This window comes from Mytilus edulis, chromosome 6 (genome assembly GCF_963676685.1).
Source record: "Mytilus edulis chromosome 6, xbMytEdul2.2, whole genome shotgun sequence".
In the NCBI taxonomy this organism is placed as follows: Eukaryota; Metazoa; Mollusca; class Bivalvia; order Mytilida; family Mytilidae; genus Mytilus; species Mytilus edulis.
In genome coordinates, this window is record NC_092349.1 from 69380242 (window position 1) to 69524420 (window position 144179).

Here is a 144179-nt window from a genome sequence, read left to right on the forward strand (position 1 = left end):
TGAAGACGATGATACTACAATTGTCAATGAGAAAACAACGACTTGTACACAAATATACAACGGAACAGGTTTACAAGAAAATATGATTCAAGACAGTTATTTCGCTCGTAATCGCCCAGCTAGAACTACATACCTTAAGTTTGTAATTTGTCATCATAACAGTGTAGGTGTGTTTGAATTAAAAAGTATCAGATAGAGATCGATTTATAAGAAAATGTATTCTTTTTTATGACAAGCCTCTACCCCTTGCGACGCAAAATCTGACACCCCGAGCGACACTTTATATTTTGATGAATAACAGTGTTAAAACCAATTAATTTTAACTAAGAAACTGGTATTTGATATAGGTCAATGAGAGGAATACAATTCTATATAAATGATACGAAGGTTAGCTGTGTAAAGTAGTTTTTTATACCGAAATTGGCATATAAAGCCTCAAAATCTGCAACACGGAAAACTAGGGCGAGGTGTTTGAGAAAACTGAGCACTGAAAACGACTTCTTCTGCTTTCAGGAAATAGATTATGTTGCGGTTCCTTCCGTGCAATACATTATATGGTACTGAGAGTTCTAAAAATAAGAAATTTTGATGCTTGAACTTACCTTGTTACTTTTTCGTCGCTTCAAAATTGCCACCCCATGTCAAACATAGCCGACACCCCGCATGTGGCGTTCTACACGGTGACTTATGACACTTTCAATATTCACTGACCCTTCTCCAATTAAGAAATAGTAATCATGATAATATTAGTGTTTAACGTCCTCTTAGTTTGCAAAGTACTTGTAAACATTAGCAACATAATCACATTTTGCACGTTGAATCTCAAAACTTCTAGTTTTAACCTTTTTAAGTTCTAAAGATCATTTTATTAAATCTTTAAACCATCACAAGGTAAGGTCTTCATTTCTTGGTTTAAATAAATGTTGATTGTGTTGCCAAAATCATAGCCAGATCTGTAACTTCTTGTCCAGTATATACCCATGTCCATATCATGAAGCCATTGACTTTACATGTTCCACAACCCATGCATCCTCTTCAGGTGAAAAGACAGGTCAGTAATTAACAAAGTGGCCATTATTTTGTGCTGTTGTGATGTTTGCCTGGCCTGACATACGTTTATAGGTCACGGGTCGTAATCACTGGAGTGTAATTAAACCGGCAACTGGGATTGGAAGGGAGTTTCCACGTGTTTTACCATTACAAGTCGATTTAAAGATAGCTAGAAAAGACTTAGTAAAAATTGCAATTTTGACAAAGATTTTTCTACTTATAAAAAACAGTAAAATAAAAAAATTCTGAACTCCAAGGAAAAATCAAAACGGAAAGTCCCTAATCAAATGATAAAAACACATCAAACGAATGGACGATAACAACTGTCCTGTTCCTGACCGTGCTGACTTGGAACAAGCATTCTCAAGTGTAGAAAAGTGGATTGAACCTGGTTTTATAGCGCTAAACCTCTCACTTGTATGACAGTGAGTCGCATCAAATTCCATTATATTGATAACGCGAACAAAACAGACACAATTAGTTAAATTGTCAAAATAGGGATACAGCCATCATCATCGTGTCACACTGTCATCTGTCAACGTTTACATGGTATATTTGTTTCGCCTTACAGAAATTCCAATGGAAACTTTGTTATAAACATTGTCATAATATCTATTCTTGTTGGAACAAATATTATATACCATTTATTCCGTTAGGAACATATACTGTAATATTTATTCCTGTGGAAATAATATTCAAGAAAATATTTTTTTTTGGAACTTATATTATGAAGGAAATTCTGTTCCGTGCCGTGACAATACTCTCAATCAAAACAAATACAAACAAATATTATATAACACAGAAGCACAAAAAAGGAAAATAAAATTTAACAACCACATGCAATATTGTTTCAGCCGAGTTTCAACTCATGTTTTGGTTTCGCTTTTCCATGTTTTTCTTAACTATATATAGAATGCAGCTAAGCGAGAAAGTGACGTCACGAGTCTGACGCATGCGAGGTAAATGTAAACAATTACTTCTTGTCTCTGAACAAGTTGGACGAATTTGAGGGGTTGAAAATAACCCTTTCAATATTTTTATATAGGCTTATTTTGTTCCTCAAAATTCTAGTTTTTATTTATTTCACCTATATTTTTAAACTACATTCCTAACATATAATAGATCCTAACATGTTTAATTTCATTACTGTCCTATTTTTAGATATGAAAACATAATATCTAAGTTTAGCAGTGGTTTTTCGAAAATATAAAAATATTTTTTCAGAAACCGGGAATATCAAAAGATTTTCTAGATCATTCTGGAATAAAATTTGCCGAAATGACGCCGTTGTCCTAATATGCTAATTGTGGCAAAGACAGGATAGATGAAGATGGTTTTAAATACTATATTTTAGCTACAGTTACAGAAACTGACTGTGGAAAAGCTCCAGCGCTGGACCAAAGCCTGTTTAATAGGCAAACATCTAGTTAGTCTGTGGAAAGGGTGAGTGGTAACTTTCATACCTTGTATAAATATAGGTATTTGAGAGACAAGCGGATGTGGATCTTCTTTGTAAAAATCAATTCATAATAAATATATACCAACACTGAAAAGTCGATACTATATTTTTGCATTAACAAAAAAAGTCAAATCGTGTGGCTTCCGCCATCTTGGACGAAAATAGCAGGAAACAATTAGTCTAGATCTTTTTAAAATAAAATCGGCAAGAGCATACTTTATCTTTAAATTCTATAGTCCGTTTTCTTTTAATCGCACTAAGTTGGAGTTTCTCTGCATTATTATAATACATGTATATATATATAATCAAAATCTATGCTTTTCCCTCAGAAGGAATATTGAGAGGAATATACATGGTACACTTACCTTACTGATATTTTAACAGAATTAGATATTAATCCAGAATTATTACAATAATTGTACAAAATAAAGGTACAGCATTAAAAAAAACATAAAAAAGCAAATTAAATCTAATTGCAATGTCTTTTTCATTAATCTATTGGAAAAAAAAGATAAAGGACTTACATGAAAGTTATAAAATTTTCCTATACAAAAATATTAAGATTAACTTGAAACGAAATTTTACATAAATTATAACCAGAAAACTATTAACAAAATTCAGAATTAGCGAACACACTCTTTTCATAGAAAAGGGTAGACATCTCAAGATTCCTAGAAATCAGACATACAACAAATTCTGTATGAGAAAGAGGACGAAAAACACTTCTTTCTCACTGCCCTAAATATAAAACACTTCTTTCTCACTGCCCTAAATATAACCTTTATAGAAAAAAATATTTTGACTCCTTGAAATTCATTACCGAGTGGAAAGGTACTGGTAAAAAAAGACATGCTAAAACTTAAAATAATACTTAACCCCACATCTCACAGTCAAATTAAAAATACAGTTTCCTTTATAAGACAGTCAAATAGAATAACTTTAACTGCTATTTTGATATTTATTGTTAGTTTTTGTATATATGTTCTGTTTGTCACAGCTAATGTTTGTTTTTTTTTTATCTATATGGCAATAAAAGTATTTGATTAAATCAAAATCTGACAATCTATTATAACTTGTATATGTAGAAGCCTTGTGACCGATACAGTGGCATCCTGCATGCTGGTTCGACAACCATTATTCCGACATCCTATTATTCCGAAATCCAATTATTATGAAAGCCCATTATTCTGACATTCCAGTATTCTGACAGCTCATTATTCCGACAATGCATCTATAATAACTAAGTGTATACAAGTAAAATATAAAAAAAAAACTGAACTCCAAGGTAAATTAAAAACGGAAAGTCCCTAATCAAATGGCAAAATCAAAAGATAAACAACATTAAACGAATGGACAGACACTTGTCTTAGAAAAAAAATCCTATATACCTTAATATAACACTAACTAGAACACACCCGCAAAATCGCGGGCATTTATAGAGCTTGTGAAATTTTGTGTCCAGAATTTCAGCAAAAGATTTCATATCTGGAAAATTTCAGAAAAGGTATCAAAATTTGTAGATACTTGGAAACAGTTTAAGCCCTCTCACTTGTTTCCAAAGACTGTTATTTTTTTTCTGTTAAATTCCATTATTTTCGCGTTTCTGTATACTATGAACATACGTATACTATTGGTAAAGTGTGTTTGCTATTAACTATCGATTTCTTCTCCTAGACGATCACTGCTATATTATTTGGAGAGTCTATATCAACGCAATAATTATTGTCCTGTCCCCGAGTACTCTAATGAAATTTATGTGCAAGTTTAAAACCGGAAGTCATGTTTGACTTAAAAGCGAAATAGCTGCAATTTAAGCTGTATGATAACTTTTTGTAAAAGATTTTTATGTCTTGATATTTAAGAAATGATATCAAAAGTCATATAGGTATATGGAGACAGGACAATATTTTTAAGCCCTCTTTTTTTCAAAGTCCGTTATTATTTTGTTTTCTGTTATATTCCATTATTTTCGCGTGTCTGTATACTGCATATGTATATATATTATAAATATGAAAGAGTATTTAATTTTCTATTAACTATCTTTTTCAAAGTTACATCTCCTTGGCCATCACTGCTATATTATATAGAGAGTCTCTATATATTAAAGTAGGATATTTATCATAGTAAACATGCAGATAAACGCGAAAATAGTGTCCTGTCCCCATCCGAGTACTTATGAAAATTATGTGTAAGTTAAAACCGAGGTACAAATGTCAATAGTAGTGGTTCATACGATATAAAAACCACGATATGGACAACGCTCTGATTGGCTTATTTATTTATTATTTTTGTTATCTATCATACGATTGGTTCTCAATGTAAAAACCGGTAGTCATATCTGACTTAATAGTCGGTTTGATGACGGAAACTCACTGCTATATTATATAGACAGTTTCTATATATTATAGTAGTATATTAATCATAGTATACATGCAGATAAACGCGAAAAAAATTGTTCTTTCCATGTCCGAGTACTTATGAAAAAAAGTTAAAACCGAGATATAATAGTAGTGGTTCTTACGATATAAAAACCACGATATGGACAACGCTCTGATTGGCTTATTTATTTTCATTTTTGTTATCTATCATACTTTTGGTTCTCAATGTTAAATCCGGAAATCATGTCTGACATAAAAGTCGGTTTGATAACGGAAACAATATTCTTACACATTTATTTTCGTTTTTCTAAAAATAACCCAAACTGAATAGTTATAAGAATGGATGACAAATGCGACTATGCATAGTACCGGGCAATTTAAGCTGTATGATAACTTTTTGTAAAACATTTTATGTCTTGATATTAAAGAAATGATATCAAAAGTCATATAGGTACATGGAGACACGACAATATTTTTAAGCCCTCTTTTTTTCAAAGTCCGTTATTATTTTGTTTTCCGTTATGTTCCATTATTTTCGCGTGTCTGTATACTTTGAACATACGTATCTTTATTATAAATATTAAAGAGTATTTTCAATTGGATATCTTTTCAAAGTTACATCTCCTTGGCCATCACTGCTATATTATATAGAGAGTCTCTATATATTATAGTAGGATATTTAACATAGTAAGCAGACTTCTTATACGTTCAGGTATTTCACATCCATTTTTTTTTATGGAAATATTCTTTATAACGCACAATATTGTCAGTATTCACCTCAGAAACTAACAAAACCTTTAAATAAACTTATTAAGAAGGGATATAGTTACGACACTGTTGTCAGGTCTTTAAAGATTGCATATTTTGGCGTTTATATTAATTCACTTATAGGGTCTTTGCATCGGAACTAAACACATTTATTAAAAAAAACAGTTGTTGGCATGACACGGTTTATGTTCTTCTCATATATGTTATGATAGTATGATGATAAACCCCTAACGGGAATGATTGTGCCTGATCATAATCTTTCAATTAGTGTAATTGAAATCTGGAGCTGGCATGTCAGTTAACAGCTAGTAGTCTGTTGTTATTTATGTATTATTTTCTTTTGTTTATTTTCTTTGGTTACATCTTCTGACATCAGACTCGGACTTCTCTTGAACTGAATTTTAAATATGTGTGTTGTTATGCGTTTACTATTCTACATTGGCTAGAGGTATAGGGGGAGGGTTGAGATCTCATAAACATGTTTAACCCCGCCGCATGTTTGCGCCTGTCCCAAGTCAGGAGCCTCTGGCCTTTGTTAGTCTTGTATTATTTTAATTTTAGTTTCTTGCGTACAATTTGAAAATTAGTATGGCGTTCATTATCACTAAACTAGTATATATTTGTTTAGGGGCCAGCTGAAGGACGCCTCCGGGTACGGGAAATTCTCGCTACATTGAAGACCTGCTGGTGACCTTCTGCTGATGTTTTTTCTATGGTCGGGTTGTTGTCTCTTTGACACATTCCCCATTTCCTTTCTCAATTTTAAACATGCAGATAAACGCGAAAATAGTTGTCCTGTCCCCGTCCGAGTACTTCTGAAAATTATAATGTGTAAGTTAAAACCGAGGTACAATAGTAGTCATTTGGTTAATACGATATAAAAACCACGATATGGACAACGCTCTGATTGGCTTATTAATTTTCATTTTGCTATCTATCATAATATTGGTTCTCAATGTTAAATCCGGAAGTCATGTCTGACATAAAAGTCGGTTTGATAGACAAGACAAGACAATTTATGACAACTTATGCACACGTATGGTGCTACAAGAGGATAAAAATTATACATTAACAATTACATATATATACTTATACATTTACAATAAAATCACACAATAAATTAATAATTGATATCATACAATAAAACTGAAATATATTTGGTTGATTTGTTTGCAAAATACTTAATTGCAACGTGGTTGATTGTAATATGCTATGAATTATGAAAATATTTTTTCAATATGTCTTAGAAACATGCACATTTTTGTTAGTACTGGCACGTTACAGTGTGATAATAGACCAATAAATTTCAATTGGGAAGGATTTTTTATGTAATATGTAGGTATATACCTTTCTCTTAAAGGCATTATTTGTTTTTTGAAGCATACGAAAATATAACGATATTCGTCACCAATGGTATTTGAATCGCAGTGACAGCATATACGATTTTCTCTTTGTGTATTTTTACACCGACCAACTTCTATAGGGATTTTGATGTTTGGACATCTAAATTTACTGTAGATGTATCGATCTGCCACTCTTGATTGAGTAAATATGGCTCTAAACAAAACATTGTTTTGTATGAAGCATAAAACACACCTCTAGATGAGTTTGTCATATCAGCAGATAGACTCTGTCCGAATTGGTCCACCAATCTCTGTTTTTATTTCTTTTTTAATATCCGAACTTTTCATATCACCCTGGGCATTCCAGACAAAAGAAATCATGTATCATCTAAAATTTGTTTCAGGTAAGATAACCCTTTAAATGAGTATTGTCCTGAGTTATGTAATTTATACATTAACTGATACAAGATCCCAGATAATTTGTTACTACCGCTTTGCACTAGCCTTGACCAAAAGATATTAATTTAGTTTTGATATTAATTTTTAATGGAAATCTGCCAGTTTCCCCATAGACCATATAGTTTGGTGTTGTTGATCTAACATTCAAGACTCTTTTTAGGAAACTCAAGTGCACCTTTTCAATCATGTCAACATTTTCATGACCCCAGATTTCCGACCCATAAAGTAAAATTGGAGCGACCATACAATCAAATAGTCGAAACTGCAGATCTGAAGGGATGTTTACATTTCTTAACTTATAGTATAATGCATACAGTGCTTTTTGTAATTGTTCAACACGTTTTGTCTTTGATAAATTAAAATTACAATTATATCTTATTAATAATCCCAGGTAATTATAACTGTCGGTGAGCTGTAACTCCACGCCCCTTAGCATGAATCTCATATTTCTTTTACGCTTCGCCTTCTCAAACACCAATACTTTTGTCTTATCAATGTTTACAATTAGTTTCCAGTCAGTACAGTATTCATCAAATTTGTTTATCATTATTTGTAAATCGTTAGCTGATTCTGCCAATAATATTGTATCATCAGCATATAATAACAAGAAAATTCGAATATAAATGCCTAGTTCATTTAGACAGTATTCATTATCTTTTCTAAGCCTGTTATATCATGCTGAATAAAATAGCTTTCAAGATCATTAAGGAAAAGAGAAAAAAGAAATGGTGATAAGTTTTCACCTTGCCTAACTCCAACTTTGCACGGAAAGAAATTTGAACAACTCGAGTTATGTCTTACACATGATTTGACATTATAATAGAGGTTATAAATAGAGTTAAATATTTTGCCAGTTATGTTACTAGAAATTAGCTTTTGCCACAGTCCTACCCTCCATACAGTATCAAAGGCTTTCTTGAAATCTACAAATGTACAGAATAAACGTTTTCCAGAGAGTAAATAAAGTTAAATCAAACAGTATAAACTAAATATATTATCAAGTGTGGGGTACCCTTTCCTAAATCCCGCTTGGCATTTTGAGAGTAATTCTACTTCTTGTGCAAAGTTGTCTAGTCTTTTATTTAGTATAGATGTAAATACTTTACCTAAACCATGTACATGTAAACATGATACCAGTGTAATACCTCGATACGAGTCTGGATCGTTAAGAGCTCCCTTATTCTTATAAATGGAATTAATTATTTCCATTGACCAGATTTCGGGTATAATCCCTGTCTCGAATACAAAATTGAACAATTTTACGTAAAGAGGTAAACATACAGACATGGATTTCTTCCTCGGTAATAGGCCCATTTAAAATTTCGTCGAACTCATTTAACTCTAGGTTAAGTAATTGAAACTCTTCCTCCTCATTTGCCACCTTTTCGTTAAGCTTCTTAAAATGGGCATACATGTCTTCTAGTGAAATTGGACTTTCCTTTTTTTTGTTTCGGAGAGAATGTATTTAAAACTTTCCAAAATTCTTTCGGGTTATTTGTTGATATATTACGAAGCTCTTTTTCTGTCTTCAACTGATAGTTTTGAAAACATTTGTTTATTTCTTTTTTTGTATTCCTTACTTGCTCTTTTCAGTGAATTCTTATTATTTATACTTTTCTGTTTATTATATTTATATTTAGCCGAGTGAAATTGTTTTCTTTTCAGTTTACATGATTTATTAAACCATGATTTATTCCTATTTTTGGCCCCATTTTTTTAATCGGACTTTTATTAGCAAAGGTTCCGAAAGAATCCTTAGCTGCCTGCGAGTATAAATTTGTTAAACTAGTTATAACTCTGTTTATATCATGATTATTTTTTTTTTTTTTATGATTCTATTTCATTACACAAATCAAGAACTTTTTCCTCGTTCTTTCTTATATTTTCGATGAACTTGTGTTTATCCTTTCCAATCCATTTTATTGTCTTCCTTTTATATATATGTGAACTTTTTTTCTGTTTCTACAGTAGTGACCTCTGTTGTGAGTTTGACATGGATGCGGTTATGTACATCTGAGAATAATGCATCAAAAGGAATAATCTCATACTCTGCAATATGCTTAAAAAGATTTGACGAGACAATAAAATAGTCATTTAAACTGTTGTCTTTCGTAGTAGCCTTAACTATACCCTTATCCGATCCTGTCCTACCCCCTGTAATATACAAATTATTTCTCTTACAAATCTCTACTAATTTATAACCCTGAGTGTTTGGACGCATTTTATCTTCTGAACATCTTTTTAGTGGAATCTTTAATGAAATTAAATTTTGGTAATCATATAAAAAATCGGTTATTTAATCGTTTAAATTTTCGTCTTAAACCTCTACCAAATTTTCATCTGGAATGACAAAATCCAAAAGAGTTCTGGCATTAAAGTCACCAATTAATGAACACAACTGTTCATCATCCCTAAGTGTTACAATCTCCCTTTCTATTTCCTCAAAAGCATCTTTTGATGCATATTTGCTATTTTCTGGTGGTATATAATAGATAGACATGTTTGATTCCTTTGAAATATTTTTTATTTGCATCCATGGACAAATTCACAGTCGGTTTTGATGAATTTGATATTTCTTTCTATTAATTTACTGTAAATGACCGAGATGCCGCCAGATTTTTTCTTGAAATTTTTTCTACATTTTGAAAATGAGAGATACCCATCGGGCAAAGATAGCATATCAAATTCATCAATTTTTGATTCAATACATACCAGAATATCGTATTTTTGAATAGTTTCAAAGAATTCGGGAATAATCAATTTAGATTTTAAGCCACACACATTAATACAAGACAATTTTAGCCCCCCAGGTTCATAGTTCGAAAGTTCAGAAGTAACCTTAACTCTTGTAGCGGCGTTGTCCTACACATATTCGTTTTCTTCATAGTTTGTATCGGAAGATTGTGTACGCGTTCGTTTAAACGATCGAGGTGGTATTGGAGGACTTGCACCACTTTGCTTTTGATTGAAAGGGGTCCCTCTGTATACAGATGCTAATATATTCTGCTCTTCTTCTGTACTATGATATTGTTTTCCATTAATAAATAGTTTGTCTCGGACCAATTTAACTTGTTTCCCTTCTTGTCTAGCTTTTCTAAGAACCGGGTATCATTTTTTCCTCCGAGTTTCAATCTCTTCCGGGAATTGTTCATTAACTCCAAAGCTCCTTCTTTTTAATTTGTTTGTGTTTCTAAGCACCGCTTCTAGTCCTTTTTTGTATAAAAACCTTGCCACAATAGGCTTTGCGCCATTAAGTCCTGGCTTGCCAAATCCATAGACATTTCCAAGTTCTACATGAAATTCTATTCCGCGTTCGTTGTGCATAAAGCGTCGAAGCTTTTCTTCACAGTTTTCATTTTGTTTAAAACCTAGCCCTGATAAAATTAGATTGTTTTGCATTGATCTGCACATTAAATCTGGAAGGCTGTGTTCTATTTGTTTAAAATTTTCTTTCAGATTGTCATTTTCTATTTGCCTTTCAATTTCTGTGTTTCTTCTCTTCATATTCTCGATTTCTTTTTTATTGCTTGTACATCTTTCAACGACTGTGTCAAGCAACCCTCCCATGTCTTCCACACTTTTTTCAATACTGTAAACCAACTTATTTTCGCGTATACTTTATTTCGCGTTTTACCCTGTCTAGTCCACTTCGCGGCTATTTAATTTCGCGTTTTTCTAATTTACTGAATGTAGTTTAATAAGTAAAGATCCAAGCTTAACAAATTCGCGACGATTTATATTCGCGTTATTTTTCTACTCCCGAAAGTCGCGAAAATAAGTTAGTTTACAGTAAGTGAATTTCTTTTGATAACGGAAACAATATTCGGACACCATTATTTTCGTTTTTCTCCAAAAATAACCCAAATAGAATAGTCATAAGAATGGATGACAAATTCGACTATGCATAGTACCTATAGGACACAGAGCCATGGTGATTAATTTATTGTGGGGGAAGAGAAGCGACACACAAAATGAGGTTTTCTCGTTTAATAGTATAGATGTTATATTAAGATATTTTGGAATAATTGCCTGTGTATAAAGCAGTCCAAATAATTATGGCGTCTTGTCATGCTATTTCGTATGTTTGCCTTGACGTCTTTCTGCGACGCAAACGCTAAACAATAAAAAGGTTGTTTCAAAATTTTGTGTTACTTTGTAAACCTCCTTTACACTTTTGATCAGTTATGGTGTTGTATTATATTAAACTTAGTGTGCATCATTATTGAACACAAAATTTCAAACACATGCAGTTTTAATATCTTGTGTCAATATATGGTATTTGAGATACATGTATGTATGTATCAGATGAATAAATAGTGATAGAATATATGAAGAGTGACAATGACTACATTTTTGTTCACGATAAGAATATAACTCTTTTTTGGTTTGTTTTGTTTTTTGTTTTTGTATTGTTTTTTGGGGTATTTTTTGTTGTTGTTGGTTGGTTTTTTTGGCGGGGGAGGCGTAAAACTTGTGGGGGTTATTAATATAATAATTATAGAAGCAATTTTGTTTGAAAATAAAGGTATGATACTTTATAATAAACAAGTTTCATGTCATTATCACAGATTCAGGGTTAACAAGGTTAATACTTGAAATTACCAGTCATCCTAGAAACAAAGATGCTAGTTCTAATAACTTTAGCACAATATTCAGTCCCAAGATCATTAACCTTATATATATGTATTTAATTTATCTATTTGAAATTACAATAAAGATAGATTCACCGCCATCTTGGACAGTATGATAGCTGTATATATATTTGGTCAAGTTTCTTTGCCTAAATTTGCAAAAAAAAAAAAAAATGAAACAGATAAATATTGAGATTGTTTATTTGTAAGTATAAGGAAAATTATTGACTTATAACATTATCCAAAATGTTTAAACAAATACCAAATATTTATGTTTTAAGAATTAATTTCAGTAAATTATTCAAAAAATCAATTATGTTTCAGAGGTCATCAGTATGAGAAGACTTTACAGAAGAGTACTTCGAGAGTTACTTGATTATTTAGACGATAATTTGTTAGTAACTGATAGATTGATTGATCAGTTGTATTCTACATTAGCCTTAGGTTCTAATGAAAAAGAGATAATAGAACATGAAAAGTGTAATAGGGATAAAATAAATAGACTTGTGTTGTCTTTATCACCAAAGAATGATGATGTTTATGAAAAGTTCAAAGAGTCTTTGCGACAAACACTGAATGAAGAGGTTATAGAAGAACTTCAAAAGAAGGAAACATCTCTTGAACCTGGTATGTATTTTTATATTCATTTTCAAAGAAGTCACAGCCATTAAGAATGGCAGTAGAAAATCTAGATAAAAGAGACAATGTTAACAATAAAAATACTTTTACAAAATTAAGGGCTTTTGATAAATTTCTGGATCTATGCATCAGTCCTTTCTCCACACATCACATTTGACCTAGAAGTACCGGGTGTCCGTCCATCAGTCCTGTCTTATTAGTGCTCTTGCGTTCTACAGTTCTTGCCAGATTTTTATGAAACTTATATCATAGGTTTATTTCATTAATGTCTTAGACGAGTTATAAAAATCACTTCCAATCGATTATTTTTAAACGAGTTATGTCCCTTGGAAAAACTAATTATATGGAAAATTGCATCATTAGAGCTTTGATTTGCAAACTTCTTGCCATATTTTTATGCAACTTTTATCATAGATTTATATCAGCAATGTCTTTGACACTTTTTAAAATTAGTGAAAACTTGAAACTTGAAACTTATTATTTCACTAAAACTAAAATGAGGCATGATAGTACAAACAATACATAATGTATAAACAAAATTAAATCAATATAAACAAATGCATAGAATTTTCCTGGAGCGGGGTAAACATCACATAAGTATTGACATAACAATTTTACAGATCAGATTAAGAGTGAATTTATCATGATTACTATTCATTAGTTCATAGTAACTATCATGATTTTTGAACTTTTAAAATATATCTCGCTGCAGGTATGAAAAAATTGCAGTAAAATAAATAGTGAATTCATCAACAAATTCTTCTTACATAATTTAACCATTTAGAATGATAAACATCACCACAGACGAGTATATACAACACTTCGTACATTGTATATTATGAAATTATTTATTTATCCGTAACAATGCGTACAGTAAAAAAAAAGAAGAGCTGTAGTGTTTCGGCCCACCGGCGTGTTGACATGCCTTAGCATTTACCAACCTTGCCCTAGCTATGGGTTAATAGCCGGCTAGATGAAGGTCGTCACCCTTAGGAGGTATCCATTTAGGAGAAGAAAACTTTGATATAAAATTCCGGGTAGATTTGACTCACCAGCCATGGTCGGCAATGGATCTAAAGGAAAGAAACCTTGAGTAAAGATTCTCTGGTTCTCCAGGTTGGGCATTGAGCGGTTGACCAACAACCTATCCTTGTAAAAAAACTAAAAAGTAACAGAAAGGCGAGAAAAAAATTACAAAAATTGCAGTGAAATAAATAGGTAATTTCATCATCAAATTCTTCTTTAATACATGATTCAACCATTTATAATAATAAACACCACCACAGATGTTTCTATACAACATTACGTACAGTGTATATTATGAAATTTCTTTTTTTACCCGTAACAATGCGTAGTTTGCGCGCTATGCGATACATGTCTCTAACGGGAGTCGTAAGTTGTAACAATGCGTAGTGCTGATCAAATATTCTTAAAGAGTTATACCCCTTTTTAAAATCATGCCAAGAAATCCTCCATAAAAATTTTGGTCGACCTCCTACGGCAATCATTAGTAGCTAAAGGTTTGATTTCATTCAAGAAATTAATTCATGACCTTCATGTACGTGTCGCTTAGAACACGGCCATATACCAAATGGTCAATATTAATCATCCATGTAATTTGCTCTATGTATGGGGTGTTTGCAGAATTTCAACGGAGGCAATTTCTTGGCATGGGAGAAAGGAAGAAAGACCATTCACAATTTGTCTTACATTTGTTTTTCTCTTCTTTAATTAAATAAAAAAATAAACCTTTCAAATATAGAGTTCATAAGATACAAATATTCCCTGTGGACCCCCCCCCCCCTCCCTTTTTACTTGTGCTCTCTATTTTTAACCCTCGAATTAAGCTTTCGAATCTAATTAAAATTAAAACCTTGCGTTCTAACCAATCTATTCATGTACCGGACCGGCAACTTTCTTTATTTAATACGAAAATCTACAGTGCCGTTATACACATGCATGTTGTTTGCTTGGAGTCCCTGCCCGAAAAGAAAGAAATAGCCCAACTCCAAGATACTAACCTTGTGTTTTTACTTTATACTATATTCCTGCATCACGTGATTTTTACCACGTGGAGCTTATATTTGAATAAATACCGAATATGGAAAGTGAAACTACAATTCAAAACATAAAGTCCGAAGGCACAAATGAAAAAGAAAGGGTTAATTTTTAAGCAAAGGGTGCCGGTAAATTCTCTCTGTGTTCAAAATATACATGAAATATTTGCCACTGCCCCTTTTCTGTTGTATGAATTCTAACCTTGAGTTTTCTATCTGTTACTCCATGCCAAGAAATCTTCCCTAAAAATTCCGGTCGACCAGTCATTAGTACCCCTTTTTAAAATCATGCCAAGAAATCCTCCATAAAAATTTCGGTCGACCTCCTACGGCAATCATTAGTAGCTAAAGGTTTGATTTCATTCAAGAAATTAATTTATGACCTTCATGTACGTGTCGCTTAGAACACGGCCATATACCAAATGGTCAATATTAATCATCCATGTAATTTGCTCTATGCATGGGGTGTTTGCAGAATTTCAACGGAGGCCATTTGTTGACATGTGATTATAACAGAAATCGTACTGCATTTCTTCAGAATCAATTATTTCTCTAAGATATTTATAAATTTAGGAAACAAAATAAAAATCTTGTTCCCTTGTCCCTTGTATAGATCTGAGACTGCTAATCTACTATGCGTGTGGTAAAGGGGATTTAAAGGGTCACTAGCTGTCAAATTCATAATCACCGATTAGACTCAAATTCTCATATCTATACTATTAAACGAGAAGACCTCATTTTGTGTGTCGCTTCTATATCTATACTATTAAACGAGAAGACCTCATTTTGTGTGTCGCTTCTCTTCCTCCCACAATGAATTGATCATCATGCCTCTCTGTCCTACAGGTACAATGCATAGTCGCATTTGTCATCCGTTCTTATGACTATTCAGTTTGGCTTATTTTGGGAGAAAAACGAAATAAAAGGCGACCGGATATTCATTCCGTCATCAGACCGACTTTATGTCAGACATGACTACCGGTTTTAACATTGAGAACCAATCGTATGAAAAATAAATAAGCCAATCAGAGTGTTGTTCATATCGTGGTTTTTAGATAGTAAGAACCACTACTATTATACCTCGGTTTTAACTTACGCATAATTTTCATAAGTACTCGGACGGGAACAGGACAACTATTTTTGCGTTCATCTGCATGTACTGTATACTAAATCAAAATACTACTATAATATATATAGACACTCTATATAATATAGCAGTGATCGCCATGGAGAAGAAACTTAGAATTAATAGTTAATAAAAAATTGAATACACTTTAATATTTATAATATGGATAGTTTTACGTATGTTCATAGCAGAGACATAGAATGTATTATATGTCTGATCATAGTATACAGAAACGCGAAAATAATGGAACATAACAGAAAACAAAATGATAACGGACTTTGAAAAAGAGAAAGAGGGCTTAAAAATATTGTCCGGTCTCCATGTACCTATATGACTTTTGATATCATTTCTTAAATTCTCCAGACATAAAATCTTTTACAAAAGTTCTTCCTAAAAGAGATAACATACTTTCAACCAAGCTTAAAATGCCCGCGACCTCGCTTTTAAGTCAAACAGAACTTCCGGTTTTAAACTTGCACATAAATTTCATAACTTGGGTACTCGGGGAAAGCACAACAATTATCGGGTTGATAGAATACAAACGTTCTTCCTAAAAGAGATAACATACTTTCAACCAAGCTTAAAATGCCCGCGATCTCGCTTTTAAGTCAAACAGAACTTCCGGTTTTAAACTTGCACATAAATTTCATAACTTGAGTACTCGGGGAAAGCACAACAATTATCGGGTTGATTGAATACAAACGTTCTTCCTAAAAGAGATAACATACTTTCAACCAAGCTTAAAATGCCCGCGATCTCGCTTTTAAGTCAAACAGAACTTCCGGTTTTAAACTTGCACATAAATTTCATAACTTGAGTACTCGGGGAAAGCACAACAATTATCGGGTTGATAGAATACAAAAGTTCTTCCTAAAAGAGATAACATACTTTCAACCAAGCTTAAAATGCCCGCGATCTCGCTTTTAAGTCAAACAGAACTTCCGGTTTTAAACTTGCACATAAATTTCATAACTTGAGTACTCGGGGAAAGCACAACAATTATCGGGTTGATAGAATACAAAAGTTCTTCCTAAAAGAGATAACATACTTTCAACCAAGCTTAAAATGCCCGCGATCTCGCTTTTAAGTCAAACAGAACTTCCGGTTTTAAACTTGCACATAAATTTCATAACTTGAGTACTCGGGGAAAGCACAACAATTATCGGGTTGATAGAGATTCTCTCTATAATATAGCAGTGAGCGCCTATGAGAAGAAACTTGAAATTGATAGTTAATAGCAAATACACTTTATTTATAGGATACGTATGTTCATAGTATACAGAAACGAGAAACAAATGGAATTTAACAGAAAAAAAAGTAGATAACGGACGGTTGGAAACAAGGGAGATGACCGAGACTGTTTCCAAGTACCTATGAACTTTGATACCTTTTCTAAAATTCTCCAGACATGAACACTTTTACTGAAATTCTCCAGACACAAAATCTTTTACAAAATTTCTACAACAGTATACATACTTTCAACCCGCAAGCTCTAAATTCCCGCGATTTCGCGGGTGTGTTCTAGTTTTACAAATGTATTTATAACAATATAAAACATTTATCCAATCTACCAAAATTCTAAAATAAACAATTAACAGGACATCAGGTCGATAATATGAATTTTCGTTTCGTGTGTATTTTAGTTTGAACGCCATCTAATTAACTATCGAATTGACCCCCGATGACCATATAAGCGATGTAAACAGTTATAAATAGATTAATCAACTCGTGTAATTCGATTTTTATAGGTCTGTTTAATTTTATATTAATATAGATTTAAAATATATATTTCTCATCGTTTTTATCAGTATAAGAATGATTTTTTATGGATCGATTTAGTCAATCAAATGATTTACCTTTGTTTTACTTTCAATGCCATTTTTGTCTTTAAATAACCAGTACACGAACAATGCAGGCGTAATCCATCTCTAGCTAAGGGGTTAAATTCAAGTTCACATGAATACGGATTTAATAAGGCCGAATTATTCACTTGCAAGTGAATGAATAATTATCAATGTTTCTTAGCTTAATTTTACAAAATTAAACCATTTTGACTGCTAAAAGCGAATTATAATTTCACTATTTTACTTTCATTAATGGCTGAACCAAAACGGCCATACTTTAGATGTTTATACATATCGTAGCTAGAGCCCCTTTAAACAGAGAAACACGTGAAATGAAAATCGCAAATACGTTCCACGGAAAATAGAAATCGTGAAAAACGAAGCACGAAAAAAAAAAGGAAATATAAAAGGAAAAAGGTTCAAGAAGTTATTACTCAGCTGTTCTTTGAGATCATGCAGTCATTATCAATGGGACCCTGCAGTCACCTCAAATAAGCGGTCGCTAGTTGCATCTAATTTTAAAAAATATTGAAATACTTATATATGCTATGAATGAACAAATCAATTATTTTTTTGGGAACCATTTTAGAATTACATACTAGTAATTTAAAATGATATCCTGGCTGGCTTTGGACAAGTCCCGGTTTACACAAGAAATAAGGAGTACCGACACGAAACACGAAAAATAAATAAAGGGCAACAAGAAACACGCACATCGAACCAAACACGGGAAAAAGAGGAATAAAACGTCAAAATACGAAGACGTGAAATAAAAAGGCCAAAAACGTTGCGCAAAAATTTAGTTTTTAATTCTAAAAACGCATAATTGACAATTATATGCGAAGTTCGTTTCATTTAAACATTTCGAAATTCGGTACTATCAATAGTATCTGTTAAGTGAGTATTTACAAATGTTATTTCAACTGTTCGGGCGGAGCTTACGTTTTAAGTTGCATAGGGATAGTCTATGATATAGATACAATGGATAAGCGTTGATTCTTGAAAAAGAAACAACGAGCCCGGAACCAACGCTTATCCTTTGTATCTATAAGTTAAACTATTGTGTTAATGTCTTTTCAAAATTAAAGCCTATTCTTAAATAGATGGACTTGTAAGTGAGCTAAAATAACCATGTTATCGTGACAAACGATGCATTACAATAAATCATATATCACAATTAAATGGTTAAAACAATACAAATATTACACAACACGTCAGCCCAAGAATGCGTCAAAGCCGGGGACAACATCTTGACAAAGAACATATATATAGTTTACTTTTCTACATTGGCTAGAGGTATAGGGGGAGGGTTGAGATCTCACAAACATGTTTAACCCCGCCGCATTTTTGCGCCTGTCCCAAGTCAGAAGCCTCTGGCCTTTGTTAGTCTTGTAATATTTTAATTTTAGTTTCTTGTGTACAATTTGGAAATTAGTATGGCGTTCATTATCACTGAACTAGTATATATTTGTTTAGGGGCCAGTTGAAGGACGCCTCCGGGTGCGGGTATTTCTCGCTACATTGAAGACCTGTTGGTGACCTTCTGCTGTTGTTTTTTTCTATGGTCGGGTTGTTGTCTCTTTGGCACATTCCCCATTTCCATTCTCAATTTTATAGTATATATATAAAGCATGTGTCCGAAATTTCTAACAAGAAGACTTATTCTAGGCACATCACCATTTGTTGCATAGGCATTTGCGAATAAACAGATGAAATAATAATATATTAATTTATAAAACAAAAATGGACACCTAGAATGTAAACATTTTCGTTTCAAACATAATTATATGGAATAGCCAACAATGATCCGATAATAGACGATCAATCTCGCTTTTATTAAAACAAAATGTCCAAAATAAATTTGCGAATAAAAGGATTCGAACCTAAACCGACAAGTTCTAACTCATTGAAACCTCGCGGCTACCCACTAATACTATACGATTGCCTAGCTATTATTGTATATATATAAACTTTAAGGTACAATTCTTTTTTTTTGTGGGGTAGACATTTGTTGCCCCTTTAACAAAAAAATGTATAACAATCTAATAGGGCCTGGGCTTATCTCGACCTTTATTTAAATAATATCAAATACAAATTATTCTGTTCTGCTATCTGTTCAATGTCTTTCACTCGCTGTTCTGAGTAGAGAAAGTTCCTCTTATCTTTGATATCTAACCAATGTTCATGGCTTCTCTTGACATCCTTATAGAAGGCCCCAGTGTCTTGTTTCTCTATCAGTCCTTGTTCTTTTACGGTGTCACTATTTGCATTTTAAAAGTATTGTTGTTTCTCCTTCCACTTCTAGTAAGTAAGTCTTTTGTGGAAGGTCTAGTGTGATTTTTTTTATTTTTATCTCCCCCTTTTTTGTGTTTGTGGCATTTCTTTCTTTCTCGGCCAGTTGTCGATGTACCTTCGGCACCTACAGAGGAAGCGGGACCTTTTGGCGATGATGTGGCTGTTGGTAGTGGAAGAGCTTCATCTTTCTTAGAGATTAGCTCAGCCGGTGTGTCCGTTGCCGAATCTGTTTCTATTGGTTGAGCGGTATTGCCTAGCTCATCAGATTTTGAGGAGTCATTGTCTAACATTTGAGCTGGAGTTCCAATCTCTGCAGTTGACTCAGACTTTTTGGCCAAAAAAGCCCTTAGCCTGCGGTTATTCCTTTCAGAACGGGACTTTGATGACTTCTTTTTAGGTGGTAATGTCGACCTCTCTCTTTCCGCTATCTTGCCGGTTGTCCCTTTTACTGTAAGATTGTAACGTCCATTCCGAGCTGATAAAAAGCCCTGTCGGCGTTTTCGTGTTCTAACAAATGCAAAATGGTAGATATCACCAGATGATACGGGCTGTTGTTGGTGTATTTCACTGCCATCATCAGACATTATGAGAGTTTCCAGGACATATTGTAAACACGTCCGTCCAGGTGAAAATCTACTCTCACTTTAAGGTACAATTCCTGTGTGTCCCTTGTACCGAGAGTACCGATAGGTACGCTGACGTCACCACAATGGTTTAAATTTGAAGATGTGTGTGATGATTGCCATTTTAAATAATTATTATTGATTTCTAAGCACCTATCAGTGTCATCAAATGAATTTACAAACGAATGACTAGACACTTCATTGATGAGTTTATCCTTAAACACCTATCTATAGATGGACTGGTGTATTATATTAAAGCAAACCGGTGAAACCTCGCCCAGTCAAGTGAAATAAATAGAGTTTATACTTTAAAGATATTTTGTATTCATTAATTGTTATATTTTCGGCCAAAGAAAAAGTATTATTCATCTTGTTTTCTATTCTGAGCCAGAGATAATTAACACTTTACGTCCCTCTACTATAATATTCTCAGGATATATTACAATATAATACGCAGAGGACAAATTATGGAACCTTGTTCATACAGGCACTTGTTTTCTATCCATGGCAATAAAAAATTCCCGAGGCACATAAGTATAACGGGAATTGATTGTCTTCTTGCGCATGTGTAATACATGTACGTGTAGGCGTAGGAATTTTTGGCGCCAAAAAATTAGGTTGTAAAGTGACTGTTTTATATAGTTAATTCTTGCCTGTACTTCGTACTGTGAACACCGTGTTTTTAAGGGTTTTTTAAGGAAAAAAGATTTGCATAATTTTGTATTTGATAAATATATTGATTTTTATGTAGGTTGATTGGCTATACAAACGTAATCGTATTTAGACTTTTGTACCAAAAAATTTCATAGCCCTTGAGTCCTAATGACTCGCTTTCTTTTCTATTTCGATATTTACAAACAAAATTATGTTTTTCTTTCTCATTTGATAAGTGAGGTCCAACACTTAGAGTTTCGTTGGCATAGACAAAAGGACACAGGTTTCCTAAAAGGGTTTTTCCTGGGCGGCCACGAAACATTCATTTATTCAGTTATTCTAATACAAAAGGTCAACATTGATGAGTATATATTTTTGTTGAACAATGATGTTATTGTTTTCACATTGTATAGTGTATGATATGTTTATATTGATCATTTGTCTTATTAAATCGGCAGCTCACAATATGCAGTACTCGAGCTAGTCAACAACATAAGTTTGTGTTGTGTTTTTCTTTAAATAGTTTAGATGTATTAAGTGGAAAGAAGACGGGTTTATTTCTTGAATGGCAACAATCTTTTATCTACCGACAATTTACCTGTAAATTTATGTTGGCATTCGAGGAATAGGTGTTCGTAGTTATCACAACAAAAATGCATGCTATCAAAACAATCATACTAATTAAGCGGATAGGTAAATTACAGGTAGCTAAATATAATTCCTGTTTTCAATACAAAAAAAAGAAGATGTGGTATGATTGTTAATGAGACAACTCTCCACAAGATACCAAAATGACACAGAAATTAACAACTATAATTCACCGTACGGCCCTCAATAATGAGCAAACATTATCGAAAAACAAATATGTAACACATAAACAAACGACAACCGTGGAATTACAGGCTCCTGACTTGGGACAGACACATACATAGTTGTTGAAAATCATTTGTTGCTGTTACTGCTTGAACAAAGGGCTTCTTGTAAAATGAAACTTTGAAAAGTGTTGCATCACAAAGTCAAATGAGCATATTGAGAGAAATTCCAGTTCGAGCAAATTCTACAATTGCCTCTTTGGAATTTTGTTTTACTATGTTTCTACGGCTGTGTGTGCTGTAATTTACTACCATATCACTTCATGAAATTTCTTAAAACTTTGTATCATGTGTGAGATTACTATGTTTTATTTTGATCATTTTTTTCAGGATATTTTGCTTGCCCGTAATAATAGTATGGGAGAGATTCGTTTGCGCCAAAAATGCGTCCTTTTGCGCCACAACTTTTTTTCTCCAATGCTACGTTTGCACCACTTGTTTTAAGATTACATGGTATCATTTGCGCCAAAAATAAAACATACGATTACGCCAATTAGAAGAAAAATTCCTTCCTTCCTCCTTTATTGAGACTTGGAACCGGCAGCTCACACTGCAAATGTTTCTTTTTCTGAAACATGCTTTCTTCTTACTGCTGCTGCATGGGTACTTCCCAATTAAATGTATGTTGTAGCTTGTATCTTCACTTTATTGTCCAAAAAGACAAAACACTGAAGGAAATGAAATGCATCAAACAGTTCTTAATTATTCCTGTGATATGCTTCTGCTCCATTACTGATACGTCTGGCTGTAGATAGAGTTTCAGCCCATACGGATGGTGAGAACAAAGCACTCACGGTGTCATCAACATATGTGACTAAAACATTATTCAGCAAAAGCTTCTATTTTCATATCTTTTTGGCATATCTTGTATTAAATATTCAGCAAAGCAATACATTTTCTTCTCTCTCTGTACATTGACTGTCTGAAGTCATTCTCTCCAAATGCTCATCTTCATGGTGAAATATTTCCGAACATATGATACTTATAAGCCAAAAAGTAAGAATAAATATATATTAATCATTAATATTTATGATAGATATGTGTACAGGTAAATTGGCGCAATTGATACATCTGGAAAACAAAATTTGGCGCAGATGATACCCCTGAAAAACAGTAATTGGCGCAAATGGACTGCTGCCAATAGTATTACCTTTTTTATTGCAAGTAATTCATAAAATAATATATTGTTTAAGTGTTTATCATATTTGCAACTCATCTGAATTCTTGTTACCCTATTTTATGGATTTTCTTGAAACTTTGTAGACTTTCTATCTGGAAAGTTATCACTTTAGCATTTCTGATGATTTTTATACGACCGCAATTTTAGGAATTAGGGGCCAAAAAGGGCCCAAATAAGCATTTTCTTGGTTTTCGCACTATAACTTTAGTTTAAGGTGGTACCTAACACTACAGGGAGATAACTCTGTAAAATCAGCAGAACGTTTTAATGACGTTGTGTTCTTAAGGGAATATTAAGCTTCTCAATGATCAAAATTGTAGTTTGTCAAACTGCTATATAACCAGTGTAATTTTTCTGATTAAACGGTTGGTTCAAAGTTTTTGAAATTTTTATATTTTTGTTAAAAGGTCAAAGTAAATACTTTGACAAAATTTAATGAAAATTAAACGAGCCAAATTAATTTTAGTGAAAGTGTTGGGTACCACCTTAAGTTAATAGAAATCTATGAAATTTTGACACAAGATTTATGACCACAAAAGAACGGTTGGGGTTGATTTTGGGAGTTTTGGTTTCAACAGTTTAGGAATTAGGGGCCAAAAAAGGGCCCAAATAAGCATTATTCTTGGTTTTCGCACAATAACTTTAGTTTAAGTAAATAGAAATCAATGAAATTTAAACACAATGTTAATGACTACAAAAGGAAGGTTGGTATTGATTTTGGGAGTTTAGGTCCCAACAGTTTAGGAATTAGGGGCCAAAAAGGGACCCAAATAAGCATTTTTCTTGGTTTTCGCACCATAACGTTAGTATAAGTAAATAGAAATCTATGAAATTTAAACACAAGGTTTATGACCATAAAAGGAAGGTTGGTATTGATTTTGGGAGTTTTGGTCCCAACAGAATAAGGGTCCCAAAGGGTCCAAAATTAAACTTTGTTTGATTTCATCAAAATTGAATAATTGGGGTTCTTTGATATGCCGAATCTAACTGTCATGACTGTGTATGTAGATTCTTAACATTTGGTCCCGTTTTCAAATTGGTCTACATTAAGGTCCAAAGGGTCCAAAATTAAACTTAGTTTGATTTTGACAAAAAATGAATCAGTTAGGTTCTTTGATATGCTGAATCTAAAAATGTACTTAGATTCTTGATTATTGGCCCAGTTTTCAAGTTGGTCCAAATCGGGGTCCAAAATTAAACTTTGTTTGATTTCATCAAAAATTGAATAAATGGGGTTCTTTGATATACCAAATCTAACTGTGTATGTAGATTCTTCATTTTTGGTCCTGTTTTCAAATTGGTCTACACTAAAGTCCAAAGGGTCCAAAATTAAACTTAGTCTGATTTTAACAAAAATTGAAATCTTGGGGTTCTTTGATATGCTGAATCCAAAAATGTACTTAGATTTTTTATTATGGGCCCAGTTTTCAAGTTGGTCCAAATCAGGATCTAAAATTATTATATTAAGTATTGTGCAATAGCAAGTATTTTCAATTGCACAGTATTGCGCAATGGCAAGAAATATCTAATTGCACAATATTGTGAAATAGCAATTTTTTTTTTAATTAGAGTTATCTTTCTTTGTCCAGAATAGTAAGCAAGAAATATCTAATTGCTAAATATTGTGCAATAGCAAGATTTTTTTTTAATTGGAGTTATCTTTCTTTGTCCAGAATCAACTTAAATCTTTGTTTTATACAATATACAATGTATATTCACTTTTTACTACCAACTGATAAATTAAAATAATCTTTACCATTCAGTGATAACAAGCACTTTTTTTACATCTTAATATTTTATGATGTATTTAAATGAGTAGTTATTGTTGCAAACTCCATTAGAAATTTTAATTGAGATTAGTTTTGGAATAAGGGAAAGGGGGATGTGATTAAAAAAATTGGGTTCAATTTTTCTCATTTGAAATTTCATGAATAAAAAAGAAAATTTCTTCAAACATTTTTTTGAGAGGATTAATATTCAACAGCATAGTGAATTGCTCTAAGAGAAAACAAAAATTTTAAGTTCATTAGAACACATTCATTCTGTGTCAGAAACCTATGCTGTGTCAACTATTTAATCACAATCCAAATTTAGAGCTGAATCCAGCTTGAATGTTGTGTCCATACTTGCCCCAACCGTTCAGGGTTCAACCTCTGCGGTCGTATAAAGCTACGCCCTGCGGAGCATCTGGTTAAAGTTTAATCAATAGTTAAATTTAAATGTTCATAGTGTTCATATTAACTATATAATTCAAAATGATATGGAATTAAATAAATCTCTTATGTCCTATTTTTATACGACCGCAAAAATTAAAAATTTTTTGGTCGTATATCGGTATGACGTTGGCGTCGTCGTCTGCGTCGTCGTCGTCGTCGTCGTCCGAATACTTTTAGTTTTCGCACTCTAACTTTAGTAAAAGTGAATAGAAATCTATGAAATTTTAACACAAGGTTTATGACCACAAAAGGAAGGTTGGGATTGGTTTTTGGAGTTTTGGTCCCAACATTTTAGGAATTAGAGGCCAAAAAGGGCCCAAATAAGCATTTTCTTGGTTTTCGCACAATAACTGTAGTATAAGTAAATAGAAATCAATGAAATTTAAACACAAGGTTTATGACCACAAAAGGAAGGTTGGGATTGATTTTGGGAGTTTAGGTCCGAAACAGTTTAGGAATAAGGGGCCAAAACGGGGTCCAAATAAGCATTTTTCTTGGTTTTCGCACCATAACTTTAGTATAAGTAAATAGAAATCTATGAAATTTAAACACAAGGTTTATGACCATAAAAGGAAGGTTGGGATTGATTTTGGGAGTTTTGGTACCAACAGTTTAGGAATAAGGGGCCCAAAGGGTCCAAAATTTAACTTTGTTTGATTTCATAAAAAAAATTGAATAATTGGGGTTCTTTGATATGCCGAATCTAACTGTGTATGTAGATTCTTAATTTTTGGTCCCGTTTTCAAATTGGTCTACATTAAGGTCCAAAGGGTCCAAAATTAAACTTAGTTTGATTTATATAACACAAAATAAATGTTTCACGTAATACTATTTTATTAAAAAAAAATTGAATCCTTGGGGTTCTTTGATATGCTGAATCTAAAATGTACTTAGATTTTTGATTATTGGCCCAGTTTTCAAGTTGGTCCAAATCGGGGTCCAGAATTAAACTTTGTTTGATTTCATCAAAAATTGAATAATTGGGGTTCTTTGATATGCCGAATCTAACTGTGTATGTAGATTCCTAATTTTTGGTCCCGTTTTCAAATTGGTCTACATTAAGGTCCAAAGGGTCCAAAATTAAACTTAGTTTGATTTTAACAAAAATTGAATACTTGGGGTTTTTTGATATGCTGAATTTGAAAATGTACTTAGATTTTTGATTAATGGCCCAGTTTTCAAGTTGGTCCAAATCGGGGTCCAAAATTAAACTTCATCTAAAATTGAATAATTGGGGTTCTTTGATATGCCAAATCTAACTGTTTATGTAGATTCTTAATTTTTGATCCCGTTTTCAAATTGGTCTACATTAAATTCCAAAGGGTCCAAAATTAAACTAAGTTTGATTTTAACAAAAATTTAATTATTGGGCTTCTTTGATATGCTGAATCTAAACATGTACTTAAATTTTTGATTATGGGCCCAGTTTTCAAGTTGGTCCAAATCAGGATCAAAATTATTATATTAAGTATTGTGCAATAGCAAGAAATTTTCAATTGCACAGTATTCAGCAATAACAAAAAATCTTCAATTGCACAGTATTGTGCAATAGCAAGAAATTTTCAATTGCACAGTATTGCACAATAGCAAGAAATCTTCAATTGCACAGTATTGTGCAATGGCAAGTATTTTCAATTGCACAGTATTGCGCAATAGCAAGAAATATCTAATTGCACAATATTGCGCAATAGCAAGACATTTTCAATTGGAGTTATCTTTCTTTGTCCAGAATAGTAGTTGAATCAACTTAAATCATTGTTTTATACAATATACAATGTATATTCACTTTTACTATCTTTACCATTCAGTGATAACAAGCACTTTTTTTTACATTTTAATATTTTATGACGTATTTAAATGAGTAATTATTGCTAGGGGCCATTAGAAATTTGAATTGAGATCAGTTTTGGAATAAGGGAATATTGGGGTGTGAAAAAAATTGGGGGGGGGGGGGTAAATTTTTCTCATTTCAGATTTCATAAATAAAAAGAAAATTTCTTCAATTTTTATGAGAGGATTAATATTCAACAGCATAGTGAATTGCTCAAAGGCAAAACAAAAATTTTAAGTTCATTAGACTACATTCATTCTGTTTCAGAAACCTATGCTGTGTCAACTATTTAATCACAATCCAAATTTAGAGCTGAATCAAGCTTGAATGTTGTGTCCATACTTGCCCCAACCATTCAGGGTTCAACCTCTGCGGTCGTATAAAGCTGCGCCCTGCGGAGCATCTGGTTATTTTAGTTTGAAATAATCGTATTTAACTAAAATTTATTTAATATTTATAATTCATGTATGTCTTATGTTAATAACATTTCCATTGCCAATATATCTTTTTTTTAATAAAAAGCTTCATATTTTATTTATTTTTTTTTAATTTAAAATTCATAATAATTCTTACCCTAAAATCTACAATTTGCATATGAAAAAGTGATGTTATTTGTGATACATGTAAAGGAAAGGGTGCATAAGATTATGGAACATCTGTTTTGTGGCGTTTTTGTTTTTGTTTTGTTCAAATGAACAAGAAATTCAAACTGTGAGAACTTGTGCATCTAAATGTATAGACAAACAGACAGAACTTAGGATTGACAAATAAAACAAAATTTTAGAGAAAACTTGCATTTTGTGTAATATTCTCATAGCATTTCCACAGGGTAAAAAAGGTAAGGGAAACCCATAAACATTATGGCAATTGTTCAAAACAAGTCTGAAAAAGGGTATTCATTTTCTTTATGAATAAAACTATTATTATGCAGAATCCCTGACGTTTTTTCTAGTGATAATATATAATCCCTGAAAATTTTAGTGATTATATATAATCCCTAAACTAGCCAGTGATTTTACAGAATCCCTGAAAAAATATACAAATTCACTGTAACATATATTTATTAAGAGTTCTTACGAGGTCTCGTAATTAATATATCAGAATATTCAGAAAACTTTTAATTAACTTGATGAATTATTTATTTTTTATTTATTGCAAAATTGCAAAATTACACCCATAAGGGTCAAGTAATACAATCAAACAGTGTTATACAATACAATATGTAGAATAATAGAACATATTTTAAGAGTTCAATTATATAAATGTATGTAAAAAGCACCATCATAAGCTTGCCTGACATGGGTCTGACTCCCTCAGTTCTAAAGACTGCTAAAATGAAGACTCCAATACGACAAACAAGTATTTATTCATAAATCTTTATTATCTGCATTAATAAACAAACTAAATTTCGTAATTTAAAGACAAGTAAGATTTTAGTTTAGAGACTCTGACAAATGACAGTGAAAAAATAAATTGATGAACTTTAGACATATGTAATCTATTTAATTCTACTAGTATAATATTTTAGCCTCTTTCCATATCATGTCCATTGAGTAATGGAAACAAATTAGTTTTTATTAAATATTATTGAAGAAATAGTTTATTTTAAGTCATCATGTTAACAGACAAGCTGATAACACAAGTTTTAAAACAAGCTCATTATAAGTTTAACATTACTCTACTTTTGGGAAATGTTGTAGCTATTTTTAGCGATTAACCTGTGTTAAAACTATATGAAATACATAGCTATAGGTTATAAATAGACATGAATATTAAAACATCGACATTACTCCGTTTTTATACGACCGCAAAAATTAAAAAAAAATTTGGTCGTATATTGGTATCACGTTGGCGTCAGCGTCGTCGTCGTCGTCGTCCGAATACTTTTGGTTTTCGCACTATAACTATAGTTTAAGTAAATGGAAATGTATGAAATTTAAACACAAGGTTTATGACCATAAAAGAAAGATTGGGATTGATTTTGATGTTTTGGTCAAAACAGTTTAGGAATTAGGGGTCAAAAAGGGCCCAAATAAGCATTTTGTAGGTTTTCGCACTATAACTTTAGTTTAAGTAAATAGAAATCAATGATATTTTGACCCAAAGTTTATGACCACAAAAGGAAGGTTGGGATTGATTTTAAGTTTTTTGGTTCCAACTGTTTAGGAATTAGGGGCCAAAAAAGGGCCCAAATAAGCATTATTCTTTGTTTTCGCACAATAACTTTAGTATAAGTAAATAGAAATCATTGAAATGTTTTAATCAAATAAAGACACACACTATGGATGGCAGATATCTATTCACTTCAATACTGTGTATTTATGAATTGTTTTAATATGCAAAGGATTCAAAGGAAGAAAACCAATAGTAATATCACCAGCTGACATTTTTTTTATTCAAACACCGTAGTGTTGCACCCCAAAAACTTATTAAAAAAGTACCCTAATCCTTTTCTACAGCATTGGCCAGGGATAGTAACATCTCAGGATTAGATGAACTCTCAATTTGTTTGCAGAATATTCAATTGATAATATGTTTAGCTCAATTTTATTAAAATTTATAATTGATATTTGATTATCATTTTCGTTTAACTTGATCAACCAAATTGGCAGACAATGAACATAGAATATATAGGGGTCAAACTACAGTTTACAGCTATATCAGATAGAGAAAAACTGGAAGAAAGTTAGCACAATAAGTTTTGTAAATTTAATAAGAGAAAAAAAATTGTCCTACTAATTTTGGAGTAATTGCCCAAGAGAATGATGATGATTTTTAACTTCTTTTCTTTTCTTTTTTTTGCATTTCCTTGAAATTGTTCTAAAAATATCATTTAGACTAAAGGAGCTTGATCAAAGTGTAAATTGCAAAACTGGCCAGTATTTTCAAGTGGACTTACCTCGACAATCTAATGCTTTGGATTGGAGTTATTGTTCCTTAAATATAGATTGTTTTCCTTTTTTTTTGGTTGGGATTGACAGAAAATGAGAATTGTTCTTGTTACAGGATTATAACGTGTGTATAAGTGTATGGATATCTTTAAAATTGTACTCCAATGGTCATACATATACCTCAAAGAAAGTTTTTAATAATTTTTGTTGTTATCAACCAAACTTTTAAGAAATAATGGCAAAAAGTGCCCAAAAACTAGGAAATTCTGGTATCCGGAAAATAACTCGAGGACGGGTCTATGGATCTCTTAGTCCAAATAATTATGACGTCTTGAAAGGCTATTCTATTTTTTTCTTTGACGCCTTACATCGATGTAAGGCGTCAAAGAAAAAAATATAATTCATTCTTTGTCAGAAAAAAAGTAAAATCACAAAAAAAAATTGGAACTCCGAGGAAAATTTAAAAAAGAAAGTTCCTAATCAAATGGCAAAATTAAATGTTCAAACTCATCAAAAGAATGAACACCAACAGAAACTATGTCAAATATTTAATCAGAATCCATATTCAGAGAAGTTTTGCACAATTATAAAATTGCATGAATGTTGAGTCTTTATTAAAAAAAAATGGATACAGCGTCAAACATAATTGTAGAAAAAAAGTTATGTATAGTATAGTTTGAAATTTACTGTTTATTGTAAGATTTTGTTTTGAAATAATTAGAGGTTAGTTTTATAGATTTCTTCAAGACTTTATATTAATGAGGAATGATGTTTTGGAAATTTTTGTTTTCATATTTTACGTTAATGTATTTGAAGAATTTTGTTGTAGGTTTGTTCCTTATTCTGTATAAATGAATTTTCAGAATGCTGTACCTATAAATACATATTTGTTGATGAACTGAACCTCTTCATAAACTTAACTTTAATTGTCCATTAGTTAATAGGTAAATTAAATTCTTGGTGTACTTAGGTATGCTGAATTTAGCAGTGTATTTATATTTTGGATTGGAGCATAATAAGTTTGAAGTTTGATTTCAAAAAATTTCAGTTCTTTGAACACAGTTATTATGTGTCAAAAACCTAAGATGTGTCAAATGTTTAATCACCGTCCAAATTCAGAGCCGTATCAAGTCAAAATGTCAATACTTGCCCCAACTGTGTTCTGCCTCTACGATTGCATTAAGCTGTTTTCGCGGAGCAGTTTGTTTTGTGTAGTATGGATGGAGGGATAAAAATGACAACATTTTTTATACTCTTGTCTACTCTTAATAGAATGCTTTAATGTACAACATATACTACGTCAATATATATCATTTATATCTGTTATTATAAAAATAAGGACATTTGGTATGATTATCAACGTGACAACTAAAATTCAAATAAAGTGAATTTAACAATTATATAGACAACCCGGCGTACGGGATCAACAATGAGAAAAAAAAACCATACAGTATAGTTGCCTATAAAAGGCATGAACAATGTGAAACAATCCATTCAAGATAACTAACTGCTTTATTAATAACAAAAAAATCAAGAAAAACAAATATGACTGACGTGAACTAACAAAATCTACTGATCTACACATGCTCCTGACTTTGGGTAAGCACTTTTAATGAGCGCTCAACCCTCTCTCTAATCTTTGACAGTGATGAAACAGCACAACATAGAAAAAACTGTAAAAATCAGTTGAAAGAGGCCTGACTAATCAGATCAATACAAAGAAAAAACATCAAAGTTTAACAAAAACACAGAAAGGATGTAGCAGATTAAATATTAATTCCGCACCATTGAGAACAAAAAGACAATAAGAACAGACCTGAGAGTACTAGCAGTTACTAACAGCTAGTTCAAAGATAGCCAATAACAACTATTAAAACATCATGTATCTATGAATAAAAAATCAATCGTTCCAATTTAAACATTCAATGGATTTAGAGTAAAGACGTCATTAACAGTCAGAGAAAAATATGACCTTATGCAATGTCATCTGTTATCGACAGATTGTAGTACTGTGAAATATAAAAATAAGGAGATGTGATATGACAAGTACTCATCATGTTTATGTGTAATATTTAGTATGGTTTGATTTATTGTTTACAAAATCAATATTTATACGATCAAAATTATTATTACTAAAATTGAGAATGGAAATGGGGAATGTGTCAAAGAGACAACAACCCGACCAAATAAAAAACAACAGCAGAGGGTCACCAACAGGTCTTCAATGTAGCGAGAAATTCCCGCACCCGGAGGCGTCCTTCAGCTGGCCCCTAAACAAATATATACTAGTCCAGTGATAATGAACGCCATACTAATTTCTAAATTGTACACAAGAAACTAAAATTAAAATAATACAAGACTAACAAAGGCCAGAGGCTCCTGACTTGTGACAGGCGCAAAAATGCGGCGGGGTTAAACATGTTTGTGAGATCTCAACCCTCCCCCTATACCTCTAACCAATGTAGTAAAGTAAACGCGTAACAATACGCACATTAAAATTCAGTTCAAGAGAAATCCGAGTCTGATGTCAGAAGATGTAACCAAAGAAAATAAACAAAATGACAATAATACATAAATAACAACAGACTACTAGCAGTTAACTGACATGCCAGCTCCAGACTTCAATTAAACTGACTGAAAGATTATGATTTCATCATATGAACATCAGGCACAATCCTTCCCGTTAGGGGTTTAGTATCATACCATCATAACATATATGAGAAGAACATAACCCGTGTCATGCCAACAACTGTTTTTAGAATAAATGTGTTTAGTTCCGATGCAAAGACCTTATCAGTGACTCAATATTAACGCCAAAATATGCAATCTTTAATGACTTGACAACAGTATCGTAATTATATCCCTTCTTAATAAGTCTATTCAAAGGTTTTGTAAGTTTCTGAGGTGAATACTGACACCTTTGTGCTTTATAAAGAATATTACCATAAAAAATTGGATGTGAAATACCTGAACGTATTAGAAGTCTGCATGTTGAGCTATATTTACGAATGATGTCTTTATACCGATGATAAAATTTAGTAAATGTTTTGACTAGTTTGTGATATCGAAAACCCTGGTGTAATAATTTTTCAGTAATACATAAATTTCTCTCGTTAAAATCGAAAACATTGTTACATACACGAGCGAATCGTACAAGTTGAGATATATAAACACCGTAAGATGGTGACAAGGGAACGTCACCATCTAAAAACGGATAATTAACGATAGGAAATGAAAAATCAGACCTTTTATCATAAATTTTAGTATTCAGCTTTCCATTAGTGATATAGATATCAAGATCGAGAAAAGGGCAGTGGTCATTGTTAGTATTAGCTTTATTTAAAGTAAGTTCAACAGGATAAATTTCATTAATATACATACTGAAGTCGTCATTATTGAGAGCCAAAATATCATCCAAATATCTAAAAGTATTATTAAATTTGTTTATCAGATGTTGTTTCGATGGGTCTTTGCTTATTTTTGTCATAAATTGTAACTCATAACAATACAAAAACAGGTCCGCAATAAGTGGTGCACAGTTAGTCCCCATTGGAATTCCGATAATCTGACGATATACGGAATCTCCAAAGCGAACAAAAATGTTATCTAGTAAAAATTCAAGGGCATATATAGTATCAAAGCATGTCCAATTAACATAGTTTTTTTGTTTATTGCTACTAAAAAATGACCTAAAAGAGTTTGAACATATATATTCACATTCTGATTTTTTGAATGCCCATTTAATTAGGTGTGTGAATTTTTTCTTAATGAGAATGTGAGGCAATGTGGTATACAGGGTAGAAAAATCAAAACTTTGAACAGATTCAAAATCACCAATATAAGCATGCAATTTATCAAGTACTTCCAACGAGTTCTTGACACTCCAAAAGTAATTTATTCCACTATTTTCGAAGGCCTTATTTGAACAATTTATTATCAGGTTTTTAATTGTACCAAGTGTGCTGGTAAGAAGAATAGACAATTTAGTAGTTGAACAATGGCTTGAAGACGAAATAAATCTATATTTGTAAGGGGTTTTGTGTAGCTTCGGAAGCCAATACATAGTTGGGACTTTCATTGTATTTGGCTCTGCTTGTAAAGCGCAGGCTAAAAGTTTATGTTTGTTACAGATTTCGTTTTCTGAAAATGGAGTCAGTTGGAATGTTGGCGAATTGGTGATTTCCTTTTTCAGAACCTCAATATAAAATTTACGTCAAACAATAATAATATTATTAGCAGCTTTATCTGCCGGGACAAAAACAAATTCCTTGGCTAGTTCTTTTAGTTTATGTTTGATACGAGAAATAGGTTTATTGTGGATATTGTTTATAGTAAAATGTTCTTTAAAATGTTGAATACGTACATCAACTATCTTCATTACTGAATTTAAAAAAGAGTCCAAAGATTTTTTGTCAGCTTTTTCCCGTTTTATCCATTTCATACAGTAAGTATGGAGTGAGTCGTGGATGATATTACGACACTCATTCCAATTAATAATTGACGGGGGACGATATTTAGGTCCTTTACTGAGGAATGATTTTAACTCTCGGTCTTGAACGATGTTAAGATCTCCTGTTATAACATGGGAAATGGGTCCATAAATATATTCGGAATTACTGCAATTACATGAAGTAGGTGTATTTTCACTGATATTAACATCTTTACACAATTGACTATAATTAAACACAAATTTCCGGGTAGATTTCTTGTAAATATAACAAATAAGAGGTAGCTCAGTATTGTCGAAATATCCAGGAATTTGTTCTTTAACAGAATGGTCGTTAAATATACCGGCAATATTTACAAAATCAAAGCCTTTATTGACATACTTAATTTTAATAAAATGTTTTTTATGATCTTCAGGGCGATCAATTTTGGGAAATAATTTAGAATAACAATATGCCATAATAATTTGAACAATTTCATACTTAGGACTGCTATATGAAATTGTGTTGCAATCCTCCAAAATTTTATTTAACTTATTAACCGGTAACGAACAGAGTTTTGTTAACAGATAATGTCTGCCGTTGTTTTTTGAAATAGAAATTAGGTCCGAAATATTGGTATGATTGGCCCGAAATTTTCTTTGATTGCGATTTGTTCTACGACCGTGAGAACGTTTTTTACGAACAGTTTTAGAAACTATATCCAAAATGTTAACGGAAATGGTTCTAGATATATTACCAATTCCCATGATATTATCATTTAGACCGAGAGGGTAAACTGTCTGTAATTTTTTAATCCAATTTAATTCAATTATTTTCCGTGATCGTACAAACTTTGAATGCGATTCACCAGGCTGCTTATTTACAACTTCTAAAGGTTGAACTGCTAAATATTTAAAAGGATGGTTGTGCTTCTTAAGGTGTTGGTAAATGATACTTTTGAATTTATTGGGTCTTTTAAAACGATACTGTTTATTATATTTTCCGTTTTAATTTTCAGAAATCGGAAAGTTTGATGCTGATGCAAAAACTTTGATTCTTGGATACTTTAAAAAGGATCCAGATGCTTTTACCTGTCTGTATCTTATTGAGGATATTTTACTTAGCGACTGGACCTCAAGATCAAACCATGAATTGATTCAAGAAATACTCGATGATAGAGCATTTCTCTCAGAGGCCATACAATCTGCATTTCCAGAGTCAAAAGAATCAACTAGACAAGTCAACAGGTATGAATATATATACATACACACTATGGTGTACATTAAGGTGGTATACATTGTAACATGGAAGTATAAATAAAAAATGCCGTCAAGTTCTAAAAAACACATTTTGTATGGCTTATGTAGAGAAAAAAGCATAATCATGTGAATAGATAATTATTAATTATACATTTAAATGAAAAACATATGAGAAGATAGTTTTTATAAAATGCTTTCAAAATAACAAATGAGAAAAAAAGGGAATTGTCAAATTTCTGTTTAAAAATATCCATTATTATACCACCATGCTTATAGTGCTTCATTTTGTGTTAGGTAACTTCTTGCATGTGTATAATTTATTGTATCGTTGTCTTGTATTTTGATTAAAAGATCATTATAGCTTATGTTATGTCCTTATTTGTATTCTATGCCGACTCTAAATAAAGCTTATTATTTGTTTTTTTATAATCCTACCTGCCAAACAATAAGGCTGATATTGCTGAAAATAGAACATAAGGTTAACGTTTAAAAAGGGTCAACTTACTGTACAGTAGATACTTATAGAAGTTATTGTCCTTAAATAACGGGTTTTTTTTTGTTGTTTTTTTATCAATTTTGCGATCAAGCTTATTATTTTAAAAGCTATGGAAAATTGAAAAAGAAACTATAAATAACAGAAATTAGCAGCAGAACTTGATTATTGAAAAGGCAAAATATGGTGCAAAATTGTCCAATCCTGAAAGAATTATTGCCCTAAATGGCATACGATACAGTTTTAATCCCATGGTGAAATTTTGATAAAAGTTTGCATGCAAGCTATTTTTTCTTTTAGTCCAAAAGAACAATATTGTTTGCTGCAAAGTCATCAAATAAAAAAAGGTGATGTGGTACAAAACATTTTCATGTATAATCAAGCCAAGTGTCTTTAAAAATGAGGGGTCCATAGTGAATGAACTCGTTTTCAAGTTCGGTTAGTTTGATTGGTAAATAACTAAATAAAATCCATGATTTCTAAATTTTTGGTTTGGAATGTTCCAAGTGAAAAGCTTTACAGAGACACATGTATTAATTGTAGTATAGATTTTTCATTTAGAGGAGTTTTTCCTTTGAATTGTGATTTTAAATCTTTGTTTGCATTTTTGACAGAAACAATCACATAAATAAGAAAATATTCTTGGTATCAATTTATGCCCTAAAAAAATCAGTTGAGCCATGCAGGACCCTTGTAGCCTCTATTTTCATATTCTTATTTAATAGGATGAGTTCTCAATCAATCCAAATCTGCAAATATCTAAATATTGCCCATTTTGTTAACTTCTATTCTAGTAAAGTTAACAAAAGGAAGTAAATAAGAAATGTTGTGCAACAAATTGTATATTTGTTGTTGTTGTTAAAATCATTTCAGCGACATACAAATACCAATATGTCCACAAATATTGCTTTAAAATATTTAAATACTCGCATGACTTATACAAAATAAATATAAGAACATTGCAATAAGTGTATTTTCCCCCCAGCGCAATACGTTTCGGGGACGTTAAAAAAAACGCACGAGACACAGTGTCTAGCTGGCTAGTTTCTCAGTGGAATTTGTCCGTAGAGATTCTCTCGCGGATTAATCCAAAAATAGATCGTATAAATCGTGTGTAATAGATTCCTCTACGGCATCATTTAATAAAGGTAATATATAAAAGTATCATGTCTCAGGTATGAAATATTCCATTTAATTATGCAGTTTGTTATACACAACTAGTTATCATAGAATATCACATGCCAGAATCCTATGAGACATCACTGTGTAAAGTTATCCTACTAAACTATATATATATGACAAATCCAGTAAGGCATTATTGTAAAACTATTAAAAAAGGGCATGATAGACCCACCCCCTGAGTACAATGATCCTTTATCTACGATGTAATATAGTGTGTCCAATCTTTTATGGTAATATTCTTTACAATGCACAAAAATGTTGGCGTTCACCTCAAAAGTTAACCAAATCTTTAAACAGACTTATTTAGAAGGGATATATTTACGATACTGTTGTCAGGTCATAAAAAGGCTTATTTTGGTACTTATATTGATTCACTCATTAATCCTTAAACCAAGTGTTGGCATGAATAAAGACAACAGTGTAGTATACTGCTGTTCAAAAGTCATAAATCGATTAACAGAAAACATATCCGGGTAAGGTAAGAAACTAAAACCGAGGGAAACACATCAACTATAACAGGAAAACAACGAAAAGCCAGAACACAGAAGTACAACAAAAATAAATAACAATGCAACATTCATAGAAACGAACTATTCTAATATGACGTCCTTATTACGCTTTGTTAACAACGCCGTGTTTCAATCAGCACATATCCCTATGAAGTAAACATTTTAGCTACTTTATGAACTTTTATTATGTTTTGTGTAATCAAACACCAGATATATTTCTGCTATTAGCATGATGAGTTTTTAAACATATGAGAATCCAATGTGCATGCTCCACGGGAGGTCACGGGAACAGCCGAAAATTTCTAAGGTATTTTCGTGCACTTCGACCTTTAAAAGTTCTGTATTTGTCCTATTAGAATCGAAATTCTAACGCTCAGTGTAAAATATAGACAAATATAATGCCTACCCATGTTAAAATGAGCCTAGAGCATGGGATGAACGAATTATTTCTTAATTAGATAACAACTGTAATACTCCTGATTTGGTACAGGACATTTTAAGACCAAATGGTGAGTTGGACCATGTTTTGTGGCGAGCCAAACCTCCATGCTTTAAGGCAATGTTGAATATTATACCTCAAAAATGACAACATTTCATGACGGGAACACTACAAATTATTGCAAAAAAAAAAATGTTATCTGTTTTTTAGTCGGGTTCTTGTCTCGTTGACCTATTTCTCATTTCCATTCTATGATATCTTTATACAGCCATGCATTGGAGGAATCTGGCATGCACGTTTTCTTAAAACAATGATGACTTAAAGAAATCTGTTATATAGTATATATATTGTGTAATAAAATTATACTAATATGCATAAGAAGAATCTATAAGACATGATGCTTTGATATAATGAAGCATTTGGGGACTCTGTCAGATTTGATGCCTTTATACAATGTTGCATTAGATCAATCTGTCAGACATGATGCCTTTATACAATGATGCCCTGGGGCATCTATCAGCCATGATTCCTGAGTGCAATGATGCCCTATATGAATCTGTTATATTATATAGTATGATACCTTTAAACACCGATGGCTTTTGGTAGGGTGTCATACACTAGTCCTTAATACAAAGTTTGTACAAATTATAATCTGTACAGGGTTTTTGTACAATTTATAAGTTTTTTGACACATACCTTCTTGCACCAGGTGATACATGTTTATCTTCTTAAATGTACTAGTTTAATGTTTTAAATTCAAATTTTGATACTCCAACCTGACATTTAGTGCTAGTCTCCTTGTCCTCAAACTGGAAATGAGGATAAATGAATGGTTTAAATTCTAATTTCATTTTTCTCCCTATACCATATTAATACCCATAAAAAGTCTTTTTTGGTCTTGTAATGTTTTTTGTACCAGTGCTCAGTATTTATTCTATGAAATCATAATAAAACATCATTATAAATATACTTTGTAAAATGGTAAGCACAACATATCAGAAGATAACCATTCTATAAAATGTTAAACACAATAAAATGTATTATAGTAAAAAAATAATTCGTCCTCAGAAAATATACTTCTTTCAGGTCAACATATCCTTATATCGACCTCATACAAAGGCTATAATTTTATAACATTAAACACAATAAATTGAAATGCCCTTTTTTATTTGCTTCACATCTGTTTTACCACAATATCCACATTTAAAAAAACAGTTTCCTTCACATATTGAATCAGATTTTTCGACACGTCTAAGAGAAATAAATTGTTCAGTAATAACATCTGTGGGTACATCTCCCCCCAGAAAAAAATGAAATCAGTAACCTCAAACTAGTTCAAGCAAGATACCATGTTTTGTGGCCAGGCGGTATCCTTTTTCAGACTTTTTGTAAACAATTGCCATTATGTTTTTGGGGTCTCCCTTTCCTTTTTTACCCTGTGGAATTGTATGAGAATATTACAACAAATGCCAGCTCCCTCTAAAATTTTGTTCTATTTGTCAATCCTTAGATCTGCCTGTTTTAATTTTTGAATTTCCTGTTCATTCGGGGGAGGGGGGGGGAACAACACAAAAACCAACACAAAAACAGATGTTCCATACCCTGTGGAATTGTATGAGAATATTACAACAAATGCCAACTCCTTCTAAAATTTTGTTCTATTTGTCAATCCTTAGATCTGCCTGTTTTCATTTTTGAATAATCTGTCTCGTGCGAAACCGTTGCGTCCGTCCATCTGGTCTTGTTAGCACACTCAAAGGCCTGTACAAGTCTTGCTAGATTGATATGAAACCCATATTATAGTTTTATATGAGCAATGTCTTAAAAATGGGTGTCAATCAATTATGTTTAAGATGTATACTCCGTCGGAACATTATTTATATGGAAAATTGCATCACTATCGCTCTCATTTCACAAATCCGACCAGATATTTTATGAAACTTATATCATTGCTTTATATTACCTTTGTCTTTTACGAGATTGAAAATCAGCACCGACCAAATTTTGTTAAAAGAGTAATGCCCCTTGGTAATATTGTTTGTATGGAAAACTGCATTGTTAGTGATCTCGTGTCCAATTGTAAAAATGTTATGCCCCTTTAAAAAAATAGGTTGTATGGACAATTGCATTGTTATCATTCTCATGTATAGAAATCATGCTGGATTATCAATGTCTGACACTTTTGAAAATAGATAATGATCAAAAATGTTTAAAGAGTTATGCCTCTTGGAAATATAATATTTTATCGGAAATCCCATTGCATTTTCTCTGAAGCCTTTATTTTTTTTTTAGATATTTATGTTAAGTTTGGGTGAACATAAAAAAGTTTTGCCCTTGTACTTTAGATTTAATATGTTCTTTTATGGTATAAAATCATTAATTCATAGCCCCGTTGACACAATGCTTAATAGTACAAATCTCAAATCAAGTACAGGTAGCGTCACTTTTATATTTTTTGAGCTATGTTCTGTTATAACTTTATGCAAGCAGGGGCATCTCCATTTATTTTCAATGTGTACTACTTTCTTGTATGTGCTTTGCAAACTTTTTTTTTCATTTATAAGCAAGAAGAGGAAGAAAAGATCCAGAAAAAATTTTAAAAATTTTGAAATAGGATTCGAAGGATTTTCTCCAGTCAATCCCTCTGAAGAATTATATGAAAGAGAGAGACAAGAATCCGAGTCAAGCCAGTGCAGTGATGTTGAAACAATTGGTGGTAAATATATTATATAAAAACACGTAGTAACAACTGTTGTGAAGGTAAAGAAAGAAATCTTTATAAGGTTTCTGTATGTTGAAAAGGATGAGATACTTGAGAAAATTACTACATAGACCTTCAAAACTACAATTACTGTATTTTTTTCTTGGTTATATCTATTTGATACAATATTACATTCCATGTGCTTGATTTAGTATACTTCGATAAAATTCCTACACACATTTTACTTTACAATGCTTTATTTTGATAAGTTACTGTATGGCCTTGTGATCCTTATAATGTTCTTTTTTTTGTTCCAGAATTATGGAACTTTTAAGTCATATTTAAGGCAGTATAAAATGCCTAAGGATAACTATATGTTTGTCAGTTCTGATAGGTCACTGAGCTTTAAAATCTCTTATCACTTGGCGTCGGTCGTTCGTCGTCGTCCATCGTCCGTAAATTTTTACAAAAATCTTGTTCTCTGAAACTACTGGGCCAAAATCACAATCATCATTTAGTTATCTAGTTTAAAAATTGTGTCCGATGACCCGGCCAACCAACCAAGATGGCCGCCATGGCTAAAAAATAGAACAAAGGGTAAAATGTAGATTTTGACTTGGATCTCTGAAACCAAAGCATTTAGAGCAAATCAGACAGAACTAAAATTGTTTATTGGCTCAAGATCTATCTGTCCTGAAATTTTCAGGCAAATCGGACAACCTGTTGTTGGGTTGCTGCCCCCGAATTAGTAATTTTAAGGTAATTTTGCAATATTTGGTTATTATCTTGAATATTATTATAGATAGGGATAAACTGTAAACATCAAAATGTTCAGCAAAGTAAGATCTACAAATAAGTCAAACATGACCAAAATTGTCAAATAACCCCTTAAGGAGTTATTGCCCTTTATAATCCATTTTTAACCATTTTTCTAAAATTTTAGTAATCTTTTAAAAAAAATTCTCCTCTGAAACTACTAGGCCAAATTAAACCAAACTTGGCCACAATCATCATTGGGGTATCTTATTTTAAAAATGTGTCCGATGACCCGGTATACCAACAAGATGGCCGCCATGGCTAAAAATAGAACAAGGCGTAAACTGTAGATTTTGGCTTATATCTCTGAAACCAAAGGATTTAGAGCAAATCTGACGTGGGTGTTTATTAGGTTTAGTTCTATCTGCCCTGAAATTTTCAGACAAATCGGACAACTCGTTGTAGCGTTGCTGCCCCCGAATAAGTAATTTGAAGGACATTTTGCAGTTTTTGGTTATTATCTTGAATATTATTATAGATAGAGATAGACTGTAAACAGCAATAAGTAAGATCTATAAATAAGTCACATGAACAAAATTGTCAATTGACCCCTAAGGGAGTTATTGCCCTTTATAGGCAATTTTTAACAATTTTCATAGATTTTCGTAATTTTTTGTAAATTTTTACAAAATATTTTCCACTGTAATTACTGAGCCAAGTTCATTATAGATAGAGGTCGATAATTGTAGCAACAAGAATGTTCAGTAAAGTTAGATCTACAAACACATCACCATCACCAAAACACAATTTTGTCATGAATTTATCTGTGTCCATTGTTTAATATGCACATAGACCACGGTGAGCGACACAGGCTCTTGAGAGCCTCTAGTTATTCTTGCAAGGATTAAAATATGACAAGACAAATTGGTCATTCACTCTGTACAGCTGTTTATTGTTTATAACCCCGTCGTAGCGGAGGGACATTACGTTTTACCGTTGTCCGTCTGTACGTTCGTCCGTACGTCCCAAAGTTGGATTACGTTCTCTAACTATATTTTGCCTTGACCAAATGTCGTGAAACTTATACACAATGCGTATAACCACAAAATACATATCATGTTTGAATTTTTATAGTGTCAGTTTTACCGTTCTAGGGTTATGCCTGTTTACAAATGGGAAAACGTGCTGAATTATTCGTTTATGTTCTCTAACTTAAAATAGCAAATATTATGAGACATATACACAATACGAATTTGGGTACATGTCCTTTATAACATTGTATAAAATGCAAGCGGGGGTATCAGCTGTGTCCCATGGACATATTTGGAGTGACATTCCCCATTTATTTTTTTAGATTTGAATTTGCCAATACATTGTATCTAAAAATCTCTAGAAATAAATCTTTATGAATAGAAACTAATTGCAGATTTTTCGACTCGTTATGAAAATCATCCATTCAAGCTTCTTTGTTGACCATAGTTCGAATATGACAGTAAATTGAGTATGTATAAATGCACCCTGTTTTCAACAGAAAAAAATCATCCATTCAAGCTTCTTTGTTGACCATAGTTCGAATATGACAGTAAATTGAGTATGTATAAATGCACCCTGTTTTCAACCATAGTTCCTTGATTATACAAATTTGAAAGTAATTTCCTTCCAAGTTAAAGAAACTCGTATTAAGTTATCATAAGTCTCCTATCGACAACGTTGAAAGGACTTTAGGTTTGCGCTCTGTTTGTCTGTCTATATGTCTGTCTGTCTGTCTGAAGATATTGATTTGATATTTGGTGTATTGTTTAATCATGACAAGTTACAGGATAAGTACAATTTTCACGATTTTAGCTTTTCTCCTTGTTTAGTTGAAGGCCTTTCAATGGAATTAAATTTTTGATGAACTACTTATCAATATATAGAGAACTTTCAAAGGGAAATAGCTCTTTTTTTAAAAGATATTTTAAAGTCATTGTATTAATGATAAATGACATTTTGGATTTGTTTCCTTTTCTAGAGTAAATTTTCCAGACTTTTTCTTCTTCATGCTTGAAGATATTGATTTGATATTTGAGGTATTGTTTTCTCATAACAAGTTACAGATCAAGTTCGAATTTGGTTTTAGTCTGATGATTTTGTGCAGAATATTGTCCATTGACTTAGAAAATTCACTAAACTAATCAGTTTTCCAACTTTTTTTGTCATTCTTGAAGATATTTATTTGATAATAAGCATATAGTTAAATCATGACAAGTTACAGATCAAGTTGGATTTTTGTTCCGGTATGATTATTTTCTGAAGAGTTTTTGGACATAGAAATTTACCAAAATAATGAGTTTTCAACAGTTATTTTCGTCATGCTTGAAGATATTGACTTGCTATTTTTATGTAGGTCACGCCATGACAAGTTATAGATCAAGTTAGATTTTAGTTCCATTACAATGATTTTTTAGGTATGGGACTATGTATTGCCATGCAATACTCACAGAATGCTGGTATAGTATATGTGAGTTTTTTGTTGTTTGTTTTATCTTTTTAGAAAACTGTTCTAATGCTGAGGTCTACAAAGAAACACAATCTGATGACATTAAATCAGTTGAAGAATTTTACAATTGGGTTAAAAATGTTCTGAAAGAAAACTTTGACGATACTTCAGCAGCTGAAAAGTTAAGAGAGAATGATATTGATGGTTTTGTGTTTGATCAAATGCCTGAACAGGATCTTAAGGAGTTTCTGCCTAAATATGGTCAAAGAAAAAAGATAATAACACTATGGAATAAACGAAAAAGCACGTCGAAAACCAATGCATCAGAGCAGAGTACAAGTTATGATGAAACATCAAAGTTTCAGGAATTCCGCCCCTTTGACTGTCAGGCAGCCTATAAACATAAATATTCTAAAGGAGCATTTTTTCAGGTAACCGAAAAGAGGCCTGGTAATCAGTTATCACCAGTACATAAATATGTAAGCTTGAACTCAGTTGAAAGTAAAAAAGAGGCACACGCGTTTGCTATGGATGTCATACGATTCGGATCAGCTTGTATGAATGAAAAAACAAACGGAACTATTCATTTTGGTATCAGTGCAATAGAGAATGGCAAAAGTCAAATTAGTGGATGTAGAGTTGCAAATCAGCTGATTGAGCGCATGATTACAAAGTTAATTCGTATGTCATTCTATGATGGACAAGTTTCTATTGCCCTAAGCTGCATCCGTCCTCCCCAGTTTATTGAGGTAATTGGGGAAAATTTGACCCAAAGCTTGTATGTAGTAGAAGTTGATGTTGTTCCAGCAACTAGATTTGTAGAAAGATTTGCATATTTTTTGAAAATTACGGATGATGACCAACAACAAAGCGTAATATACAGGTTTGATGGAAAGGTTCATCAATTGGATTGTAAACAAACTGATCAGTTCATGAAAGAAGAAAATGAAAAACTATTTTGTGAAAGACAAAAACTAGAAAATCTAAAATACACACGACAAGAAAACAAAAATAAACATCTGCAAGATTTTTTATGCGGTGGTAGCAAATATCTAGAACTGTCAACATTCCCAATTGTCATTCTAAATAATAACAATGGCCAAACAGCTGAGAGTCTCAAATTTTTGAAGTATATAAAGTGGCGTGCAGTATTTGACTTTTCCCCATTCGACGTATCTGACACAGTTCAAAAGTACTTTGAAACAAATCATGAAATGGCTTTTAACACAAATTACATAGAAGATTTTGATCCAAGAAAATGCGATGAAAAAACTCATAAGCAAACTACAGACATCGTGATTGAGACAGCCTTGCCAAATTGGATTTACTGTAATGGGTCTAAAAGTAACAGTCTCACTGAACCAAGTCAGTGGAAAATTGAAAGACTTGGAAGTTTTAGGAAAGCCTTTGAAACTTTTCTTGAACAATGTTCTCCAGGTAGGGAAAGAATTTTAATTCTGCTTTTGGGACATGACAGTATCACAACTGAAGCTGTAGAAGAAGTATTTATCAAATGTCAGACTAACTGTCTTGTTCTGTCAGAAAGTGAAACAATATCATCACCCTTACGAGAATCATTACAAAGGCGAAATATATTCCTATCATCTACGAATGTTGATAACATTTTCCTAGATGGTTTACCATGGAACCAAGTACTGGATGCAGTAAAAAAGTTTTCAAAAGCACCAATCAGTGCAGGTGGGTTAGAAATTTCAAGATCTAACGGGGTACCGTTTGAATTGCCTGAGACAGACGTTCAACAGTTATGTGATATTGAAATAGTAGGGAGGAACAATTTTTTTGAATCCAAAGAAACAGAAAGTGATGGTTATGATGACAAAGAAGCAAAACTGAAAGAAAGCCGTGAAAGGTTTTACAGTGGTGGAACAGCATCCTGGTCAAATTTCAATACTTCTGATGAAGTTTTAGTGCGAGAAATACATCCACCTTTATACAACTATGTATATGAAGCAATGAGTAGTAATAGTTACCATGCAGTAAAAAAGGTAACTCTATATCACCAGCCAGGGGCAGGAGGTAGTACAACTAGCCGTCAAATTCTATGGAACCTGAGAAGTCAATACAGATGTTGCATTGTAAAGAATGTGACCAAGCAAACATGTGAGCAAATCAATCGATTTAGAATGTATGGAGAAGAAAGCGAAGTTAAAGCTAGTCCAGTGCTTGTCTTAATAGATATTGATGAGGAAGATAAATGGGCAAATCTTTGTGATGAAATTATATCGGAAGGTCAAAAGTCCTGCTGTGAAACATATGCTGTGTTGCTCATATGTTGTCGTGTGTCAGAAGTTCCTACAAATAGGGGAGTATCGCCTCATGTTTTTCTGGAACAACATCTATCTGACAGTGAACAAATCTGGTTTCGTAAAAAATCTAAGGATTTGGCAGATTGGCATAGCAGTAATAGAGGCAGTGATCCTGATACACTTTTGGCGTTCAATCTGATGAAAGCAAATTATGATCAAAACTCCATTGATAAATCTATCACTAAATATGTCACAGATCCTCTTTTAACAAATGATTACATGTTATTATTGAAATATGTCTCATTTATAAACTATTTCGATCTGGGATTCCAACCTGTTCCTATGCATTGTTTTGATCATGTTTTGAGCAATCTCAACTGGGTTAATCACATACCACAACCGTTTAGGATATTAGTTAATACCAATTTACAAGTAAATGGAGTCTGTGGAGAGATACCTTGTCTCAGAATTGCAACTAACTTGATGTCTCGTCTAGTTTTGAATGCTGTGCTGAAATATGAGAAACAGAAAGGTGAAGTGAGCTCTACAGTTGGTGAAGTAGCTAAAGAATTGTTACATTCAAAGGTTATTCCCCAGCATGTAACAGCTCAGTATGACAAGATGTTTGAAAAAATCTTGGGAAACATTGTTAAAAAAAGAGGATTTACTGGAGAGAAATTAAATCAATTTTGTAATCTTGTTACAGAATTATTGGAGAACAAAGATGTGGACTTAGCTATTGACATAGTTGACAGAATTTATTATATTACTGACGATCCCATGGTTGGTCAGCAACTAGCACGACTGCATGCTGAAATGCAAAATTGGAATGAAGCTCAAGAGTCTATATCCAAAGCTATTAAACAAAAACCGGACCACTCATATTTGATGCATACACGTGGACAGATATATAAGTTGGAGTTTGACAACTATGTTAAAGAAAATAAAAATAAACTCGATGAGAGTCAGATAGAGAGAGCATTAGAAATAGCAAAAAATGCTATTATCTACTTTAAAGAATCCCAGCAGATAAGCAGGAGAGAAAATGTTTTTCCACAAAATCCTGCCGGATTTGATGGAGAAATAAAAGTTGGAATTGACATTCTCAAGGTTATTCATCCTCCAGATGTAATAGAAATATGCGAAAAGCAACATCATCAGGGATATAAATTTAAAGATGTTATTGGTGGTTGTATGTGCAAGTTTCTGAAGGGAATGCCTGATGACGTCTTTAGTGCTATTGAGATCTTGGAAGCAGACATTTATTTGACCGAAAAGGAAAATGAGCACAGTAGTCTACACTGTGATCACTTTTTAACCATCCTATCAAATGGCTTATTAGAGTCAAATAAAAAAGAGTTCCAGAAACTTTTGTATCGGAGCATTGACAGACAATTATATCATGGAGAAAATGTTCATTCTTTTATTGCTGCTACAAAAGCTGATCACAATACCCTAGTTGGAATTTTAAAGAATTTCTCAATTGGTGATTGTAACTTGGGGAAAAAAGAAATGCGAAAGATCCTTGCATCAGCACTTGAATTATTTTTGAGGGATCATAAAGTACCAGACGCGAAATATTATGAAGTATTATACCTAAGTCGTATTTTTTATGAACAAACAACTGATTCAAACCCAACATGCACGCTGGAAGCCCATCTCATGATAACGGCTCTGCATTGGCCTTTACCATTTAAAAATGCGATTCGTGACAAGCTATGTCCTCATTCGCTATTTATTGGAGCTTTACAGTCATGGCAAACATTTGTAAATGAAAAGCCAATAAAACCAAGAGGTGCAGATAAAATTATCTGTTACCTGTCTAATGTTACATTTCCATTTCTTGTAAGAGCAGAGAATGCTACAAAAGAAAAGATATGTATCTTGGAGGCTTTGGTTTGCCATGGTGGGAGTGAAGTAGAAATGAAACCATATGCTTTTCGGTCTCGAAATGTTGCACCCATTAGGATTGCAACCTTAAACAAGATTCGAATGTCATCATATTGGAACAACATGTTCCCTATTGTAATTGGATTTGGTCTTAACGGACCAAAAGCACAGCTGTTGCAGTCGATCAATTTCGAAACAAGTTCCTGCAATAATCCTCAAAGGGTAGTTGAAGGCCAAAAACAATTCCCAGCACCAAGAAATCAATCACATAGAATTAGAGGAGGCTATACACACGCTACTAGAGGAAGGTACAATGGGCCACCACCATCTAGACAGCCTTGGGATATACCACCAGAATTCATTCAACAGGTTTATAGTTATGGTAATGAGATACCTGCACTACCTATGATGTATCCTCCATATCCAATGGCAATGCAACAAATGCAAAGAGGGGGGAACAGAATGCAAAGGCCGGGAAACAGAATGCAAAGGCCACCATACCGTGGGACATGTAAGTTTAGATACAAAACCATGAAATGAATTGTAGTCATACTGCTGTTTTTTTATTATGTGTTTAAACATTGTTTAACATTTTTCGCAAATTTCCGCAATTTAATTAAAAAGGATTATGTATATCATTTAACAAAAAAATAGGTAATGGCAAAAAGCTAGCTAGGAATTATTTAGATATGTAATGTTGTCATGTCATTGATATTTTTTTAATTTGAATTGGTATTCTATTGTCATATAATAAAAGAAATGAGAACATTACTTTGTAATCTCATGTTGAACCAACAATTAAATTAGTTGGTAGCAATGCTGAATAAAGGCAACAGTAGTATACCGCTGTTCAAAAGTTATAACTCGATGATGAAAAAACAAATCCGGGTTACAAACTAAAACCGAGGGAAACACACCAACTGTAAGAGGAAAAAACCCAAAAAAACAAAAACACTGAAGTGCAACAAAAAAGAAACGACAATGTAACATACACAGAAACGAACTATAAGATAACAACTGCCATTTCCCTAACTTGGTACAGGACATTTTAAGAAGAAATGGTGGGTTGAACCTGTTTTTGTAGCTAGCAAAACTTCGCGATTTTATGGCAAAAATGACAACATTACATGACAGCTTTGTTTAGGAACAAATTAATCTGGTTTTTGTCGCGCACTCCTTTATGTGCAGTTTATCTTTTTTTTATTTCAAAGAAATTGTTTGACATATCAGATTTCTTTATGATTTCTTTCTGGTATAGACCAAAAATGATTTAACTTATGGATTTAAGTCCTAATTAGTTGATGGTTAAATTGTCATCATTATATATATGTCAAAATGCTTTTAACAAAACAAGTTCCACCAAAAAAAGTTCATATTCATATAATACATATACAAATTTTACAGGAAAGTTTACTGAGTTTTATTCTTCATGTGCTTTTCATTGTAGATCCCTATTGATATCGGATGGATAAAATGATTGAAAAAATGTAAGAGGAATTATGTGCAATGATCAAGTATTGATAATATTTGGAAGTGGGTATTTATGAGATTAAATAGTTGTATAGATGGCCGTACGTTGATCTATAGTTGTTAATTTCTGTGTCATTTTGATGTATTGTGGAGAGTTGTCTAATTGGCAATCATACCACATCTTCTTATTTTATATTATAAATATATAAGTATGTCTGAACCAGTGACGACTACAACAGATTTTATCCATCGGATCACCAGTGATTGTGATACAAGGCTGAAAACACATTATGTATATTTAATTCGTCTAAATAACAGCCCATCAATGTTTAGATCTGGAAATTTGCGTGTTTGTTCTTGCCTTGCCGGGATTCGAACTCATACTGCTGATATATCGTGGCACAAAATCGCGTTGCACTGTGCCCGACGCGCAAGACCACTCCACCACCGAGGCTCTACCACCTAGGCTCTGCACTTCCTGGGCCTAGGTAGTCGAGTGGTCTATCACGTCGGGCGCAGTGCAAGGCGATTTGGTCCCACGATATCTCAGTAGCATGAGTCCATATGAACTATAAATTGTATCTATCTTGACCTGTTTGAGTTTTAAAGACCATACAAAATAGAACTTATGTCTATTATGTTTTATAAGTTATTTTTAATGCTGGTAGATTAAATCAGAGATTTTATTTATCATTTTCATGGCACCATTACCATGAAAAGCACCACATGATTTTCAATCGTCAGAATATGTTAAAATTCTGTACTAGAGTTAACATACACATCTGATATAACTAAAGTACAATCAAAGTTGAATTTGAAAGGAACAGTTTTAAATAGTTTCTTTTTGTCTTGTCATGGCAGAGTCAAAAAGCAAAATTTTGGTATGCTATTTCCAACAATGGTGTCGATAGTTTGTTTAAAGTTTGTTATTGTGTCATTTTTGGGTCATTGGCTTTGATACTTCAGCATGTAAAAAAGTAGATGTATGATTCAAATGAGACAATTCAACAATGATGTAGAAATTATAGGTAACCATATGGCCTTCAACAGTGTGCAAAACCCATACCGCATATAGTAAGCTATTACAGGCCAAAATGATTATAACATAACTTAATAAGAAAAATAAATATGAGATACAGCAACAAAAGTCGACCACTGAATAACAGTCTTTCAATAACTCATTAATCCTTATTTTTAGCCATTGTTTTTCTTTATATATGTTAACATGTGCTGTTTGTTTATTTTGTTATTTTGTTATTTTGTAATCTTTTTATAGGCAAGATGGATGCATTGTCGATCCATCTGTCAGGCAAAACCCACAGTAACTCATGATCAATTACACTGTTTATACTTTACTCTATTATCTAAATATAAGGTTAAATGAAGAGTTGAGACGTTTATTTAAATATATCTAAAATTTAGAAAAGATCAGTTATGGCATTGCTAATATGACTTTTCAGAATATTAAGGATTATCGAAAAATTGGTTGTAACGCAAAAAGGAGGATAATTTCATGTCTTTAATCATTGTTTAGAAAATTAAAATCCAATAACATTTTTTAGTATGTTTTTTTTTTAATTCTTGTTGTATTTTTAACTCACTTGGCCCGATGGTCAAATGAGCTTTTCTCATCACTTGGCTCTAGTTGTCTATCAGTATTGGCGCTGAAAAAAATAAAGAGTTATGACGAATTTTGTTCTTACAAATGTAATGTGTTTGTGCCTAGTATGTTGAAAACTATGATGAATAGAAACTTTAAATAGCAAAAATGTTCAGCGAGAGAAAGCTCTAAATGAATAGAAACTTTCATTAGCAAAGGTATTCGGCAAGACAAGCTGTTCGAACAAAAGGTTGAAACCGTTGATTGTTTACAGCTGTTATTATCCTTAAGTTCTAATTTGCCAATGCCAATTATCTTGAAACTTTGATAGAAATAAAAAAAATTGAAAAAAAACAATTATCAGTTAGACAGGATCTAGATATACTAGTAGGTAAAGGTAGCTATTGCTTTTTAATGATAATTTTTATCAAAAACGTGGCAATGCTGAATATGCAGGTGAGCGACACAGGTTGATAAGCGCTTTTGTTTTAGATGTATTATTATTTTTTTTATGTATTTACAATAGGCATTCGATTTTTTGCTTTATTTTGCATTTGTATCCCTGTATTTCTGTGTTCAACTGGACAGAAACCTTTTCATGGTAACAGTATCGAAGGCAAAATAAAAAAAAATAAAAATCTATTTTTCTAATAAATTGACTTATTTTTTGGCAGTCAGCATTGTATTTCACTTTTTCAACAGTAACTGCATGAAAAAAACAGAGTTCCACAGAACCCTTTTTGGATGTCAAAAAGATAATTGACCAATGAGCAGTCATTAAGAGGTTAAGTTTTATCATAATGTGTGCCAATGTACTATTGATACATCTACCCAGACACGAGATTAAATCAAAATTATTGAAAACATGTTTTTGTCAGGTTTTCTTTTGTCAATATCAATATAGTTATTTTTACCAGGTGAGAGATTCAGACTTTTGAGAATCTTTAGTTAAAATAATCGAAGTATGGTTGCGAAAAGTATTTACAATAGATCATTGAACTTTGGTATATTGATAATTGTATATGAAATTTGACCTCAAAGATAAAAGGACTTATACTTATACTTAATTTTTTATTTTAACTTTGTACTTATTTACATTTGTGTATAAAAAATTGAGAAATCCTATATATCCAACTGATTTGGTGGGAGCCAATTATCTACATTTGCTTACGAATTCATAATAATGAGTGTAAATAGTAATAATTTAATTTTGGATGTAACGCGTCTTCTGATTGGCTGACGTTATTTTGTTATGAGCCCATAGACATAATTTAGTCATGTGACCGTGACGTCATCAACGTTTTTTCGTGGTTTTCTACGGTTTAAAATGGAATTTAGAATTAAATTATAAGAAATGACTGTAATATTTTTTCTGTCTTTTCGAAATAACATAAAAAATGTGGTTCACACTGTTAAATAACCCGCTACGGGCGTTATTCAGTGTGCATCAATTTTTTTATGTTTTTTCTTCATAGACAGAAAAAATATTACAGTCATTCCTTAAATAATATTTGTTTTAGTAAAAATTAGAGTCTTGGTCGTTTTTGCTTGAAGATAACAAAATGTTATAAAACGATTTTATAAAGGTTGTATTTTTTTATTGTCGGATTGATATCTTTTCAGAGATAAAGGGGTTTACATTATTATAACTCATGAACCAAAGGTCCTTGTGTATAATGTTTTTGACCCAAGATATCATAGTATCTTCATCGAAACTCCACGAAATCACACAACAAAATGCCACTTTGTAGATAAAAAGGACAAACTGTGTAGATGCGCATATCGACAGGCAATTATGAGTCTTCTTGAGTTATGTCCCTTTGAACTTAAAATTTTGCTTAAACATACTACTGCTACAGTTTATCATCATAACTCCTCTGAAACCACACAACATAGTTTCCGGAAATTTTTAAGATAATAACGATATACTTTGCAGATGTAAATATCCACAGGAAATTATTATTAGTTGACGTTTGAGTCTTGAACTTATGAATATTGTGAGATTTTGTTTGCCCAATGACAATTTGGGGTCGTGGGGTAACAATCACCTCTTAATTGCTACTGGTCCAGTTGTTGGTGGAAAAGCAGGCACACTCTGATATATGTTTAGAAGATAACACTGTCTTTCAGTTCAGCTAAGCATTGAGCTCAGTAATATCGGAATTCTGACTGTATAACTACGCATGTAAATACAGAATTGATAATATGTTTTTAAAATATGAGTATGGAATTCTTGATGAATTATTATGTCAGGTTATATAAGATGGCCTGCTGAGTTAATCAACGATGTATCATTTTACTCTGAATTATGATTGATTGATTGATTGATTTGTCTTAAACAAAATTTTAGCACTATTTCGTTTTGGTCAGTTATGATAAGTGAAAAGACGTCAGTAGGTAACCTGACAGTCCTGGTCAATTAAATTGGAGTTGAGCTTACCTGGCATGTGTGTGATTTTAACTCCTTATCTCAATAAAACAGTAGGTGAACTACTTAAACCACTCCACCACCGAGGTCTCCACTGAAATATGTGATGTGATATAAGGATATTGTAAGTTCGACCAATATAAAGAATGAAAAACACTTCTAGTGGACACACCGGTCCATTAATTTCTAATGTAGTTTTGGAGATATATTTTTAAGTTTTAGAATATTTTTAAATGAGTATACAGAACAAGCTTTGAAATAACTATATTTTTATTTACACATGTTTCAGTTGTAGACAGTATTGTATATTTTTATACAAAATTATGTGTTGTTTTATGAAATGTTTGTTGTATTTCAATGTTATTTCTCTTTTGTACTGTTTTAGTCGATCCTGCAACTTTTGTTGCAGAAAGCTTGACATAGGGGTACTGATCCGGCGGCTGCGGCGTTAGCTAACTTCTTTAAAGCTTTATATTTTAGAAGGTAGAAGACATGGATGCTTCATACTTTGTATATAGATGCCTTATGTTACGAAGTTTCCGTCAGTCACATGTCCAATGTCCTTGAGCTCATTTTCATGGTTCAGTGACTACTTGAAAAAAAGTTAAAAATTTTTGTAATGTTAAATTCTCTCTTATTATAAGTAATAGGATAACTAACTATATTTGGTATGTGCGTACCTTGCAAGGTCCTCATGCGCGTCAAACAGTTTTCATTTGACCTCGACCTCATTTCATGGTTCAGTGAACAAGGTTAAGTTTTGGTGGTGAAGTCCATATTTCAAATACTATAAGCAGTAGGTCTAGTATATTCGGTGTATGGAAGGACTGTAAGGTGTACATGTCCAACTGGCAGGTATCATCTTACCTTGACCTCATTTTCATGGTTCAGTGGTTATAATTAAGTTTTTGTGTTTTCGTCTGTTTTTCTTATACTTTATGCAATAAGTCTTATACATTTGGTGTATGGAATTATTGTAAAGTGTAAATGTCTAGCTGGCAGGTGTCATCTGACCATGACCTCATTTCATGGTTCATTGGTCAAAGTGAAGTTTTTGAGTTTTGATCTTTTTTTCTAATACTATATGCAGTAGGTCAACTGTATTTGGTGTATGGAAATATTTTATAATCTATATGTTAGTCGCACAGGTTTTATTTGACCTTGCCATCACTTTCACGGTTCATTGCTCAGAGTAAATTTTTTGTAGTTAGGTCTGTTTTTCTTAAACTATAAGCAATAGGTCAACTATATTTGTTGTATGGAAGATTTGTTAGCTGTATATGTCTGCCTGGCATGGTTCATCTGACCTTCACCTCAATTTCATGGTTCATTGGTCAATGTTTAGTTTTCTTTGTTAATGTTAAGTTTATGTGATAGTTGTAATAAAGCTTTATATTTAAAACTACCAACATAATATCAATGATTAGTAGAGAAGGCGAGACATTTCAGCGTGTGCACTCTTGTTAAAAATTTTACGTTAGTTTTAGATGTTTTTTAAATTTTTATATAGTGTACAATTTCATATATTTAATAAAGTTTTATAGCTAATATTTTTGAAGTTGTCGGTTTTCACTTGTGAAAGGCGAGACATTTCAACGTGTGCACTCTTGTTAAAAATTTTCCGTTAGATTTAGATGTTTTTTAAATTTTTATATAGTGTACAATTTCATATATTTAATAAAGTTTTATAGCTAATATTTTTGAAGTTGTCGGTTTTCACTTGTGTCGTAACTGCTCGACTCCGTCCGTCTGTTTGTCCGTCCGTCCATTTCGACAAACTTTTAGGTAAGATTAAATAGTTGGTATGTCGCTTTATAATGCATAGAAGTAGCCTGTAAATGATTTCAACATCTAACATTATCCACTTCCTGATTACAAATAGTTTTAAATTTTACAACACTCATGTACATGGAAAATTTTCGTCAAAATATTCTTGGCATCACTGAAAGGGAATGATAAATTATGCTCTGTCAGTAACTTCAATCAATTCCATATAGCCACGCCGTTCCAGACTTGGTATTGGTGACGATTTTTTTTACCAAACAATCAGTATTGGATGCATGGGTTGCTCGAATCAGAAAAAAATGACGGTCGGTACATGAATTTTGTAACGCCCACTTCTCTAATATTATAATCTTTGAAATATAATCAAAGATACCTTAAATTGCTTTGTAATTTAGTATACAAGACACGTTTTGTTTACATAGACTCATCAATTGTTAACAAATTAAAACAAGTAAAAGGCAAAATCAATTACCATGTGAGAGTATTGAAAATCAAAAGTTCTTAAAAGATGTGTCATCTAGGTCTTAGGTTAGAGTCTCCTCTGAAACTACTAAGACAAATTTAACCAAACTTGTCCACAATCATCATTAGGGTATTAAGTAAAAAATGTGTCCGATGACCCCGCTTGCGAACAAAGATGGCTGACATGACTAAAAATAGTACAAAGGGTAAAATGCAGTTTTTTGGCTCATATCTCTGAAAACAAAGCATTTATAGCACATCTGTCGTGGACAAAATTGTGCGTCAGGTCAAGATCTATCTGCTGTTAAATGTTCAGACTAATCAGGCAACTCGTTGTTTGGTTGTTGTCCATGAATTGGTAATTTTAAGAAACTTTTGCAGCTTTTGGTTTTTATCTTGAATATTATTATAGATAGAGATAAACTGTAAACAGCAATAATTTACAACAAAGTAAGACCAACGAATAGGTCAAGATGATCAAAATGGTCAATTGACCCCTTTAAGGAGTTATTGCCCTTCATAGTAATTTTTTAACAATTTCATAAAATTTGTAAATTTTTGTAAAGTTTTACAAAATATTTCAACTGTAACTACTGGGTCAAGTTAATTATAGATAGAGATAATTGTAAGCAGCAAGATTGGTCGGTTAAGTAAGATCTACAAACCCATCACCATCACCAAAATTGTCAAAACACAACTTAGTCAAAAATCCATCTGTGTCCTTTGTTTAATATGCACATAAACCAAGTTGAGCGACACAGGCTCTTTAGAGCCTCTAGTTTGCGTTAACCAAATAAATATATTCATGCGCCAGGCCTTTTCAATGACATAAATATACAAATTACGTGTGATAGAGGTAACGAGTGGGGACACATACATTCCCTATATCCAATTTTAAAGAATTGTAAGGGTTAAACGCCTTTTTTGGGTGTGTTATCTTAAAAACTATATGAGATAAATAGATAGAAACTTTTTTTTTTAAAGGAGAAAAATCTGCCAAAAAAACCCAGTCAACATAACTTTAAATGTCATTTGACTTCTTATAGGAATTATTGCCTATCGACGACAGTTTTTGCCATTTTATTGTATTATTGCAAAAGGGGAACGAAAGATACCAAAGGGACAGTCAAACTCATAAATCGAAAATAAACTGACAATGCCATGGCTAAAAATGAAAGAAGACAAACAGACAAACAATAGAACACATGACACAACATAAAAAACTAAAGAATAAACACCACGAACCCCACCAAAAACTAGGGGTGATGTCAGGTGCTCCGGACGGGTACGCAGATCCTGCTCCACATGTTGAATCCGTCGTGTTGCTTATATTTTAACAAATCCGGTAAATAGTCTAATTCGGTAGGTCACATTGATGAAAAGAAAGGGGATTGTAGTTACGACGTAACGAAAATATTCGATATCGTTTGTGAAACGGTTATTCCATAACGGTCAACCAACTCGTGATGGCGTCCGTAAAATTTACGAAGGGATGATTTCAACTTCAGCATATGGAACTCTTGGTTTAATAGCTTCCTTGTTAGCAGCAACCCTCTATCAAGAAATTCATTATATGAAATGCATGCACAGGGATATCGTATCAATAGGGAGATATATACCACGTATGCAGGTGCTGCTGGAATTTTACTACTCAGAAATGAAAAGTTCGCAATTTGAAAGCTGAAATCATCTCTTTTGTCGTAAAGTTTTGTTTTCATCCGACCCTCATTGTCAATTTCTAGATGAAAGTCAAGATAGGAGGCCGACGTAACTGTGTCTGTTGTATCCTTTATCTCTAGTTCGATCGGATAGATGCGTTCAACATAGTCACCAAATTTAGAATTATTTAGTGAAAGAGCGCATCTACTAGTATATAGCGGAAAGTAGAGTTAAAGGATATTGCTAACTTCGTATTTTTCTTCCTAAGAAGTTCCTGTATGAAGTCAGCCTCATGATAATAAAGGAACAAGTCGGCAAGAAGAGGGGCACAATTGGTTCCCATTGGAATGCCGACAGTCTGTTGAAAAACACGTCCTCCGAACGTAACAAATATGTTGTCAATAAAAAAATCAAGAATCTTGATAATGTCAGTTTCAGAGAACTTTTTGTTTGAATCAGAGTGATCCTTTACAAAATAGGATTTATCCCTCCCTTAGACAAGATACTTTTATCTACGTTGTCCATTCTTTTTTTATGAAACAAAGTAAAACCAATTCTTTCAATTTGTCTTTTAGTTTGCAAATTTGTTTAAAAACAATAGATAGTGAGAAACTTGAAACAAAAAATAGCAATTTTAATCCACAAATGTAATACTAGTATTTCTAATTTTCAAAATTCTCTTCATTCAAGTTATTGTACTTCATTGACGATTATCATTATTTTTATTTATTTTTTGCTTTTTTATCTTTAGTATCTTGAAAACTATAACAGATAAATATAACTATAAAAAAAAGCTAAAATATTAGCAAGCTTATTTATTGTTTATAAAAGGTTTAATTCATTCAAAACACTTTCTACCCACAGCATAAAAAGACCGTTTTACAGTTTTGGCGATGTCCAAAATTTTTTGTATAGCCTTCCAACTGTTTGAATTCAAGATCAACTAATAAGAAATTAGAATAATAGTACGTATGTCGTTTTAGATCATAGACAAGGAATCAGAAATGATATTTTTCTACCACTTCTGCCGGACATATTTCCACGAGGACACACTAGTTCATTAGTTCGCACTTTTGTACTGACTTGTCTTACATGAAATATCTTAAATGTGGTTATGGTCTGTTATTTGACTGGTCACAGAATTTATCAATAGTTTGAAATAATAAACAGGAAGTATCATAAACCAATGATAACAAGTCAAATAAAAGCAAACAACAAGGAAAATAATGCAAAACATTACTGTAACACACATAAACCACCAAAGAACATTATGGAGTCTCAGAAAAATTTCAGGCAGAACACCAGTACTTTAGCAGATTTTACAGTCCTTACTTATGCTCTACTGGTGATATGCGTGTTTGTTACTGGTACTCTGTGAAAGAGGACGTTGTGTAAATGTTAGTAAAATTGGGTTAAACTTTCGTGAACATTTTATTTTAAGTACTCTTCAATGTATTATTGGCTTGATCTTCCAACTGATTTGATAAAAGTGGCGCTAATATACGAGAAATCGACTACACAAAAAAAGAACGAAAAAAACAAACAAAAGTCTAGTTACTACTTAAATGACAATAAAGACTTTGCAAAACGAACCATATCAAAAAGAGAATAGTAAGTTATCCTGTCATCTAACCTAAACCTAACTAGTTTGGTTCATTGGTTCATGTTATCTTATCATAGTTTATTTAAGTTCCTGAATAATTTAAGCAGTAGATAAACTATACGTAGTATATGGAACACATGTTAGGTACACCGTTCTTCTGGCTGGTCTCATCTTAACTAACTCTTATTTTTTTAGTGGACTACTGGGCAGATAATGAACAGTCCAGGAAAAAGGAGTCCCAGCCTTGTGTCAGTAGTAAACGTGTTAATGTTTGAAGTCACCAATGACCGTTTTTACACCCATTTTGATATGACAATACAACATTATTTTGAAAATGAAAGCCAATATGATCCACATGTGATTATTGACGTGTTCTATAATAGGTTTAGATGTTATTTAAATAGTCTTAGCGGGTCATTTGACAAAAAAAACCTCAATATTTAAAATAATTCACCTGGTTATACATATTATAATAGATCAAGAAATCGAAAGAGTCACGAATTACGAGCTCTTTTGTTTTTTATCAAGTTATATTTTTCCAGTCAGGTGAATAATATGGAAGAAACAATAAGTGTTTTTGCTTGTTAAGTAATGAATACTATGAAATATTTAGTTCGACGGCTCTATGTTACTTTAGGTTAAGAAAATTAACCCTTATATTACAATAACGGGTGTTACTGAACCGCAGTAATGCTGTTGTGTTTAATTTAATTTCGGTTTCCAAAGCTGATTTTCGTTTCATACACGATGCACAGAAGCTTCAATTGGATATGAAATGATTTTAAATTCAAATCCATAGAATTATTTGTTTGTGACTTCCAATGAATTCTTATGACGTGCAGTGAATAGTGTCAAATTAATTGGAAATTTTATAACGGTACCTTTTCGCGGTATTAACTTAACAAATTAGCTGACAGTAAACTTTAATGAGAAAAATCCTATTTAAATAACATAATATTAATATTTGATATATCGTTGGAACATCATTGTATTTCAATAAAAAAAAAACTTTATAATAGTCGTGTATTGGTGCCGACAATATTTTCGTCAACGGGTGGAGAAGGCGGATATTGCAATATCAAGCTTCGTCGACTTTGGATGTACTTTATATTTATTAAGGACGTTTGATTCGGTAGGAGTCAAATATTTGCAATATATCCTAATGTATAGTGCAGGGTGGCGAATTAATACCCTGGACTATAAATATTTTCACCTGACAAGATGACAGTCGTACAATACCTAACGATATGTTTTTCAGACCGAACAAAAGATTAGTTAACATCGTTTTAAATGTACATGGTTTTATAGACACATGATACGATAATTATTTCATACAGCGTTTATTAAACATTAAAACAAGGTGAAACAGTCAAAATAAAAATGAAAAGTAGGAAAATAAAAGAAATGAAAAAAATGAAATTTAAACATCACACTGGCAATAACGGAAATGAAAAATGTGAGTGTGGATTAGAGAGTATATTGCCTGAAATGTTACCATGGTATTTGTTTGTCATAATGCTTTGTATCAGGATTTATTATGTTCTTCAACCCAAAAACTGGTGGCTGCTTCATCCAGATGAAATATTCCAATCAGTTGAAGGTATGATTTACATTTATTACGTCATTACTCATATCCTTCACATGGACAATGCATTTGGGTTTGTGCAAGACAGGGTAGTTGTTTATGGCATTGTTTAAACTATCAGTATAAGATATTAGAATGTCTTTGAGGAGTATACATACTAGTAAGTTAAATGGCAAATTGAATCATGCAAGTAAAATACTGACATGAAAATGGCTTTCTTAAACCAACAAAACTATGGTCCGTCAATTGAAAAATCAGTTCTTTCTTTCATTCAAGGTCTGTAAGTGGTAGGTATTCGCACGAACGAATAAAAATTAGAATTAAAAAAAGAAGAAGTATAAATACTCCTAGACAGAAAACAAAATTGTGGATGTATGACGGACTTATGTCCATTTGCACAACATTCACATGCTTGCGTTTCCTAACATTGATTTCTTTGTTATTTTCTCATGCGATACATTTTGGATCGTTTTTTTTTAAATAGTTCATTATTCAAGTTTTCCAGATGATACTGTAAGCACCTTTGAGAGTGCTTAGATTGCAATAGGATATCCTGCTTTTATGAATTTTTCCAAAAAATCCAACGTATATGCTGGGATTCGAACTCTAGACCTTTAGCATATCAAGCCACGACACATACCACTACACCAGGGCGATTGGATACAATCTACAGTAATTTAACATATTTAAATCTTAAATACTTAAATCTTTTTATAAGTGGGGCGAGTCGGCAGACCTTTTATTCAGCGGGGTTTAAATTTTTTTCGTCAATAAGTGACTTGTCAGACTGATTATTTAATTTGATTTACACTTTTTCAAAAGTAGGGCGAGTCGGTAAACAAGAGTGGGGCGATTTTTTTATAAAGTGGTCATATAGTGTGGGCCGATTGTCAAGTGGGGCGAGTTGACATTGTTTGATATCTACTCATCGCGGATCGTGTTCGGGGTCATAAAGGGTATAAATCATATAGTAATATATAAAGTATACTATAATGGTTGTGTGGCGTTCTAAACTTGATTTTATGAATTTAAATGGTTTTTCGTCTTATCTAAAACAGCTGGGATGTAAAATAGTTATCCCACTCGAACTTTGTGTGTCAATGTTAGATCCCCTCTGGCCTCCGGGTGGGATAACTATTACTCTATTCATGAATGTTATCACCACCCCAGTAGCCAGTACTTCGGTACTGGCATAAAAATACGGATTTTTTGTGTTATTAAAATTTACTGTTACAAAATGATAGAAATTATTATAAGTTAAGGAATGTATCTCCCTCATGCAAAGCTCTGATTCCTTTCACGGATTTGGCTATACTTTTTGGACCTTTTGGATTATAGCTCTTCATCTTTGATATAAGCTTTGGATTTCAAATATTTTGGCCAAGAACATCACTGAAGAGACATGTATTGTCGAAATGCGCATCTGGTGCAAGAAAATTGGTACCGTTAATTTTATTACTACCACTGGGTCGATGCCTCTGCTGGTGGACTATTAGTCCCCGAGGGTATCACCACCCCAGTAGCCAGTACTTCGGTACTGGCATGAAAATACGGATTTTTTGTGTTATTAAAATTTACTGTTACAAAATGATAGAAATTATTATAAATTAAGGAATGTATCTCCCTCATGCAAAGCTCTGATTCCTTTCACGGATTTGGCTATACTTTTTGGACCTTTTGGATTATAGCTCTTCATCTTTTATATAAGCTTTGGATTTCAAATATTTTGGCCACGAACATCACTGAAGAGACATGAATTGTCGAAATGCGCATCTGGTGCAAGAAAACTGGTACCATTAATTTTATTACTACCACTGGGTCGATGCCTCTGCTGGTGGACTATTAGTCCCCGAGGGTATCACCACCCCAGTAGCCAGTACTTCGGTACTGGCATGAAAATACGGATTTTTTGTGTTATTAAAATTTACTGTTACAAAATGATAGAAATTATTATAAATTAAGGAATGTATCTCCCTCATCCAAAGCTCTGATTCCTTTCACGGATTTGGCTATACTTTTTGGACCTTTTGGATTATAGCTCTTCATCTTTTATATAAGCTTTGGATTTCAAATATTTTGGCCACGAGCATCACTGAAGAGACATGTATTGTCGAAATGCGCATCTTGTGCAAGAAAATTGGTACCGTTAATTTTATTATAATAAACACGTGTTTTTATTTTGACATTTGTCACATGACTAGATATGCCGGTTTAAGGTATACTCTAGAGTAGAGTATTTCACGAGCATATATAAGCGGGAAGAATGTAAAGGTAAATCTGTACGTGTGTTATAATGTGTCATTCGATGCTTGCCTTCGGACAGTTCAGTCTAGTAATATCTGACCCAACCCACCCACCCACCCACTCTTTATTTTATCAAGGTTGTAAATTAATGTATTCATACTTATGATTGATGTGAATGTTTTTTAAGATTATGTATACTTGAAAAGATTGGTAACAAAGATATTTCTTTTGTAGATTGTGTATAATTGGAAAATGATATTTTTGAAGCAGCGGCTACGAGCGTGCAGACAAACACACGTGCATTGTAAATAAAACGAATAAACATGCTTAACTGTACTGTCTAGGCGAGCTGATATCCCAAATAATGTTTGGTTTTTATTTATAGATATTTTATGTTCATTTGAGTAGACGAACAAGAACATAATAGACTATACACTTTAAACAAAGTTCGGACAACTACAAACCAGGAACAGAAAACGACATAAAAAGTCAGAAAAAAGAAGAATACAGAAATGCACCGGTATCCGTACTCAGTGTGGTGTGGTGGGAGAAATATTTCATAACCACCAGAATTCGTACACTATTACATCGAAATCTATACGATCACGCACCCGTGTAGCCATTGTGAATTTTTGAGCGTTTGAACTTTTGATCTTTAAAATCTTTTTATTTCTCGTATAAATTATTATTTCTTTTTACTTCGACTTCGCTTCCCTGTCATATACGTAATATCTTAACCTATTTGCCTTCGTGCAAATTGCTTGTGAAATCTTTCAATTTGTACTTGTTGAAGAATCTTAATAAATCATGCGTTGTGTTTTTCTATACGTTTAATCGTTGTGATAGCTAATGCATATAATATAACGTCACAGAGTAAAGCGGTATGGTAACAACGTTACCATAACGTAATGTTTGGACTTCGCGTATTTTCCAACATTCTGGGGGCCGACAAAAGTGAAATATGTAACGAAAATTAAAAAATGTAAATTCACAATATAGATAAATAAATTAATGTCCATCTCAAATAAAATAATCTAGTTCCTTAACCTTGACTGAACACAATTACAGTTTATCTTTTAGTCCCTTTATGGATGTTTCTTCAAGCACACACGGTAACTTCAGGCTAAGCTGTAATTTTCTTTACGTTATAAGTTTCTGTCCTGTATCTATGTGGCTTCTTGACTCCACCAGTTGAGGGTGTGTTCGTTCGAGCGGTCTTGGTAGATAGTCACTTCCTTGGATGTTTTCCTCAAATGGGTTTATGTGCGATCTTCTTTGAACGAGCCATTGCGATGTGTTTTCTGGTCTTCGTTTGGCAACGACCATACCTGAAGGTTTATCATCTTGATGGTCATGTTTCTGTGGCAACTTTGCCGTGGACTTTCCTTTCTCGTTATCAATAGCTGTGTTCTTGTGTGAAATATCGTTTACAAGAACTGCTGACGACTGGTTTATGTGTTTATTGATTGGTCCTGATAATAAATATCCAATCTTTGACTGTACAGCGGTGGGTCCTTTTCCTCTGATAACTTTGTCCTCGATAATGTCCCAATAGTGGTCGGCGCCTATGAGTAAGTCGATTTCAAAACATTCTGTACTTTGCACAGAATGTGCAAGTTTAAGTTCTCTTAAGTGAGGCAAGCTCCTTGTAGTCAGGGAAATATTGTTCTTAATTGGGACGGCAATTTCTGGAACAATTAGTGTGTTAATACGCACCTTTTCTCCTGTGTCGGTCTGTAGTTGTATTGTTGCAGTGTCTAAGTTACGAACTTTCTGAGATAAATCTCCGAACGCAGACAGTTGAATGCTTACGTTTTCTGTGGGTTTTATTTCTAATCGATTAGCTAGTTTCTGAGTTATAAAAGAACGCTGTGCTCCCACGTCAAATAAGATGTTACATTCTACTTCTTGGTCGTTATATACAACTGGTGCAATTGCTGTTTTCAGGAGAATGTTGTGATTCTGTTGTGATGAATACATTACTCTAGTCTCGTTTAGTGTTTCAACTTTGTTTATTTCTGACTGTTGTATTGTAGGCTCCAGTGTCGTACCTGGAATGACCTCTTTACCTTTACAAATGCTTGTATGATGCATTCCGTTACACTTTTTGCATCGTTTAGTAGACTTGCATGCGGCCACTCGGTGTGACCCTAAACAGTTAAAGCATAACTGTTTCTGTTTTACAATTTGATTTCTAGCGTTTGCGTCTGTTACCTCAGAGCACTCCGTCGGATAGTGCTCACCTGAACAGAAAATACATGTACGTATATTTTTCTTCTGATGTGTGTCTGTGAATTTGCTCTTGTATGAATGTGATTGCGTACCCATAAAAAATGCAGTCGCGTACAATCTGTCTGATTCCATGACTCCCTGTCCTGCCTCAAGTATTTCAATCTCTTTAGTTATAGATTTGTGTAGATTATCCAATATCAAATTATCTCTTCCGTTTTCTCGTGCAATATTTTTTTTTTATATCAATCGGTAACTTGTCCAAAACTACAGGTACCAAAAGCGAACCATACATCTCTGGTGTTTGACCAAGTGACTCTAATCCTCGCACATATGATTCAAGTTTGTCTCCGTAAGACCTCAAGCTAAATGCATCCTTTGCCGGTGTGGGTAAGTTCATGAGTGCTTTCATGTAAGCATGTATCAGTTTGCTAGATTGTCCGAACCTATCTCTGAGAAGGTTGACTGCGGTTTCGTAGTTACAATTAGTCAAAGCGAATCCCTCTACTGTTTGCGCGGCGCTTCCCTCTAGCTGGGCTTTAAGATAGTTAAACTTTTGGATTGGCGTTAATGTGTCGTTGTAGTGTATAGATGACTCGAAACAATCCCAAAATGTCTGCCACTTGAGAATATCTCCATTAAAATAGGGTAAGTCTAACTTTGGAAGCCTATGGTAATTAGTTTTTGAAGATCTCGGTTCTGACGGGACTTGAAACATGACATTCTCTGACGGACGGATATGCACTGCAGGGGCGTGAATTGAATACTGCTGGTTCATAGAATCTATTGCACATCTGTTCATATCAACTCTAGCTTCGGGTGTGAAATGATATGCGTCTGGGTTAAGTCTGCTCGTTGAAGGACCAACAGTATCATGCGAAATTATAGTATTTGTTTCAAAGGACTTAATAAATTTCCGAATTTGTCTAATTTTACAATCAAGTTCGTACATATACTCATCTTAGTCGGTGATTTCCTGCTCCAGACTTTCCTCCGATGTCTGTTCCAAAAGTCTGTTATTCAGGTCAATCAATGTTTTCTGTTTCTACGTGACGGCATCATCAAGGGCTTTCACTTCGTCAACTTCTGTGTCTGTTTTTGACTTTAACTCGTCGAATTTCACCAGTAGCTTCGTGACGGCTCCTTTGTGTCCAGCACGAACTGACTTCAGCTTTGAATCCATATATATCCAACGGTTACGGCACCATTAAATGTTGAAGAATTTTAATAAATCATGCGTTGTGTTTTTCTATACGTTTAATCGTTGTGATAGCTAATGAATATAATATAACGTCGCAGAGTAAAGCGGTATGGTAACAACGTTACCATAACGTAATGTTTAGACTTCTCGTATTTTCCGACAGTACTCAAACTATCACGTCAACAAGTCAAAGTTAGATTTCCAACGAGCAGGCAAACTATAATATATAATTCTATAAACTTATTATAAAAACATCGACTTGGTATTGATAGGTCATGTTCAACATTGATATACGGATATTATAGACTAATTCAATGCACATGATACATTGTTGATTTCCTGTCAATTTGTGGAAATGAAAATGTATTATTGTTTGTTTCCAAAGGAAGGAAGAGCCTTTGAAAACATAGGGAAATAAATTAATAAACGAACACAATCGCCAATAAAAATTATTATAAATATTTTCATTGTCTGTCCAGGTAAGTCGTAGAATTTTTATATACTTATATGCATTATAAACTTTTTTTAAAATTTAAGACTACTTCTATTATTTTAATGGCTGTTACGGACCAAACGAGTATCTACACCATATAAGTATTTTTCAAACTTATTCTCTGAACCTTAAATGACACAAGTAACCCGCTACTGAATTCCATTATCTTTTCTTATAGTCTGAATCGTTGTATATCTGTTATATTTCTTTCATTAAAATAAATCTAAAGAGTGTCGACATTTTCATACGTAAAAGAAACAACTGATGTTTTGGGTATTTTTTTCTTTTCAGACACAAAAAGTTCTTCTAATCTCTATTTTTATTATCAATTATTGTGTTCTTTCTCTACATCATACGATTTTGTATTGCGTAAGACCATAAAAATAGGACTAAGAATGCATGAACTAAAGTCATATGACATTTCAAATTAAAACAAAAATGATGGATATGTTTTTTTAATATCTAAATGGCTCGTTCTTATTATAAAAAAATTGAACATAAACTTTTTGTTACTGAAGAATTTGTCCAAATTTAAAAGAATTTTACTTTTTTTTTATCCAGCAAACAATTCGCCGACACGTGTTCCGTATGCAGTTACCTTAGCGTGACCTTTCTCGTAAAAATCTGGTGATTGCAAAATGCAAGTGCGCAGAGGAAAACACATCGTCATCGACATATACTTTATCTTATTGTACATATTATGCACGTGCTTATCTGAATATACATGCTTCTTTGTTATTGTTTACAAAGATGACAATCAGTTAACTTCGGCTTCCAAACACGACCATTAATTAGTTGCCATATTTACACAACAACACTGAATTATTTATTGATAAATATACGAAAATGGATGCGTAAAAAATGATAAAATCGTGCACAGAAGACACATTTTGTGATATACTGAGCCAAAAAAGTTTAGCAAAAAAAGTATGAAATTTTGTTTTATTACAAAATCATAACAAAATATAATTTTAATAATAAAGCAATGAAATTATGACATGTCAGAAGCAACATGAATGTTTAACACTAATATTCATTAGGATATTTTTTGTATGGAGCGCGGAAGGGTCAAAATGCGGAAATGAGCATAGTGTTATTCAAAATAAATTTCTCAGCCATGCTCTAAGTGCGTCAATGAAGGATTGGCATGCACACCAGCAGCTGCCCTTAGTCAATGCACTACTCTTGTGGCCAGAAAAAAACTTGTCACGTGTTGACGTAAAGCAAAGGTAGCGCTCCTCCCTTGACGATGGTTGTTTTTAGTCTACGACATATCGACCTATCCTGTGCTGTTGCAATTTGTTGATATCTGTTTGTTAGTCTCTAAACTGTTGACTTATTCACATTAAATCGAGCCACGACGTCAGCAACACTCATGCCGGTATCAACCATTCCAAGAGCCATATGACGGTCATGTTCGGAGAGGCCTGGTTGACGCCCCCTACAAATTTTTCAAACTTTTATGTGTTTTTCTTACCAAGAGTGTGTTTCTGAACGTTAGTGCCCGAAAAAATTAAATTTCGTTTTAAAAGTACAGGAACAGAAGGTAAAACACCAATAACACGTTCAAAGTTGAAATGGCGCAAAATCAATCACCCGGAAAAAAAAGTACGACTGTTTAAAATTACAAATAAAACTAAGGATTATATCACTGATCTTTAATAAAAAAATAAATCCAGAAACAACAAAAAAAAGTGTTGCTAAACTTTTTTGGCTCAGTATATATGTATGCATTGGTTAAAGAATTGGATAAACATTATTTTTCACCGGTCCCTCGTTTCATATGACTTTAAATAAACAAAAACAATTTGAAAAGTTACAAAAAGTTTAAACAAAGCAGTTTTCAATGACCAAAGTTTCTAAGAGTTCAGCAATTGACTTCTTTTATATTTATTAAAGTCAATTTCATAAGTCGTCATATTGTGTTTGTACAAATTCAAGGACAAATCAATAATGACTATGGACAATGATTTAATTATAAACGAAACTTTTTAGTAAACATTCATTTTATTTCATTTCATGGAACAATGATTACAATATGAATTACAAACCAATTCTTCAGAGAACAATTGAAGGCCTTTTCATCCACAAAGATCTATATTGATATGAAAAAATATTAAAATTCGGCTAAAAATGTCAAAAGATAGCTAAGTGTACGCTGATTCCAAAAATATAAGGTTTCTGTACACTGTTTTTGTTCTAAATAAGGAAAATAATGTGTTACTCCCGATATGAAAAATATTACTTCTGGTATAATTTAAATGTTTTTGACACTGATTCCAAATATATAGTTGTATATACTTAAATATAAAATAGTTACAAAAAATAGATACTTCAAGTTTACACAAAGTCACTTTCGGTTGGCTTTTCCAAGATCAAATGTCTTGCAACATAATACACAAAGTCTCATGGCTTTATCATATATGAGCTATCAGCAAAAGGTCAAAATCTAGATCGTAAAATTTACTTTTGACATTGAGCTGAATTCCAAGGTCATTAACCAAGGACCTAAAATCAAAAGACTCTAGGTCTTAATTATATATGGTTGATGAGTTATATCACCATACGCGTATTTTTAAATACAAGGGAAGAAACCTCTAATATAATGTTAGCGTACCCCTTAAAGCGAAATGTATGACACGATATGTCGCAACTTACACTAAAGTAAAAATATGTTGTCAATATTTTATATGTTTTTTTCAAAAGAAGTGAAAATAATCCAAAATCAAAATTTAGAATACGACCTTGACCTTTGACCTTGACCATTTTTCCTTCTTATGGACCAAATACCTCAAATTAAAAGACACTTGATCTTTATCACTTATTGTTTACTAGTTACAATTACTATTTTCTTAATTAAATACAAAAGAAGAAATAACTCTCATAGGAAGTCTCCGGACCGGGCTCTTCTGAAGATTCCGAGGATATGACGAGCCAATTGGTGAAATAATTTTGTCGTAATCTTTAACGGTTACGAATGAGATGCACACACAATAGTGATTAGTAAGATAACTCTTACAATAATAAGTGTTCAGATAGACAGATTCAGTTTCAAATTTGCATTAATTATTCGATATCATATTCAAAAAAATCTAAGTAACACCTTGTGAAACCACAAGGCACCATAAGTAAAATTGTGACGGAAGAACAAAAAAATAGTTATCAGAAGAAAACCAATAGGTGTTTCCACAGAAAAGTGGAAAGACCAAATACATCAGTAGAAATAGATTTGAGATACGCGTATGGTCCCAATACTTGTTTGGTCTGGAACATAGAGACATGCTTCAATTGGCTCATAACCAAGTAGCTCATAATTTAAAAATTCATATTGATATATGTATTCGTCTAGCTATAATTTGTACCTGGTATGCAAGTATAATTGAAACTTAAATGTGTAAATGTGTAACCCTGCAACAGTGACATTAATCATTTAATTGTCACGGTCAGTTCGAAATTCTGAAGTTGATGATAGTCTTTCACTTTTGTCTTAAATCGGAAAATGTTTTATTATTTCTTTTACTAACTGTTGATATTATTTTTCATGTTATAATAAATAATTAATAACTTTCAGCGGTGTATTATTGTTGACCATGTGAAAAGAATTTCTGCGTACCGTTCTTTATCTGATTGTGTCAATCTTTCTTTATTATTACTACCCGGGCGCCAAAATAAACAATGCCTATATATGTTCCAGACCATATGAGTATTTGGAGCGATTGGATCATATAGGTTATATTGAAACAAATTTGTCACAATCCTTATTTTTAGTTTTACAAATTGTTATTATTACAATTAGATGGCTAAACTGAACAAACGAACAATTGAAATTAAATATTTATTTAATTGTATATCTGAATCCTATTTTTGTACATTCGCTCAAGGTGACACTTGCTACAACAAGTAACGTAATATTTTTGAACATTCAAAAATGTACATGTTTACAGTTCATGCATGTTCCTTTGCATTTGCATTTTTTTTTTAAAGTACTAAACATTCTAAAAGAACTGTCCTCCCATATTATGTTTACTTCAGATCTCTTCAATTTCAGTGATCATAATTCAATTAATGTATAACTGATCGACATTTTAAATACAACAGATTAATAGAGTTGAATAGCGGGATTTTTTTAAACAGTTAGAATATAAAGTTTTTATTTCAATTACCATTGAACTTTTCTTTATTAATTTGAGAGTAAAGTTAAATTGATCTGTAATATGCATTTGTATCTAATAAACTTGACCAACTTCTTAATATTAGTCAGACCGTATTAGTATTTTGAAAAAGTACGCATACGGTACAGACCGTACGCGTACGGTCCAAATACTCATACGGTCTGGAACATATATATATTTCATATCGAAAATAAATGCAATAAATGTGATAGTTTCATTCTTTCAAAGCAATATTTTTCAAACTCTTAAATTTTAAATTTGTGATTAAAATCAATACTAGAAAAATTTATGATTGATTTAAGTATTTATAACAAAAATGTCATTTATAAAATTTCTGTATTTTAGCATCAGTTGTTGGTGTATGATGAACGCTACATATTGAGTTTGCTTGATTTTAGTTTCTGCGGGTAAGATTTGACATCAGTTATCGACCGGCAGATGATTATAATAGTATTGCTTATTATTGGGGCAATCCTCAAACCCCTCAGTGTGTTTACAACAAGGAAAACCTTAAAATATGCACTTTCTATTACGTAAGGTTTTATTGTGAACGTTCTAATTTACACTGTTAAAACGCCGGATAAATGTTTTATAACTTTATGAATAGCAATAAAATGCACTAAGAAGTAAACAATGCCAACAATCAATTTTAAATATATATACAACGTTTTTGTCTGGGTATGATTTATAATTCATGACGTCATGAAAGGGGTTTATTTATGTATAAAATCGAAAACAATCTTCATAATTTTGATGTGCTTTACTTGGTTTACCTTTACAAGAAACGCCTAATCCCCAAAAACATGAGAGGCAAAGAAGAATAACTATTGAAATACGTGAAGAGCTTTTTAACCGAATGTGTACACTACCTCATGATGTTTGTTTCTGTGATAATACACAACAGTACAGTTGATTCTTTACATATGGTGAGTGACCGAAAAGTTAACACAACTTCTAAGTCATATAAGGTTTTTGTTTTTGCACAATATTTATATGTATGAATTTTACGAATCTATTAATTTTCGCGATTTAATTAATAATGCAGCAAAAATGAAAGTTCAATGCTGGTTCACACAGTTTTGTAATATTCAGAATTAACAAGTGATTGATGGTTTCGTCCTGCGTGTATAATTTTCAGTCATATTGCAGGATTAGTAGTTGGCGAAGTTTTGTACTTTTGCAGAAATGACACAGTGGTCTTAAAATGTGATAAGTTATCAAATACAACCGTGATATGGAATGGTCCAGATCATTCTGAATTTTATGCCATTGGAGGGAAAATCGATCCTAATTTACCAAAATTCAAAATAAAAAGACTATCGATTATCCATGACGAAGCAGAACAGTTTGACTTAAAAATTGAACGTTTTTCACATGAAGATGAGGGGAGTTACAGTTGTGTAAGAGAGAGTCACCAGACAACAATACAAGTTAAATCATTTTATTTGAAAATGGCACGTAAGTGCAGTAATTTGCTTGTTAGTGCAAAAATATACATTCAACAGGAATCTCAAATATAAACACAAACATTCAATATCCAAAGACTTAGCAGAATTAAGATTGATAAGACAACGAGGACAAAGCATAAAATTGCCTAAGGAAATATCATAGTTATAATATCTTTCTAAAATCTTAGTTTTTCGGTTTGAAATCCAATATATCCAATTAATTTTATAAATAAACAATCAAGCGACACATGAATGATACTCAAGTGTTGATAACATATGAAAAAATTGTTGTCGGATAATCAGTAACGTATCCCTTGATTGGAATAAAACTTATATAGATGGAAGAAGATACAAAAAAGAGATATGAAAAAAATAAGACGCGCTATAACTGCCAATGAAACACTTATCCATCGGACACCACATGTGGTAGACCTAAGCAACTGAAGTCAATGTATAGCCTTCAACATTGAGCAAATTCAATACCGTATAGTAAGCTATAAAAAAAACACGGACATTACAAATGTACAAGAATTCAGAGGAAAAAAGAAGGTTTGAACAGTACAATAAACGAAAATCAAATATGACAGACAGTGATCGACGGCAACCAATAAACTTACTTGGGACAGATAATACAAAATGTGGAGGGTATAACCTTGTTCAATTCTCTCCCTATCCTAGATGTAATCGCACATCATAAGAACAAACTGGGAAAAGCTTTTGCTAACAATAATTTCAGAAAAAGACCCTGATTTAAAGTTATCAAGAAGTTCTTTAGAATTTTAAGACACCGAGAGTGGGTTCTGTATATCTTGACTTTGAAGGAAGAATTATAGTACGACAGTTATACAATAATACAGCTTGTCCGCGCTTCGTATAAAATGTGCTTCCATCAACCATTTAGCACCACAATGAAATTACGTTAAGACACATTCAATTCCTCAAATTAAGATGAACGAATGAAATATCTCGTAATTTATAACCAATTCATTATATTTGGCATTTTTTCAGTAGTACCAAAAAAACTAACAATTGATCAGGAAAGCCATAACCACACTGTGTATGGTTTCTTGAACCGCATATTGACCTTGACATGTACAGTCATCCATGGAATCCCAGAAGGAACATTACAGTGGATTGTCAACAATAAAACTAGAAATGAAGGGAAAACACCTTTAACATATATGCTCACGGAATTACAGATGAAAGATCATATGAAAAACTTCACTTGTGTTGTAAGCAACAATTTTACAAAATACAAATTTGAGCAAACGGTTCAGCTATTTGTGTACAGTAAGTATGATAGATATCAACACAATTTTATTCAATTCAAAATTTTATACACCATACATGTGACAGCACAAAACAAAATTAAGATAAACGATATCAACAAAACCATAAATGTACATAATAAAAGTAAATACTTCAGGAGTCCCATGTCTTCAATTATATAGACTGTTTGAAAAGAATCCGAGCTCATTCACCTGCATCATATCAATCTGTAAAGTGCATATTCTCATTTATAAGATAAAAACAAATACACTCTTCTAACATTACTGTTGAAGGGGAACTATCTACGAGATATGTAAAAAATCAGAATATGATTTCATTTGGTCCAATCATTGATAAAAGTCAATTAATGAATTATAATTCGATTTTAGCAGTCAATTCGGTACAATTTTGTCAAATCAAGCAAACAAAATATCACTGATGAATTATTCACTTGCAAGTGAAAAATTCGATCTCATGAAACCCGTGTGCATGTGACCTTCAATTTAACTCCTTAGCTAGAGATTGGTTACGTATGCAAAAGTCGTGTTCAGTCATTAAAAGGAAAATAATGTCAACATTGAAAGTGAAACAAAGGTAATCATTTCGTTGACTGATTCGATCTTTTAAAAAAATCATTCTCATACAGGTTAAAACGCTGATTATCTTATATTTCTTACCTATAACATGACATCAAATAGATCTATAAAATTCCAATTGCAAGACTTTGCAATGTTTTTAAATTTACGTTTTTGGTTATTAAAGCTTCTGTAGTGTTCGGAGGTCATCTCGATAGTTAATTACATGGCGTCTCGACCAAAATACACACGAAATTCTGGTATAATATTATCGAGTACATGCTTTCTTATCTGTTTATTTCATACTTTGTAACTTGGATACTGGGAATACGTTTAAATATCTAATAAATCAAACATGATAATTTGAGTTAAATCAGTTAGTTATGACAGCTAGTGCTCCCTTTAACATTGTAAATTAAAAAAAGAAAATATCGTCTTTATTTTTTTTTTGCAGCTTTAATAAATGTTGTCATAGATTCCAGCAAAAACTACTGATAACTACAAAAATAAATGTTAAAAGTCTTTTAGAAGCTATTGTGATAAGAACTAGTAGTTAAACAGCAATTTCAAGTGCATGTGACCGGGTTTCAAAGTATCCATCTTCATAAAAGATTTATTTTTTTTCAAAAAATTTTGAACTGTGCTTCCAAATTTTTTTTTAACTATGTAACAAATAAAAGTTTATGAGGAGGGGAGGCGTTTTTATTATTGAACTGATTATTATTATCATGACGAAGTATTCATGAATTTATAAGCCAAACTTACACTTCGATTCTAAATATTTATATCGATTAAACAAATTAAGAAAAGTTGTTGGTAACATTCAACAAAATCTTTCAGAAAGACTTCTAAAAAGAAAGTTTTTAAAAGCAATATATAAGTTCAATTTTTGAAAACTGTAACCAATTGAAGATTGATATGAAAGTGTTTGTGTATAGGATCTAAATACTAATGTACACTCGTAAAGTGTTACATCTTACAATTTCAGGGGCGTAACTAGAAAGAATCGATGTACACGCAACTACAGCGGAGCGGATAGATGCGAAAATATTTTGGGACCCTTTTATGCAGAAAATGTTTTTTTTTTCTGTTTTCGGTCATAGGACGGTTAAAAGAGGAGCTATATGTAGATAGAACTAAAACAATTATGAATTTTAAACTATTGATAAATCTTCTGGATAGAGTAATACATAAACGATCATAAACAACACATATTTGTGATACAGAATGTACTAAAAATCGTCCAAAATCTGCTCTTCGGGTCTAGGCAGAAACAAACTTCTCTATTACTCTGTCAATATTCAAACTGAAATCCTGATGAATATGCAGTAATGCTAGTTAATGTCATTGTTCATTGTTGATCGTACGTTTGTTTTCAACATACGTAGTACACTGATAGATCTCCATGGTAGCATTCGCGAGATGTTATAAACCAGCGTACGTGTTCGGCATCGAGCGACCTCCCAATTGAATTCGTCGAAACTACATGCCAGGTCAGTTTCGTATGTCTCAGACAATGTTGAGATTTTTTCGTTTGTTATATTTCCTACAACACGATGAAGCAGATACTGCACAAAGAAGCGATGTTCTGATAATACTAGACGCGACTTCACTCTCCAGTTCCCGTATCATATGGTCTATGAACGCAAAAAAAATTAACTTACCAATACTGTTTTGGCGTGTTTGCAGGGTGATTGGCCCCGGTAGTCTGTCGACCACATCGCCTCGGCATATTTTCAACGATATCGAAGGGTTCTGATAATTCTAATGCCGATTGGTACATCTCATTCCAAACTGATGAACCGTTCACTGTAAAATGTGCTCCAAAACTACATGTCTTAGACTGAGTATTACAAATTCAAATCTTGTGAAAGATACAAGTTACTGTCCGATTTTGTCATAATCTCCAATAAAACTTTTATTTTGAAACCAAATACCGTGATTTAATGATATTTCATCAATTAAAAACGTGACAACATAGGTGTTTCCTTTAACATTCAATTTATAAATTTTTATTTTGCCATTTATTTTGCATGCCGAATCGATTTGCACGCAACTGCGTGTTAGCGTATAGGGAGCTACGCGCCTAAGTCAAAGACAATGCAGATTGTTTGTATTTATAGCTATGGCGGGGTTTATTATCTGCTAAATTAAAGTATCATTGCCTGTCAAATTCATTTTCACCGATTTGACTCTAATTCTCATATTAATTTTAACATACTGAAAGATATACACACATTACATTCAGTTTGAAATAAACAATCTACAAAGCATAGACTTGATCATATGTTAGTATTTTGTATGCATTTTAGTGTACGCTATCTTATCAACAATTGGAATGACCTCCGAAACTTCCGACGGTCACAAAATCTGATATAAACATATACAATTATATTAATACATAACGACAACGTGCAGCTGAACTTTATTTACACTGAGTACTGATCAACACGAATTCAACCAACAACCGGAGTCGATCTCGGTGTGATGCGAGATATCTGTGATATAAGTTTGAACGGGTTTGTTTTTTTATTCTATGGGTAAGATAATGGCTCCTATCACTTTTTAACTACTTGTTAAGGCAATGGCCTTGCCAACAATTGTTATACCATGCACGTGGATCAATTGAGATGCATGTGTGTTAAGTATCACCACCTCAAATTAAAAAGTTCAAGTGTATTATATTTTATAATGCTAGCTCATTTTGCATTTACAGTGCCCCCAAAAGTTTCGATTCTTAACGGTCAAACCATAGATATTCATGAGGGAAAAGACTTGACTTTATTTTGCCAATGCGAGTCCAATCACGGTATTATACAGTTACAATGGGAGAGATTGACCAACGAGAAAGGGTTTCGAGCAGACATTTCCACAGAAAATTCCACTTTAGTTATTAAGAATATAAACCGACAAGAGGCAGGACAGTATAGATGCACGGTAACAAACAAAGCTGGAAGTAAATCAGATTACGTCTCAGTCGTAGTACAGTGTGAGTCTAGTATATAATATATATAGGTTGTTTGTTACTATTTTTCATGAAGCATACCTTTCGTCCGTTAAATTTTCCACAATACATTTAGAAGTCAAATGATAACAAAATTGCACATATAGTCGACAAAAATCAATGGATCCTGATGATAATATGTAATTTACAGTTATAAAAACTGTTGGCTCTATTCAAATTTAAAGTCTTCAAATTGAAATCAGAAAAACAAATCAATTTGAAAAAAATGCAAAACCAGAACATATGTATCCTTAGCGCTATTAGAAGAAAAGCAGTGACTGTGAGAAATATGTTTCAAAATCCGTCACAAACACGCAGTTGGGGTCTGTTAAGCTACTGTGTCGGATAAAATATTTTAATGGGCTTTACTTACCCGAAAGGAAATAAACAAAAATAGCAACAATTGATATTAAAAAGTCACAAAAGTGTGTTGAAAAATACATTGGCTAAAAATATAAAAAAGTTTGAACAATATGTCCACAAAACATTACCAAAACTAATGCCACAAGAAACCCCAACAAAATGTCGGGTATTCTCATGTGAACCTCTTTTCTTGTTACTAATTGCAAGTCAAATTTCGGTAATAAGTCGTATTTTGTGTAATGTGGTCACAAACGAAGAGGCAAGATGGCCAACATTATTTTTAGGAACCAAAAACGAAGATTACCCGTAATTATCCCAGAAACAGGTATTCTGCATTGGTCTTAAAAAAAAAGTCTCGAATGAGTCAAGTTAACTTTTTCAGAGTTAACGTCATCTTAATTTACCGATCGAATACTTTGGTTTAGAGCCTTATATATAAGCAGTAATCGTAATTTGACGAATTTGATATATTAATAAGGAACACAAGTTCTGCAAGTTACTGAAAGATGTATACCGTATTTTGGGGATACTAGCTATAGACTGTTAAAACATGACGATTAAATAATGTAGTCATCTCGGTTGTTTTAAAGTTTACATCTCAACTAAATTGTCGATTATTAACTGTGATATTCTTTATATTTCAGTACAAATGAATAAATTTCAGAAAATGTCACACAAAACAAATAGTAGAGGAAATTATCTTAAAAGTTAAAAACTCTTTTTACAAAATAACACTAGCTTCACTGCATTGTAAGGTAAGGGTCATCATTCGATGAAAGACAAACAGGTGTTGCCTGATCATAATCTGCATACACAATAACAAATGCCAAAAAACCTCTTCAAATTACTTCCAATATTGTTTGAATGAATTATTTATCAGTAATATATTTCTGTGTTTCTTTTTTAATGAAATATAGAAAAACAAATATAACTTATGTAAAATTGACTAAGATCATGTATCTCTTCATGATTTGTCTATGTTTGATGTTAATATGAACTTATCTATAATGGTTTACTTTTATAAATTGTTATTTGGATGGAGAGTTGTCTCATTGCCACTCACACCACATCTTCCTATATCTATTATCTGTATATAAATACTTATTTTTACAGACCCACCAACAGTAAAATTCAAATTTGAAGAAATAAAATCTAGCAGAGAATTACAGTGTATACCTGAAGGTATTCCTGATCGTTACTTTTTTAGTCAATGGGAACATAAATCTGCATATTTGGAACATATTAGATTTCTCCATGGTTCTGGGAAACTTGTCATTCCGTTTGTAAGCGGTGAAACAGATCGACATCATGACATAGGAATTTACATTTGCAATGTTTCAAACAATGTATCGTTCAGTGAAAAACGATTCATCTCTGCCAACTATCATCTCAATGCTAGTGGTAAGTTTTTTTATATATATATAATTGTGCAAATCACATAAGATTACTTCTGCAAAGGTGTAGAAAGAGGGGAAAGATAACAAGGGAACAAATAACAAAAATCAAACTGTGAAGAATAATAGACTTTGGCCAAAAAACAAGGACGAAGAGACAAACAGTTCTGAAAACATTACACGGGAAACTGAAGTTGAGCGAAAACCGAGCTTATCTCAGGTTTGCTGCTCTTTTTTTCCCATTGATATTCTAACAAGGACAATTAAAAATCTGGTAATAAAAAGAGGTTGGATTGTTTGCTAAAAATGGAACATATACTTCTTTTCTATTGTATTCGTTGTCATACATGTAACATCTTAATGGCATCCGTAGAACTTTCCAAGGGATGAGTCGACTTTAATTATACTATTCATAATAAAAACATATTTAAAAATGTGCCATTCCATAAAGTAACATTTAAAAAGAAGATATACTTTTAACTAGGAAATTGTTATAACATTATTTTGTACTACTTACCTGACGATAAATTGAAAATGTAAAGGTGGAAAATAATTCATTTTATTCTTCCATGCAATGATCTATGCTCTTCAACTTTGTTCTTGTTTGGCTTTATAAATATGTTGATATGAGCATCACTGATGAGTCTGATGTAGACGAAACGCGCGTCTGGCGTACTAAATTATAATCCTGGTACCTTTGATAACTATTAGTAAAATGGAAAGTACTCACAGATATTTAATGTAATCATTGTAGTATCAAATAAGATTATGAACATTTTTATTTTTCTTACTGCTACAATAAAGATTTGATATAGGTTTCAATAAAAGCATTCTTAAAATGGAAAATCTTATAGAAGGATAAAAAAATAAACGACGAAGCTTACTATTGAATAACTACCTTTTGACTGTAATATTTGTTTCTATCTACAAATCCTATGATATTTCTGAATCAAAGAGAAAAAAAAATAGATAAATTTGAATATTTAAAGCAGAAATTCAATATAGTGATGAAGTCAATATATAAAAAAACATTGTTTAAAGCAATAGTGTGCAATGAATATATTAGTCACGTTAAAAAAAACAAGGGATTAAATCACAATCTATATGCTTTAATTTTTTACTGATATTTTGTTATTGATATCTTAAAAACGGTAAATTATTTTCTAATACTAAAATTGTCAAGCTGGGAAGCATTTCTGATTGAAACTGTTCTATGTTGTGTCATGTGTACTATTGTTTTTCTGTTTGTCTTTTTCATTTTTAGCCATGGCGTTGTCAGTTTGTTTTAGATTTATGAGTTTGACTGTCCCTTTGGTATCTTTCGTCCCTCTTTTACGTCATTTAGTTCATAACATAAACACGATTACAATCTCGAGAACGTTGATTTTTTTGTCTGGCCCCGCAACGAAGTTGTCGTTGCCATATAGATTTACCCTTGTTCGAAATTCCGTAATTCCGTAATTCCGAAATTCCGTCATTCCGTCATTCCGCAACAAACCATTATACCATTATACGGAGTTATTTCCTAAACGCCTTCAGATATTGGGCTGATTTTTGGTTTTTCAGTTAACCATTATGAGTTACAGATCAACTTAAAGTTTCGTTCCGCTCTGCTAATTTTTGCCGAAATTACAGGCTTTGGACTTTGTTAAATTGTTGAAAATCACAGTTTTACGGACTTTTCTAAAAGCTTTAAGATATTGGGATGAGTTTTGGCATGTGAGTTAGCCAAGATGAGTTACAGATCAAGTTTAAGTTTTGTTACCCTCGATTAATTTTTGCCGAAATTACGGGCTATGGACTTAGTTAAATTGTTGAAATCACAGTTATACAGACTTTTTTCTAAAGGATTTCAGATATTGGGCTGATTTTTGGTATGTGAGTTACTCATGATGAGTTACATATTAAGTTTAAATTTCGTTCCACTCCGCTAATTTTTGCCGAAATTATGGGCTTTGAACATTGTTAAATGTTTGAAAATCACAGTTATACGGACATTTTTTTCTAGAAGCCTCCACATTTTGAGCTGATTTTTGATATGTGAGACCACCATCATGTTTGTGTCCACATGTGTTATTGAAATTGCAGATTTTTCAACTTTCAACTTCAAGACGGGGCCATTCCTGTCGCTTTGACACATCTTCAATTGAGAATGGAAATGGGGAATGTGTCAAAGAGACAACAACCCGACCATAAAAAAAAAACAACAGCAAAAGGTCATCAACAAGTCTTCAATGTAGCGAGAAATTCCCGCACCCAGAGGAGTCCTTCAGCTGGCCCCTAAACAAATATATACAATTTCAGTGATAATGAACGCCATAGTAAACTCCAAATTGTACACAAGAAACTAAAATTAAAATAATATAAGACTAACAAAGGCCAGAGGCTTCTGACTTGGGACAGGCGCAAAAATGCGGCGGGGTTAAACATGTTTATGAGATCTCAACACTCTCCCTATACCTCTAGCCAATGTCGAAAAGTAAACGCATAACAATACGCACATTAATATTCTGTTCAAGAGAAGTCCGAGTCTGATGTCAGAAGATGTAACCAAAGAAAATAAACAAAATGACAATAATACATAAATAACAACAGACTACTAGCAGTTAACTGACATGCCAGCTCCAGACTTCAATTAAACAGGTTGAATGATTATGATTTCATCATATGAATATCAGGCACAATCCTTCCCGTTAGGGGTTTAGTATCATACCATCATAACATATATGAGAAGAACATAACCCGTGTCATGCCAACAACTGTTTTTTTCTAAATAAATGTGTTTAGTGCCGATGCAAAGACCCTATAAGTGAATCAATATTAACGCCAAAATATGCAATCTTTAATGACCTGACAACAGTATCTTAACTATATCCCTTCTTAATAAGTCTATTTAAAGGTTTTGTTAGTTTCTGAGGTAAAAACTGACATTGTTGTGCTTCATAAAGAATATTTCCATACAAAAAATGGATGTGAAATACCTGAACGTATAAGAAGTCTGCATGTTGAGCTATATTTACGAATGATGTCCTTATACCGATGATAAAATTTAGTAAATGTTTTGTCTAATCTATATTTGAATTCTTCTATTAGTTATACTATACAAATTTAAAATAATATCGAAAAAAGAAAAAAAGCTGGTATTATTGTTTATAAATGAAAGGTTGTGCTCACCTTTCTCTGTTTTAATAGAATTGTTTCTGTAAATCTATGATTGATTGATTGATTGATTGATTGATTGATTGATTGATTGATTGATTTGTGTTTCAACACTTCTGTTTTATTTTGTGGCAGTCAGTTTATTTTGTGTTGAAGAAACGGTTTGTTCGAAGAGAACCATCGACCTTCGATCCAAAAAATGACAACCTTAGTCAAGTTTAAGATTGGAATCGACCTCACCTGCAACTGACGGGATTACTCACAACATCAGTGGTGACAGAATATTCGACTACTTAGACCAAATGGCAGATCTAGGCACAGGATGTTATAATTCATATTTTTTTTCTATTTTATGCAAGAAATCTAGCTAAAGTTAAGTTACTTACAAACTGAAGGTCATTCATACAATATTGTACCAAGGAGGCACTGGTCACTTCTTCATGACACAACATCTGGAAGTCAAAAAGATAACAACGGAAATAAGTGATGATCGTGAAACGTTTATCGAATAAACGCGATTCTGTCTTTTACACAAACATGATTTTGAAGTTATGCAATGAAAGGCTTTTTTTTTACTTCTTACTTTTTTGATTTGATCATCACTGACAAACCCTTAATCTTTCTAGAGAAATTCTGTGCGTAACATTCTAAGAATATATTCCTCTTAATGAAATGGCGAAAAATCGTCAACCTTTGTAAAAATAATTAAAAGGCTAGCTGTGGTATGATTGATAATGAGACTAATTTAGATTTAACTTATTTTATGAGTGTTGAAGTTTTGAAATGGTTATTGTTGTTTCACATCACTTAACTTGATAAAACTTAATATAAGGACGATAGTTTACTCGAAAAAAACGCTTACATATGTTGTAGATGTTAAAGACCTATATCGATAGGCATTTGTGTGTATAGTCGTTTGATCGCTTCCTCATACTTTGTTACTTCAATGTTTCAACGCGTTATCAAGTTTATTATGGGAAAATTGTAATTATGCAATTGGCACTTCTTTTTCTGGCAGTTGTCTTAACATAACTAGGATGTAATGCAATAAAAGTTCCCTTGTAATTTTAGTTCCAAACGGAAAAAAATAGTATATGGAATATCATTTCCACATGAAGAAATAATAAAGTATTCGTACTGAACTGACTATGACATATGCTGCTCAACACAAATTATTCATGGATCTTGTTTTAGGAAAACACATATACGCTGAAGATGTAAAAGTTTAAGTTGGGTTTTTGTCGAGTCTACGACTTTAGTTGCAGAAAGCTCAACATAGGTTAGTGATCCGGCGGCGGAGGTCGTGGCGAAGGCATTAACAAACTTCTTAAAAGCATTATATTTTAAAAAGTGGAGGAAATGGATCTTTCATACTTTGTATTTAGAGGTCTCATGTTACGTAGTTTCTGTCTGTCACATGTCCATTGTCCTTGAACTCATTGTCATGGTTCAGTGAATACTTGAAAAGAAAAGTTCAGATTTTTTGTAACGTTAGTTTCTCTCTTATTATGAGTAATAGGATAACTATATTTGGTAAGTGCGTACCTTGCAAGTTCCTCATGTCCCTTAGAAAGTTTTCACTTGACCTCAACCTCATTTTATGGATCATTGAACAAGGCTAGGTTTTGGTGGTCAAGCCTATATCTCAGATCAGAAAATATAAGCAAAAAGTTTTGTATATTTGGTGTATGAAAGTATTGTAAGGTGTACATGTCCAACTGGCAGGTGTCATCTGACCTTGACCTCATTTTCATGGTTCAGCAGTTATAGTTGTGTTTTGGCCTGTTTTTCTTATACTGTGTGCAATGCGTCTACTATATTTGGTGTATGAAATTATTGTAAGGTGAACATGTCCATCGTGCAGGTGACCTTGACCTCATTTTTATGGTTCATTGGTCAAAGTTAAGTTTTTGAATTTTGGTATTTTTTTCTAATATTTTATGCAATAGATTAACTGTTTTGGTGTATGGAAATAGTTTATGATGTAAATATCAGTCTTGCTGGTTTTATTTGACATTGGCCTCATTTTCATGGTTCATTGATCAATGTTAAGTGTTTGTGTTTTGGTCTAGTTTTTGTAACACCAAAAGCAATATGTCAACTAAATTTGTTGTATGGAAGGATTGTAAGCTGTATATGTCTGTGTGTCAGGTTTCATCGGACCTTGGCCTCATTTCGTGGTTCATATGTCAGAGTTAAGTTTTCTTGGTTAAGTCTGTTTCTTAGACGCCATAAGCAATTGGTCAACTATCTTTAGTGTATTGGATGGTTGTAAGGTGTACATGTATTTCTCTATTGATTTATCTTACCTTGACCTCATTTTCTAAGATCAAGTTAAGTGTATGTGATAGTAAAGCTTTATATTCCGGACTATCATCATAATATCAATGGTTATTAAAGAAGTCTTTATTTGTATTCAGGAAATCCTTATTTTGTGACTTCAAACAATAAAACACAATATTGCAGCGTCAGACGAATCTGTAACATAAGTGTTGATTTTGTGAGTTTTCCTTCAGCGACGAATTTTTTCATAATCTTTAACTCTACTTCAAAAATCCAAAGAAATTATGTTTTGGAAGACACGAAAACAATGGATACAGTGTATGACAAGAATATTTCAGTGAAAGCCTATAGGTTAACAGTATTTCTGGATGTAAATACAAAAGATGATTATGGGATTTATACAGTTTTGGTGACAAATTCAATAGACCAAGGAAATTTCTTCGTTTTATTGAAAAGTGCAGGTAAGATTATTGTAATTTTGAATATACATATGAATATAGTGTGCGTGTTTGGGGAGGAGCTAGCTTCTTATCTACGTTTAGCTCTACCAAGTCAAGAGTATGGCAGTCGCTTTTCACTTGTTTTATTGATTGATTGTGTTTGATTGTTTTCAAATTTTATGGAATTCCCATTTTGGAATTTACCTTCAGTTCAGTATTTTTGTTATAATTTAGATCTCATATGTAAACAAGTAAATCGTAGTTAAATAACATGTATCATGTAAAGCTATTGTAAAGCTCACACTGCTGCGTGTAGTTTGCTACTACCGGCCAAAGAGTAATGTATCTCTTAATTACAAGCCAAAATTATCAATGTGTGAAAGCTATAATACCAGTATGCATGAAGGCTATCTTAAGGAAATGCATTATTTTCTGTCACTTCACCGGATTTTGTCAAAATGAAGTAATAGCCTAAGAGCAGTTCAAAAGTGCAATAGTACTTAACAGTATATTCTTATTGTAGATCGAAAATATCGCGCTAATTATTAAACATATCTACACTAATAAACCAACAACCAATGTTAGTATTGTTGATAAACTGTTCAAACAATTAAATCAAAGTTAAGAAATAACTAGATGAATAAAACCCAAAAGTAAATAGACCGTCTTTACGAAATAGCTGCCATTATTAGTTTCGTAGAAGTAGTCAAACAGACTTTCCTATGTTGTGTCTTGTACTATTATTTGTATGTTTGTCTTTTTCTATTTTAACCATGGCGTTGTCAGTTTATTTTCGATCTATGAGTATCAGTTTGACTGTTCCTCTGGTATCTTTCGCCCCACTTTCTCCAACAAAAGATATATTAACTTTTAGTTTGAATTGCTTCAAATAATAAATTCCTTTTATTTTGCAGACGAAGAAAACATTATGGCTTACCTTGGTTTGCTTATACTAGTAGTTCCCATTGTCGTACTGTGTGTTGTCTTATATTTGCATCACAAGCAAGGTAAAATTTTAAAGATGTTGTATTTTGTATTGCGTTTTTTATAAGATAATTTGTATAGTTTCAAATTAAGTTTTAACAAAAAAAAAGGTTAAAAACAAGTCGAGCGTAATACGAGTGTTTATGTTTTGTCATAATTTGCAAGCATGATAAATGGATTTGACTACAATCTAATGTTGTCTAGTCTATATAAAAGGATGTAAGTATGACCTACAAGTTCAAACAAAACAAATAAGAAGCTTTATCAATACAACCACTGGGTCAATGTATATGAAAATCATCCCCTTGGTCAATGCATAAATAAATCAATACCTGATATTTGAAACAAAAGTGTAGTCAAGCACTACGTCTACGATAGGAGCTTGCAAAAAAGCCTTTTTGCGGAAATCTCATATTTTGACTCGTGTTGTAAATATCGTTGGTTTTAGGTAGGACTTTAACAGATGTTTAAGATTTATATTATACAAAAGAAAAACTATAATTGAAAAAAAATGTTTTCCGCGTTATAAAAAATGAAAAGCTTGAGAATCGCTTAATATCGATAAAAATTGTGTGTCCATATCTAACCTTTGGTGACACATCATTTTTGTATTTTTTCTATATTGAATAGTGTTTGGTTATTTTGGAATATTTACTTAAATGAAATAATTAGTATAAGTGTGAAAAACATGTGCAAACATTTTTGCTCAGCGTATAAGCAATAATTTGGTTTTTATAGTATTGTAATTTGCAGTATTTTTTTATATTCTAGGGTGTATTTGTAGATTTACAAACATAAGGTATACCCTTATTCTTTCTAAGTAAAAAATAACATAAAATGTAATATGTTTAATTTTTAACAAATAGCACAATTTCTGATCTTTCTATGTGGCTATTCATTTCAATGTTAAATGCTCAAAAACTATCTTTGAATACTAATCACGTTTCCTTTTCTACTTTCGTAAAGGTAAAAAGGAATGCATTTTTCAAATTTGTCCGATCTGAAAAGTCTGTTATTTTATAGTCGATTATTCTGGTTGTTAATAATATACAAAAGGTTCAATACACAAAAACGTCAACATGAATTTTAGAATGGTAAATTGGGCAACATATAATTTTTAAATTCGACACCAATCAGAGCTTAATATAGTGTGTAGAACATCAGCTTTTGTAGGCGAATACGTCTTTCAGTTTGTTTAAACGTCCATTAACGTTTAAATTATAGGCGTATCCTTATTTGCTTATTAAAAGATATTGCTGTAGAATGGTGGTGTAAAACCAAACAGTTCGGAAACAGAGGACGATGGTGCATCTTTCGTTGAACATGTATTACGCTCAGAAAACTAATTAAGTAATCATATTGAAGACGCTAATTTATTGCATAGATAATCTTATAAATGCAAAACATTTGATCGAAAATAAAAAGTCACAGTACCCAAATTACACCCATTTGGCAAAAAGAGCATCAGAAATTTTACAAGTTTTGATTCAGACTAAACGATTCGTATTTTAATGATTTTACATTATGCATGTCTTTCAACATAGCATTAGTATCCGAATCATGGATCGTTTGGAGATCAGTTCAAACTCGTTTTTCTATGATTTAATATAAATTCCAAATAAAATTGGTACACAGCTACTTTTGTATAGGTACTATTCATGTACTATTTCTGTACTGAAAATATGTAGTCCTGGAAATTTACGTTTAATATTTAGTACTATAATTTCTCTACTTTAGAATTATTGTAATATTTAGGTACTTGTATTTTCCAGTACTTGATTTGTACTTAAAATATTGGTACAAAAATAATAACAAAATGATCACAGTATTCCAGTTTGAACATCAAAATTTTATGAAATTTGACATAGACAAACTTTCAAAATGCTGAAAATGTAACCGTGCAACCAAAAATCTATAGTAATTAAATTTCAAGTACAAATCAAGTACTGTAAAATACAGGTACCTAAATAATACAATAATTCCTAAGTAACAAAATAGTACTGAATATTAAAAGTAAATTTCCAGTACTACATATTTTTGGTACAGAAATAGTACCTATGCAAAAGTAGCTGTGTAGAACCACATGAGAATTCTACAAAATAAACAATAATGGAAACGTTAGCCTCGATCATAATCAAACGTATGTGAATAAAAAAAGACAGAGTTACAATGTCCTTCTGAATTTCACATATTATCTATGCATCACTTTTTTTTGTTGTTGTTTAAAACTTTTTACAAATGTTTCAGAATAAGGGGGGTTTGTGTGCACATACAAAACAATTTCCGATTATGGTTATTTCTCAGGGCATACCTAAAAATATTTGATCGATATAGATATATAGAACTTTGATATAGATTTGAAATAAATATGACAAGAATTGTATGAGACAGCTCTCAATGCAATGTAATATATAACTTATTATACGACTGCAATTAGATCGTTTAATGCTATGATGTCGTCGTCTGCGTCGTCTGCGTCGTCTGCGTCGTCGTCCGAAGACACATTTGGTTTCCGAGCAATAACTTCAGTTTCAGTAAGTGGATCTCTATGATTTTTTTAAGAAGGTACAATACCACAAAAGAAAGGTTTGGATTGATTTTGGGGAGGATGGTACCAACCGTTGAGAAATTAGGGGCCCAAAAGGGGCTCAAAACAAGCATTTTTCTCATTTCAGGATAAAAACATGTGTGTATGAGTATTTCGATTGCTTTGAAATTTCATTTTGGGGGTTAGGTGCCAACAGTTAAGGAATTAAGGGCCTAAAAAGGGGCCGAAAATAAGCAATTTTGTAGTTTCTGGACAATACCTTATGTGTAAGTGTATGGATCTCTTTGGCATTGTACCGCAAGGTTCCATATCTCTAAGGGAATGCTGTGATTTAGTTTGGGGATAATTGCCCCAAACATGCAGGAATTGGGGGCAAAAAAAGGACAGAAAACAAATATTTATTTTAGTTCCAGACAGTAACTTGTGTTTAAGTGCATGCATATCTCTGAAATTGTTCTACGAGGTTCCATACTACGAAAGGCAAGGATTGAGTTTGGGGTAATTGCTTCAAGGGGAATTCAAAAATTTTGTGAGGGGGGTTTACATTTTTTTCTAAATTCTAATTTTTCTTTTAAATTTTTAAATTTCAATATTTTCAAAAAGAAATATTCATTTCCACATTATTGGTCAATAGATTTGTAAGATCTTTGACCATATTTATTTTGTGTCAGACACCTTCATTTTGTCAAAAATTTGATCACAATCCAAATTCAAACCGTATCAAGCTTGAATATTGTGTCCAAATTTGCCCAAACTGTTCAGGATTTCAACCTCTGCGGTCGTATCAAGCAGCACTTAGCGAAGCATTTCATATTTTCAAGGCTATAACTTTTTTTTTAAGTTGATCGGAACTTCTTATCGAACCTGTTCATCCATTTCTGATATAAAGCTATGATTTAATTTGATAAAAATCAGGGAAATATTTTACACGTGAGAGCGCTAACAATATAAAAAAAAGATATGTGGTACAACAAAACCGGATAGGCAAACTCACGGATGGACAGACGCTCTTTATTTTCTTTTCCCTCGCAACGCGTGGTGTTGGTGACACATACAATGTCAAATAAGATACATTTCGGATATTCTTATGTTTTACATAATCAATATGTTATAGAGAATTTGAAAAATAAGGGAAATGTAATTATCTTACCTCCTATACATTTCTAGGAATAGTTGGTTAAAAGCGTCCTTGTGGAGACCGTGTATATTTCATATTTCAAGGGAGGTTGGGCTTATTTCATACACGGTTAGTAGTGGTGTTACGTCCCTCAATATTCCATATTAGGTTAGAAGGGAGGCGGGGCTTATTTCATACTCGGTTAGTAGTGGTGTTACGACCCTTTATAAAAACAAAACAGTACTGAGAAAAAATCTTAAAGGTTTCAACTGACGAAGAAATTGATGATTAAGATTGAAATAAATTCATAAAACACATTTAAATCTAACAATTTGTTACTGTTGGCCTCTGTTTTGTATAATCAATGGAAGTAGTTTCTTATGCTAACAGTATTGAACATGTTGAAGACTTGCTCATTTTGATAGGTCACTAGTCTAAATTTTACACGTTAAGGTAGTGGGTAAGATAAATTCGTTACATAGTGTGCTAGTGACGTAAAACGGTATATATGGGGTCAGTTAATTCCATATGGGAATTAGAGCCTCGCTCTCACACCATATGGAATTTACTGAACCCGTATGTACCGTATTAGGTCACTAGCACACTATGTAACTGATAATATTCACTTATTAAATTCTGTGAATTTGTACGATTATCAATCTTTCTGTCTCATTCAGTCAAGGAAAAAGTATAATACCCTTCAACTTTTACAGACTTACTTTGAGTTAATCAAGATGAGCAATTCCCAAAGAACTGAGGAAAATTTACATTGCTATATGAGGAACTAGCGAAAATTTGATGATATTTTTGAAAATATTGCTAAAGACCAATAAAAATACAAAACGACTTCATTTAGTTTTTAATGCATGATATATTTTTTAATAACTGTTAGTGGCTTTGAACTAGCTGTCAGAAACTGTCAGTACTCTCAGATCAGTACTCAGTGTCTTTTAGTTGTTGATATATTGAAGTACCCGGCCATGTCTATTCTGTGTTTTTTTAAATGTATTTCTTTTTGTATCTATTTAATGAGTTAAGCCTTTTTCAGCTGATTTTTAAAGTTCGTTCTTATCTTGTACTGTTACACCACTGTGCCAGGTTAGATGGAGGGTTTGGATCCCGCCAACATGTTTAACCCCGACACATTCTGTATGTATGTGCCTGTTCCAAAGCCAGGAGCCTGTAATTCAGTGGTGGTCTTTTGTTGATATGTTACATATTTGTTTTTTCGTTCATTTGTTCTACATAAATTAGGTCGTTAATTTTCTTGCTTGAATTGTTTCAAATAATTTCACATTTTGGGGACTTTTATAGCTGACTATGCGGTATGGGCTTTGTTCGTTGTTGAAGACCGAACGGCGACCTATATGTGTTTAAATTTCTGTGCCATTTGTACTCTTGTTAAGAGTTGTTTTATTGGTTATCATGCCTCATCTCTTTTTTTTAAATCATATATCTAATTCGTTCAAATGTGGTTGATGCGTCAGCCGGTTTTTGCTAAAAAGTGTAACTTAAATTGTTTGATTTTACAATAAGATATAAGCCGGTACTTCGAGCTGCTACTTAAGAGTAGAAAATCATATGCGAGGATTTAGAAGTGATTGGTTGAGGGCATGTGTTCCAGTCACAAAGGGATAAAGGCATCGCATTACAAGATTGTATTAAAGCTATGGTATTATGAGACCATTTGTGCTTGACCAAGCCAATGATCAGAATTATAACTTGCTAGTTCGCGTGGTCAAAATATGTCACCAATCAATTCACACTATTCTGACTCAAAATCATACTATGTTTGTAAGTTTGATCAGTAATTATGAAATCTGAAAATTGTTGTCTTATAAGTAAGCTACGTGTAAAGTTATTTTGATCCGCAGATAATAGCAAAGTCAAAATACAGTATTTAAAGAAAAAAACTTCGCGTTAGATTTGCATTTTATTCAGGTAAAAAAAGGCACAAGTAGGTCACCTTTATCATTTTTCATGATTCACATACTTATTCATATCTTATATACTGTAATTTACATCCGTACTATAAGATGTGGATTAAAGTTTTATATATTATATCGTCTCTATAAAAATCGAAGGGAAAATACACTTTGAATCATATTGATATTAATGTAAGTATGACGTTCTGCATGTGTGTAGATGTGAAAAATATGGGTGTCTCTAGGAAAGATTAACAATTAATGTCACAGATGTCACCCAAATTTATTATATAAAAAATAGTGAATTGTTGTTTTTAGTTGGGAACATATGCTTTTTATTCATAATCACTCTAACATGTCGCTAACCAGTAATGTCTATTGAATGAATATGTTTTAAAAAGATAATGGTCCATCAATTTCAAGAAAATAAATTTGTAATGTTAAGTTTTTTAAGTAATTAGGACTTTATCAAATGTCTGGCAATATTTTCAGTCATTTTATGAAATTCATCACGATATATGCGTTTTCAAAAATCACAAATAATATTAGTGATTTTACAAATTCTCTGTATCATAACTATGTATCTATTTATTATTATGTTCTTGCAGATGTTGCAAGTGGCATCAGTTTATAAGCAAAGGTATGGTCATTTTGAATTGTAGACTTTAACAAATGTGCACAATGTCATTTTGTATAGGATTTTATTTTATTTTGTATGACCACTATTTTTGGTAATCTGAATAACGACAAAAAATCCAAAGATTGTCTATATGTTCTAAATATCACATGACAAAGGTGTGTCGGGTATAATATTACAGCACCGGTATAGTGTTAAAATGTGATTATATATGGCAAGATTTATGAATAAAGAAACCGAGCTATGTCAAATAGATATCATCCAAAAAAGTAAGCAGTTTCTGTATACGTAGTCATTCTTTTACCTTTGTTCCCTCTGAAATTCTACAATAAATACAAAGAAGACATCTTTCTGCTGTTGGTCGATGCACAAAAATTAAACACATTAGAAAACCCTGAGACGTGTAAGAGGGCATGGCAGAATTTAATTATTCAACACCTGCAATGAACTTGTATACGGTTAGTTTGAAATTATTTTAAATGGATGGTATACATCCGTTAGGTAAAAACAATAGTTTTATATTCTTTGTATTTTAAAGCAGAAATTATTGGTGAAAATGAATTACACGAATTGCAGAACAGTTTAGGACAAAATCCCGCAGTCCGAAATACAAACACACCTGCTTCTTCCTCTATCGACAGGAGAAACAGTCGGAACATAGGACAGGCAATTTCATACTCGGAGACACAAAAATGTAAAGTGGATCTTCCAGAACGTAAAAAGCAGGATAAAGGTAAAACATTAAGATTTGACATCTCACATTTCTTAACAAAAATTACAAATGTTCTACGACTGGTCACATGAACTCTTTTAATTTATCTGATTTCATATGTTTCCTTGCATGAAAGCATTAATGAATCTTTGAATGTGTACTATGATATTTTTCAAAGCAAATATTATAAACAACATATGCTTCATTATCGACATTAGAGAAATGATTTCATGTGATTTCCTTGTAATCCTTAAATACGTACACTATTCAGCTTTCAAATTATATTCTTGATTGTAATGTTTCCATTTCATTGATTTGGTATATGATACCAAATGATGATTTATATACGTTTTTTTTACTTATTGTATTTAACATATAAACGCGTCTTTCCTTCGATATAGTATTCATTACTTTGTAATTCTATCCATGTCTTGTACTCTTTTGTTTCTGACATTCTTCTCTTATTATTGATGTGTTTCCCTCGGATTTAGTTTGTAACATGGATTTGTTTTTTCTTTATCTATTTATGACTTTTCAACAGCGGTATACTACTGTTGGCTTTATTTAAGTGTGCATTTCGGAGTAAAATGATATATAAAATCCAATTTATTTCTGGTACATGTAGTCTGAATTATATGTGTTACAATCGGATGAAGAACCTTGCATCGTGTAACTTATAATAAAGGATGGATAAACAAGTTTACCTCTGTCCGTAAAAAGTAAAATAGAAAAAATACCGAACTCTGATGAAAATTGAAAACGCAAAGTCCCTAATTAAATTAAAAAAAGCAAAAGCTCAAACACGTCAAACATGTGAAAAGAATTGATAACAATCTTCATATTACTAATATGTACAGGCATTTTCTGAAAAAGAAAATGACGGATTGAGCCTAGTTCAATAGATAGATAAACAGTCGCATGAAATTCCATTACATCGAAAACAATGTGTGAACAAAACAAACAGACATGATAAGTAAACATTCCAAATATCCGGAAACAGCAGTCAACGTTATGTCATTATCTTAATCATAAATATGCATAAAAAGAAATAGAAAAAGACATAAAAAGAACATTGGAAGAAACGAAAGACAAGAATATAAAAATGCCCCATAGTACAATAACACGAGACGGGATGGACAAGTTTCGAGCCTCGTCAAATAGATATTACCAAACATAGACTAAACAGTAAAGGTAATAAGTTACAAAGACAAATAAAAGATCACTATAATACTTATTTAAGATGATGAACAACGACAGTACCTGAAATATATATATTTCAAGACCATCGTGTATTATTTTTCAAGTTGATACGGAATATTTATCAATAAGTTCTTGATATCTTCCGATGAACTTTTTTTTCATCATCATTTCCTCAGACATTGGTTATGTTTTGTAAATTTTGGTAGCAGCTGCCAGCTCTGGAATGCCGAAGAAATCCTCCGGTAGTTTAGTTTAAACATATTTATTTATAGTGGATTGGGAAACAAGTTTTGCAACTTATATTAATCCCTTTCCACTTTGCGGGTGCGAGTTCGTCCTTGTAGCGGCATTAGCCTACTCTTTTTCGAAATATACAAGGGTGTCTTTAACGTGCAAGAGATATGGCTCTCTCTCAACACGGGTCAGCCATTTATCGTCCCCTTCCTACGGACTATCATCGTTTCCTTAAGACCATACTCGCAAATGGTGTCGAGGGAGAGCCGAAAATTGAGTTCCTGAAATTTTCATCCCAAACGGGAGTCGAACCAGGAACCTTTGTGTTAGTAGTCCGATGCACTAACCACTACACCACGGCACTCATAACTGATTTATGTCGTTATTTTTCTTACAATCTATAAGTTATCGCTTCTGGATATACGGCACAAACTGTTATCTTATCTCGTCATATAATTGGCCATATTTTGAAAATAATATGTTAATGCTTTGCACATACATGGAGTTATCGTTTCATGTTTGCAACTACCAATCGTTATGTCGTGATAACTATGGTACAAATCTGCGACATACTGTGTAATATATTTCTTCTTCATTCTTTGCTTTGGACTTTTAAGTTCCCGTTTTCCATTTTGAGAGGGGGTGTATTCTTCTTTGAGTTAGCTGCTTAGAATAGCACATTTATTTGTTGACTTTCTTTTATTTATAGATATATATTTATGTAATGCATGTAGTCTCAAAAGAGTTTTCAATTATTTTTTTTTTTGGGATGAAGAATATTCTCTAGTTGAATAAATTTGTTTTTCCTTGCAGTAGGTATAGAAAATCCTTACAACGATTCTGGGATTGAAGAAGTCAAACCATCAGTGTCATTGGATTGCGATAAAAAGGTTTATATAATACACATATTGCATGTATTTAAGTGCATGCGAATATTAATATGGATGGGAGTAACATTATAAATATCTATACACGAATGTGTATTTCATTTCTTTTGAAACTATCCAAATATTTTATCTTTTTCTATCTTCACATTTCTGGAATAATATTTAAAACAATCAAAAGGCGAGAACATCTAAAACAAGAAGTGTTCATATTTTGTTTTGAACAATATTTAATTGTGTCTAACTGACCACAAAAACAAATACCAGTATACAAAACATTAACATCTAACTAAAGACATGTCAACACGAACCCATACTGATCGAAATACACAAATGAATGTCTTATTGAACAAAAATATCTCAGGAAACTGAAAACGGAGTAGGATAAGCTAGTTTGAAAGGTAATAAAATTCCCTCTGCACATGCTGTTGGTCGGTGCAGAAAAAGGAAAACGTTTTATACAATTGGACAAAGGTAATCAAAGATATAGTTGTTGAAATGCTCCCACTCAATGACGATGAGTAACTTTCTAAATATCCTGATAGAAGAAGTATAAACCAAACATAAGTTGCTCAAGACATTATCATTTAATGTCATTAAATACCATTCTGTGCTTCTTTGTTACATATTTGTATGTTTTTGTTAGTGATTAAGATTATAGCACAATGTTGACTGCTGTATTTTTGACATTTTTACCTATTATGTCTGTTTGGTTTTTTTCACGAATCGTTGTCAATGTAATGGAATTTGATGCGACTGTCATACAAGTGAGAGGTTTAGCTAGCTATAAAACCAGCTTCAATCCACCATTTTCTACATTAGAAAATGCCTGTACATGTTTAAGTCAGATATTATTATTATTTTTTTTTTAATTATATATCTTTTTGTAGACTTCTGATGAACTAAACTATATTGAGGTTAATTTCGAATCAAAACCAAACGAACGTCAGTTCAAAATGCATGGTATTGACAAGGAGACTGATTATGTTGAAATTGATTTCTCGAAAAAAGCTTGTGCACAGTCAGACACTGCAAATGATTCGAAAAGCGATCATGACTCATCAAGCAGTGACGATATAATATGGTGAGGTGAAATCAAAGCCACTAGTACGTCACTATGATGTCGGCTCTTTATTGGAGGATGACGTGCAGTTTGAATCAAATTAATCATCTTTTTTATCATTAGAAGTTTTCTAGAACATTTACTATTATTATTATCATAACTATTTTATTATTGATGCTATTATGTATGTAAATGTTAAACAGATAAAAGCTTGATAGGAAGTATAGGACGGATATTCTGAAAAGACATTTATGAATATTTACTTCTACGAAATCGTTTGATTTTGGTTTTTCTTCATATGGCTGTCATACATCTGGTATGATACAATATCTTCAATGAATGAACACTGTAACCTAAATAAACAGACCTCGAAAGTTTCAGCGCACTTTCGTAAACTTTATACGAAAGGTATAATTATTGTTACGTTTCTTTTTTTCAAAAAGGGTACATTAGATGATTTCCACATTATGTTCTTTAAAAAGGGGAATCTTAAAAATCAGGATTTTTTTAATGCATGTTCTTCTCTGTATAGTCATCACCTGTTGCAACGGTGTATAAGATCTTTATACTGTTACATGCCTTACATTTTTTATATATTGTAAGACAACACATCTAACTTTGAAAACAAATATAAAACCAAGTATTAAAAGTAACATTTAGGTATGAAAAGGTAAACGTCAACGATAAAGCAACTTATTTTCTCATCTGCATTTTTTGTTCAACCTCAAACAAATCATTTGTGCATTTTGATTAACTGTTTTTTACAGTTTTATAATGCCAACCAAAAAACATTAAAATACCACGTATACTTGACTGAAAATGAAATTATTTCTGTACTGAATGAAGAAAACAACATTGTAAAAAATAACACTTGCGGTAACCGTCTAAAACAATATTGAGATGTTAAGCTTTTTAGAAACATACCAAAATTTATCAAGATTATTAATTTTACCTATATCTTTAGCGTTTAAACGAAAATAATTGTATTCATGTAGTGCAAATAGAAAAAAAATACCCACGCTCCCCTACTGTTCTTCTCATTATTTTATAATATTTAGTTTAAAAGTATTTTTTTTTAAATCTTATAAAACCTGTAAATGTGTCATAGTTTTTTTTGAAAGAAAAAAGGTTAAATGCATATTTTTTTTATTGAGAATCATTTTCGCCAAGTTTTCAATTGATTACACTTCAAAACAAATGACCTTTTATTGTTAATTCTTTTAAAGTTCTTTATCTATAAACTCTCAATTTATAACAGTGTTTTGAACAGCGGTATACTACTGTTGCCTTTATTTATTTTTAAAGGTTGTGGGGTTTTAAAATAAAGGAGCGAAAATCCTTAAATATGATATTAAGAGTTTATTAAAATTTGATCAGTAGCAAAACGATTTCAATGTGGCATGCAAATAAATTCTGATAGAAGTTCAGTCTATATTTAAGGAAAATAGTAGATATTGACTTTGTAAAACTAAAACAATGTCTTGTAATTGCAAATTCGAGTGAAGTGTGTATACTACTAAAATTTTAACAATACATGTAATAAAAATGATTTAAACAAATCGTGTTTCCTAATGGTATGAAAATAAAAGCATTATGATTCTTCAAATAGACTTACACTGGACATTTGAATTTGATTTGTGCATCTTCAGGTTTTCCCATCCTCTTTGTTGCACTTTAAATCGATGTATTATTCCATGAAACTGAAACTCAACGATACAAAATCTCAAAATGCATCTACAGGTAAACAATCGATCTTAACAATTTACATATGACCTACTGAATCTAGAAAAGTTTTAACAAATGTTAACAAAAACTGTCAATTATCCTCCATTTAAACCAGTCTTTGAATGACAAATCATTGCAGTTTATCCAAGACAACCGGTGGCAAGGATCCTGACTGAAAACGATACCGATACAAAACAATTGCGAAATGTACACTCCATACGAGAAGTCAACAAAAACACATGCAAGGAAAAGAAAATTAGCAAGAATGAAGAACATTTCGTTCCTTTGTCATTAAAGTTAGCTTCGATGATAGTTATGGGAAATTCTAGTTTTATTTTCAGTAAAATTTGATAGATGGAATCAATATATTCACTAAACGTTGAATTATTTAGTGAGAGGACATCATCTATATAGCGGCAAATGAAGTTAAAGGATGATGCTAGTTTCTATTTTACTCTCCCTTAGAAAATATTGTATGTAGGCAACCTATGGTTCTTTCATCAGAATATTTGTTTTCTGTTATTTCACACTTAATTTAATTATTGCACTATATATTTAAAGAGCGAACGACACCTCAAGAAAATAGCGAGGTAGTTTGAATAAGAAAACAAAATCGTTTAGGAGTTGTCTCCCATTGGCCCATGTCTATAAATTGAATAAGAAAACGTATTTTCTCAAGATCACTGGGGCTTCAAGAATACTTAATGATTTTTTTTTCAATGACATTGTGTATATGTAACTTTGTTTAAATATATATAGGAAGATGTGGTATGAGTGCCAATGTGATATGTATATATATGGTTTTTTTTTTTTATGTACTTTAACCTCTCTCGGCATTCCAATCATTTACTTTGTATTTTTGTGAAATAATTCATTTCAATTATTTTTGTCCAAATTGTTGATTTATTTATTTGAGCGAAACTAGTGAGTCTTTGGAAAACAAAAGGAGCTGGGGTTTTTTTTTCGTCGTTTTCTGTTTGATAATGCTGCTATCTGTCTTTCTTGAATTTATGATTTTTGAATGTCTTCTTTGTCTCCTACTGTTTTTCGAACGCCATTAAAAATAAATGGATTGCTTCAACTGAATCTTCAATATCTTAACATGATATCAAAAAGTATAAACGTGTTCATAACATGCATAACGTAAAGTTCCGATTATAATGTGATCTTTTTTACTGTAGGGAGGCTAGTGCTTTAGAAAAACCAACAACCAAAGAAGGACTAACCATAATATACGAAATTAAATTAATGTATTGGGACGACGGTTCAAACAGTTGAGTAATTAGAAAAAACGCGATGCTTAACAATATTACATGAACTTTTAACGGAGTAAGACGACATGATAAGAATCCACTTTTATGAAAGGAATTTACATGTGGGGCCCGATAGTGAAAGTGTCATATTTACATAAAGTAAAACGATATTTGTAAACTCATCGTATATATTAAAAAAAAAAAAATTCGAGGATTGACATTTTGTTCGCCAGACACTCGTTTTGTCTACAAAAGACTAATCAGTGAAACTCGAAGAAAAAATAATTTTAAGGTTTAAATAAAAGCCCCAATAAAGTAAGAAGTTGAAGAGCATTTAGGACTCAACATTCCAAAACGGCTTTGTCAAATATGGCAAAAGTAATTTATACCTTTGATAGATTTTAAAAAATGACATTTATGCATTATGATAGTTTTAACGGAGTTTCTATTTAAACAGATAAAACACAAAATGACAAACTATACAAAATGAGCTCCGTAATGCATATATAATCGTTTTAGATAGTTTGAGTGCCCTTAGTTGGAAACTACAAAAGAAGAATATTTAAAAAAATGGTTTCTTATGTTGATAATGTTGCAACAATAGTCTTAGTTTCTCTATGAGAAAAAAACACCGTGTTTTTTCAATGAACATAGTTACAAACATGATAGGCCGTTTGAATGCTACTGGGTTTACAAACTGTGGTAGGTTTTTATTATACAAATCAAGTGCCATTTTTCTCCGTTCTGTGCTCTCTTTAGTTCAATTTTGCGAAATAGCAAGAAAATCATTTATTATATCGAAAAGAATAAGCACAACGACCCGGCCTTTAATAGGTATTATGCATCAATTGATGACTAAGCCGCATGTTAAAAATTAGATTTTTATATACAGAATATCAACTGTACATTTTTCAGAATTTTTCAAATATCGTATTTATTACTAGTATTCATTCGTTGATTATTTCCCACACTTTGTTACTGTTAATGTAGATAAATCTTCCGTTAATTTCATCTTTGGTCCACTGTGAACACATTTCAAATAACAATAATGCATTATTATGAAATAGAAAGTCAATTTGATCCACAGTTTGATTGTTGTCGTGTTCTTTAATAGGTTTAAATGGTATTTAAAAAGCGTTAGCGGTCCATTTAACAAAAAAAAAAACTCAATATTTATAAATTTCACCTGGTTATAATAGATCAAGAAATAGAAAGAGTCACGAATTACGAGCCCTTTTGTTTTTTATGAAAGTTTTATTCTTTCAGTAAGGTGAACAATATTAAAGAAACAATGAGTGTTTTTGATTGTTTAGTAATGAACACTAGGAAATATTAGTTCGTGAATACTTTGTCATTTGGGTTAAGAAAATTAACCCATAGATTACAATAGCGGGTGTTACTGAATCGCAGTATTAGTTTTGTATTTAATTTCATTCGGTTTTCAAAGCTTATTTTCGTTTCATACACGATGCACAGGAGCTTCAATTGGATATGAAATGATTTAAATTCAAATCTACAGGATAATTTGTTTTTGTTGTTTGTGATTTCCAATGAATTAGTATGACGTGCAGTGAATAGTGTCAAATTAAATGGAAATTTTATAACGATACCTTTTCACGGTATTATCTAAATGCTTTAGTTGACAGTAAACTTTAATTAGAACAATCCTATTGAAATAACATAATATTAATATTTGATAAATGTGTATAGGACGTGAAATAAGTATTTGACGAGCTAAAATAATCAATCCAGCATCAATTGTCGGATTTACATTTTTTACCTGACATCTGAAGAATAAAATTCCAGGATCAATGTTATTCTAGTTCTGCATGTCACACGGCGTGATGTACAATTCATAAAATTGATAGCAGCCGACTGCAATATGGATTTACGATGCAACAATCACCTGAACAGAAAATTGTTTTATTAAGAGGATTACTTTCTACAAATCGTTGGGACACAATTGTACTTCAATAAAGAACTTTATAATAGTCGTGTATTGGTGCCGACAATATTTTCATTAACGGGTGGAGAAGGCAGATATTGCAATATCAAGCTTCGTCGACTTGGGATGTACTTTATATTTATTAAGGACGTTTGATTCGGTAGGAGTCAAATATTTGCAATATATCCTAATGTATGGTGCAGTGTGGCGAATTAATACCCTGGACTATAAATATTTTTACCTGACACGATGACAGTCGTACAATACCTAACGATATGTTTTTCATACCGAACAAAAGATTAGTTAACATCGTTTTAAATGTACATGATTTTAAGACACATGATACGATAATTATTTCATACAGCGTTTATTAAACATTGAAACAAGGTGAAAAGCCAGAATAAAAATGAAATGTAGGAAAATAAAAGAAATGAAAAAAATGAAATTTAAACATCACACTGGCAATAACAGAAATGGAAAATGTGAGTGTGGATTAGAGAGTATATTGCCTGAAATGTTACCATGGTATTTGTTCGTCATAGTACTGTGTATCAGGATTCATTATGTTCTTCAACCCAAAAACTGGTGGCTGCTTCATCCAGATGAAATATTCCAATCAGTTGAAGGTATGATATACATTTATTACGTCATAATTCATATCCTGCACACAGACAGTGCATTCGGGGTTTTGCCAGACTTATCTTAGTTCTTTATGGCAATGTTTAAACTATCAGCCTTAGGTATAAGAATGCCTTAAAGGGGTATAGATAATTTATAAGGCATATCGAAACCTGCAAGCAAAGTACGAAAATGAAAATGAATTTCGTAAATTTACTAAACTATGGTACGTTAAAAAATCATCTCTCTATTTCTTGTTTTCATTCAGATGTATTAAAAAGGAAGGGTATTCACACAGATGAATTAAGAAAAACAAATTAAAGCGATCAACTTTCTGTACATTTGCACACTACTCCACAACTTGCTTTTCCTTCCATGATTAATTTGATAAAGGTTTGCTCACAATGAAGCTATTGAACAAAAGGTTCCAAATGGTTATGTTGAAAAAAGAAACAAAAATCTCAAATATACTGAACTCCGAGGAATATTCAAAACGGAAAGTCCCCAATCAAATGGCAAAATCAAAAGATACAAAGCATCAAAGCATCAAACGAACTGTCATATGGACTTGGTACAGGCATTTTCTTATGTAGAAAATGGTGGATTGAACCTGGTTTTATAGCGCTAAACCTGTCACTTGTATGACAGTCGCATCAAATTCGTTTATGTTGACAACGTTGCGTGAGCAAAACAGACATAATTGGTACATCGCTGGTACCTTGAGACAGGGCAAATTTTGCATTTTGTTTACTATCATTTGCTAGTTTATAATCCATAGCGGTCACTGGTAATATATATAGAGAAGAGAGACAAACATATTGTCGTAAACTGTTAAGACTAGACTATAACTATGTTGAAGTAATTTAATCAGATATTACATATAGCAGAATACAAACATAAGCTTTTGTTATTGGCGATATACAAGAGACTCCAAAAACTTCATGTAAATACAAGTCCTTTAACATGAATCCAAAAATCATCTATACAATTGATATATAAAGAACACAATTTAATGTTACTTTTTAATATAAAAAGGACCAAGTTCTTACTACATTCCTTCTTTTTGATTGATAAATATCAAAGGTCGACCATACAATTCGATCTGAACAACCCCTTTTCATTTGATGGGTTTATAGGTTTATGTATACAACAGGTCAATATTATTACTACAACTGTCCACATATGTTGTCTGCATATTAAACTTTAAATACTCCAAAACCAAAAGCATGAAATTGGTATACAAAAACTGTTATTGTTTACATAAACTTTATTGAAGTGAAAAATTTTAATTTTAATTGTCTTCTGCTGATCAATATTATCTTAATGAAATCTGATACCCATTCGAATCAGTTTATATTGTGGGTTTTGTCAATCAAGTACGAATTTCTTTTATGTCGTTTAATAACTATTTGGATAATACTTTAAAAAAAAAATGGCCATTGCTTTTTCTTATTGTTTCTATTTTTTATTAATCTAAGAATTTCAGTATATTAATACTGATGACAATTTGTTTTTATTTCCATCTACTTTTAATGTATCTGCACTAAAATAATTAGTTTTATATTTTCAAGGGTCTTGCGACAATTCGGCAATCAGCTGAGATCGTTTTGTTTTAGTTTTAAATATTAATTTATTATTTAAAAACTGTGTTTTTATGCAATTTTTCTCCCTGTTCGTCGAAAGACTTGCGGCCGTCGACTTAACATCTTCCGCGGGTCCTCGATGAAGCATTCCCCCCAACAAAATAGATACAGGATTCATGTTATTCGCGTATGGTAAGATTTGTTATCATGTTTGTAACATTATTATCGAGTTGACATATTCCATGATATGAAACTTCAAGCCTCTTGAATACCGCACAAATCAAAACAGTTAAATTCTCTATTTTTATAAATTATTGTTGAATGCAAAAGTATTGACAACTTAATTAATGATTTAGAGCTTGAAATATTTTATGAATATCTGTCTTCTTTGTAGAATATAAAACAAAGGGATGCGGTATGATTCCAAATGAGACATTACTGTATGTTGCCATCGAAATATGCATGTCTATTGTTTGTTTTTCTTTTTTGGTTGCGGTCTATTTGACTTATATTTAAAGTACAAACTGGTAACAATTAGTGGTACAAATCGATATTTTAATATACTCATAATCAAAAAGTGTGTACGCCAGTTTTGTTAAAGAGTACAAGACTCATAAGTGACGTCCGAATAACAAAATATTAAAAAGGCCAAATAAAATACGAAGTTAAAGACAAGCCCTGTGTGTTTACCATCGAAACTAAATCCTTGTACCATAAAAATCGTTTTAAAAAACTTAGGTGGCAAACACGGCATTACTCTTAATATTTCAGTTTTAATCAAATGTTTACGACTGAATGATTCATCCTGAGTACTTAATTCAATTTATATTTTTATGGTATAACAATAATGTAGTATAACCTATCTTAGCCGTTACATGAGCATTTGCGATTTAATCTATTGAAATTTTTACAGTAGAAATAAACAATCTATAAATAAGACTGTTAGTTTTCTCATTTGAATTTATTTTACATTGTCATTTCGGGGCCTTTTATAGCTGACTATGCGGTATGAGCTTTGCTCATTGTTGAAGACCGTACGGTGACCTATAGTTGTTAACTTCTGCGTCATTTTGGTCTGTTGTGAACAGTTGTCTCATTGGTAATCATACCACATCTCCTTTTTTATATTGACTGAAAAACGAATATTGGCTTTCGAGAAGTCAATTCAATTGAAAGTTGTTTTCTTTTGTTTTCCTAAATTGTTGAAATTTTAAGCTATTCGTAGTCACAAATAATGAAATCAATCAGTTGAAATTAGAGGTTTGTTATTAAATTTGAGATTGTATGAATGTATTATCCTTATTCATAAACAAAAATTAAAAACATGTAGTATGATTGCCAATGATTCCACATGAAACGAGACCACTACAACGCCTGAAAAGAGGTCACTATAACGCCTGAGACGAGACCACTAAAATGCTTGAACCGAAACCACTGAAACGCCTAGAACGAGACTGATACAAGACAACTATTATTAATTGATGGTATTTGATTTGTAGGGTATTAGGTAGCACAGTTAGAAAATAAAATTAAAAATGAGCCACAAAATGTTTTATCATCTCCTATTCCTGGATTTCTAATACATTAACCTAACTGTTTGTGTTGTGCATGTGCATATGTATGTAATCAGTATCTTCCATAGATTTGATTTTCAAAAGTTAAAAGAGTGAAAATTAATTCCTTTTATGTGTATCCATGGCAACATTCTGCATTTATTTACCATAAAATATTGCAAAAAGGGGGGTGAACATGTCACATATCCCCCCAAAATTTGTATCAAACTAGAATTTCAATGCCTTTGAGTGCTACCTTTTTAGAAACTGTTTTCATAAATCTTCCTAATGATCAAATATAAAATGGGTGTCTTTCGCCTCATTTTTTCGTAAAATCCAATCACAAAGTTCGTGCGATAAAAAAAAACATTACAATAATTGCCGGACCAATGTATGGTAGGGACATGCAAATACGGACTGTCATACAGAAAACAGCCTATATTACATACGTTACATAACCTTGATGTTCATATAAACCCAATACAAAGGCTATTTTAATACTCAGCTATCAGAAAATAATCTTTACGATAGACACATGTATAACTTTTTGATAAAAAAAAAGGGGGGGACTAAGTTCGTGCTACATTTCTTCTTTTTAATTGATAAGCATCAAAGGTCAACCATACAAATCGTATTGAACAGCTCTTTGTCGTGTAATTGGTTTATAGGTACACAACAGGTCAATATTATTACTACACGTGTCTACATATAAAACTTTAAATACTCCAAAACATAAAAGCATGAAATTGGTATACAGCAAATTGTGTTATTTTTTACATTAACTTCATTGAAGTGAAAACTTTTTATTTTAATTGTCTTCTGCTGATCAATATTATCTTAATGAAATCTGATACCCATTCGTATCAGTTTATATTATGGGTTTTGTCAATCAAGTACGAATTTCTTTCATGTCGTTATAGTACACAAATAACTATTTTGATATACCAAAAACAATATGACCATTGCTTTTTCTTAATACTTTTTGCTTATTTTCTCATGCGATACATTTTGGATCGGGCTTTTTTTAAATAGTTCATTATTCAAGTTTTCCAGATGATACTGTAAGCACCTTTGAGAGTGCTTAGATTGGAATAGGATATCCTGCTTTTATGAATTTTTATTCTCTTTTTGCTGGTTTTCAAACTGCTAACAATCTTTTAGATGATTTACCTTAAATTGGTAATAATAAGTGGTACCAACCGATAGGAATTTAAATAAACTCATCAATAAAATTATGTACGCCAGACTCGCGTTTTGTCTACAAGTACACGACTCATACGTGAAGTTCGAATAAATGTTGTTAAAAAGGCCAGGTAAAATACGAAGTTAAATACAAGCTCTGTGGGTAGACTATCGAAATCAAATTCTGGTACCATATATAAAATCCGTTTTAAAAAACTAATGTGGCAAACACGGCATTACTCTTAATATTTCATGTTTTAATTAAATGTTTACGACTGAATGATACATCCTGAGTACCTAATTCAATCTATATTTTTATGGTATCACAATAATGTATTATAACATTTCTTTATCCACGTTACCGTTACATTAATATTTGTGATTAAATCTTTCTTTTAAATTTTAACTGTACATAAAAAAAAAAACAGTCACGACTGAAAAACGAGTATTGTCTTTCGAGAAGTCAATTCAATAGAAAGCTGTTTTCTTTTGTTTTTTTTTAAATTCTAGAAATTTTAAATCATTCATAGTCACAAATAATGAATTCAAAATGTTTAAATTAAAGGGTTTTGTTTAATTGGAAGTTTTTACAAATGTCTTATCCTTATTTATAAAATGAAAATAAGAACATGTGGTATCATTGCCAATGAATCCACTAAAACGCATAAAACGAGACCCCTAAAACGCCTGATATGAGACCACTAAACCGCCTGATACGAGACAACTGAAACGCCTCATACAAGACCAATTAAACGCATGATACGAGTCCACTAAAACGCCTGATACAAGAAAACTATCATTAATTGAGGGTATATGATTGATAAGGTATTAGCATGGATGATAAAATAAAGTTTTAAAAATAGGAGTGAGAATTCATCTAGAAAGAAAGACAAATGTGGTCATTTGGCGGACTTATGTCCATTTGCACAATCTTCCAAAGCTTGCATTTCCTGTCATGAGTTCTTTGATAAAGGTCTGCTGCTAACGAGGAATCTATTGAACAAAAGGTTCCAGGTGGTAAGGTTGTGGTCATCACAAGTTATTAGTTCGGTATTTAGCCTGACTTTTTTCCTAATCCACAACGGTCACTAATAACAAATAGAGACATTACTTTTGTCATAAACTGTTAAGACTTGACTATAATTATGTTTGAAGTAATATAAGTATATATTAAATATAGCAGCATACACACAGTTATTTTTGTGATGTTACTTTTTAAAAACATAAACTTTTGTTTTTGACGATCTGAAAGAGACTCCAAAAACTTAATGTAAATACAAATCTTTTTACATGAATCAAAAAATCATCCATACAATAGAAACATAAAGTGCATACTTTAATATAAACTGTTCAATGTAAAAAAAGGACTAAATTCGTACTGTATTTCTTCTTTATAATTGATAAGTATCAAAGGTCGACCATACAAATCGTATTGAACAGCTCGTTTTCATTTAATGGGTTTATAGGTATATGTACACAACAGGTCAATATTATTACTACAACTGTCTACATATTAAACTTTAAATACTCTAAAACTTCAAAGCATGAAATTGGTATACACAAATTGTTATTGTTTACACAAACTTTATTGAAGTGAAAACTTTTAATTCTAATTGTCTTCTTGTGATCAATATTATCTTAATGAAATCTGATACCCATTCAAATCAGTTGTATTGTGGGTTTTGTCAATCACGTATGAATTTCTTTCATGTCGTTACTATTTGGATAATGCGTAAACAAAATTACCATTGCTTTTTCTTATTGTTTCTCTCGTGTATTAGTCAAAAAATATAAAAAAAAATATCTGCTATTTTTAGTGTATCTGTGATAATTCTGCAATCAGCTGAGATCGGTTTCATTTGGAATGTTAGTTCTCTGTTAGGTAATATGTCCATGATGACATTATACCTTTCAATACCGCACACAACTCATAACCGTTTGATTCTCAAATTGTTTTTAATAAATCATTTTTAATGCCAAAGTATTGACAAATGAGTAAATATTTAAAGCTTGAAATTGTGTAAGAAAATCGGTCTCTTGTAGAATATAAAGTAAGGGAATGCGTTATGATTCCCAATGAGACAAATGCATATTGCATGTTGCTTCAGAAATAAACATAAATATTGGTTATTGTTCTTCTTCAGTTGCTGTCTATTTGAGAGAGGGACAAAAGATACTAGAGGGGCATTCCCTTTTATTTAATTGATATTTGGAGTACAATTTGGTAACGAATAGTGGTTACAAACCGAAAGATTTTAAATATACTCATTGAAATTGTTTACGACAGATTCGCGTTTTGTCTACAAGTACAAATGACGTTCGAATAAAATAAAAGTTAAATAACCAAAAATAACACGAAGTTTAAGACAAGCTCTGTGGGTGTATAGTCGATTTTTTTTAAATACCATAAAAAAACGCTTAAAAACTTGGGTGGTAATCACTGCATTACTTTTAATATATTATGTTTTAATTATAAGTTTACTTAATAATACTTCTGAATCCTTAATTCAATTTATATTTTTGTAATATCACAATAACTTAGTATAACATTTCTTTACCATAGCATTTAGATTTTTTAATTAGATCGTTTGATTTTTTTACTGTAGAAATAAACAATCTTAACTGAAAAACGAAAATCTTATGTAGACGAAACGCGCGTCTGGCGTATTAAATTATAATCTTGGTACCTTTGATAACTATAGATTTTCGAGAAGTCAATTTTATAGAAAGTTATTTTCTTTTATTTTCTTAAATTGTTTGAATTTTAGATTATTCGTAGTCAAAAATAATGAAATCCATCTGTTGACATTAAACGTTTGTTTTTAAAATGGAGGTTGTACGAATGTCTTCTCCTAGTTTATAAGAAAAAATAAAACATGCAGTATGATTGCCAATGAGTCAGCTAAAAGCCTGATATAAGACAAGTAACACGCATGAAACGAGACTACTAAAACACCTAAACCGAAACCACTCAAACGCCTGAAACGAGACCACTAAAACACATGAATTGAGGCCACTTAAACGTCGAATAGTCTTTTAACAAGGCGATAAAGACAGTTTCTGCGTTTTTTCCTCAAATCCAAAGACTTTGAAGGCTCACAGTAAACTTATTTTTAAAGACATAATCAATATCTATCACCTGAAATCCTACTTGCGGACATCAAAGTACTGAAGCGGGATTACAATATTTAAGCCTTTTCGAATCAATATATGGACTTGGTCGTACATCTGCCTCAGTAGAATTTGGATGATGTCGCAAGGTTGCATGTGTTTTTATCGTTGTTCTCATATCAAATTATTGTTTTTGTTAATTGTTCATGTGAGTCCTACGTGGATAGACAATATAAGTTATTAATAAGTGTGTCTGTCGTCTGCTTTTTTTGCCTAAGTTTTAAACAATGATATTTGAGTTGCGTCCTGTCTGTTGTCAATTGAAGAAGATATTTCATCTGAAATTCAATTAAAATATGAACGAAGTTTCAATTTTATTAAAGACTCAAAATTAAAATCAATTATTGTGTTTTTATTAAACAAAAATCATGTATTATTTAAATTTTCTACCTAAAATCGATTAAATTGATAAGCAACAATGGTTTATTTGTGCAGTCTCTCAGTTGAGGAATGTTTTCTTTTATTTGTTGAATTCATTACAATTGATCCTTTATTTGATCGTACAAATCAAAGTATAATTTAGGCTTCAAATTCATTTGTACAAAGAAAATTGGAATCAACTAATTTGTCACGAAACGAGGAAAATAATAAAAGTTAAAAGAATGAACACCTAGCAGTTTATCGTTCGCCCAAACTGCATAATACGCTTAAACTAAAATGAACTAAATTTCGTACACCAAAAAAAACCAAATGAATTAAAAAAAAAAGTAAACGTTTTTCATTTTAAATGATAATTTCTATGGTTTTTTTTTTATAAAAGCATGACATGAATAATAATAATCATTTATTCACATGAACAACCTGACGATTCTCTTTTTTTCCATTATTTTACATCATTTTTATTTTTGACAGTTAACACATTGTATATTACACACTTAAAAGGCATGTAACATCGGTCACCCTCTCATTTCCATTTAACTCATCACAATCATACAGCATTGAAATGCTGTTCTGATTAAAATGCGTGACCTCTAGACGTCCTTCGACTGCTTGTGACGTTGAATTACTGTCTGATTGAGGAGTATCCAACATTGCCTTTAATTCCTCTTTTAAATCACAACTATATTGTATGTTGACCGTCATGGTAAATGGTACTACTTTCCCCCTTACAGTATAGTGCAAAGTAAATACTAAGTTATCCTGAACAGGCCTTACAGGTGACGATAACAGTTAATAAAATGCCACACCTGAGTTGCCATTCCCGTGTTTTTATGTAAATTTTGAAGAAAAGCAGGCCACTAATTGGTGCATTTTGATACCTTTTACCGTGACACCTCAATTGTTGGTAAAAATTCTATCAATTATGATTAAATAAAAAAAAAAAATTACGAATTGATTCATTTGAAACAGTTTCTCTTTCAATAAACATTTTTAGAAATTACATCGCTGTTTTAAGCAACCATTAATCGATTATTTAAATAGATATCTTATCATCAGTAAAATACTATTGTTACAATTATACGGTAAATGATTGATGACTTTAGTAGCTTTTGCCTGTTAGAACATTGCTGATTGGGTTAACGTGTTTCGTCTATTTAATATTGATATCGAAAAAAGCGGGGGAAAGGTTATCATCAATCCAAACCTGTATAAAACAAACCAAATGTCTTTTAATGGCGGGATTGTATATGTTTTGTAGTTCATGTCTTTTGCAGCAAAATGCTTTCACTATAAGTTATACGTATACCAAACTTATTAATGAATTAACATTTACATCAGTATTAAGTCATGGAGGTATAATAGTTCGTTGGAAGTTTTAAAACTAATTTTCTGAGGTTTTAATATTCGGACTGTATAACAAAAACCATAAATGCTTCAACTTTCCACATATCTTGGGGCTTTGCTCTTTTATTTTGCAGTGCACACCTTGTGTTGACTTTTACGTCTACTTGTTTTTGATGTCGATCGGCCATACATTCACATAGTTACAATAACAACAAACCACCTAATACACGAACATAAATTTGCAATGGGAATAAACTAGTTCTGTGTGCATAAAGAAAATATACGGTGAGTCAATGAGTCAGCAATCCAAAGACACAAACAATGCAAAAGATGTATATATGTCAAAGGGACTGTCTTAGCTCTATATATCAATGTATAAGGCTTTAAATCGCCAAAGCTGTAGATGAGTTGGGAATAAGTTTAACAAAGATTTGTCAAGTATCTATATTTAGCACCAATGTCATTGAAGAAAACGTATAGCTATAACCAAATAACTACATACATACGTGTATGGTGTATATGTATATATGTGTGTATTATTTAAGTTTGTTTCTTTCACAGTACGTTTATTTTACAGTTTGTTTATCTTACAGTTGCTTTTTCTGAGGTGTACGGAAATGGATTCAGAACCTATGAGTATAGTCCATCCACGATAAATGTTACAACACCGGTTGAAGAACAGGAGATGAACCAGGGAATGTACAGTCTGAGGTCATTTCTCTACCCACAATTCTTTGCTGTAATTTTTGCCGTCTGCAAATTTGTTGGAATACGTTTGAATTGTTATTTGGTAATTATAACTATTGATTTTAAAATACAAGCTTTTTTTTTGTGTTGCTATATTTGGTAGATGTCAATGATACGAACAGTTGTATTAAGTTTCGCAAACATAACCATGTTATAATAGTATATTATTGAGAGAGATTATCAGTTCCAAACAAGCCTTTTAAAAAAGCGATGTTTTCTAACCGTTTATTCATCTCAGGTATCGACTTGTTTTTAAAGGAAACTGGTTTTGTTATTCCTTCATCTGACAAGACAGTGGTGGTTCAAGAGGGGGAGGGGATTCCGTTGGATGGACAGCCCTTTTTCCTGACTATCAATGCATTCGAATGGGCATATAGTGTTGAAACCCACCCCCCATCTTGGGTTGAGAGACCCCCTTAAAAATGCTGGATCCGCCCCTGAAAGAACAGCATTAGGAGACTTACTGTTTAACTTTTAATTTACCTAAGTGTAATGTTCTTTGTTACAAAAAAAAAGTGTATGAGTTCTTATGTTATGTGTGTTCATACAGGGACTCTATGTATATCACTATATACAGCAGAGGACATAAAAGGTCATCTATAATACTCAGTTTGATAATAATTCGTCAAATAACTGACAATCAAAAATACTCCAATTGTCAATTGTATTGAGAGACTTATCTATCAACCCAAGCATAGTTGCAGATCAGAATTGCAAAAACGTGTGGTCAAAAATCAGCTCGTTGGTGTTCTCTTCTTAATGATTTCACCGTTTGTCATACAAGAGCTTTTTATAACTTACTTGACAGAATGTGTTTGCTTATTGTTGAAAACAGAACGGAAACCTAAGATTGCGTATATCCACATCATGTCTTTATTTCATATAGCATTCCCTTATTTCATATAATTTTCATTGAGAATTATATATGCATCAATTAAGTGCATTCTTCGTATTTTTATTTCAGGTAGGACGTATTTGTCAGTGTGTAGTGACGTCATTTACACCAGTAGCTGTGTTTAGATTCTGTAGGACGTTATTTAGGTGCAGAGGAACTGCGTCCATAGCTGCTATGTTAACTTCATTTTCTTTACACATCTCAGTTCTTGGAACACATACATTGGTCAACAGTTTTATTTCTCCATTCTTATTTCTTTCAGTAGACATCATTTTACAATATTTATTAAAACCTCCCGCCATTACAGATTTTTCAAACGATGAAAGTTTGAACAATGACAGTTCGTCTCGGTATAATCATACAGAAAATGGAAGCGCTTCAATACAATGTACCATGCGCGATATCAATAGTAATTTAAAGATTCAGAAAAATCCATTGAATGGTGCAGCACTTCAAGAGCAAAAGAATTCATTAGAAGATGGTAAAATAGTTAAAGAAGTAAAAGCAAAGAAAAGCAAACCGAAAAAGCACCATTTAGCAACCAGACACTTTACATTGGATATAAATGTAATGTTATTAAGTTTGTCGGGTTTTGTTTGTGCAATAATGTGTTACATGAGGCCTGATACTATCATTTTTCTTGTTGTAATTGGCGTCTCTTTTCTATTTACATATCGAGATAATGTATCAATTAAAAAAGGCAGATATTTAACTGGCACCGTTGGATCCGGTTTTGCAATGGGTTTAATAGTTGGTGGTTTACTCGACTGGTACACGTATGGTATAATGTTTATTTCGCCAGCTCAGTGGTTGAAGTTGAATGTAGCCTCACATGTTCCCGCTGTATTGTATGGAACAAATAGTCCATATCAGTACATTTTAGACATTTTTGCCAGCTGCAAGTCTGAGTTGTGTTTTAACATTTTCTGTCTCGCTGCTTTAGTTATGATGACTCAAACCGAGTACATTGACTCAGTGGATCAAAAGTCAAGTTCTAGTCTATTACTCACTCTGTCATGTATGCTTATTATTTATTCAGTAATCGCGCATAAGGAATTAAGATTTGTTCACAACATTTTAATCATTATTGAAATTTTAGCAGCGTACGCAATTCACGGGGCTTTGCAATTTATAAACAGTTTGTTAAAATTTACCAAAGATAAAATCAAAATCGTTGTGATGGTCTTCTCGTTATCCGTAGGTCTCAATACCTACATGAATTTTCCTTCATACGGCGAAGAAACCATTCTGCCATGGAAAACGGTGACACCGACCGATTCCTCAGATATCAACCAATGCTTGTTCTTTATCAGTGAACAAAACAACGTAACAGGAGTATTCATTGACAATTCCATTTACACGATTGCGGGATTTACCATTTTGAATCACGACGTGCCATTGCTTACTTTAATTCACCATGAATATCACGAATATAGGAGCGGAGGGTATATACCACGGACTGATCTCAGCTATAAGACACCGCGAAACTTATATGTCATCAACCGATACTCTGATATCATCGATGTGACAAATATTCACTATTTATCGAAACGTTTACTAGAAAGTCAAGAATATAATTATGTTGTTGTCCCAAACAAGAGAGTGCCGTCTTTTAGTCAACTTGGTTTTAATAAAGCCCCGTTTAGTGCAGGAAGATATTCCGTCTTACAGAGATTATTGACGCCGATCGAATCTACAAAATTGTCAATCGCTGGAAAAAATATGCCACTTGGTAAAAACTCTACCATTATGGAATATGAAGCTAGTTGGTTGTACACAGCAGGATTATATACGAAGGCTATAGAACGTTTAGAAAATGCTATAGAACTGAACAATTTAAGAGTACGCCCATTCCAATTGCTTGCTTCATCGTATGCAAATAAAGCTGACTTAACAAAGGCAAAGGCCACAGAAGACAAATGTATTCTAGGCCATGGTCGAACTGCATGTCGGAAACCCCAACCAAGAATAGTGATTCACGAGGACTATAAACAGTACAGTGTGAATTAAAAAAAATATATTTAACAAAACATAAGACTCTTAAAGGCTGTTCGCTACTAATAATTAAACAACAGTAACCTAAATTTATAATTTTCCAAAAGACAGTATACCATTAACATGCAGTGCGTCTATTGTGAATGACTACATTCGCCTGCTTTATGTTTAGAAAAAAGTGTATTTTTTAAAGAATGATAATGTATATTGAGGACGACGGAAAAAAGTGTAAAAATTGGGATTAAAGCAATGCATGAAAATAATGAGAAGTTTTGACAAACGTAGTTTAAATAATTCATATAAGTATAGTTTTTTTACAAGGAGCTAATGTATGGATAAAAGGTATTTTTTTTTCTAAACTTTTAACTATAAAATCAAAACTCTTATATTCATGTATCAAAATTGCCGAAGATTTTAATTTGTTCTTCTAATTTTTACCCTGTGAGTGACGCAATTAGTATACACGGAACAGTTACCACACTTTATTAGAGTTATGCTTTTTTGTGTGTGAATATACATGGGTTGTACATTTTTTAGGCTGGTGTAGGAAAATTGTGTGCCATTAAATTGTTTGTTTTCATCGTTCTTTTCTATTCAATCAGTCTAGTTTATATTTTTTTTATCAATATTCTTTGTCACTTTTAAAAATGGTTTATATTTGATACCTTTTTTCAATATTTAACTTTACTTGGCAAAGGACTGAACAGATTTTAAATTAAGGAATGACAGTTATATTTTTTCTGTCAATGAAGAAATGACATAAAAAATGTGATGCATGCTGAATAACCCGCGTAGCGTGTTATCTAAAAGTGTGCACCACATTTTTGAGTTTATTTCGAATAGACAGAAAAAGTTTTACATTCATAATCTAATTTCATAATTTAATTCTTAGTTCCATTTTTATAAGGGGTAAATCATGAAAAAACGTTGATGACTACGGTCACATGACAAAATTATGTCTAAGAGCTGATAGACAAAAATCTTTCAGCCAATCAGAAGACGTGTTACATCCAAATTAAATTATTCTTTATCGTTGTCATTTTCCATGTCAGCTTTAAATGTTTAAGCAATCAAAATGCTTAAATTTAGATTATTTAATGTTATTTATATTTTTGTATATTGTTACGTTTTGAGTGAGAACATAAAAAAAAATGAAATGCATATTGTTTTTGTTGTACTGTTGATTATATTTTACAAATTAATTATTTTGCATTAGTTAATATAATTGGGGCATTCAAAGTGTCTATGTAGATAGACAGAGCTCAATACGATATTATGTAAAAACAAGAAGGTGTCCATAGTACACGGATGCCCCACTCGCACTATCATATTCTATGTTCAGTGGACCGTGAAATTGGGGATAAAAACTCTAATTTGGCATTCAAATTGGACAGATCATAGCATAGGGAACATGTGTACTAAGTTTCACGTTGATTGAACTTCAACTTCATCAAAAACTACCTTGACCAAAAACTTTAACCTGAAGCGGAACAAACGGACGAACGGACGGACGGACAGGAAAACATAATGCCCATAAATGGGGCATACAAATATAATGGGTTTTAAATTCAAAACTGACATTCTTTTGAATTTTTAGTTTACATTATCATTCCAACAAAACCCTAAACTGAAAAACCAAAGATTGAGAAACACACACCCCATTAGAAACCAGTGGTAAACTATGGTGGTAAAGCATGTTGGTAAAGTGTGGTGCTGAGAATCATTTAGCTCAATGAAATCTTTCATCACAAGTGACATCCGAACTTTAATTCCTCTAAAGAATTATAATATCTAACTGTATAGAACAGTATTCCAACATTTAACTGGGGTGTGCATATAGAAATATTGCATTGTATGGGATGTATAAATATACCAGTACGGTCTAGATCACTCACCTGCTGATAGAGTACCTGCTGATATAGCACCATCAGCTGGCGATATAGCACCCTTTTGGTAAATTGGATTTGCCTCCCTTTTCACAGTATCTTAAGTTTTCAGAGAATCAATTTTACTTTGAAATTACAAATATACCAAATATACAGTCACGTCCGATAATGGACTAATGTACGCCTGTTGTGATGTGAGTGCCACGCTCCCTTGCAACAACTATTGTTGGAATTATTGTATCAATTGATATTTCTCGTTCTGAATATGCTTAAAGTAATACCATGTGACAGTCACCAAACACACTCGGCAATCCTCGGTAAAATCCGCTACTCTCCTTCTATCGTTAGATGAGGGTACGGAATCGGCCGAGTTGAACCGAATGTCACCAAACAGTAATTCGATTGTCTATTGAAAACGTAAAAAAATACAGTTTTATGCAAGATACAGATAAAGACATGTAAAACAATGCAACAGAGGGAATTTTGAGGTTCTAAATAATGTTTACTGAAAAATATAGAATGAAGGGAGAAAAATGGCCAAAAAAATAGAAAGAATCATGGGATGCTAAAATATTAACAATAGAGAATAATAATCCAAAGAAATAATGAGTAGAGAAAACTGGCATTAAAAAATTAACAGCACGTAAATTAAAACACACACGTACATCTTGACTCTCGGTTATGCTCTGTGTCATTTGTATTGCTTTTGTAGATATATTAAAACATTGATAAATGATTACTAAGACATTAACTATCCATGGAAAATCGTGTAAAACTTTAACTTTTCAATTTTTTCAACAGTTGAGATAAATTAACCAAATGATCAATCATCTAAATCAGATACCATTAATTTCACTTATATGATTATACGATCTTACTTTAAAATGACAGGTTAATTATGTCGTATTTTGAAAAAGCACAAATTATGGTTATGGCGTGCCGTCATTAAACTAATAGATGATGCTTGTTAGATGGATGAGAAAATTAGTTCATTTTACACATAATGTATTTTTCACCTGTATCTCTGTTTACCTCGAAGTCTTGACATGATATCGTGATTCAGATGTGGCAAAGTGTATTGCCTAGTCTGGACTGGACTTTTGGACTGGACTGGACTGGACTTTTGGACTGGACTGTATTGGATGGACTATATACTAGACTGGACTCCCCCATATTTGTTTTTTAACATTCATTTCTTTGTTATTTGTTTATTTGTTATCTGTTTATTACGACTGTACTTTATGCTATTATTCAATAATAGAATTTTGTATATAAATGACAATACCTAACAACCAAGCTTCGTTATCCTTGGTTTGAACCACCCAATCTCATGCGAAATTAACTAATACGCATGTTACGTGTTGCATGTTGCATGTTGCGTGATGGACTTTGCGTGTTGCATGTTGCGGAAATGAAGTTACTATTATTAAATTATTAGAATTAATTTACAAAACCTTTTTCAAAGATGAGCACACTTATCATGGAAATTTTTCATACCGTTTTAATCAATCCATTCAAAAGCTTTTACTTAACATAAATGACTTCAATTATACTGTATTATAAAGAACTTTTTTTTATCTTATAGAGGGTTGCTGCTAACAAGGAACCAAGAGTTCCAAGTGGTGAAGTTGAAATCATTCCTTCGTAAATTTTATGGACATCACGAGTTGGTTGGCCTTTATGGAAAATCCGTTTCACAGATAATAGCAGATATGTTCCTAATGTCACAACTACAATCCCGCCCCCTTTTCCCTAGAGTGACCTTCCCAGTTACAAAGTGGAAAGGGATTAATATAAGTTGCAAAACTTGTTTCCCAATCCACTATAATTAAATATGTTTAAACTAAACTAAACCAGTTACTTATTATCGGGTTTGAACTAACATGAGCAACACGACGGGTGCCACTTGTGGAGCAGGATCTGCTTACCTTCCGGATCACCTGAGATCACCCTCAGTTTTTGGTGTTGCTCAGTCTTTAGTTTTCTATGTTGTGTTTTGTGTACCATTGCTTGTCTGATGGTCTTTTTTTTCCTTTTTAGCCATGGCGCTGTCAGTTTATTTTTGACTTGTGAGTTTGAATATCCCTTTGGTATCTTTTGTCTCTCTTTTATTTACTATACAAGAAGCTTAAATCTTTGTCTGTGACACTAGATTAAATATGTATAAAAATGTAGGTCTAGTGACAAAAAATATGATAGTTGGTTGTGAAACCTATAATATCAAATGAGGAAACTAGTTTTCTGTGTTCCATCTACAGCTAATAAATTATATTAATTGGTAAGACTGTGTTTTGACAATAGCATGCACGCTATCTCGAGCACACTATAGTCTGTTACTTTCACTCTTCGTTGTTTAATTTGGATTATATATGGGAAATTTAGATTTCCGAAGCACTCCCGTCATAAGATTTATATTTATGTCAAAACTTCTGCCTGCATGTTAAGACATTGTCAATTGTCTTTCGAGTATACTAAGTATGTAACAAGACGGCTTGTTACTTGGGTTTGTCATGCCATGCTATTGGGTTGTCACCTGGAGATAATTTTCAGTCCGAGTATTTTCACAGACGGAAGGTGTCTGCCATCACCCCTACAACGAAGGCACGGCTGGTAATCTACACAAGCAGAACAATCGGATTACCAGTCGTGGAAGGGAAGAATATCATAGGAAAAATTGCGACGATCTTTGAAATTCAGTTCGCCGAATTTTCGAAAAAAAATAACTGCAACTGCATTTCCCACTCACCATTATACTTGAAACAGGCTAATTGAATGTCAACCTGATTTCGTAGATGATCCTAACTTTACGTTCTTAATATCCGAAAAGTTTCATTCATAATTTAATCTCGAGTATTTTTTGTAGTAATGTTTACAAGGTGTACAAAATTTACGTGTTTTCAATCGGTGTTTTTAAATAGAATTAATTATTGACCAATGAGAAAATTAAAAGTAAATAATGGACTGTACTTAATGTTTTGTATTTAAAACATAAGGACGATAAAGGGAAAAATTGTAATTCTTGTGTGTTTTGTGCATAAATAATAAATATACATACACTATGACACAGCACAACAATAATATTTCTGATTTTTAGTCTCAAATTTGACTCAAGAGAATCGGTAGAATGTCAATTTCATCTTACTTGACTTAATCCACTTCGTCCCAAGGGGAACAAGGGCAACTACAGTTTCTCTCCATTTCCGAAGTTCTTGTCCATGGCTGTTCGTTTTGTTTCTTTCCAGGTTTTTCCAATTTTGCTCAGCTCAGTTGTTAGTCCCTGTGCCAGGTGTTTTTTTACCTTCCCCTTTTTCGATGTCCTCGAGGTATCCATTCTAGGGCTTGATTGGTAATGTTTGTGTCTTTTTTTCTGAGGGTATGCCCGATCCACTTCCACTTTCTTTTTCTTATTATCTGAGTTGTTGGCTGTTGTTTGGTTTTTCTCCATAACTCATTGTTGGATATTTTGTTTAGCCATCTGATGTTGAGGATGTTTCTCAAACATTTATTGACAAAAGTTTGGATTGATTTGATAGATGCAGCTGTTTCTCTCCAGGTTTCTGATCCGTAGAAGAGTACAGATTTGACATTGGTGGTAAATATCCTTAACTTTGTGCTAGTTCTTAAGGCATTACTCCTCCAAACAGGTTTAAGCATGGAAAATACTGTCTGTGCTTTCTTTTTTCTCGCCGATATGTCTTCGTCTGTGCCTCCTGACGTACTGACAATACTTCCACTGTAAGTGAATTGTTGTACATCTTCAACAATAGAGTCGTCGATCTTAAGACAATCTTGCTTGTTTGCATTGAGCCTCATTGATTTAGTTTTCTGTGCGTTGATGTAAAGGACTGCTTGTTTTGCTACTGTTTCAAGACTTTTTGTCTGGTGTTGTGCATCTTGGAAGCGATGGGATAGTGTACAAATGTCATCAGCAAATTCTAGGTCTTCAAGAGTCCATCCAATGCCTTTCGAATCCTTGTAGGCTGATCTACCAACCCAGTCAACTACAATTATGAAAAGGATCAGAGAGAGAATACAACCTTGACGTACCCAGTTGTAACGGGGAATGGTTCGGTCATAGTTCCACCGTGTATAACTTGACAGGAAAATTGGTCGAATAGCAGCTTTATCATTTTGATGATCTTTTGTGGAATTCCATAGTGTCCCAGAATGTACCAGAGGACCTGATGGTCAATGCTATGAAAAGTTCTCTGGAAATCCACAAAGTTTAGTTAGAGTGTCGTCTGCCATTCTATTGTCTGTTCGGTGATAATTCTCAATGTGGCTATTTGATCTGTCTTGTCTGAAGCCAGCTTGTTTATCTCTTAATATCTTATCGACTTCATTTTTCATTCTGCTAAGGATGATGCTACAAAGTAGTTTGCTCAGTGTGGACAATAAAATGATATCTTTCCAGTTGTTGCAAAATGACTTGTTATCTTATTTTGGGAATTTTCACTAAAAGTCCTTTACTCCAATCAACTGGTCTTTCTTCTTCTTGCCAGATCTTATTTAGTAGTTGTAACAGGCCAAGGACAGAAGTATCATCCAAGACTTTAATAGCTTCTGGTGTTATGTTATCAATGCCGCTTGCTTTCCCGTTTTTTAGACTTTTGATAGCTTTGGTAACTTCAGTTTTTGTTATTTTGTTGGTTTTGATGTTCAATGTTGGATAATTTGGCAGTTCAGATGGATCTGTAGGTGGCGGTCGGTTAAGAACTTACTCGAAAAGCTCTTTTCACCTTTCAAGTTGTTCTTCCAGTTGAGTGAGGGTCTTGTTGTCTTTATCTTTTATTGGTGTATTTGAGGTTGGTGGTTTACCACTTAATTGCTTAGTAATGTTATATAGGGTTTTGATCTCTCCCTTGCTACCGGCAGCTTCAGCTTCATTGGCTAGTTGTTCTACAAAGTTCCCTTTATCTTGTTTGCAGCTTTTCTTCACCTATTTATCTTTATTGCTATACTGTTCTTGTGTCTGCTTTTTCTGCTGTCTAGTTATAGTAGTCAGAACTTTTTTCTTGGCTTGTCGCCTTCGTTGACTATTTGCCATGTATTTTCTGACATCCATTACTTGCGGTTTGTTGGAGATAACCGACAGTTTCTTCACATGATTTAACAATAGAATCTCTGGTTTTTTCCCATGCTGTTTTGATGTTAGTTTCGTCACCATGTAGGTTTTCAAGTACACTAAATTTGTTTTGAAGCAGAATTTGATAGTCTTGAACAACTTTAGGGTCCTTGAATAAATCAACATTACATTTCTTTCTTCTAGACTTTGTTTTGTTTGTTGAAAGTAATTTTAGTTGTATCTTTGTAATGATTAGGTGGTGATCTGATGCTATATCAGCTCCTCTCTTGTTTCGCACATCTTGAAGAGATGACCTCCATCTTTGTGATAAAGCGATATGGTCTATTTGATTTTCTGTCACTCCATTTGGCGAAAGCCAAGTAGCTTTGTGACAGTTTTTATGGGGGAAAAGTGTACCACCTATTACTAGACTGTTTACAGCACAGAAATCAGAGAAGATTTCACCGTTCTCATTTATTTCACTAATTCCATTTGGTCCCATTCTCTTTCTCTCCCTGTCCTGTCCTTACCCACTTTTGCATTGAGGTCTCCTATTATCATGAGGATGTCTCGTTTTGGCACAGAATTTACAATGGTTTGCAGAGAGTTGTAAAAGTCATCTTATTCTTCTTCATCTGCGTTATTTGTTGGGGAGTAAACCTGTATTATGGTTGTTTTCTGAAATTTTGTGTCAAACCTGGCAGTGATTATTCTAGATGACACTGGGTTCCATTCTAAGAGAGACTGCTTTGCCTTTTTAGTAAGCATAAATCCAACACCTTTATCATGAGTGTCAGTGGCATTTGTGTTACACGAATATATGTTGGTATGACCAGTGTTTATCGTTGTCATGCCAGATATGTATTCCATCTTACTTCCCTTATTCCATCTTACTTCCCTGAGTCCTAAAATTTCAATACTGTATCTGTCCATTTTTTTGGCTGTCTGCAAGCTTTTTCCACTTTGATACAGTATTCGTACATTCCAAGTCCCAATTTTGGTTGGATACTTAGGTGAGAACAACTTCATCGGCCTTCGCATTATATGTTGTCCTCGTGGTTTTGTTTTTGTGTTTATCTCTATCTCAAGCCGTTGACGAGTAAGAGAGTTTTCTACTGTAGTCGTTTCTGTAACATTGTAACGTATTTGTTTTTACAAGTTAGGGATGTTGGCCCTAACTTTAACCTTCTACGTGAAGGGTCGGGTTGTTTTGCAGGGGTTTTCCATCCCTTAGACGATTGCTGTTGCTAACGAGTTCCATATACCCGGATTTTTTGTTTGGATTAACTTACATAGAGTATCACCAGCCCAGTAGCCAGTACTTCGGTACTGGCATGAAAATATGGCATAGCCTTTGACTATTCGCAAGTAACCAACAAGGCAGTTGGGCATTTAACCAATATCTGGGACAAAGTTGATGAGAGCCAGGGCGTATCCACTCGCCGGCGGGCCTGTCCTCTGCATCTCTAGTGCCCTTGCTGCTCTGAGATCCCTTGCAATTTAGCCTGAGATGCTGGACACCAGTATCCGTGTATTGCCGCGAGAAGGCATTGCAAGAGTCTTGATGGTGTATAGGCCTTGTACCAGCAGAAGAGACTGACGCACTCGGATCTCTTTTCATCCACAAAGTGGACTAGCTGATGATGGGTGTTAAGTCTACGACCTTACCAAACAAGACGCATATCAGCATACTGTGTGCGAACACACTAATTTCATCTAGTCTTTGTATATAAATGACACCTACAGTGCCTAACAAGATTTTGTGAGGTAGAAAAAATTGATCTTAAAACGATCGTATTGACTTTTGATGTCCAAAAATAGGCAATCGGACATAATTTGACTTTATTAAATGACTACTTGAGTTTGGGATTAATTGTAATTAATATATTCAAATGAGACTGAAAAATGCCATGCGTAAAACGTATTTCGACATTTCTTTTCAAAAAATGACTTGTTTAATGGAATTAAACGTCTTAATTGTAAACTTTTTCTTTTTTCTCCGCAATTGGCTTTTAAAAAATAATCTTCTGTGTATTCGGAAAACTTTGTGAAAATAGAAGATGTGGCAATTCTTACCTTTTATACCTTTACTTTCATTGATAAAAAATAATATTGACTCGTCCAGTATCCAGTTTGAAGGTCATTTAAGTTACTGTACACATTCATGAAAGTTGTGATTTAATCAATAGTCATGTATGAAAAGCATTAGAACATACTCACTCCTTCTCGTCCAATGAAAAGTCAGTTTTTACCTTTCTAATTTTCATATTACATGGTTTTCCATGCACTATGAAATGCTTTACATGAATGACTTTTCATTGAAGACTAATTATGACAGTGAACTCTTAATAACTACATTAACGAACATTTTGAAATTTGCAAATATTTATAATGGTACATATTTATAGAAGAGGGGACACCAGAGGGACATTCAAACTCATGAATCGAAAATAAACTGACAACGCCATGGCTAAAATAGAAAAAGACAAACAGACAAACAATAGTCCCCAAAACACAACATAGAAAAATAAAGACTAAGCAAAATATAAAATAAACAAAAAATTAAATTGGGGCAAATATGAAAGAAAAAAAATCTTTTATTCAATTTTTATACCAGACATTACAGTCAATTATTTTATGTTTTCTTTCAACAAAACAATGTCAGACTGCTGATCTATAAAGCAATGGATTAAAAAAAAAACAATACATGTACTTTCATCAATAAAAAGTAAGCATCTGATGTTGAATGGTCGTAATTCAAATATTTATAGAGTGAATTTTATAATTATCAAAAAATATACAAATTTCAAAAAGAGGATTTGAATAACATTGTGTGCTTTTTATAATCAAGAAATTTAAGGTATATAAGTATAAAATTTTACCTGAAGTAGAAAAAAAACTCAAACGTTTGAACAATTTATCCTTTTCGTTCTTACAAACTATGTCAGTGCTATTTCATTTCATCCTTTGAAATGTTACTACCTATGTTATATATTCACTTCATTATAAAAAGTGATTTTTTTTTTATTCAGGTTTGAATATTACAATGGGAAAGGATAATTTTGTAAGGTCACACGAAAGTGTGAATATGTTCTAAATTGGTCAGACAATATTTGGTCATGTTTTATAAAGATTTAACATAACAAGTAATAGGAGTAAACTGGGTAGGGAGAAAATGTCAGATATTTTAAGTTCGTTATTTTGCAATAACGAATAAAAATGTGTCAACCAAAGGTTTTGCTATTATTTCATAAACATGTCGTTCTTTATTGATATAGTTTTTGGATCTTTCATTTGCGTATTTAAGGCAATAAAAAGTTTGGGCTTCCAATGTCTACATAATTATTGACTTTATACAGAAAAATCGCCCTTTTAAAACATTAAATGTTTCACAAATAAGTGAATGTCAAAGTTAACTCATTTCTTAAAACATTGCGAAAAAATCATTCTGATTGATATAGTGGTATTGTCATTAAATGCGTTGACATAAGCAGTGGTATAGCAAACATCGAATTCCCTCAAAAAATGTTATTACACACTATAACATCTACGCATTCAAACATCCATCTAAATCCGGCATGTACTAAAACGTTGAGTGGAGTGGGGTAAATGTTATTGGTTAAATATTGAACACGAATCATTAATTAACCACACTTCATATTAAATGAAATTGTGAACGAATTCTAATGAAAATCTCAAATGAAAATCATTTATAATTGTTTTTTTTGGGGTTTTTTTTCTCTTCTTAATTTTGAAATTGCAGAACATGATGATTTAATATCATATATATGATTATTTATCAAAGTTGAATAATGTTTTGGTAGCATTTTATGACAACTCAGTTGGAGGTGTGATAATGTTGTCTATCTAGTAATTATTTTTACTGTTCTGAATTGTAGTGTATTTCTAATGGCAGTTTTTTTTCTTCTGGACTTTGTTTATCTTAATCATTATTTAATATCTCATCACAAACAATTAAAATGCATCAATCAATTGACCGTGAAGGGTAAATAATTATCTGAAGAAATGAAAACCCATCATTGTTTCTTATCTCAGTGAATGAAAACGTCTGCATTCAATTAGCTATATATACTTTTAATTGGTGCAACAGCAACACCCATAACTTATCCAAATAAATTCACAAAATCTGTTTCTTGTAATAATCTACATATAATTATATGTTATCTGAAAATTCAATATTGTGGTTATTATTGTTCTTCTAATTCTTCTAATTTTATGGAAATTATAAATTTGAACATTGCCTAAATATATTTAATACGATATACTGAGCAGAGAAAAAAATTAGCAAAGGCCAAGTAGCCTATGCTACTAAAATTTTGGACGAGCTCACAAAACTTTTATTAAAATGCCTATAGTGCTTATGTTAATTTTTACGTTTTGTCAGGTTTAGCTCCTAGTTAAAAATATATGTCTTATTCCCTGCAAAGTCTGTCAGAGTCAAACAGAAGTTAATAATATTGACTGAAAAATCAACTAGTCACCTAGTCAATAAAGATATTAAAATTATTAATATGTTTGTTTACAATGGACCAAGATACAATAAAATTTAATTATCAATCAACATTTTCACTCTGATGTTATCATGTTAATTTAATGACTATACTATTTAAAATATTCTGTTTCTTTCAATTATAAATAGATAAGGACAATGTATCTAACCACTGTCACTTTTCAATAGAACCCATAAAACTGTCAATACTATAACCTCAGAAACTAAATAACTTAGATGGGGAATGTTGTTGTTTTTGATTAGTTTTATAAAGTCAACAAATTGTCAATATAATTCTATTTTTTCGGCTGTGACCTCAAAGTTTAAAATATTATCCCATGAATCTGATTTGCTACATTTCATGTGAATGACAAGATTCTTAAATATTAAAATCATTGATTGATCATCGTATAAAACTATATAATTTATGTCAAACAGACAAATTTTTGATTATTGATTTGAAAATAGCTTAAATGAATGATATATTGATCTCACATAGACCTTTTACCAAATAAGCAAGTTCATATTTTTTTCAAATGAAACATACAGAATCCAAGTGTCGTTTTTCTTGCAAAAGACTGTTCTGTTCTGCTTGTGCTGTTGTTTTTGTATATACTTGTAGTTTATAAGTTTAACTAATTGCTATGCAAGTAAAATTATTTACACCAGAATGTTGTTAACTAAGGTAAATTTGCTGAAAGACCCCCTCCTAAATTATAAAAATCTATCATTTAACATTAATAATAATATTTTGGGTGTGAATTAGATACACCTACTCATGGTGCATCTTACACATTTCAGGACATCTTTAGATGTGTGTGTGACCTAGACTGCATTTTTTGGAGAAATAACCTTAAATCATTCCTATGATCTTATCCCGTGCATAAAAACAATGCCGTATTTGTCAAAACCTTTTCAACTTTTAATCTTCAGTGCTGTACAACTTTGTACCTTTTTCACGTTCGATCTTTTATATCTAGGCGTTATGTATTCAGGTTTAGTTTTCTGTAATTAGTTAATACTTTAGTTTCTTTGTGTATATCTCTTTCATATTCATTTGATAAAATTTACTGTTTGCAATAGCATGAATTGTTCTATATAATAAGAATGTTCTTATCCCGGGCATAAAAACAATGCCGTATTTTGCGAAACCTTTTCAACTTTTGATCTTCAGTGCTGTACAACTTTGTACTTTTTTCACTTTCGATCTTTTATATCTGGGCGTCACTGGTGAGTCTTGTGTGGGCAAGGCGCGTTTTTTGGCGTATTGAATTTTAAACCTGATGCTTTTTGTTATCTATTAATCATGTTTTTCTGTGTCTAATATGTTCTCCTATTTATTTGTATTGTAGTCCTGTAATATTATGTTGTCATTTCAATGTTATATTTAACTTTGCCATTAAAGTGCGAGGTTTGGCATGCCTTAAAACCAGGTTCAACCCACCACTTTTATTCCCCTTTAAAAGTGTCCTGTACCAAGTCAGGAAGATGGTCATTGTTATATATTGTTCGTTTCTCTTTGTGTTGCATTTTAACGTTGAGTCGTTTGTGTTTTCTCTTATTTTTGAGATATTGAGATAAGACGTGGCACGGTACTTGTCTATCCCAAATTCATGTATTTGGTTTTCATGTCACATTTGTTATTCTCGTGGTGTTTTGTCTGATGATTGGTCTGTTTCTGTGTGTGTTGCGTTTCGATGTTGTGTCGTTGTTCTCCTCTTATATTTAATGCGTTTCGCTCGGTTTTGGTTTGTTACCCCGATTTTGTTTTTTGTCCATGGATTTATGAGTTTTGAACAGCGGTATACTACTGTTGCCTTTATCTATGATAGTTATCAAAGGTACCAGAATTATAATTTAGTACGCCAGACGCGCGTTTCGTCTACATAAGACTCATCAGTGACGCTCATATCAAAATATTTATAAAGCCAAACTAGTACAAAGTTGAAGAGCATTTAGGATCCAAAATTCCAAAAAGTTGTGCCAAATATGGCTAAGGTAATATATGCCTGGGATAAGAAAATCCTTAGTTTTTCGAAAAATTCAAAGTTTTGTTAACAGGATGACACATCCAAGGTGAATTATATTGGTACAATAAACATGAATACGGTTGGTCGTTGTTGAGACCAAACATACCAGATTCATTCTATGATTTTTAAAGCTATAAAAAAACATATCTTATAATTTGGTTTAATTTTAAAACTATTGACCCAACAACTTTAAAACTACACTCCATTTCCTAACTTAAATGTTTTCACTCCATGACTCCTCTCCAACTATCCAGCATTCAAACACTCCATCACTCCACTCCATCCCACTCCATTCAACCTTTTAGTACTTGCCTCTAAATCCTGAGTGCAAAAAGATCTTTTTCGGAAGACTCCATATACATAGTATTTAATTGTAATTTTAATTACAATACAATGATAAAAAGATGCCAGTATTACTAAACTTTTTATAGCTTAAATCAATCCTTCCCTCATTAAGCGTTTCGGCATTGTTTTTTTTTTTTTTTAATTATATACAAAAGATAAATGCATTACATTTTTGAATGGGTTTAAGCATCATCAAGGATTCACCTGTAATATTATTTAAATTTTGTCGATGTTAATAAAGCGGCTATATGTTTATGCTTTTTATAAGCTTTTATTGGTTTGATCGAGAGAAAAAAATCCTGTGCAAACGTAGATCCCGATGTTTAATGCTGCATTGTAATAATTTGTGAATGTACGGGTTAAATTTCGTTGTCAATTCTAAAGGAATTTCCTTTGTGTGTGATTTGACCTTTTTTAACAAATAAGACCTCGCCCTTTATGTAACCTGCAAACACGTGTCGACTATGACAGTTTGTGCGATGTAGATATACATGATATAGGAATTGTTGTTCTAATGTATCTGATGATCTCGGCCTTTATGAAACCTGCAATCACGTGTAGACTATATGACAGCCTTGCACGATGTAGATATATAGGAATGAGTTCGCTAGTTTGAAGTATGTTTTCACATTAGAAAACCTTGTTTCTTTGAAAAATATTCTCTTCCAGAAATATAATTTCTGTAGATGAAAATTATAGTATGCATTTTAGGAACCGTTGATACTTGTTTGATAACTCTAATAATTCCTTAATTTCATTAATATCGCCATGATGTATTAATATAATATCATCACGATACCTTCCATAGAAAAAGATATTTTTTCTATGTTCAAACTTGGAAAAAGAATTCTTATTTTCTTGTATCTATAGTACAAAACAACATACTTAAATAAAAGATACGTCTGATCTAATATACAAGTAGAAACACATAAAGCCTATTGTAGATTGGCGGTTATGTAGTTTTTGTGTAGTCTCCAGGGGCGGATCCAGCCATTTTAAAAAGGGGGGTTCCTAACCCAGGACAAAGAGGGGGTTCCAATTACATGTCCCCATTCAAAAGCATTGATCGTCCAAAAAAAGGGGGGTTCCAACCCCCGGACCCCCCCCCTCTGGATCCGCGCCTGGTCTCTGTGTACACTAATTGACAGATCATTGAATTATTATCGCCCATTACAATTTCGTATGATCAATGTAATTAGTCAGATTACAAAATAAAATGCCCACCTACAAATGATCTAATTTATCTCCGAAGATTAATTTTTAAAAACAACATTTTTTTTTAAATTTTAATGGACAGCTTTATAAGCAAAACATAGGTGCAGCGATTGGCGCAGTGAAGCCCTGAAATCTGTGATATTCTTATGTATATAATTGTGAAAGAAATTCTTTCTAAGTTTGGACAGAAAAAAAATATCCATTTCTATGGAAGGTATCGTGATGATAGTATATTAAACATCACAGCGATGTTAAAGAATAACTAGAGTTAGCAAATTAAATATTCATCAGCAATTTCTAAAATTCATACTATAATTTTCATCTACAGAAATAATTTCTTAATGTTGATAATTTCAAAGGATCTAGGTTTTCTAATAAAAACATCTAAGATGTGAAAACGCACTTCAAACCAGCGAACTCATTCCTATATCTACATCGCACAAGTTGTATTAGTCAATCCGTGTTTGCAGGTTTCATAACATGCATAAAGAGCTAGGTCATCAAATACATTAGAACAACAATTCCTATATCTACATCGCACAAGTTGTAAAAGTCAACACGTGTTTGCAGTTTTCATAAAAAGCTAGGTCATCAGATACATTAGAACAACAATTCCTATATCTACATCGCACAAATTACAGTTGAGAGGATATAAGGAGATTGAAATTCAACAGTACATAAATGAGGCATTATCAATTCATTGATCTGATTTATTAAAAAAAAAGGGGGACAAAAACACAGACATAGGAATTTCCTTAAGTATTGGCAACGGAATTCATTTCATGCATTCACAAAATAAAACAATGCAACATAAAACATTGGGATCTACCCAAACACTCACTCAAGCATGATGAGGTTTGCAAAGAAATATTATTGTCCAAAGTAATATATATATAATACCTTATAAAAAGCATAAACATATAGCCTATTTATTAACGTCCACAAAACAAAAATAATATTATAGGTGAATCCTTGATGATGTTGGGCCTACAATGCTTAAACCCATTCATAAATGTAATACATTTACTAGGTTTTTTAGTATATAATACAAAAACCGCTAAAATACTAAAGTTCTGTAGGATTAACATGATTAATGTAAGCAAGTAATACTAGCATCTTTTTCATCATTATATTGTCATAAAATTACAATTAAATACTATGTATATGGAGTCTACCGAATGATTTATTTTTTTGCATTCGGGTTTCAGATGGATGCTTGAATGCGTGGATGTTAGGTGTCATTTATATACAAAATTCTATTATTATTGAATAAAAAGCAAAAAGCACAGTCGTAATAAACAAGAAGATAACAAATTTATAAATTAAAAATAAATGCATGTTATTTAAAAAAAACAACATGCGAGAGTCTAGTCAAGACTATAGTCAATCCAATCCAGTCAAGTCCAGTCAAGTCAACGAGTCCAGTCTAGGTAATGCACTTTGCCTTTAATTGTACGAGTCTTTTAACAAGACCATGGTTAAATTGTTTATTGCAGTTCGGAAAAACTGACTTCGCCTCCGATTTCTTGTGGAGATCGTCTTGCTCTATTTTGATGTGTAATATTTTGTTGACAATTGGTTGCTGTTTCGTCTTTTGTTCACTTTTTGTCAACGTGGTTTCTTTTTCTTTCTATTGTTATTTTGGTATCCTTTTATTTACATGTATTATGGATTGACTCGTAATCGAAAAGTTGTCAAAAGATTAAAAATGTGTAGAGGATTGTATAGTAATGCAAGAAATCAGAAATTCTAATGGAAAATGTTAGTATGCCTGATCTATGCATTCATAACACAAAATCCCTACACACGTGACAAAAGCCAAAGTAAATATCCCCTGTTTTGCTGTTCTTAAACTCAAAGCTACAATGAGGTAATCAACGTGGAATCAAAGCTTTAACCTCACTGCAAGTTCAAGACAACCTCTTACACCGGTGCGTATGGAATCAACTTTGTTTCCAAAAGCTTTTATGTAAAAATCAAATTCGCTTAGAAAAACAAATAAAAAAATAAAAACCAATTCTTCAGAGAACAATTGAAGGTCTTTCCACCTCGATAATAAGAATGAAATTTAAAAAATGATGTTAGAAAATGTCACTCCTTGTTGATGTAATTTGGTTCTTCGAATTGATATAAAAATAATAAGATTAATAGGTATATGCAGAAGACTTAATTTTTTAGTATGAACAGAAAATAATTTTTAGCAAAGGTCAAAATCTAGAACGTCAAATTGACCTTTGACCTTGACCTCAATTTCAAGGTCATAGGTCAGTGATCTCAAATCAAAAGACCCCAGGTCAATCATTTGTATGGTTGTGGAGAAATACTGATTTCAAATACATAAGGGGAGAAAACTCCTATAAGGGTTAACCAAAAAATAGGTTGAAGTTGCGCCTTTTTGTAAACAGTAACTTGGCAAATAAATCATATCATTAAAAGTAACAGTTTCTTTTGAATAACGATAACAAGCAAAATTCAAAATTTAGAACATGACCTTGACATTTGACCTTGACCTCAATTTCCTTCAAATGGACAAAGGATTTCATATCAAAAGACTAGGCCTCTACGACTTAAAACGTATGAGTTATATAGCAGTTTGACAAACACTAATTTTGATCATTGGGAAGCTTTATATTGCTTTCACAACGCAACGTAATTAAAACGTTTAGCTGATATTACAGAGTTATCTCCCTGTAGTGTTAGGTACCACCTTAAATCACGTTGAACACGGATTACAAAATATGTCAATTTAACAAAATTATCTGAACTGAAATCGTATACGTGTGTGTATATCTGAAAGGATTATTTAGTATGTGTATACTTGAAGGAGATATATGATACATGTTGAAAAGATACGATCAAAAAAATAATCACTTAATAGTCATAAGGCAAGTACTAAATAAACCATGCTTATTGAAAAAGAGATTAACAGATTTCCTTTGATAAGCAATGCAATAAAAGTTAAATAAGCGAAAATAGATAACTACAATTATTTTGTTATTATGCCATAACTATTTTCTTTTTAAAACAATAGCAGATGTCGTACAATAAGTATTCGATAATGAAAATTACACTTTATTAATTTTGTGCATCCAAAGCGCCATTCTGGATTTAGTCTAACCAGGAACGTTCAAACTCAAAAATTTAAATATCAAGGATATAATTGAATTCTTGGAAAGAGTTCTAAAAGGCATCACAAGGGATAGCATGCTTAATGTCGTTGTGTCAATTTAGTATGGTGGGTTTGCTATATCGAACCTTTACCGAATTATTGTGTTCGTGTTAGTGAAATCCTTGTTTGTACTACATACATTTTTGAAATAAAAACTAAATATTGGAATAAAAAAATTGTTTGACATGCATTCAATTCTATATTCAAAATTCAATTAACAGTTTCAAGTGGTTACTAAATTAAAGCATTGATATGTTTAACTTAATGTGCAAGAGTTCAGTTCAACTTGTTTTAAACTTATTCAAGCCTCAGTGTGAACGCGTCCTTATTTACAAATAAGGGTTAAACTACTTCCCAAATAAATGCATAAGTGTCTTCATCAATATGAACTTCAAGTTATCTGTCTATGGAAATCTACAAACACAGATACAATCCTTTTAAGAGATAACTGTATTGTATTTGAAGCTTTGCGGATGTCAATCGGTAGTTTTACTGTCGCAAATTGAGTTTACCTAGCGACGCGTAGCAGAATGTAATAAAATTCTATAAAAAGGAGATTCAGTCAATATGCAAATGTATTTATTTTTTTATTATTATTGGAGAAAATACATGTTAATACATTTCGGAATTCAAATTGTCGGCTTCATTTAGTTAAAGACAGGGAGATAGAGAATTTTACGCTGATTGTCATCCAATCAGAACAATTATACAACATAATTGCGTTAGAATTAAAGCGAGAAGTTACCAATCAAAAATCGAAGGATGATAGATAACGCTATAAGAAATGTGTAAAACTTTGTGATGTCATAAAAAAAAGAAGATACGTTGAGGCCAACGACAGGTGGAACATATCCATGGTCATATGTGACACAGATATTCAATAATGGTCAACCAAATCACGATGGTGTACGTTTAACTTTGAAGAAATGATTTCAAGTTTATACCATTAAAAACCCTTCGTTCAATAGTCCCTTGTAAATATCAAAGTTTATTTTCAGGGAATATGGGGAGGGGTGAGTCCGTAGATATCGTGTAAATGGGATAATATTTAGTTAATATGCAGGTGCAGCTGAAAGGTTACTAAAAAAAATCTCGCATTTAGAAAATATAAATCGCCTCATATTTTTAGTACTTAATCGATCCATGTATGTGATGTTTAGATGTATAATAGGTTGTAGTGTTGAACATCATTATTTATTAGCAGTTGTAGGTGTTAGTCCATTTACAATTTTATACATTAGAATTGATTGTTGGTCTTTTACTTTTCTGTAAAGGATAGCCATTTTAAAGAAAAAAACATAAAATTTGATGGAACAGAAATATTACAGTATAATTCTTGCAACTCTTTTCTGAAGTTTAATGATTCTATCAGAATCTTTTTGTAATAAAATACATATTTCTGTATTGAATGGAAATTTTAATAAATAACTACCTTGTGAGCAGCAACCCTATAGCACGGGAATCATAATAGGAAACACTAGTCTTGGAATACTGTGTTTACTGAGAATATATATATACAGGTGGTGCTGAAAAATAAAAAGTAAATTTAGACAACAGTAGAGTACTTTATTTGGCCTTTTTACTATTTTGGATTCGAGCGTCACTGATGAGTCTTTTGTAGACGAAACGCGCGTCTGGCGTAAATAAAAATTTATTCCTGGTATTTATGATGAGTTTACCATTGATACAATCTCATAAATCGTTAATAATGACAAATAAATGTAACACACAAATTCTGGGGAATTGCATGAACACTGAAAGGAGCAAGACCGGTTGCGTCGACAGGATTTGATTTTAGTTTTTTTGGTGTTTCAACGCCACTTTTACGCACCGCTTTTGGGCAATTTCGTGGCGGACAGTTTTTATTTGTGGAGGAAGCCGAAGTGCCCGGAGAAAACCACCGACCTTCGATAGGAAAACTGACAATCCTAGTCCATTAAGAGTGGAGTCGAGTGCACCCGCAAGAGCGGGATTCGAACTCACAACCTCAGTGTTGACTGGCTAGTGATTACACAGAGGGCCCCGCGTCGGCAGGATAAGCGTCCCCTCCTATGCATGCAACACATGTATATAAAATGTCAAAATTGAAAATAAGCCAAATCGTGAGGTCAAAATATAAAACATTTTAAAAGAGTTGACTTTTAATAAAAGAGAGGCGAAAGATACCGAAGGGACATTCAAACTAATTGGTCGAAAAAAAACTGACAACGCCATAGCAAAAAAAAAGAAAGACCAAAAGCTAAGAAAAACAACAATATACAAAACACAACAAAGAAAACTAAAGACTGAGCAACACGAACCCCACCACAAACCTGGATTCTTCCTAACTAAAACATATATTCTCCATTACTGTAAATACTTGTAGCTCTTTATAATTAGGTCTTTCCACTGTTCTGTGGAAAGGCCTATTGTATTTGTTCAGATTATTTTTTTTTTTCTTCCGCCAAATTTGTTTCTTGTTCTATTTTGTGGTTTTACAAGATGTCGCTTAGATTTTTTGCATATGATATTGAACAGTTATTGTGCTTTTGAGACTGACACTGTTTATTCGAAGACTTTTTATTGTAAGAGTTATCTCCCAAAACACTGGTTTTTTTGTGATGAGATCTCCTCCGTAACTGTTAAAGACAGCGACAAATTTATTTTACCAAATTTGTCCAATTTTGACGGAAGCGATACTAAGACTCCATATGAGAGTTATTTCCCCTAATGCATTTGAAACAAGTGATATGCATTGTAACTGGTAAACCATAAGTGGTAAAGACCTAGGGTCTGTTGATTTGAGGTCCTTGGTCCAAAGAATAGAAAACTAGGTCAAGGTCAAAGGTCATGGTGAAATTCTAAAGTTTGACTTTACCTTGTTCCTTGATCTCCTCTGACACTTTTAAAGATATATATAAAAAAACTAGTGCGAAATGATTGCCTAATTGTGATTGAGATATGAAACATTTGGTCGGAAACAAACCAATGACATCTTATAAGAGTAATTGGACCGAAAATCATTCAATTTAAGGTTAATTGATTATTACTCCAACTTGGTACATGATAAAGCAATAGGGTCTTTAGTAAACTGAATATGGTTGGCATGTGACCTTGGAAAATATCAACCGGAAGTGACCTGGAGTAAACCGGAAGTAGCTATTTTTGCATGCACTTATTTCATGGAAAAGTATCAAAAACTATATTTTTTTAAATATGCGTATCATTTGAGACCGGTAGTGAATTTTACTAAACCGGAAGTACCTAATATCTCCCTTATTACAGGCAAAAGTATATATAGAAGCCATATATTTTTGGAATCAGTGTAAATAAAGCTATCCTGCAAGACCGGACATTTTTTAAACCGGAAATTGACAATTATCTCTCTTTTTTCAGATAAAAATATAAAGAAACGTTTATTTATTGAATCAGTATTAAGAAACTAATGCTTGGACACCAATAGTAACTCTGAATAAACCGAAAGTAGCTTCTCATCAATAATTTATAAAATTGATATGGAAACCCTTTAATTGTTCTCTGAACAATTGGTTTTAAATCTTTATGTATATTTTAATCAAGATATGAAAAGTACACGGATCTCGGTCAAACTGTTTTAATACCATTGCAGTATCAAGTTAAATCGTGAATTTCTGAAGGTTAGTACTTTTTGCTATGATAAATGTGGCGTAAACACTTTTAAATTTTAGCTACTTTCCACAATAATTATTACATCAAAATTTATGGTTATTTTTTCTTATTTCGATGACTCTTCAGATATTGAAGCCATTTTAAAAATATTTCAATCAACAAGACGCCTTACTGTGTGTGCACGTGACACTGTCCAAACAAAATTTCATATAAAATGAGTTTTATTCATAAGAGGTCGCTTGTTAATCCATTTGGTTCAGTATACAGACACTGTTCGCAATGATAGATACGTGTTCACTGTTTCTACTCTCGGGACTCCTTGTACTATATGGAGTCAATACAAGAGCAGTTCAAAACATTACTTTAGACGGAAGTAAATTGGTAACATTTGACATGTGGGATGCTTTGAAGCGAAATATGACGGAATTAGTAACAGAACTTATTGAACGTAAGTATTGTTATCTTAAATTCTACCCTTCTTCTTGTGGGTATATTATAGTGTTGTTCGTCCATTCATTAGATATAGGAAGATGTGGTATGAGTGCCAATGACACAACATGGAGCTTTGGCTCACACCGAAAAGTAAACCATTATAGGTCAAGGTACGGCCTTCAACACGGAGCATTGGCTCACACCGAACAGCAAGCTATTAAGGGTATATATGATCTCTCTCTCATCAAATTAAAATCGAAACTTGCATTTTTTTTTATAAATCCACACTATAAAAAGATGTGTTTTAACTTATACCGGTTTTGTTGTAGATACTTCACATCTTATCAGGTGTTGCCCTCTCCCCCCTCCCCCCCCCCCCCATAAAAAACATAAACCAGAACAATCGTGGTACCATTATTATTGTAAAGGCTTGATTGATTGATTGATTGATTGGTCGATTGGTGTTTAACGCCACTATAAGCACTTTTGTGCTATTTTGTGCCTGTTTTTTTTTTGTGGAGGAAGCCGGAGGGAACAACCGACCTTTGGTAGAAAAACTGACAACCCTAGTCAATTAAGTTTGGAGTCGACACCCCTGACACATGCGAGACTCGATATGCTCACAACTTCAGTGTTGACAAGCTAGTGATACGGAAGTCGATAGTTCGACCACTTGACCACTCGACCACCGAGGCCCCCTGTTGTAAACGATCCCCTTTTGGAATATTGTAATATAACACCAGAAGTTTTGAAACCTCACGCCTCACGCCTATAATTGTTTTTTGTTGTTATTTATCTTTAGACGTATATTTATTTTATTCAATGTTCTGCTTTTTATTGTGGTACATGTGTTACCCGCTTAGCGAATGTGTTAACAGTTTTAGAATGTGTTTATTATGTTAATAAAATATCGAGATTAGAATAAAAGAAAATATTCTTAAATGCATTAAAGGACCAGAAAGATTATTTAAAGGCAACATTGACTACACGTTTATTTTGCATAGTGAAACTTGACATAAAATACCTCTGACTGTCGATCGTTGTATTATTCACATAATTACACTTGTTTACTCTGGTATTTAACTATTTAAGGGGGATGTAGGCATTCGTCAATAAGGCAGCAACTGGGTAACGAAATCATACCAGAATTATAATATATTTGTCAAAAAAGATCAAGTGGTTATATTATATATACTAGAACACACCCGTGATATCACGGGTCCGTGACTGAATTAAAGTATATAACTATGCGCAAGCCTTATTTTAGTATTAGTATTGTCATCTGATAAAGTCATGTCGATTATAAGATACACAGTTTTTCTCTGCTTTCAAATCTTTCTGTTTGAACCCGTTGAACTGGAACTTATCAGTTATTGGTAATATTAATTATTTGGAAAACAAAAGGTCCTGGAATGGAGTATTTTTTAATCAACAGCATTGTCCTATATAAGTTATAAATAAAGTTGAATTCTTTGCTTTGCTGTTTTACGTCTTGCCCACTAACAAATTGAAAACTGTACCTATACGCCTTATTTTTAGTCCAGATTTTTAGTATTCGTATTGTTATCTTAGAAAGTTTACTGATTAAAATACTATAATAGGTATCAATTTTACAATTTAGTAGTGTCAACCCTGTGGTTATGACCCGTGTATATAGCATATTAGTCCTGAATACAACGTTTGGTGGTGCGCCTGTCAGATGCGGAACGTACAGATAAGTTGATGGTGGCACGGTAGTATTTGCATTCCAGAATTTAGGTTGCTCTTTTGTGTACCCTACTTAGGTTAATGTATCTAAACAGTGTGATTGGACAAAAAATACAGTATCAACTGAACATACTTTCCCAAACTGAGGGATGAATCAGGTGTAGAAAAATATGAAATAATTTTACATACAGATGAAAATGAATTTTTGAGAATTTTTTTTAATTTTGTATTCACTGCACCATAAAAGACCTAAAAACACTAGTGGCCTTAGGTATTTAAATATAGCAAAAAAAGTAAACGGTCATGATACATATTCAAATTCATTTCTAAATAGTAAAATGAAAGTACTTCAGTTAACTGTGAATGTAGAATTTTTTGCAATGTTAGAAAGTGGTGAAAATACTAAAAAGGCTATCATTATCCCTATGGGCCAGGAAATACTACCGTGCCACCTGATAGGTAACAGGTGAATATACTATTGGTATCGGTAGCGGACTCGACCCGGAACTTCTTAATTTTTGGCAATATTAATTACGTGGAAAACAAAAGGGCCTGGAGTGGTGTAATTTTTAATCTACACCTTTGTACCATATTAGTTAATCAACCAAATTTTTCCCACAAAAGGGGGGCCGGGTCCCCTGTCCCCCCTCCCTAAATCCGCCTCTGTTATGTAAATTTTTTGATTGATTCCGATTACTGATCCGAAATCGTACAACCGATATCAATCATTTTAAATTAGATTCGATCATGCACCGTTGTTGAATAAATGAATTGACGAATGAGTTTATTAACAAAAAGCATATATATGCTATGGCAATCAAAACATATATTACAAATATCACACAATGATAAACTGCAGAAAACAACACACATGATACAATGTTAAGTAATAATATGACATCTCATTTTACATGATGCCTTTAGATAATTTCAGACTTTTATTGGCAGTTTTTAACAATTGATCTAGTTTATGAATATTTGGCCTAGAACAGAATCTGATGCTCAGTAGTTGTCGTTTGTTGATGTGGTTCATAATTGTTTCTCGTTTTTTATGTAGATTAGACCGTTGGTTTTCCCGTTTTAATGGTTTTACCTTACAATAGTAATTTGTAGGGCCCTTTATAGCTTGCTGTTCGGTGTGAGCCAAGGCTCCGTGTTGAAGGCCGTACTTTGACCCGTTGGCACCCATACCACATCTTCTTATATCTATATAAGAAAACGATTGATTTTTTTCATTTTTCATTTCTACCCTGCTTTAATGCATTATTCTGTTAATTGGTTCATTTAATTTGATATTATCGAAATAACTAATATAAAAGAACCTTTGTGAGCACGCTCATATATATCACCTTGTCACTGGGCAAACAAAATCTCACCAGATTCCTCAGTTCAAAGACTCATAAATCCAACAAAAGTCAACAATTTTCGTTTGGATTTCCACATCTACATATTATTTCCTTATTATCTACAAAGTTTCATGAAATTCTGTTGTGTGGTTTCAGAGAAGTTGCACTGACTAACTGTTGCAGAAGTATAGTTAGGCCAAAATTCTAAGTTTAAAGGGGCATAACGCCTAGAAAAGGCTAGATGAATCATCATTTTCTATCGATATGTAAAGCTACATAGTTTGTCCTAACTATTTACAAAGTTTCGTGAAATTCTATTATGTGGTTTCAGAGGAGTTGCGATGACAAACTGTTGCAGTAGTATATTTAGGCCAATATACTTAGTTCAACGAAGCATAACTCTAGAAAAATAGAATAATAATTTCCTGTCGATATGCATCTTAATTATCTACAAAGTGAAATTCTGGTGTTTGATTTCAGAGGCGTTGCAATGACAACAACAGGACTAACGGGCAGACTGACGGACAGACTGACTGACGGACGTAGACTGACAGACAGGTCGACTGCATGACGGACGGACTAACGGACAGACGGGTTAAAACATTATACCCTACTCGGGTATAATTAATGATAAAGTACATTTTCCAAAGTTTTATACCGTGTATTTTGGTTTGAGATAAGCGGTCAACGGCGGGATTGGAAAGTGCAATATCCAAAAAACATCCAGTTAATGCACTCCTATAAAAATAAAAGAAGTTAATTTACTCGAATGAAAAATTACCATTCATGTTACAAGCTTATATCTTAACTGGTTACAGGAAAGTACAACTCATACATACTAAAAACAGGGGGAAAATATTGAATCGTTTACACCTATCCATGTAGACTTGAAACGCAAACAAAACTCTTGTCAATTAAAAAAAAATTCATTTGGAGAAAATAATATGAATTTCGTTCTGACACGTTCTTTAAGTTTACAGCGGTGCGTGATGGTGTCCGTTTAGATTTTGAACAAAAATTTTAATGATACAGGTCGGTTGTAAGGTGTATATCCGCAACACTTGTTATGTTATCCATAGATTGTTGTGGTTCCAATTCCTGTTTCGAATCAATTTAGTTCTGTAAGTTCAGAAATTATTGCGTGCATTTATTATTGCGATATTTGAAAAATGGACAAAAATGCGAGATTAATTATTGCGATTTCATGAAAATCTGCTGACAGATATATGTAAATGATATCAGAATGCGAGTTCTTATTATTGCGACAGTCACCTATAGTCGCATTAATCGCATTAATAAAAACTTCGCAATAATTTTTTGAATTTGCAGAAGTTATTCCTATGTCGATATGCAGTCGGTTTTTTTTATATGCAATATTATTGATTTAACTCTGATTATATCTGTTTTTGTTTCAGATTCTAAGGTTGACAGGCAGAGGGTTTTTTTCTATGCAAATATGCCTGAAGCTGTAGTAGATTACAACAAAAACTCAATTGTGAAATTCAGTAACACTTTATACAATGAAGGAGATATTTTTAACCATGGAGACGGTGTTTTTGTTTCACCTGTTACAGGCGTTTACTTATTTTCCTGGACAATTCTTACCTTCAATGGGAAAGCTGTTAATACCGAATTACGAGTAGACAATGTTCTTAAGGAAACACTCCATGCAATTGTCGGTAGTGCTGTTGGACATGTATCGGTCAGCAGAACTGTTATTTGTAAAGTAACTAAGAAGGAACACGTGTGGATACAGACTGGTGGTTCTTACGCAGGAAACGTTTTTGACTACGATGCCGGAGATGCGAGTTCATTCATGGGTGTTCTCATATACGAGATTTAAACCCACGAATCGAAAGATACGTTTGAATCACTTTCTTTTCTTATATCTTGTACTTTTGGGTATAATCGTGTTTTTATAGACTGACATGCATAATGTTCCATTAAAACCGTATATAAATTATTGTTTTATTATTTTATTTGATATTGAACATTTAAACTCAATATTAGATAAAAGACACTGCTACTTTCAGTGTTTGGTACAGATTGGTTGTCACTGGGCACAACAGCTCAACATAGAACCCTATGGGTAATAACCAGAGAACTCTTTTTGTCAGAAAACACTGTCAAACATCCAAACATACTATCCACACTAATCTGTGTCCACACTTGTTTATTTATAAATATATGAAGTAAATGTAATCTTTCGACAAGGATGTGGAGTATACATCAATGGAAAAAAAAAATAGTAAAATAACAATAAGGAAAAGGTCTTACCGCATGTCTATGATCAATATTTCATAGGGAATTTGCTCCCCACCCACCTCGGAGTGCCAGCCTGTGCTATGCTTGTGTACGATGGCTTTCCGTTTGAAAGCACCTGGGATACAAGAAAAGTGCAGTAATCTTGAAAAACATCGATCGCCGCTAAAATATTCTTTGAAGTTACACATGTCGATAACGGTCAATGAATTACATAATTTATAATTACGGGCAAGGTTTTTCAACAAATATTTGTCATACATTGCCCAACAAAAGACCAATACATTCGAAACAACAAATAATAGAAATTGAATACATATAAAACTAAACAACAAATAATAGAAATTGAATACATATAAAACTAAACAACAAATAATAGATAGCACGGGGCACATCCAAATATATGTAAGAAAACCTAGCAGTTTAAAATAGTATGAAAGGGCAATATACAAAACAGATGACCAGACCAGTATTTTCAAGAAATTAAGAAATATTAAATAGCCAAAATGAAATTTTGACGGTGTATTAAAGGGGCACTAGCTGTCAAATTCATTGTTACCGATTTGACTCAAATTCTCATATTTGGTTTATAACAAGGTAAAACATTTATCCAAACTATCAAAAGTCTAAAATAAACAGTTTACAGAGCATGGGGTAGATAATATATAGGTTCGTTTCGTGTGTATTTTAGTCCAGACGCCATCTAATTAACTATCGATTTGACCTCAGATGACCATATAAGCGATGTAAACAAAAATAAAGATACGAATAGATTAAACCAACACGTGCAATTGGATTTTTATAGGTCTGTTTGATTTGATTTTATAGATTAAAAATAGATGTTTCTCATTGTTTTTAACCATATACGAATGATTTTATGTGCATCAAATTAGTAATCAAATGATTTACCGTAGTTTCACTTTCATTGTTGACATTCTTTTTCTTTAAATAACCAGTACACGTACAATGCATGCGGTGTCAATCTCTAGCTAGGGGTTAACTTGAAGTTCACATGAATACCGGTTAGAATGATGATGACGTTTTCACTTGCAAGTGAATCAGTCAAAAATTATGTTTAATCGCTTATTTCAACAAAATTAAAGGAAATTGATTGCTAAAAGCAAATTATTATTTGATTATTCCAATTTGATTAATGATTGATCTAAAAAAAAATCATACTTTATTTTTTTATATATATCGTAGCTAGTGCTCCTTTAATATGAGAAATTCTCATATGAACGAGTACACCATAACTGTAAATATCAGCATACACCTCAAGCACGGGGAAACGTTCTACTGCCTCCA

At 32.4% G+C, this 144179-nt stretch overlaps 5 protein-coding genes across 7 annotated transcripts; 3 read left to right on the top strand and 2 right to left on the bottom strand.

Moving 5' to 3' along the window:
* Window positions 1-10565: 10565 nt before the first annotated feature.
* On the bottom strand, window positions 10566-11024 carry LOC139526575 (uncharacterized). The gene has a single exon (XM_071321733.1). It carries the CDS (start codon window positions 11022-11024, stop codon window positions 10566-10568), a length of 459 nt encoding a protein of 152 aa, XP_071177834.1.
* Window positions 11025-12417: 1393 nt separating this feature from the next.
* Window positions 12418-60000, top strand: LOC139526576 (sterile alpha motif domain-containing protein 9-like). Its single transcript, XM_071321734.1, has 5 exons — window positions 12418-12715; window positions 35762-35990; window positions 41190-41341; window positions 44616-49229; window positions 59921-60000. The coding sequence occupies exons 1-5, from the start codon at window positions 12424-12426 to the stop codon at window positions 59998-60000; spliced, it is 5367 nt and encodes a 1788-aa protein (XP_071177835.1). The 5' UTR covers window positions 12418-12423.
* A 1022-nt stretch (window positions 60001-61022) lies between these two features.
* On the top strand, window positions 61023-116441 carry LOC139528262 (uncharacterized). 3 transcript variants are annotated; one of them, XM_071324156.1, is made up of 4 exons: window positions 61023-61085; window positions 102207-102437; window positions 112237-112433; window positions 113355-116441. In XM_071324156.1, exons 2-4 carry the CDS (start codon window positions 102218-102220, stop codon window positions 115293-115295), a joined length of 2358 nt encoding a protein of 785 aa, XP_071180257.1. In that variant the 5' UTR covers window positions 61023-61085; window positions 102207-102217; the 3' UTR covers window positions 115296-116441. The 3 variants fall into 3 exon arrangements, with proteins under 3 accessions (XP_071180257.1, XP_071180256.1, XP_071180258.1); XM_071324155.1 differs by lacking the exon at window positions 61023-61085 and having other exon boundaries at window positions 101064-102437; XM_071324157.1 differs by lacking the exon at window positions 61023-61085 and having other exon boundaries at window positions 101191-102437; window positions 112221-112433.
* Window positions 116442-122852: 6411 nt separating this feature from the next.
* On the bottom strand, window positions 122853-123164 carry LOC139526578 (craniofacial development protein 2-like). Its single transcript, XM_071321737.1, has one exon. It carries the CDS (start codon window positions 123162-123164, stop codon window positions 122853-122855), a length of 312 nt encoding a protein of 103 aa, XP_071177838.1.
* A 14165-nt stretch (window positions 123165-137329) lies between these two features.
* On the top strand, window positions 137330-142573 carry LOC139528255 (uncharacterized). Its single transcript, XM_071324143.1, has 2 exons — window positions 137330-137575; window positions 142028-142573. The coding sequence occupies exons 1-2, from the start codon at window positions 137407-137409 to the stop codon at window positions 142453-142455; spliced, it is 597 nt and encodes a 198-aa protein (XP_071180244.1). The 5' UTR covers window positions 137330-137406; the 3' UTR covers window positions 142456-142573.
* Window positions 142574-144179: the final 1606 nt, after the last annotated feature.

Excerpts from the sequence above, each read along its gene's own strand:
- LOC139526575 (XM_071321733.1), bottom strand. The coding sequence starts at position 11,024 with ATGGGAGGGTTGCTTGACACAGTCGTTGAAAGATGTACAAGCAATAAA.
- LOC139526576 (XM_071321734.1), top strand. The coding sequence starts at position 12,424 with ATGAGAAGACTTTACAGAAGAGTACTTCGAGAGTTACTTGATTATTTA. Across the intron at positions 35,991-41,189 it reads TCAACTAGACAAGTCAACAG|CAAGAAGAGGAAGAAAAGAT; the intron begins GTATGAATATAT and ends TTCATTTATAAG. Across the intron at positions 41,342-44,615 it reads TGATGTTGAAACAATTGGTG|AAAACTGTTCTAATGCTGAG; the intron begins GTAAATATATTA and ends TTATCTTTTTAG.
- LOC139528262 (XM_071324156.1), top strand. The coding sequence starts at position 102,218 with ATGAAATGTAGGAAAATAAAAGAAATGAAAAAAATGAAATTTAAACAT. Across the intron at positions 102,438-112,236 it reads AATATTCCAATCAGTTGAAG|TTGCTTTTTCTGAGGTGTAC; the intron begins GTATGATATACA and ends TTTATCTTACAG. Across the intron at positions 112,434-113,354 it reads TACGTTTGAATTGTTATTTG|GTAGGACGTATTTGTCAGTG; the intron begins GTAATTATAACT and ends TTTTTATTTCAG.
- LOC139526578 (XM_071321737.1), bottom strand. The coding sequence starts at position 123,164 with ATGGACAGATACAGTATTGAAATTTTAGGACTCAGGGAAGTAAGATGG.
- LOC139528255 (XM_071324143.1), top strand. The coding sequence starts at position 137,407 with ATGATAGATACGTGTTCACTGTTTCTACTCTCGGGACTCCTTGTACTA. Across the intron at positions 137,576-142,027 it reads AGTAACAGAACTTATTGAAC|ATTCTAAGGTTGACAGGCAG; the intron begins GTAAGTATTGTT and ends TTTTTGTTTCAG.